The 130,798-nt window shown below is 40.9% G+C and overlaps 8 protein-coding genes and 1 long non-coding RNA gene across 13 annotated transcripts in view; 4 read left to right on the forward strand and 5 right to left on the reverse strand.

Moving 5' to 3' along the window:
- Positions 1-6,302, reverse strand: part of AMPD1 (adenosine monophosphate deaminase 1) — a 10,053-nt gene extending 3,751 nt beyond the window's left edge. Inside the window, exons 1-5 of the mRNA XM_010724372.4 lie at positions 6,266-6,302; positions 2,689-2,863; positions 2,021-2,180; positions 824-986; positions 377-596 (exon numbers count right to left, since the gene is read on the reverse strand). Coding sequence (XP_010722674.1) covers positions 377-596; positions 824-986; positions 2,021-2,180; positions 2,689-2,863; positions 6,266-6,287 — 740 coding nt within the window. The 5' untranslated portion in view covers positions 6,288-6,302. The remainder of the gene's footprint in view (positions 1-376; positions 597-823; positions 987-2,020; positions 2,181-2,688; positions 2,864-6,265) is intronic.
- Positions 6,303-9,970: 3,668 nt separating this feature from the next.
- Positions 9,971-16,445, reverse strand: NRAS (NRAS proto-oncogene, GTPase). Its single transcript, XM_085210531.1, has 5 exons — positions 16,196-16,445; positions 15,750-15,928; positions 15,155-15,314; positions 14,816-14,939; positions 9,971-14,129 (listed from the first exon to the last, which is right to left on the reverse strand). The coding sequence occupies exons 1-4, from the start codon at positions 16,304-16,306 to the stop codon at positions 14,820-14,822; spliced, it is 570 nt and encodes a 189-aa protein (XP_085066657.1). The 5' UTR covers positions 16,307-16,445; the 3' UTR covers positions 9,971-14,129; positions 14,816-14,819.
- Positions 16,446-16,566: 121 nt separating this feature from the next.
- On the reverse strand, positions 16,567-34,424 carry CSDE1 (cold shock domain containing E1). 2 transcript variants are annotated; one of them, XM_085210529.1, is made up of 20 exons: positions 34,278-34,424; positions 30,417-30,830; positions 28,779-28,977; positions 28,008-28,117; positions 27,552-27,644; positions 26,913-27,010; positions 26,673-26,754; positions 26,203-26,331; positions 25,889-26,014; positions 24,870-25,082; positions 23,844-23,984; positions 23,589-23,747; positions 22,692-22,799; positions 21,699-21,874; positions 21,256-21,368; positions 20,426-20,545; positions 19,994-20,172; positions 19,186-19,349; positions 18,200-18,332; positions 16,567-17,865 (listed from the first exon to the last, which is right to left on the reverse strand). In XM_085210529.1, exons 3-20 carry the CDS (start codon positions 28,975-28,977, stop codon positions 17,818-17,820), a joined length of 2,391 nt encoding a protein of 796 aa, XP_085066655.1. In that variant the 5' UTR covers positions 30,417-30,830; positions 34,278-34,424; the 3' UTR covers positions 16,567-17,817. The 2 variants fall into 2 exon arrangements, with proteins under 2 accessions (XP_085066655.1, XP_085066656.1); XM_085210530.1 differs by lacking the exon at positions 27,552-27,644.
- Positions 34,425-34,906: 482 nt separating this feature from the next.
- SIKE1 (suppressor of IKBKE 1) lies at positions 34,907-39,866 on the reverse strand. 2 transcript variants are annotated; one of them, XM_085210534.1, is made up of 4 exons: positions 39,346-39,862; positions 39,008-39,150; positions 36,663-36,776; positions 34,907-36,277 (listed from the first exon to the last, which is right to left on the reverse strand). In XM_085210534.1, the coding sequence occupies exons 1-4, from the start codon at positions 39,647-39,649 to the stop codon at positions 36,188-36,190; spliced, it is 651 nt and encodes a 216-aa protein (XP_085066660.1). In that variant the 5' UTR covers positions 39,650-39,862; the 3' UTR covers positions 34,907-36,187. The 2 variants fall into 2 exon arrangements, with proteins under 2 accessions (XP_085066660.1, XP_085066661.1); XM_085210535.1 differs by lacking the exon at positions 36,663-36,776 and having other exon boundaries at positions 39,346-39,866.
- A 530-nt stretch (positions 39,867-40,396) lies between these two features.
- Positions 40,397-44,899, forward strand: LOC104914531 (uncharacterized). Its single transcript, XR_796056.4, has 3 exons — positions 40,397-41,313; positions 41,407-41,539; positions 41,629-44,899. It is a non-coding gene; the product is annotated as an uncharacterized LOC104914531 (long non-coding RNA).
- A 1,353-nt stretch (positions 44,900-46,252) lies between these two features.
- LOC100540306 (bile acid receptor-like) lies at positions 46,253-56,695 on the forward strand. Of its 3 annotated transcripts, none has more exons than XM_085210198.1 (11): positions 46,253-46,413; positions 50,314-50,440; positions 51,629-51,994; positions 52,550-52,690; positions 53,515-53,654; positions 53,747-53,851; positions 53,925-54,048; positions 54,617-54,742; positions 55,692-55,808; positions 56,094-56,207; positions 56,290-56,695. In XM_085210198.1, exons 2-11 carry the CDS (start codon positions 50,377-50,379, stop codon positions 56,526-56,528), a joined length of 1,536 nt encoding a protein of 511 aa, XP_085066324.1. In that variant the 5' UTR covers positions 46,253-46,413; positions 50,314-50,376; the 3' UTR covers positions 56,529-56,695. The 3 variants fall into 3 exon arrangements, with proteins under 3 accessions (XP_085066324.1, XP_085066325.1, XP_010722669.1); XM_085210199.1 differs by having other exon boundaries at positions 46,253-46,409; XM_010724367.4 differs by lacking the exon at positions 46,253-46,413 and having other exon boundaries at positions 50,350-50,440; positions 53,949-54,048.
- On the forward strand, positions 56,691-80,824 carry SYCP1 (synaptonemal complex protein 1). The gene is made up of 31 exons (XM_085210197.1): positions 56,691-56,821; positions 57,734-57,818; positions 57,996-58,042; positions 59,346-59,510; positions 60,316-60,383; positions 60,572-60,645; positions 61,721-61,779; positions 62,260-62,329; positions 63,333-63,406; positions 64,280-64,388; positions 65,517-65,611; positions 65,744-65,928; positions 66,891-66,958; positions 68,246-68,307; positions 69,359-69,463; positions 70,395-70,498; positions 70,985-71,102; positions 71,316-71,386; positions 71,596-71,677; positions 72,352-72,414; positions 72,654-72,716; positions 73,476-73,538; positions 74,334-74,450; positions 75,010-75,120; positions 75,866-75,958; positions 76,760-76,834; positions 77,270-77,329; positions 77,482-77,661; positions 78,118-78,255; positions 78,583-78,669; positions 78,755-80,824. Exons 1-31 carry the CDS (start codon positions 56,714-56,716, stop codon positions 78,896-78,898), a joined length of 2,943 nt encoding a protein of 980 aa, XP_085066323.1. The 5' UTR covers positions 56,691-56,713; the 3' UTR covers positions 78,899-80,824.
- A 122-nt stretch (positions 80,825-80,946) lies between these two features.
- TSHB (thyroid stimulating hormone subunit beta) lies at positions 80,947-87,502 on the forward strand. The gene is made up of 2 exons (XM_085210200.1): positions 80,947-85,535; positions 87,154-87,502. The coding sequence occupies exons 1-2, from the start codon at positions 85,374-85,376 to the stop codon at positions 87,394-87,396; spliced, it is 405 nt and encodes a 134-aa protein (XP_085066326.1). The 5' UTR covers positions 80,947-85,373; the 3' UTR covers positions 87,397-87,502.
- Positions 87,503-90,373: 2,871 nt separating this feature from the next.
- On the reverse strand, positions 90,374-109,755 carry TSPAN2 (tetraspanin 2). The gene is made up of 8 exons (XM_010724366.4): positions 109,596-109,755; positions 106,646-106,748; positions 97,519-97,616; positions 97,028-97,102; positions 96,389-96,487; positions 95,194-95,268; positions 94,661-94,744; positions 90,374-93,885 (listed from the first exon to the last, which is right to left on the reverse strand). The coding sequence occupies exons 1-8, from the start codon at positions 109,662-109,664 to the stop codon at positions 93,820-93,822; spliced, it is 669 nt and encodes a 222-aa protein (XP_010722668.3). The 5' UTR covers positions 109,665-109,755; the 3' UTR covers positions 90,374-93,819.
- Positions 109,756-130,798: the final 21,043 nt, after the last annotated feature.

Here is a 130,798-nt window from a genome sequence, read left to right on the forward strand (position 1 = left end):
TCTGGCTGTGTCACAGAGCTCTGCAGGAAGGCCTTGCAGATAGGAGCATACCCACAGGAGATGTCTTCAACCCCTCCACACTGACTTTGCTCAAGACCCCAACCAAGATGGCTGAGAAGGAGCGAGGACACTTAAGTAGCCAGCAGGCTGTTGGTATGGCAAGGTGGGATTCTGAGGCTATCCCTCAACACTGCCCCTCCAAGCCCCCTACCAAAAGGGTACAGAGCTGGCAGAATTTTCCCATTTGGGTTTCTGGCTACTGGAGCAGGTCTCTCCCTCCTTTCAGGAAGAAGAAGGGGCAACCATGGCTCTGCCCTGGTCCTCCCTCTGCCTGCTGAGGCCGTACCAGTTTGATTGCCTCAGGCTGAGCACTTACACAGGCCCCTGTGCAATCAGGGCCAAGAGGAAATTCATGTCATCAACAAAATGCTTGAGGTTGGGGTAAGGCAGGTCCTTTGGCTCATTTCTTCCAGCTGCTGCCTTGTCACTATAGATGTAAACGATCCCATCCTTCATCTGGACATGGTATCCCAGGTCCTCAGGGAGATTCCCAGTTTCAAAGGGATCCTGTCCATCCTTCACTGGCGGGGTGAACACTGCACCAAAGGGAGAATACTATGGGGCTGTGGCTGTCTGCCAAAACCCCACAAGCCCGCCACACTCCTTCACCCCCAGCAGAGGACAGGCACAGCCCGAGCACCAACAGTGAGGAGTCCCAGGCAGGTAATCTCCCAATAGAGCACTGTGTATGTAACTCTTTTCTGACACCTTGCCATCCTAATTTGAAGCCAGTGGGCAAAACTCTGCAGGTGCTTAAACATACCTGGGCCAGCATCACTTGCCCTCCAGACTTCACCTTCAATAGTACGCAGGTACTGTGATGGGGTCCTGGGAAACCTCTGCAATGACTTCTGCATGTATTTCTCCCGGATGCACAAGGCACGGTACAGGCCTTTGCAGACAACTTCAAAATCTTCCACTGTCACCTGCAAGAGGGCTGCTGTTGGTGTAACCATGCAACTGGAACATAGCTGCTTGAGAGAGACTGTGGTGCATCAAGTCTTAAAGGGTGCAAGCGTGTTTACAGCAAGATACATATTTGATCATCCTCTCCCTTCCACTGTTCTGCCTGAGCAGGACAAAGAAGGGATGATGGGCAAAGTCCCAGACACGGCAAAGGGAGATTCTTTATGCTGCAACAAACAAAATTTAGCTGCCACCCCCTTACATTCCTCGCCTCATGCTGTAGCTGGAACCAAAATGGAACCTAGGCCTGGGCAGAAGACTGGGTACTATTTCTGGAGCCCGGGCTGAAACTGAGCAACATATACCAGACCAATATGTCAAGAATTTGATTTACTGCACAGACAAGTGTTTCGGGCGGCACGGATTGGCCAGACTGGGGCAGCATGACAGAATATTTTGCACCAGTTGCAGCTAAGCACAGTCATGGCAGAAGGAATGTGCCTGCTGCATGCTGGTTGGAATTTCAGTTTCCCCTAATTGCTCCTCTGCTATAAAACCCCAGGTTGAGCAATCTGCCAGCAGATCTGCCAGCAGTATCTCACAAATGGCACAGCAGGAGGCAGTGGAAGAAAGGAGGAGAAAGAGGAATTTGTTCAGGATGTGCTAGCAGTGCTGTCCACCCTATTCTACATGACCGTGTAGGGTTTGGACATCCTGAGGTCCCCTTGCAACCTCAATCATTGTGTGCACAGGTCTTAAGCAGACACAGCTGTGTGCATCAGAATGAGCATCACCCTCCCACGTACAGAGAATCCCATGGGAAGTACACGGCACTCCCTGACACTCCTGTTAAGGCATTCAGCTCAGGATCCTGCAGGGGACACAGCAGGAACATCATCAGATGCTTATAAGACGTATGTAGAGCTGGAAAGCACAAACTGCCCCCACGCATCTTGCATGGACGTCTGTGACAGTGGGCACTCGTGAGGGACAAGCAAAGACTAGATGAGGTAGCAGTCAGCACAGGGAAGTTGAATGGCCATGAAATACCTACCCCAGAGGCATAATCCCCTGTGATCTGTACCCTCTGGAAGTCAGGCACCGATTGGTACTGGGGGGAGGTAGAGATGATCTCATCAATAGTGGACAATCCAGTCTTCTGAGCCAAAGGGACTGCCAGTGCAATTGTCTTCAGGCTGAGCATGCGCTTCCTCCTGCCAGGAAGGAAAGCCTCAGGCAAGCAGCCCCAGCTCCTTGGCTGCACACAGGGCAGGGGCATTTACCAGCCACCTTCCAGCTGTGTGCAACATCAATAATCTTTCTGCTGCTTTCTGAGCACCTTAAATGAACACTGCCAAGAGTAGAGGGTGCAGCACATGAAAGTAGCCATGGACTTTCAGCCACTGTCCCTGGAAGTCTCCCCTTTCCATAGAGGTCCCCAGGTCTCCATCTCAAAGAGACCTGTGGCCATTGCAATGACAATGCTGAGGTAACGGGACAAAAGGGTTTTTCTGTCCAACAGTAGAAGAAATACTTGAAAAGGAAACCCAGAAGCATCTGACAGATGCTGTAGGATTACCAAGGATGTAACCAGGCCTGGGTGTGCTAAGCTATTTTTCCCGGGCCTTGATTTATGAATCTCTTGCTTTTCTTCCGCCTCTGGCTGGGCACAAGCTGACACTGCCCTTCCCCTCTTCTCCCACCACCCTGGTTGTTGCTCACCGCTTTTCTGCTGCGGAGGAACTCTCCTGAAGCATCATGTGTGTTCTCATTTCATGGCGTGAAATGGGGCAGATCTCTTCCACATCGAAAGGAGAGATCTCTTGCCTGGTTGCCTCATCTTTTACCTCAGAGGCAAAGACCTTCTCTGCGAAGGAGCGCGTTGCCTCATCTATCTCTGCAAGGAGAAAGAGAAGGCTATAGGGTCAGATGGGTTCCTAATTCCCAGCCACCCTAACAGAAAGGTGCCTCCTGCAGCCAGCTCTCACGTCCTTAAAACACCTCCACTCTGCCTGGAAGACTCTGAGTGCCCTCCTAACAGAGCTTGTCCCACACACTGTGGGCTGCAGGGGTATCTAAGCATCCCCAGCATAACAGAAAAGGTAAATACAGTTTTCGGTGCAAGTAGCACAAAACAGCTCAGAAAGAAGCAAGCTCTTGGGAAGGGAGCATAGGAGACAAAGAGGGAGACTGGCAGAGCCAAAAGGCATCCAGGCAAGATGAAGACAGGTGGACATGGAGATGGACAAAGCCAGCAGCCAAAACAGTTCCTGCCATCACACTGTAGCTGAATTGCTCCTAGCTAGGAGCTGTGGCCTGGATTCCTCTCAGCCCGTCACAGCCAGCATGCTGCAGAAGTACCAAACAATATGGCCCTACGGAAGTCTCCATGGGCAAAATGAGCTGGAATTCTAGGGAGCAGGAGGAGGAGGGTGGTTAAAAGCATTTATACTGCCAGCAAAGCAACATAAAACAAGACTTCTCTGGGGAACATCTCAAAATGTATGTTTGCATAGCAGCATATGAACTAATCGAGCAGGTTTCTCTGGCAGTTGGCAGCTCAGCATGAAGCACAGTGAGTATTGATGCTGCAGGTCAGCTACGTGGGACCACACCACTGAGATGTCTTCCAAGATGTTGTGGTCAGCAGATGAGGACCAAGGCAGGGAGGGCTGATGCATGACAGAATTGTGGTAGACCTAGAATTGATTTTCAGCACTGAAACTAGACAACTTCTCATGGGGCTTTACAGGGAAAAACATTAAAAACCAGCAGCAAATCGCTGAGTTTACAGTTCCAAGGTCCTGGCATCAGGTTAGTTAGGAAACATCACACAGAGGCTTCCTTTCCTTGCTGTTACATGATAAATCACAGGAAAGATACAAGCGCCAGGTCCATTTCTCAGCAGTGCAATGTCACAGGAGCAGCATTTCAGTGGCATGAGTTGCCCGTTGTTGTGAAGTTGCAGTATCACCACCAGGCCTCTACACACAATTCCTTGCACTTTTTTTTATTACTGTCCAGTGTCAGGGATCTGGGGACACCAGGTGTCTCAGCAATAAAGGGTCACTGCTGACACGTGAGGTCTCAGCAAATAGGAAGCAGGAAGGCAAAGGCAGGAATACCATTCTGGGGGTTTCAGTGTGAGTGAAGGATGTGAAACATTGAATCTGTTCCCTCATGGATCAAATCCACTAGGAGCATGACTGATTTGGAAAGAGTTATTTTAGGTTAGATCTCTGTTTAGAGACAAAAAACCAAAGTGTGAATAGGTGCCAGGGAAAATGCAGAATGTTTCCCTCCTCCACAGAGGAAAATATTCCTCTGAACAGGAGCTTGAGGGTGCTAGAACAACATTTAACCAAAAGTAGGTTCCAAGGACCAAAAGGACTGAAGCCATTCTGTAAAGCAGTGAGGGGCACAACTGGCACTGCTGAGAAATAGCATCTGCTTGAACTGCAGAAACAGGGCCATGATCGTGTAACTGCTGTCTGCTCCCAGCGATCATGTTCTGACAGTAACACAGGAGAGCATGTAGGAAAACACCACCATACTCACGTTTGTCTTCTGCTGTTGGAGATGAAACAGAAACAGAATAAAAACAGATGTGGATCAGCCCTCCAAAAATCTCAACCTTTTTGCCTTATCATCATGCCCGTAATTAAAAAGTGATTGTAAATTACAAACCTAGGCAGAGCATTACACTTACAAAAGGAAGTCATAGAATGGCGTGGGTTGCAAAGGCCCACAGTGCTCATTCAGTTCCAACCCCCTGCTATGTGCAGGTCACCAACCAGCAGCCCAGGCTGCCCAGAGCCACATCCAGCCTGGCCTTGAATGCCTCCAGGGATGGGGCATCCACAGCCTCCTTGGGCAACCTGTTCCCGTGTGTCACCACTCTCAATGTGAAAAAAGTCCTTGTTCCTTCTTAACATCATAAAGACGTGAGGTCAGTATTCATATTCTGTGATATAGCTTCAGCAGTCCGTGCATAAACAAAGCACATTACAGATACCAGAGGCTCTCACAGAGCTCAGGTTTACCTTCTGGGAAGCTCTAGATTTACCTCCACCTATCCCAGGGGAAGAGAGTTTTCTGGAACCTACATCACCTCAATCAATACTAAAAGCACCTACAGGATACCTGGTTACCTAACAGGACGCAGCTGTCCTGAAAGGTCTCCCCCTACACCTGTGTTCAGAAGTAGGAATGCAGAAAAGCATTAGAAATAAGTTAAGATGGCAAAACAGCATTCTCCAGCCTGAACAAAAAATAAAATAAAAATTAAATTAAAATTCAGTGACTTAGAGTACTGAGGCTCTTTCACCACTGTTTGTCTGTCCATGACTCACCATCCTCCATGAAGATCAGGATGGACAGCAATTCAATTATATTAAGTTTCTCTCCTGATCTCCTGCCACCTGTTGTCACATCTCCACTTATTTGCTACCAGAATCAGATAGCTGAGACATTGCAGCTCTTCACTTCTGGGCGTTCAAGGGAGCACCAGCACTCTGAGGATGCTGCTTATGCCCTTGCTATCTGACCCAGAAAATTCACACTGGAGCTCTCTGTCTTTGCAGTCACCAGCTGCTCACTTTCCAAAATCCAGCCTACATTTGCAGTTCAGATGCTTCCAGTCCTGGCATTTGAACTCCACATATTGATTTGCAAACCAAGTATCCCAGAAATGCTCAGTGTTTGACCTTCCATTTCTTTAGTGGATAAAAAATACACATACAAAGGTCAAACTCCCATTGATGTCACAGGTCCAGGCTGTAGTACCAGCTTCACTTACTGGGACATATCTGTGGCAAAACAGAGCACTGCAATTCTAAATATGCTCTTTTCAGACCTATTAGGTGCTGAGATTCTCCAGGGCTCAGTTACAGCAGTTGCACCCTTTTGCACCTCCCTGCAAGGCTTGGCCGACCCTACTGTACCCAACCTGTGCTTCCCACCCCCTGGGCACTGCAGCACCCAACATCTTCTAAGTGCACTCAGGTTGACTGGAGACTCCTGAAATCCCTTTGGTCCCTTCTACAACCATTTTATATCAGGATACTGCAGGAAGGATAACAGGTTTTTCCCCCACTATGAGCGGAGCAAGATTTAAACAATACAACCTTTTTTTCTACTTTACTGTTCAAAAATGCCTCCAAGCAGGAAGAAAAATGCTCACAGACCCTCAAGCTGCATCCCTGGACTGCGAAAACAGCACAGCACCAAAATCTCAGAGCCTGTCAGCTAACAAACCTGCCCTGTGTCTCCCTGTCTTGCTGCTTGCCTTCAGACCTACCTGGAATTTTTGCTTGTGACATCTTTGCAGCAAGTTTGCAGACCCCCAGGTAACACCCTGCTGTAACACAGCACAAGTAGCTGACTGACTGCTCAGCAGCCTAACGCTTATTTTACTGCTTTCCCTTCCCTGTAATTAGACTCTCCCCCTCTAAAAGGAGAAGGGAGATGAACGGCAGGACTATTTAAAGTGCTGCCACACGCACTTGCACTGAAACAGGTGAAACCAGGGCTCAAATTCAACTTTTTTTTTTTTTTTTCCTCCTTTATTAGGCTTTCATTTCACATTTAGTCAAGTTTTGGCCACTGTCTGGCCAGACTGTCGCAGCTCAGGACCCTTACATCTTTATAAAGGGAGAATGTGGAAGTCAACCTTTTAAGAGAGACTAAAACTGATGTCTTCTGAGCTGAACCAGTGATTCGGAGGAGCTCCTTAGGGCACGTGGTTGATGAGAACAGGAGCTGTGGGGATAGATAGGTACACATGATGTGCTCTCACTACTTACCAGGAATTCATAGCAGATTTTTCCTCAGGAGGGTGTGCACGGAAGAGTGGATTTTACCTGCAGGAGTTGTACAGATGTCCTCACATCTTCCCAGAGGAATGAAATAGGATGGAAAATAATAATAATAAATAAAGAAAACACAAGGAGGCGTTAGCTATGATTTTTGCTCCTGAGTTGGTCAGGACCTGCCTTTATAAGACTTTGTATTGTAGTGAGGTGATTTACATCAGCTGGCAAGCCTGGGTGTCATCTGTTTCTGTATGCAATGAGCCATAGCCAAGGCTTGTCTTGTTTATTCTAGCAGTGATCGGCATTTAGCACAATCCAAGGTGTGATGAGAAACTCCCCTGAAGTACCCAGAGTGACTTGGATTTGAAAGAGCAGGAATGGGTTTGCGAAGTCCCTCCTCGTGACTCATGTTAAGCAGATTCCTTCCAGCACACAGGTAAATCTTAGGATCTCTTTTCTTGGAAAACAGTTCCTGGCTGAAGAAAATTTGTACTGCATGTAAGCCTAAACAGAAGTATAAAATGGCTTATATTTGAAACAGGGTCTTTTCCTATTTGTTATGATAAGTGGCATTAAGATCAGGACGAGTAAGTAAAGCATTCAGGCTGCATTCTAACAGATTTTCATTGATGATTTAAAAGGTGACTTTGTTCCTAACAGAGAAGGGATCAGAATAACCTGCACCCCTGGCCAGGACAAGCATTGCTTGGAGGTACACGTGTGTAAGGGCTTCTGTGCTGTACTCTGTAGGAACAGCTCAGGGAAGCTGCTGTCCCAGAAGCAGGCTGCTGTAAGTGAAAGGATCACCTGCCTGAGAGGCAGAGTGAGAAAGAAGGCACAAATCATAGACTGTGGTCAGGGATGCACGGGGAGCTTCGTGGCACCACGAGTCAGTGAAGGCAGATGGGCTCAGCCTCTGCCCTGCATTTCAGCTGAGATGATTTCCAAAGCATTCAGAAACTCTGCAAGATTACTAATTGATGGGTATAGCTTCAAAGCCACGCTGGATTACAATTAGAAAATCCTCCAGAACTCAGAGTTTTAGTCCCACCTGCAAGATATTCCTCAATAACATCAGTTGGCTTCCATCCCCAGCAAGAGAGGTGTAACCAGTAGGGCAAAACTGGGATGCTGGAGGTCTTGATCTGTAATATCTCACCTCTCTTTGCTTGTCTTCACTTTCTTAATTATTCATCTTGTCACCAACTCATCAGTTTGTGAGTCCCCAAACCACACTGTTGTACAGCTGTTCCATTTAAGGCCAGTAAGAGCAAACTCCTGCTTGTTTGCTCTCCCGCAGGGCCCAGACCTGCCCCTAACCTTTCTTGACATGTCAAGGCCTTAAGATTCACATCTGAAACCAAAAATAACCTTTATGGTGCAGAGGTTATCTTCTTCAAGAGGTCTTCTGATCCCTTAGCCATCTAAGTCACAGGGTCAAAGTGTTTGGGTTCATGGTAGAAATATGAGTAAAGGTTGGGTATGTGCTAAAGTTAGAACTACAGCCTCTTTAAGCAGGACTGAAGGCAAGCAGGCCCTCTCCCCAGTTTTCAGCTGGGAAATGAATGATTCACGCAGAGACTTTCAGTGTGTTCTGAAAGAAACCTCGCGCTTCTCTCTGAGCTGCTTCATTCTGCCTAGGTCTACTAAGATTGCCAAACATGCCAGGAACTTGGCAGCTCGGGGAACTTGGCAAGATCTGCCTCCCATCTGCCTCATAAAGCAGACATACCTCAGAGTAAGCTGCCCAAAAGGCCTATGGACAAGCCTTGCTAGAAAGTCATCTACAGTCCCCTGTTAGTACTCCTTCAGGAGCTGAACACCGAAACTCACAAGTGCACCCCTTGCTGTTACACCTGTAACCTGTTACTGGCACCTTGCATTGAGGAGGCCCTCAGAAGGTTCTTCTCATCTCACATTGCTCCTGTTCATCCCCCCACAGATTCCTCCAGGACCGCTTAAATCATCCCCTGCTCCAGAATGAAACGAAGATCAATGCGCCCTTTTCGAGATCTGAACCACTTTCTAGGAACAAATTGCTGAAGATTACAGCTATATGGGAGGGAAAATTTCCCTAATAAGCTCAGAACAGCCTTGTTTTTAAGCATCAGTCTGTGCTGTGATTCTCAATCTCTCCCTTAGGAACAGGCTCTGCAATACAAGGAGTTTTATATGCAGCACAAAGCAAACTTCTTTGGATCAAGAGAAGGGGATCTTCCTGGCAATGGGAGGAGTGCCTTCAAAAGGTAAATTTCACATCCAGGCCCTCAGCACGCTATGAGCTTTCATTTCACCTTCGCAGTGCAGCCCGTTGCCTTACTTTTCCTCAGGCTGCAGCCTCATGCCAGGATGTGCAGTGACTCCCTGAGCACTGCAGCAGGCGATGCTCACAGCTGGCGATGTTCCTCTGTTCTGCTCAGGGAAGGAAGAAGAAAGAAAAACAAAACCCAAACGCACCCAAGGTTACCAAGGCCACTCACCTTTATTCAAGGAAATAGCAGATAACCTCAGGGCCGAGGTGGAATTCCTGTGATGCTGAGGATGGTGAGAATGGCTGCAATGCTCAGTGAGAACAGCGGGGGAATCTGCTGCCCAGGAAAAACAGATCCTGCAGACTCAAGGCCGAACGTCTGCAACTCACAGCTCTGGGCTGTGACACACAGGTGGAGGGAGGACTGTGCTTCCCTGCAGCAGAAGGCAGAATGCCTCCATCCCATCCTACACATCTCCAGACTCCAACCCCCTTGAATGTGCAAAAAATGAGCCAGTACAGGCAAAGGGAGCTGAAAAGCTGAAGTTCACCAGTATCATTTGTCACCTTTGTTTTGAAATGCTTTACCATAGCTGCACTGTGGTTTGGGGAGCTCTTCTGTTATTGAAAGTCTATTTTTCAGTTCCTTACACAGAAAACAGATTGGACTTTGGATCCCAGAAGTCTGCTATCATATTCTAGGAGCAATGTACCTAAAGCACATTTACTGAGTGGTTCAGTACTTCTTGTGCAGGAGAACCAGTAGGGCACTACTTCAGAAGAGTGAGATACACAACTTAAAAACCTAACAGAGGGCACTGAGCACAGAAATAATACCTCGATAGCTGATTTCACTCGTGGAACACCAAGTGTGTGCTGAGTTCTCTGTAAGCCAGCTGTGTGATCTTGCTCCAGACCACTGCCATAAAAGAGACAACCAAAGAATTCACAGAGTTTATTCTTTAAAAAAGTTATTTAAGAAGCAAAATAATTTACTTCAAACCAACAGGGATGCATTTCTGAAAGCAGATAATTATACCAAGTTACAACAAGTTAGCCCTTGGATAAAAAAAAAAAAGTCCAGATCTCAACAGTTTCCAGCTATCCTGGAGGCTGTATAGGATTTAGGCTTGTAGAGTAATGAAGGACAGAATTAGAATGCGATTCAAACCTTCATTAATCTCCCTCCCCCCACAGGTCCAAAGTTGCTTGAAATCCAGTTCTTTCTAAATCACTGAAGTGCACTCACAAGACACGTCTACATAAGCATTACCATCACTATTCAAGTCTTACTGATGACAATAAGAACAAAATCTGAGCAATGTTTGTTTTTGTGTGTGTTTGTTTTTTAATAAGACCATGGAGCTGGGGCACTCACATTAACAAGCCACAATGCTACACTAAAACAGCTGTTCTCAGTCAGCAGTAACAAATATTTAGTTCAGTTATTTGCACTGGTAGTTTTTGAACAAGGTTGTTTAGGGTCTGTTCCTCTTAGGATAGCGAGGTTAGATGGGCGTGGACACAGTGTGGTGCTGCTAAATCTATATAAGAACATTTGGACTAAATCTACACAGTCACCACTATTAGGAGCTGCCTTGTGCAAAACCAGCTGTGCTTATCTTCTAAACAAAAGTTCCAAAGCTTGTTGGGGTTTGGTCCTTCTGCAGTGCAGTTCCCACCAAAGCCAGGGCAGTTTGGCCGACCGTCCACAATCTGCTTGCTTTAAAGGAATAGCTGCATTTTCCACCTGCCAACCATTCTAGTTAAAGTCCTGATTACAGAAGCACATCACACTCTGCTGCTTCCTACCATACACACGTCCAACTCAACGCCGCCAACAGACATTAACCGAGCAAGCTGTAGAATGAGTGGTTTTTTAAACTACAGGAAGCTCTAAGAGATCAGAACACCTTGAATGAAAGGGCACATCTGGTGCAACTACTGAGTCAGAGCTGTGCTCAAGCACAGGATGGCCAGGTTTCCTTCTCATCTGGCTGTACCCTGTCATGGATTGCAGCTCACCAAGAGCACACACAGATCCAGGACACAAAACCTTTCCCACAGTCACCAAAACCTCTCTGCTAGGGAGGCAAATCTGCTCATGTGCTCCTCAAACACATCTTCCTTCATCCAGATAGATGCCACTGCATTACCAGAGAACTCCAGAAAGTGCTTCAGATATCCAGTTTAAAAACACTGCCTATATAAACCCAAATCCATGAAGAGATGGCTCCTAAGATAGGACTTTTGCCTGCATACATTATGCGGTGCATTAAGCTTTAGGTACTGACAGCAACCTTGACTGACTCAAACTACTCACATATAGGCATGTCTGATACAGGAATACAATTGGAAACCAATTACAACCATTCACTTCATGCTCATGATGGGTACAAAATCTGATTTTGCAAAATCACTCTCTAGATATAACACAGATTGGAACACCACCTGTGCAAGTGAGCTCTGCAGCATCCTGAAAGTTGATGCAACTTCTTCTCTAGTTCCAAAAATGAAATGCACACCAACCATCCAACCCTCACCAGGGCTCCTTCCTTTTTAAAGCTTTATCCAACCCAAGAGAAATGGAAAACAAAGAGAAAGCAGACACAATTGCCAGCTCCTGTATTATTCTGAGGATTCACAACTTTTTGAGTTATGGCTAGTTTGTTTTCAGAAAGTAGAGCATGCACACAAAGTAAAGAGTTATGACAAATTTCCCTTCAAAATGTATTTTTAATTGGCATATTTGGCCATTGTTCAAACACCAACTGTGAGATTTCCCACAGCCATAGGCAGCAGCACCCTGAGCTGCTCCTGGCTGCCAGGGAAGCAGCTCCACATTTCCCCAGATCATCCAGAAGCATAACAGACCCACCATGAACTCACCATTCAAACACAGAGCAAACTCCACACTGACAGCTTTCCAAAACACTGAATGTATGTGACCAGATGTGACTCCCAGCAGCTGTTTCTTTCTGTAATTCCATTAAGTGGACAACAGTACATCACACAGCTCGAGGAGCAAAGTCAGCTCCTGCTGACACACCTCAAAGAATGCTGTCAGGAGGAACAATTCCTGCACCAAACTAAGACAGACAAAAAGAACACAGTAAGAAAAACCCACAAACTGCTTGCTGATCACAGACAGCTCACAGCGATTGTGATTCTGTCCCATTTAACCTGCAGGCAAGAGATTGCCTTCAAATGAACTCGAGTCACAGCTGGTGCTATCCCATAATGTTTCCCACCACTCAGTAGGTTACTAGAAAACCATGTTTTATGTAAAAATGTTGTGTTAAATTCTTATCATTTCCGTCATTCAAGGATAAAATGAATTCTAAAACACTTATCTGGAGTACCACAGATAAAGTTACACAGATCGATCCTCTGCATCCCAAGAAGAAAATTAAGAGTACAATTAGTGGAGAAAAGAGCATTAAAAGCAACAGTTTATTTTCTCAGTATTTACTTATTTCTCATTTCAGTTTTGAAAATATAGGAACCTGACTGCAACAAACTGAAATTACACCTCTTGTCAAGTCTACAGCTTGCACTGCTCCAGCAGACTGAACACTCCCTCTGTTGGCTGAAGGCTCATGATTCTCTCACCAGACTAACTGGGAATTCAGCTTTGCTATAGGACACTGTCTGGCACCACAGAACAGAACCCAGCATCACTTGCACAAGAACTGAGAAGGCCAAGGTACACCAAGGAGCCTGATAGGTTTTGGTCTCACCTGCATGTCCCAGTCGTATGGGGTGGCACTGGTTTGTTCTAGGAAGAAGTCACACAGCTCACACAGTACTTCAGTCCTACTTTGAGGCTGTTACAACAAACCCAGAAATGATATCAGCGTATCATACATCTCCAGTGCAGACATCACTGAACTCCCTTCCTCATTTTGCAAAGATGCTGCAATTAGAAGTCAGCTCAGTGTTCTGTTAGGGCTCAGTGCCTCTTCCACTCAGCCTGGACACCTTAAGTCTGCGACAACCATTGACCCAATTATAGTCAACCTCAACTCCCAGGCTCCTCCCCCAGCGAGGAAGGAGGCTCTGCAGAAAATAACTCAGAATAATTTGCAAGTTACAGACAGAGCTGAGGAACAGCTGCCCAAAGTAACCTCCAGTTTCTAGATTCATTATTGGTCCGTAAGAAATTGTCTATAAATATTGGCAGTTATGTCAAAATGAACAGGTCACTAATTTGGTCCAACCTGAAAGAGATCCAAATGCTGTAGAAAACCAGTACAGAATATACACAGTTCCACGTGCAAAGAGGCGGGTGGATCCATTCTGATGGATCAAGAACAGATGTAGTATACGTTTCTCTCCCTAATTCAAGAGTCTCACAAACACCCGATCGATCTTCCAGACTACAAATTCCCATTTTAGCATCTTACCATGAAAAGAGATCACCTACACAAAACTTGCCTGCTCAAGACAATGAGCACCCAAGAAATTCATCCTTGGGGTTTTCCTCAGCCCAAGGGAACAGCTTACAACCTCCAACCTTCTGAGCAAACAGGCACTTAAGTTAGCGAAGATATCTCCTTTTTATTACAGAAAAATAAAGGATCAGTTAATCAGTTAAGTGATACTCCTGGCACAATGCAGATGTTGCAGATACGCTGTGTGGGTGCACAGACAGCAGATATCAATCCAATTGGTGACAGAAACCTTTGTAATGGCAAAATTACTTCTGCCACTCCTCTGACAACACCGCAAATCTGGATCCAATGCAAAGGGGTCAAACGCCACTTCTAGCTTTTACTCTGGAGGTAAAGTGTGATCTTTTTCACAGCATTTAGTCTCTGTAATTCACTTTTCTTGTGACTGGTTTTCTTCTTGAACAAACCCAGACAGCACAGCTAGAAAAGAATCCCAGTACACCAAGAGATATGACTGCTCTGTGAGCTGAGCAAGGAGGTAGATACCAGAGATGTTTTCTTCAGATGGAGCACAGAAAGGGATCCTGTGCTAATTAACTGGTACCAAGAGTCTGGTCGCTGGCACCAAAATACTGCAGGGCATCAGCATGAGACACAATACAGTAGCATTGAGACTTGTCCAGCAGCTACATCTGAACCTGGCATCTGGAAGAGAAAGGTATCTCTAATTAGCTTCTTTACTAATTTGTTGTAGGCATGCAGTGCGCAGTACAAGTCCTGGACTGGTCTACTTCATTGATGAGTGACATCTTTTAGACAACCATTGTAAACACTCTCACCCAGCTGGAGCACTCGTAAGTTTCATGACCCACATTATTTTATTTGGTTAATCACCACATAGTTCATGTTTCCAAGGTAAACAGCTCAAGATAAGCTGTCAAAAGGTCCTCACTTCCTAGCAAATCCTGACTGCAGCATTGTGCACACTCCCCTTTCTGGCTCATGTGTTTCTTGTGCACAAGACAGAAATTACACTTTCTTTAAACAGTTAAAAAGGGAGAAAAAAAAAAACAAAACATTGTTTCCCAAAGGAAGGAGACATTGAGTAGGTTGATACAGAAAAATCCCACCATTATCAGCTCAGTCAAAATCCAGGTTACAGCCAGAAGGTGGCTGTCAAAAGAATTTCTTAACACCTCTTCCTTAAGCTTTGCCATCTACTCACCAAAGGAGAAAAAAACAAAACTGCAGAAGTCATTAATTATTGGAACCAAACCTCTGGGAATCAATGGGTTGTAAGAAAACTAACCTATAGCAGCTAATATTTCAGAGCTGTGCTCATCAACAGCTGAAAGACACAAAGAAGACTTGAGCAAAAAAGTACAGCTCACCTTATCACATCACAATGCAAGACAACCCCATACAGCCTTGATTCCCATCTTCATTGCTGTTGAGCTTTTTCATCCGGTACTGCCGAATCTCTCTCACCAGTGTGTAAAACGCATCTTCCACACCCTGAATGCAAGTGATTCACATGAACTTTCATCCCCAGTCTCACAAGATCACCAGGATCCCGTGGCAAGTCTTTTTTTTTTTTTTTTTAAATATTAAATCAAAAGCTAAAATTTCAAATTGATTTAGAAGTGTTTATTCCTACAGCTAACGATGAAAAAGAACAGAGATAAACCACTCTTCATTTAACATAGAGCCAAAGAACAGAAACATCTTACCTGTCTCGTTTTAGCTGATGTCTCTATGAAGGGAATGCCATAACTTTTTGCTAATTCTTGAGCCTGTTTTGTATCTACTGTCCTTGTGGGCAAATCACACTTATTCCCAACCAGCACCATTGGCACATCGTCTGAGTCTTTCACTCTCTTGATTTGCTCTCTTAAAAATTAAAAACAAAAATAAATAAATAAATAAATAACCACATGAATTATTGTCTGCAAATAAAAGCTGTTTTATTTCAAACAATAAAAATGTATATAGATTGAAGCTGGACAGGACAGCAGGGGCTCCGATCTACAGTTGTACTTCTAATAACTCGATAAAGCCTTATCCTATGTACCATGTATAACTCTGCTCTGTGTGTTTTGGCCCTCTCACCGTATTCCCACACATTCTGTACATCAGTTATTAACCCAGACAGCTGCCCCTCTCTCCCCTGACAAATAACACACAGGTGCAGAATAGCTTGAAAAACCTTTTGGAAAGAAGCAGGAGATTTAATGTTATCCTATTATTTAGTCTTTGCTTTGGCTAACAAAAATACGTGATGCCTTTTCCAGTCTTTTCTCTTCATAGCAAAGACTCAGACTGTACCTGTAAAGGTTAATATCAGCGAATGATTTACTGTTGTTAATGGCAAACACACAAAGGAATCCTTCCCCAGTTCTCATGTACTGATCTCGCATAGCACTGTATTCTTCCTGTCCTGCAGTGTCCAGAATATCTAACAAGCACGTCTCTCCATCAATGACAACCTGCTTTCTGTACGAATCCTGCAGAAAACACAAACAAATTAAAGGTGATTCAGACAAGCTGCTGCTCCTTCCCACGCCTGACTGCGTTTGGGGGGCTGTAATTCAGAAGAACTTTTCTATTCCCACATCTCACACAGTGAGGAAACCCCAAACTCAGCGGTACCTATGAAACGCGCACGGCACGTGAGCTGTTACCCGACCCCTCTCCCCCCAAACTTTCTTTCCTCGCAGCTCGCAGGGCAGATCCCTGCGGTGACGCCGCTCCCGCATCAGCCCCGCGCTCACCTCGATGGTGGGGTCGTACTCGTCCACGAAGTGGTTCTGGATGAGCTGGATGGTCAACGCGCTCTTCCCGACGCCGCCAGCTCCCACCACCACCAATTTGTATTCCGTCATCGCCCCCCCAGCGGCCCAAGGCGAAGCGCGGAGCCGCCCGCCCCGGCCGGCCCCAGCCCCGCCACCCCGACTGACCGCTCCCGCACCGCGAACGCGGAACACCCTTCTGCAAGCTTCCGGCTTCCGGTCCCGGCGTGTCGTCATCACCCAGCGCCGGAAGTGCATCCGCTGCGTCCGGGCACGTGACCGCAGCACCTGCCAGCTGACCGGGGGGGGAGGGGGGCGGCGCCCAACAAGAGACACGGGCGCGGAGAAAGGAGTTGTTCAAAATCAGTAAAACTTTATTCTATTTCCATTCTTTGCCATTAACAGAAAAAATTGGAGAAAGCAATGTTTGTTTTACAAAGATAATGCATCTCCCAGAGAAGAAAACCCTAAATTGAGAATAGAGGTAACATGAAAACAAAACAAAAAAAAAAAACCACAGTACTGCCCTCTATTCAAAGAAAGGAACTCCTGATCTTTTTTGGTAAAGTAATACTTAGACCAATCATTCAGTTTTCTTGCTTGATAAAGTGTGACTGGGGAAACGGGGGAAGGGGAAGGGAGGCGGGGAGGGAAGGGGGAGGGAAGCACACAGACATCAACTATTTCACCTTGATGAAAGTTTCAATACAGCTATGGAAAGCCTAAGTATTTATTCTTTTACAGTACACTGGGTGCCGGCTGCAAAGAAAAAAAAAATGGATTCACTTCAGGCACAATTTCTTTCTTTGTAAATTTAAATCAGTAAAAGAAACTGGGTTTAGAAGCTGCAGTGTTCTAAGCAGCAGCAAACTTGTGCATTGTTTTAAATATATTTAAATTACCACACTGATGGCACGCCTCAGCCTTATGAAATTCTGCACTGCAGGCATTTCAGAACACTACAAAAAATGTCTACCCCAGAAAGAGACTTTCACTGAGCTCTAACACAACTTCGCTGGCTAAAGGATTCAAAATTAAACGAAATATGAAAACAAAGTAACATCTAGCCATCATCTTAAGTCATCTGAATGTTCATACAGATTTTCTATCAAACTGAACTTAGTCTCCACCCTCCTATGGTCCTCAGAATTTGAGCAGAGTGAGCAGAAGTGAGCTTTCCACATCCACTTCGAAGGAAAGACGTAACGCAACTGAGTACTAAGGCATAGTAAAATACCTTGGCCAAGGTAACAAAGAAAGCATAGGTAAATGTAGTGCAGAATTCCATAAGGTCTACCAGAGTAGAGCTGTCTATAATGTTTACTCACATAGGCAATGTAGATTTGCAGTTACCAGTTGCGTTAAATGCACCATTCAAAACAAGCTTCTAAAATGTGATACTATAAGGCGCCACCTGAAGTTCTCCAGAATGCAACTGTGCATAATTTTAAAATGGTTTCATAAATTTATTTTAAACATAACATGAGAAGGTGTTAAAACTGGTGTAATAGCTTCTTAAAATTTGGAAGGGATGAATAGGGAGATATTCAGTACCCTTCATCAGCCCCCACCACTTTTCATCCTTCAGGCATTGGCTTTGTTGATCAGTCTATAACACCAGCTTGACGGATCTTTCTCTCTGCACCAAATCCCTGCAAGGAAAAAACAAATCTTTTAGGTCTGGCATCGTGCTTTAAAGCAGGCTTGTTTTGATCCTACCGTGTACAACATCAACACATGGCTAATTCACCATGCTTGGCTTCAGAACCAGAGCAAGTAACAGAGCAAGTCATGTGGGTTGCTCTTCTGAAACTATAACATACATCAGCTCCCAAACACCTGACTAAAGTAGTATAATCTCACACAGCAGGAGACTGTTATATGGCAGTTAAGTTGACATATTTCAAACAGTTTTGACTTTCAAGAGTAGAAACAAGTTAAACCACAAGCTGATCATCCTGCAAGCCAGCCCTGTATCTCACACACCTTTGAGTTATCCGGTCCCCTGGGCTGACGAAGAACTGTTAGACGAGGAGCATTGGCATCATCCAGATTAATGTTCTTTAAACGATTAACAAGTCTATCTGGACGTGGAGCAGCAACAGCCTTAGCGCCTTCACTGTAAGAAAATCAATCACACAGAATCCTGATGACCTCCCAGAGATGTGCAAGCTACCAAATACAGTCACTTTCCATATTAAGGCATCAGCACAGCCTGCTTTGTTTGAAGGCAGACCTTCTGGATGACACTACGTCTGCTTCAAAACCATTACTTCAACCACTGGATGCTGAAACAGCAGCAGATCAAAACAATATTCTTAAAAGGAGTATATAAAGCTGCTGCAGATACTATTAATGCATGCATGACAGCACTCCCTCCATTTCTGTTGCCTTTAACTGAAACAATGTAAGTCTTGCAATTTGCCAGTATGCAGCAGCACAGTAACATCTCTGAAGACAGTTTTGAGAAAAAAAATTAAACACTGCCATAAAACATTAACAAGATACCTTAAAAAAATACACATTTTAATTAACACAATTCAGAAGTCATTCAAAAGCAAAACATACCTATCACCCCTAGAAATAGCATCAAAGAAGACTAACAACTTTTTATATATGTAGAAGCAAAAGATGCTTAGCTGTTTATAAACAGGTGCGGAGCATAAATCATCAGACCGACCAAGAACTACATAAAGAATTCAATCACTTCTATCACTCATTAATTTCTGCGTGAAGACTATTTAATTATTTGCCCCTTTTTTTTTTTTTAAATGTATTCTTAAGCAAAGCTGGATTGTGCTGCTGCACTGCAGGCCCTACACGTGCTGGTACATCTCAGAGGTGAGGCTCTCACTAAAGCCAACCACAATTCAGAGCTCCAGTTGTAGGAACAGCTAAGTCAGTTTGAAAGCAGTATGTGCTCCACTACTGGTGCAGTCTGCCAGATTAAACAAGTGATCTGAAATCCTCACCAGACACGCCACACGTTACAGGCACTGCATTTCCCTGTGCGCTGGTTCAGAATTACTGAGAACTCCACTTCATCCCCAGCTTGTAGTTCCACACCATCCTGTACTTCTTTGACATGGAAGAAGAGCTTTTTGCTGTCACCCACTTCATAGTTAATGAAACCAAACTGAAAACCAAAACATTATATTGTTATTTATTTCCCCTTAACCCAAGCAGATACAATTATATAGTCACTCTATTACAAATACAACTTCTACACTGAACAGAATACAATATTTCTACAAGTCTAGCCACTCCCTGTGGGTTTCTAAAGGCACACTTAAACCCTGAAGTCCATAAGCAAGCTCTGAAAACTGCAGAAGTCCTTTAGTAAAGCAAGCTGCCAAGGCTTTATTAAACTAAGATATGCAATGCTCTACATTCTTTTCTAAACTCTACCTTTAAAATTACCTAACAGAAACAATCTTTTTTCTTTCCCGATTACCAGTGGCTGATTAAGAAGCCAGTTATTTTGGTTTACTGCTTTACTCGTGCTGCGCCAAGGAAGGTTCTCAGAAGGTATTAGGAAAAGTCTTCACCAGAGAGCGATGGTGCACTGGAACAGGCAGTAGCTCAGCTTTACTAAAGCCACACTACACAAGCTTGCACAAACCAGTACTTGGGTTACATAAGCCTGGTTCTTATTTGTTTAGAATAAGAGTTTCTGCAACTGTTTGCTTCACAACAGACTTTCTGCATTCAAGTGTTAAAGCAGGTCCTGACCTTCTCTATGCCATCTCCAGCAATTTCCAATTAGCAGCATTTGCTCACCTGGTCTTTCACACATTCCACAGTGGCTCTGCGGAACGGTGTGATGTTGACAGCCATTGTCTGCCCATTCTGACCAAGAACACACAGCTGGAACTTTACTGTCTCTCCCTTCTGCAGACAGTCACCTTTGTTTGCCATTCCAACAATTCCAAATGGATAGAATTCTCCTTTCATTTCACCTACAGAAGAAAACACACAAGATAAGATTAAGCCTCTTTGTTCTTGAGTGCATTTAGAATTTATATCTGGTATTTACTTCTACTGTCAGCTTACCACTGTGAATACAATCCTCATCACCTCTAATGTCATGCAGTTTATTACATTCCTATGCTCCCTGTGCGCCAGCAAACAGCACTTACAGATTTACCTCAGATGAACAACTGTTTATTACACTTATTAAAGCAAGCTTGAAGCAAAAGCATCAGGTCTTACCATCCTCCATGACTTCAATCATGCCCTGGTATTCAGTCTGTGTTGGATCTACGCTCCGCAAAGGACGAATTACTTTACCAGAGTAAACAGTTGGGTCAGCTTCTTCAGTGATACCATTCACTGAAAAGAAAGAGACAGTGCAAGAATCAGGAAGTTCTTGTCATACTTTCTCTTTTAAAAAGGACTGACCAATTCGTGTTCACAGTCTGCACTGCAACACCTTAATAAAGCACATATAGTCCCCTAGAACTGGAACAGCTCTAACTCAGTAACACATGACAACAGCTTTTCTAATCACCACCACTGTTCTAATGCAGAAGCAGGAGGATATTAATTCCTCATGAAATTAGAGGCCATGCAACTTGAAAAAGCACACTGGAGGATCTTGCTTCTCTACCGCTGTATTTCCAACTCCCTGTCATCATGCAAATTGGTTAAGTATACATTTTGCATCCCCAAAATCCTTGATATCCACATCTGCAATTTTTCTTCTCTAAGAAACAGCACAACTAGTAGAATTACTAGTGGCAAAATCATCCAGATTAGGTGTTTTCTTCTATCCCTCCAACTAATGAGTAGAGACAAAGATAAAGGAAGAGTTGCTACTGCATACAGTGCTCTTGGTCTGCACTTTCCTTTCAGTTAAGGCAAGAAACAGGCTTCAGGAAATTGTTTGATGATATTAGTGCTTAGCAGACTTGACTACTGATCATCACATTAAGCATCTTCCTCTTGCTTTAAACTCCAATTGTCATCAGAACTACCAATTTAACCACCAGCATCTGTCAAGACCCTTTTAAGAAGAAATTACCAGGTACAGCCTTACTTACCTGCATGTGTTTTGTTCACCTTTTCTGCACTAACTTTGTTTCCTTTGCCTTTCGACAAGCTGTATTCAACTGTGTCTCCAAGTTCCAGGCTATCAATATCACCACAGTACTCACTACAGGAAGAGAATTACGTGCAAATTTCTTTTAGTTTCATGACAGCAGTAATGCTCATCCAACATTTAAATAGGTTGATTTAGAACACATTTATTGGTTCAGCATCTCACATTTTCAAGGAATCCTCATTCAGGAAAGCAAAACTTTTTAAATATACAATTCAAAAACTGCATTTCTTGGCCTGAAATTCAGAGGCAGAGATCACAGAGATCTCTGACAAACAGAAAAGCCTGAGCTCAGCAGAGGTCATAAATGGAAGTTCAGACACCAAAGCATGTGAACATGTGAAGCAACAAACACTCACTCCTACACAAGGAACTGTCACTCACCTGTAGTGGAAGAAGATCTCCTTATCATGATTGGCTGTTTCAATAAACCCAAAGTTATCTTTCAGGGCTGCCACATATCCCAAAAGTCTCTTGGAACTGTAATTGCGTCCAAGCATTCTGACAGAAACTGCTGTTTGCAGACCAGTTCTCTTCACTTCACAAACACTGAACTCAACCTGTTGAAGAGGTACATTATTAATACTACAGACAAAAAAAGCACAACCACTAAAAGCAATAAACAACAACCCAAACAACTTATTTCAAAGTTGCACTGCTGTAATCAACACCTAGGCTCAGCTGGAAAGGCATCTTCTAGCCACTCCTCTCCCAAAAACATCTGTGTTTTTGGCAGAATTACAGCTAAAGAGTGGCAGAATTACAGCTGTAACACCTGGAAAGGCAACTTAGCCTCTAGCACTCTGCTTCTACCTATCAAATAGATTCTCTCTTACCTTTATGATTTACCTCTGCACTATACTCTCAGTAGGCAACTGGTAATGTATGTCGCTGGTTTGGCTTGCTCATTTTAGATTTTTAATGATAATAAATCAGAGCACAGCCCCTGAACATTAGCAGTTTTTAGGCTGCTATTCCAGATCTCTCAACTTTCCCCAGCCATTATCTCTAGATATTTCATTCATAAGTGGATGTTCTCACTTTTCAACATCCATCTTGATATCTCTATGTTAATCTTTCTCAAGTATTCACAAGTGGAGTTGTCCACTGTCCTTATATGCAAGTGTAAGAATTCCTTTAATTAAAACAATTTGCATAGAAAACAGTATTTTCATGTGTGGTATCAGGTTTCAAGATGTTTCTTAGTTACACAAAAAATAAAGCTACAAACCTAAGAGAGAAAGAAAAGAAATAGGTGACTATGTCTTGTCCTTCACTTAAAAAGGACTTAAAAAATCCAGGAACAAGGCAAAGAGAAGCTCACATCTTTAAAAAAAACTAAAAAATATTTCCCAATAGTATACTTAGTTGTATTGCCTTATCTCCTATCTGGGGATTAGCAGATCCTTCCACATCCTTGGCCTGGTAAGGAATGGTCAGTTTTACTCCACAGTCATCATAAACAATTATTCCATCTTCAGCTTCCTAGGAAAAAAAAAAAATAAAAAGACAAACAGGTGTTTTATTTGTTTGCAAACAGGCTTACTATATACAATGCAAGCACTGAACATTTACTTGTTCTGCAACAACTACAAAGTATCTGGTGAAAACAGACCAATAAACACTAAGATGATTGAAAGACACAAGCTTTAAATGACAAATTGTAGCTTTTACCAGACAGTGGTATTACTTTATTTCTTCTAACAATACTGTTTCCATTATTTACTGAAAGTTCATTCTATCCTAGTTTTAAGCAGCATGAAAAAACAGAGGCTCTTCTCAAGCCCCAGAACCTTAGGTTTCAACCAATTTTAGCATCTTAGGAAAAGGTTCTTCACCAACAGGGCATTCAGGCCCTGGAAATGTCTCCCCAGAGCAGCAGACATGGCTTCAAGCTGCCAGAGCTCATTTGGACCATGCCCTCAGACACAGAGTTTGAACTTCAGGTGATCCTGTGTGGAGCCAGGAATTCGACTCAATGATCCTTCTAGGTCCCTCCCAGCTTGGGGCATTCTATGGTTCTACCTTCCACAGCAGGAGGTAGAATCGTTCCACCAAGCTCTTGGAAGTTATCCTCAACAGAAACACCACTAATGGTGTTTCTGTTATATTGTTTCACCTAAGTTAGCCCTCACTGAGTAATCAGCAATCCAACACAATCCATATTTATAGAAGATAAAAAGTGCTTCAGAATGTTGAATTATAGACTTCAAAGCAGTAGTCTCTGTCTGCAAAGCAAGAAACACAATATAGTTACTTTTACTTGTGTACTACCTTCTCTTTGCCTTTATTTGGGCTACTGGCTTTGGCTGGAGTGGCTTCTTTGTCTATAGTGCCCACAAAACGGTGATCTGATTGGGTGTGGAAAGAAACTGTGCCTTTTGGAAGTTTTTTAATCCTTATAGCATGATTTCTTTGGGCAGACAGCATATCCTGAAAAAATCAGATCAATGTGATTTTAGACAGACCGCATATAAATGCTTTTGTGAAACCCTAGTTTTCAAAGAAATTGTACTCAATTGCACTCACAGGAACCACAGTAAACTCTACTTCATCAGAAATATGGAGTTGGTTTCCATCCATAATTTCACTGAAGTGAAAGAACATGCGAGCATCCCTGTCAACACACTTAATGAAGCCAAAGCCATCTCTCATCGCAGCAATTACTCCCTGTAAATAGAAAAACCATTACAGTTTTACTTTGTTAACATCTGTCTGTAAAAAGACAACTATGGAGTATCTAACAATCTGAACACAAACCTCAAATTCTAAAAAAATAATGAAAAAAATAAAAAAACTTCTCAATAAGCTTCCTTGCACACTGTAGTGCAAATGGTTACAGTCAAACTTAAATGCAAGCAAATCCTACTTACCTAATTTTTTTTTCTACTTGCTCTCTGATTCATAAGTAGTGAAAAGTGAAGATGAATTTAAGCCACAAGAGGACTAAGAAAAGCCAGAGAACTGGAAGTCACTGCTGTACACACACACAGAGGTTAGGTTTTCCAGCACTTTACCAAAACAAAAGATGTTCTTTCATAATGATAAGCACAACTATCTCAGTCACTGTGACCCATTAGAAGCTTCTCTGCACATAACAGAATTCAGTTCTTTCTGATCCTCAGGCAAAGATTGTACAAAGAACACTGAAGATCAAGATTCAAAAGCTGTACCTAGTACCTCCTCTGATTCTTAAGGCTTTTCACTGACTGAACTAGAGCAGCATCAGGTTCTTTCGGTTTCTGAAGGAAGACGAGTTTTTAATTTCTTCATAGCTGCATGACTGCTATGCCTGCTATAACCAAAGAGCAAGCCACTCCAAGAGATACAACATATTTGCTTTCCTAATATGATTTAATTCCTGAGTAGAAAAAGTGTACAGCATTAGTTCAGAGTTTTCTGCCATTCAGGCACATTTGGACATTTACTGAAGATCTGAGGATCTGACTTCAGACAGGTCAACAGACACTGGCAATTTTTATATTGTTCCAGATACTATTTTTCACCTTTAGTTCCTCCCCTCAACAATAAAAACTTTTAAAAATAGATACTTACCATTTCCCTAGTTTCATTAGTAAACTGGAAAGTATTGGGGAGAACCTCAATATTGGTGGCTCGTTCCAGTTTGTCACGTCTGTCTGTTGAAATATTGAATCGAACGTGGTCACTTTCCAGCAAAGTCACCTTGGATTTTGTATCTTTGTCTCCAAATGGAAGTTCTTTAGGAATCACAAAATCAACTTTGATGCGGCCAGGTAATGGATCATTCTAGAAGATAGAAAAATGCAACAGAAAAAGTTAGTACACCTACAAGTCTCAGCACTTTGGGTTAGGAAGGCACCATGTTCGAGTGACCACTCCCAGATTACACTGTCATGACTAGAATTTAACTTAGTTTCTACCTTACCTAACAGATGCACTAAATTGCCAACAAAACTAAAAATTAATGTTGAGAATTAAGTTCATAACCATACTTACCCTACTCTAAGAGGCCCTTACTGTTGAGTGTTCAAACACACAAAAAACATTCCCCTGTAGCCTCCAAAATCCCAACCAGCAAAACAAAAAACAAGGATGCAGAGTAGCTTGAACACTTCAGAGAAGTGTTTTTGTGTACATCCTATACTCTAAGCCAAACATTAAGGGCCACACAACTCTTCTTCACAACCAGATTAACTGCCAACGCTCACAGGAGCCCATAAAGCACACTGTGTTTTTGCTTTAAGAGTCTTCTTTGTTGTTATCTTTTGTTTGTTTGAAGAATGCATCTTTAACACCCTCATTTTTCAATTGGAAGTACTTCAAGCTTAAAGATACACTTCACAAAGCACCACTATTGTGTATTACCCTATTTCCTGGACCTTTAAAATTTAGTAAAAAAAAAAAAAAAAAAACTGCTTCCTGTGACTGCTGTCAATGGTTGGCACAAGTTAAGCAGTCCAAACTTACTCTTCTACTCTGCAGCGAGCTCTGATGCAATGCCTAACAGCAGACTTCCAGAGAGAAAGGAGAACATTTGTTCTGTGACTGGAAATCAATGCAGTATTTCCCTTAAATTTAATACTGAAACACACCTGGTTTTTGCTGGGTACTTTTGGAATTACTTTGGTTACAGTTCCTTCAAAGTGTTCTATGCTGATATCTTCAAAGATGACAGTTCCTTGAGGCAGCAGTCTTACATCTGTTGCAACTTCTTTACCCTAAAAGCACAAAAATCAGTCAAATACCCCTAAAGAAGTGATAAAAACAATAAGATCATTTTCCTATTAACCCTGCTCCCCCCTTTACCCCCCCCCCTTTTTTTTTTTTTTTTTTTTTTTAAGTGAATTTGAATAAACAGGCAGCTGTCCAGGATCTTGTCTTCAGTTTTTACTGGAGTTCATCTTACATTTCTGTCTTTGATTGTAAACTCCACATCATCACCAGGCTGTAAGGCTTCTAGGTCACCTTTAAATTCACTATAGTGAAAGAATATCTCCTTCACGACATCACCCCTCTCAATAAATCCAAAGGCTTCCTAAGAACAGAAGAAAGTGTTCAGTAGATTGCCCAATCTCTTCATGTATTATTAAGAAAACATTTTACACATTCTAACAATAAGACTTCATCACTTCAGTACAGCAACCTTGAGTGCATTCAGCTCATACTACAACAAAAGCATTACAGGAAACAATTAAAACTTTCCTGTTTTCAAGGAGTGTGTGTACTCAAGATAAGCTGTTTAAACTGTTTGACCTAGTTTGCATTCACACTTCCAAAATCTTAATAGCTCTTAATGCATTGAATTTACTATTTAGAGAACTTGACAGAAAAGCATTTCATCTTTTAGTAGTATTTTGAAGCTGAAACATCACTTACTTTCATGGCACAGACTACTCCTTGACAACGGGCTTGTTTCTTTTTTAATAGCATAATGTTACGAGCACTTACAGCACCAGTACTAAAGGGAAGAAAGAGAACAAAGCTGAAACGTCTGAAAACCAGAGGCAATGTTAAGATTCTATTTCATAATGTTATTTCAGTTCTTGGAAAAGGCACGAAGTGCTGCCCAACTACTAAAAGAGAAAGCATGAGATCAGAAACACGATATCAACTTACTGTTTATTTGTATCAATTACAAAGTTTATTTTATCTCCTGTTTCCAGCTGAATATTTCCTTCAACATCTTCTGGAGTGTAAGTCAGGTAAAATACTTCCTGTAAATTAACATTAACTAATATTATTCCACTTGTTAATTCAAAGGATGGTTAGCACATTTTTGTTTAGAAACAACAACTGCTTTTATACAAATGGATTTAGTGAGAAAACTGAAAATGATCAGACATGGCATGCAAAAACATTCTTTCTTCCATTGGGCTGTTTTTGAGTCTGTAAAATGCAACTTAATTGAGAGGTTTGTAGGTGGCCATCTTGAAATGCCAATTTCTAAACTTTCAAAGTTCAAAATAAGGATATGTGAATGTTACACAATCCAGCTTTGGTAAGTTTTAAAACAGAAAACCAACTATTTGGCTCTACATTGAGTTCCCCATAGAGACAGGTGGGCAAGCAAGCTGTAAAATTAACGTCTGTTTGTTGCAATTGCTTAAGTATGCTTTTTTTAAGAACTACAGTTCTTAGGAGTGTCAGTTGTCCACATTCAAGTGTTTTTTTGGTTTTGTTTTGGTTTTTTTTTTTTTGCTCACAGACCACAATTATAGATCAGTCAAGAGTTCAAATAAAATACATAAGCTTTACCCCATTACGTTCGTAGCATACACTCCCTGTTGGACTCTGACCCGGGGCAGCTGGAGATTTACTCTCTAAATTGTGAGGAACAGCACACACAACCTACCAGCCAAAAAAAAAAAAAAAAAGAAAAAATCCATGGCTAGTCATTCCAGGAGTAGCAGTGTAGAAAACAAAATGAATCTCAATATCCTCTACTGTACACTTGGGGATTAACTTCTAGTTTAAACCACCAGAGAATGTCATGCTGTAACATTTCAATCTTATGGAGCATCTGTTGCCTTGAAGGGTTGCTTGGAGCAAAGAGCTCACATAGAAACTCTAAATTTCTACTAGAATAACAAAAAAAGATTTCAGTGTAACTGAATTCTGTATGTGTTTAGCATGCATGCTCAATGAATCTGGTCCTCCTAAAGTAAAAGATGGCAGTTGAATGCATAGAAAACAGACATCATAGCCACTGACTTGTCCATTTATTCGTTCTTCAGGTAATATTTCTGGTTTGATCTTCACCAATTTAACAGCAATGGGTTTTCCAGTTCGGCGATCAGAAGACACTTCAAATTCAACATCATCTACAAAACAATCAAACACAACAATGACATCACAGACTGCAATTTTTAAACATTACTAACTGGTTCAGTCTGCTAGTTCACTGCTCATACCTAACTTCAACAAAGAAAAGCTTCTTTTCCCTAGGAAGGATGCATTATTTGCAGTTACTTCTGGAATTGCTCCACTCTAACTGCTTGCCCTGCTGTACTTCCCCCATCCTTCCCTGTGCTCACTTAACAGCCAACCTCACACTGAAGGAGCTCAGATTATGTAAGACTGCTACTGAACAGTCTATAAACTTCATTACTACAAACTACTAGCAGCACCCCTACGCTGCAAGACAAACATCTTCCAACTAATTCTCAAAAAAACCCAAATACTAAGTACATGAGGCATAGCACTTCCAGTCTGAACGCTTGTTTCCACCTTAGTTTTGCAGCTTGGACTTCACACTGTACACCTTTTTCAGAATGGCTGCTTGCATTAAGCATGCTGAGGTAAGAAAAACAAAAAACAAAACAAAACTCTCATCAGAAGTGGCAGATGATGAATTCTATTGACATTTTAACTCATTAGTAGCAACTGAACGCATCTTTCATGCCACAAGATAAAACGATTTCCTATGGAAAACAAGAGACTTGTTCTCATTTAGTAGAGAAACTCCAACAGCTGTCTGATTACCTCCTACTTTGAGCTCCTGCAAGTTGCCATTATACTGTGAGCAGTGGAAGAACAGTCTAGCCTGCCGTTCTGAGCACTGAATGAATCCATACGAAGTCAACAGTTTCTCTATAACGCCAGTCTCGCGCAGCGCTGCCGAAGTACCATTGGGGTACCCGTTGTGTCCATTGTTGTGGAGAAGGTTTGGATCAAAGCTCATCTATTCAAAAGAAAACAGCAGGAAATAAACTAAACAGTACTCACGTCTCCTTTCACCACATAAACATTACAACAGGCATAAAGAGCTTATGGAAGTTATTGTAACAAGTAAATTCTGAAAGTTTTTTTTGTTTTTTTTTTGTTTTTAAATAGAGTAAAAAATGCTCAAGTTGTCTAGCTGTTGGAAAACAATCCTTACAACTCAGACTGGCAACATACATTGCATGTTAGTTCCTGTCACCATCACATACAACCCTCACCTTTTGAAGAAGGCAGTCCCTAGTACAACCAAAGAAAGAAAGAGGCCCTTGTGGGAAGGCTGACATGTTTGATTTTAAGCCATCTTAGAGTTCAAAACATTTTTGGAAATTAAACCAGCCCTGCAGGTAAAATGACTGGGGGAAGGGAACATGGTGTATTATTAAACTCATTTGCTGAATAACAGGTTGATGGTTTTGCCTATTACGAAAGCTCCAAGCAGTGCTACACATGACTTTGTCCATGACTCACAAAAATCATCTCTTCACATCTCCAGTGTAAGCTGAGCACACGAACACACATCACCCCCTGCTAACAGGGAGGATAGATAACAGCTTACTAACAAAATCTACCTCACACCAAGTTCCGAATGGCCAAGGCTCAGGGTTAAAAAACAACACTGCTCAACACTTCCTCAAACCACTATTGATCAGTACTGCTGACCACAGATAAAGCCTGACAGCTGAAGTTCAAGGAGGGATGTACTTCTCAGGATGACACTAACATCTGCTGTAGAAAGAAAGACAGGGAATGATAGTACCAGCAGTCTTTCTAGATGCTTGCCATGCTCCTGTTCAAACAAAGTAATAGAGCAAAACAAAAAACTACATATAAATAAATTGGGGAGAAAAAAAAAAAAATCAACTTCTGCGAAGTGATACATACAGAAAAATGGAAGTATTGTCATAAAACTGTTCTCTAACAAACAGCTAGCAGAACAGTTCTTTAAGAACCTTCTAGGAATAGCCCACAACTCATTAATGCACGAAGAAGACTTGCTCAGACCTGAAATATAATGAGTACATGCTGAACCACAACTAGCTGTGGTGTTGACTATCAGCAGTTTACCACAACAGCTGACCCATCAATTAACAAAACTTGGAACTCCAATAGTTGGAAAAAAAAAAAACAAACTGTACTAGAAGACTTAAAGAAAACTAAACAGAGATTGCAAACCAATGAAAATAGCATAAGCTTTGGAAAGAAAAAGGGATTATAATCACAGCACTGCTACTAAAATAAACACAAAACTGTAACACAGGTATCACCAATTCATCACACTACAATCAAACCAACATAACAGCACAGAATAGCCGAAAAAAACATCACAGAAAACACAGCCTCCTGTTGTTGTTTGCAACTAAGTTTGGAATGCTAAAACTACACAGCACGTGCACAAACCTCGCAGTGATATTCAAATATTGCACTTTCAGTAGTATTAGCCGATTCTTCTGCTTCAGTACGAAGTTTCAAAGGATGAAGACTGCTATTGACACAGAGAGAGAAAAGGAGAAAGATAGAAAGAAAAAAAAGAGAGAGAGAGAGAGCACACTAATAAAGAATACAAGCGCTGCTGCCCTGGGCAGTTTCAATACAGCACTGGAGAAAACAAAGACTACTAGCAGCGTTGGGACGTGCTCTTTTGAAGCTGTTGAGTAGGCACAAACTTCTGGTTTCAGATCAAGCCTTGTGTCTTCAGTGTAAGTTTCCTCTTCTTTGGTCTTGAATTGTTGTTACGATGCGGTATATTCTTTTCCTGATCTGAACTTGAAGCAGCAGTTTCAGGTGGTAAATTCTGTTCTGTTTCACTTCATACTGGAGACAGAAAAACAAAAAGACATGCACTGAAGTATAACTTTAACAGAAATTACACATCAGCCCTGTGTGCTCCTATGAACGGGTGCATATCCTCTACTTTGATACCATGGGTTTGATTCAAATTAAAGGGGAGCTGGTTCATATATTTATTTTGTATTCCCATTTTCAGTTCTGGTTTCCCAAGAAACTCTACCTCCATACCAGTGATACACGATTTCTAATTTTAAACACTTCAGATGCAGTTACACATTCCAGGAAAGGTCCCAGTTTGTACCAACTAAAACAGCAACTTCATTTGGATGCAAGCTGATTTCCCCAATGTAAGGAACCATAACTTCTTAATTTACGTTGAGCTCTGAATTTCCTTTAGTGAATTATGAAGACAGAACTGCATACTTGGAAAATAGGAAAAAATGAACTTATGTGACTACAAAGACACCCTCACACTTATTGCAGTGAAAATGCTGACTGCAGTTAGCCAGTACAGAGAATAGTTCTGAACCCCCAAAGCATACTAAGGATGTATGCAAACTCAACGCCTGTTTTTCAAACAAGTTCTTCAGTGACATCCTCCACAGAAAACATCTTCCCCACCACTTTCAGAACAACTCTGGGCTGAATAAGTTTTCTTGCTGTATTGTCACACATACACAAAAACTAAATGAAGGCTGAAATCTATGCCCAAGTACAAACTAGAAACTGGCACAGGCTTGCAGTGAAGGGATTTGATTGTAAAAAACTGAAATAAGGTAATGCAAAAATAAAAGACTCAGCACTGTTCTTACATATCCCCCTCTAATATTCAAGCAACCTTTATCATAACCCTATCCAGGATAAGGTAAACATCTCTCAATCAAGTTCAAGAGAAACGAAGCAGGCACACAACACAGCACAGGAACTGCATGGACACTTGGAATCTCATCATTAACATTCACTTCTCCCTCATCTAATCAGACCAGTATCATCAGAACTCTTCCAGCACTACAACTTACATCACCATTTGTATCTTTCAGGGCATGGAGTGTACATCTACATATAGCAATGGAAATATTTCTGTCTGCCCAAAGATAACTGAAGTAACTTTTGTCAAGTAATGGCATAAAGCATCAGCTTGCCCCCTAAGAGCAGGTTGGACTCAATAATTCATTTACTGTATTTAGGTCATTACAAATTAAAAAAAGAAGAAAAAAAAAAAAGCAGGGATATCAAGCCTGCAAAAGTCAAGTAAAAATTAGTGTGTGTATACCTCAAATTCTTTACTTTTTAATGCAGCTATTATAAATCCTTCTCCAAATAGTAAACACACTGAGCAGGTGCCCAGCCCCCACATCACACTGGGTTCTGAATTTGTGTATCTACAGCAGAATTGGTTTGTGCAAGGACAAGGAGGAGGCAGGGCCAGAGATGTGCTGCTCCTGAGCTCTTTTGTTGTGGATTTTGCTAAATGACAGCAAGTTGCACAGCACTGCTCACGGCTTGAAATGCATACACAGACTCACAGCAAAGGCTGCCAGGTGACGGACTTTGGTTCTCATTTTCTCCACAAACACAGGTATGTAACCGCAATAACATACATTCACAGAATGGCCTGGGTTGCAATCTTTTATTCTTCATTATTCATTATATATGAATCCTATTCAATATTCATATCCTTGAATCTCCTTCTCTGGAGATATTCAAGTCTCGCCTGGATGCCTACCTGTGCGATCTGGTGTAGGGAACCTGCTTTGGCAGGGGGTTGGTCTCGATCTCTAGAGGTCCCTTCCAACCCCTACAATTCTGTGATTCTGTGATTCAAAGGAGCACAATGCTCATCCAGTTCCAACCCCTTGCTATGTGCAGGTCGCCAACCAGCAGCCCAGGCTGCCCAGAGCCACATCCAGCCTGGCCCTGAATGCCTCCAGGGATGGGGCATCCACAGCCTCCTTGGGCAACCTGTGCCAGTGCCTCACCACCCTCTGGGTGAAAAACTTCCTCCTAATATCCAACCTAAACCTCCCCTATCTCATTTTAAAACCATTCTCCCTTGTCCTATCACCATCCACCCTCATAAACAGCCGTTCCCCCTCCTGTTTATATGCTCCCTTCAAGCACTGGAAGGTTGCAATGAGTTCTCCCAGCCTTCTCCAAATAAAAATCACATTCCTCAGACCTAAAGCACAGGCTAACTCTCTCTTATGCACAACCAGATCTAATGAAGACAAAACATTGTATTTTTAGTACGCAGGCACAGCGCAGCCATCAGATATCACTGGGAAACAAACGTGGCCATCTGAGGATGCGTGACGTGTGAGGAGCGCCGCGTGCCACCTCCTGAGCGCTGCAAACAATGCTGACAGCAGCGATAGCGCTCTGATGTTCACCAGATCGCCCACGGCACTCGGAGATTTTAAAAAATAACAACTCGAAGAAAATATTAGCAGTCATTTTTTGTGCATTTGAGCAACAACCCTGAGGAAAAAATAAAATGAGAGCAGGGCGGTAACGCTAGAGCGAGTTTTGTCTGAAGGATGGAGAGCTCCGCGCGCGTTCCTAAGGCGGGTCTGAGAGGACCGGGACGCGCAGCGCCGCGGAGCTCCGGGAGCGGCCGCCGGGCGCCCCAAGATGGAGGCGGCGGAGCGGAGCCGAGGGGCGGCGCCGCCAGCGGGGGCTGCAGCGGCCCACGGCGTGACAGCGCGGGATCGAGAGGGCCGGGCCGCCTCCGGGCCGAGGAAAGGGCGGGCGGCGCGGAGGGCGGGAGGCAGGGAGGAAAGGAGGGGCCGCCCTGCCCGCACACAAAAGGGGGCGATGGCGGCCGCTCCCCCGCACACAAAGGGACGGAGCCCGGCTCTGCAGCGGGCGGGGCCGCGCGCGCGGCACGCCGGGAGTTACGCTCCGGCGCCCGCCCGCCCCCGCGCCCGCCCCGGCGGCCCGTCCCCAGCAGCCCCAGCGCCAGGCGTCGCCCGGGGCTCGCCGGGACCCGTAGTCCCCCCTCGGCGCCGCCCCCGACCGGGCCGCGGCCCCCGACCTGCAGGTCCCGGCAGGCCCCGCGGCGGGGCGGGCGCGAGGCACGCCGGGAAGGTGAGTCCCGGCGCCGCCGCGGCCCCGCCCCGCAGCCCGACGGGACCCGGCCCCGCGGCAGGGCGGCTGCCCGCAGGACGCCGGGAAACGTAGTGCGCGCGACGGCACGGCCCGGCGGGCCCGAGGCCTCCGGCGCTTCATCCCCGGAGGCGGCCGGCCCACCCCGCCCCCACCCGTCCGTCGCCCCACGTACGCGGCCGGGGGAAGGCCCCGGGCGGCTTGGCCCCGCCGAGACCGCCGCGACGGGAGACGGCCGGGCCGCGGGATCAAAGGCGTCCTCCGCCTCTTTCACCGCTTCCCGCGGACCCCGGTTCCCCTTAAGCCGCGCGGGCACCGTCCGTCGCAGCGCCGGGCGCCCTTCGCTCCCCGCCCCGCCGTACTCACCCCAACAGCTCAGCGCCCCCGCTCCAGCGCCGCCATGAGCAGCACGGCACCGCACGTAGGAATAAATCCCGGCCTCTCGCGAGAACGCGGGGCGGAGCCGCGCCTGCGCCGTCGCAGTCACCGGCGGCCGCATGGTGCGCATGCGCGTAGGCTGGCGGCCAACGGCACCGTCGGTAACGCGCATGCGTCGCGCCCGGCCGGGCTCCGCGTGGGACGGGTTGGAAGCGGTGTGGAGGCACCGCGGCTGGGCGGAGAGCTGACGGCGGCTTTGCCGGTCCGCCTCTCTTCCCTCCTGGACTCTGTGCTGGGCACGGAGCTGCGGCAGCGCTAAGCGGGCTGCCTGGCTGCTTCCCCACCGAATAACCGGGAGATGGTGGTGGTGGCGACTGCTGACTGGATTCTAGCGATAAGTCAGCAATCCTCCTCCTTCTAGGAACGTTACCTGCACTGGGTAATTGAGGTAAAAACACACCGCCACACCATTTCAGGCCGTGCTGATGGCAAAGAGCTCAAACACACCGTTTTTGATTGAAGCAATGAAGTGAAAGGAGAGCAGGATGCAGCAGCTGGGTACAGACAGCACAGTCTGCATCACTGCCAAGCTTTACAGAACAGAATACAACCGAGGAAATGGTGCCTGCAGTTTTGTTTTTATTATAATTCCCTCTTAAAATATTATAGGAAAGAATTTTGTACAGTGTTCCTGAACAGGAATCCCGTTCTATCAACTAAACACTTTTTTTCTGCATATTCCAAATTGTCTCATAATAAGATCTAAATTGCCTTCTGTATCTATCAAAATTCTTGCACAGATAAAAACAGCATAAAAAACATAATATTGACAATTAGATGTTTACTGTTACTGAAGTATTTTCTTGATCGCTGGCAAGAAAGACCAAAAAAACACCATTAAAATGCCACTGAAAGCATCACAATATTGATAAAATCCTACTACGCTGCAACTTCAATTTCACCCAATATAGGATTTTGCAATAACTAACATCTGTCACTAGACTTACCTGCAATGTGACATTAAAAACCTGTCCATGTGGTTGGTTTTGGTTTAGTTTGAGGCACACCTCACCCTTCCTGAAATTCAAAGTGGTGGGAGGCCAAACAGCTTTGATCTGAAAGCACTGTATTCTCTGTAATATAAATTACCTTGACGTGAGCATACTGCTTTCAGATCAGCATCCATACACCTCAAAGCACAGGTAAAGAAAGAACAGGTCTGCCTACAGCAAAAAAAAGCCTCAGATCTGCAATAAAAAGAAAACATGCTGATGTGTGAGGAAGGGTCATTCTCACTGGTCTTCTCTAAATCAAGGCAAACTATACTCCTGATATAAGTTAGTAATTAAAGTGCTCTGTTGGCCATCTGATATTCTGCCTCTTAGCAGTTTTTCAAGTATGAATGTTACCAAATGCTGAGTGTTGGGTCTTCAAAGCAAAGCAAAAGCTCCACGTGCCCAATCTGTGCAGGCAAAGCAAGATGTGAACCTATTATTTATAATGTAGTTTTCAAATTATCTTATTCCTTCCAGCACATAAAATAACCAGAATCTGCATTATGTTTGCCAGATACTGATGAGGCAGTTTTAAGTGACATCTGCACAGTTGGAATTACTGACTAAAGCTTATCAGAAATAACATTCATGAGACAAACTGCCGCAGAAGAGTATGCACCAAAAATACTTCACTGTTAGACATTTGTACGCTGCAATTTATGACAGAGCAGCAATGCAAGCCTTTGTTATCAGGAGCATGTGATTTCAGAACAACAGAGAAAACAGGCCGGACATTTGGATAGATAAAACAAACGTGAAACACCTGAAAGAACAAGTTACAGATCATCCTTGTTGGGTGGCTTCATAACAGTCTCTGAAGTCAAGATTTGGATATTTTGTGACCTAAGCTTCACTGTCACGCATATCTTCTCTCCCGACCTCAAAAGATTCTCTGCTGATTGACAATAGTTCACGTAGCTCTTTGTTTTCAAGCTGCAAAAATAAATAAACAAATAAAATCAATATTTTGGCTGAAACAGAGATGAGCTAATTCACAAAATTACAGACCTTTAATTAAGTAGCCCCGTTCCTTCATAGCCTAATAGAACTTTAATTTTATAGCTCAATCATTAATGCAGTGTTAGCAAGAGGTGAATCAGACCGTTTAAAGTACACCTTTTACTTTTGGCTTTATTATTACAATGATAGAAATACCAAGAATTTGAAAATAAACAGAAAACATTCCTTGCCTCCCAACCTCTCTCACCATCCCCATTTTTTATTGTTATTAAATACCTGACACACACAATCAAACTCTAGAGCAAGTCTAGAGCCTCCAAAAGCTTGATCTGTCCTTATCAATGACATGGGCTCTTACCTCCAGCTGAGCTAGTTTCTCCTGAACCTTAAAAAACTGATCCTCATCAACCTGTATAGCTTTTCTCATCACTTCACCCATCTCACATATTCTATCTATTTGACCTTCAATTTCCTGAAAGACATGGAAAAAAACCCACAGTCAATACATTCAGGCAAAAGCAGTAGTAATATATTTCTTATGATTCATTTACTTTCATTTTATTAGTTCTGGACTACTTTCCTATTTTGAATTTTAATATTTTTCTCCCAACCACTTGGAATCCTCCCTGCTTCTGCAATATTTTAAGATAGCATCATGTACCTTATTGTCCACTATCATCAGTCATCAATGAAAACAGTGAGCAGAACAGTCAGTGCTGCACCTTCACACACATGGAAATCATTTTCAGTATGACAAGGACTAAGAGAACAGATTCCTGCTCAAGTGAATACAGTTAGCATACAGCAATTTCTACACTGCTTTGCTAGAAAAGCTTGACTGAATTTATGAGAACATCTGACACAAATGCAAGTCAAACTTTAAGACTGAATAAAACAATCAAACCAAAAACAAAACCACTGAAAAACGAAGAAGACTGGAATCTCCTGCATTAGTTTCCAACAGAGTCTGTCTAGAAATACTCCCAGTCCTTTAGTAGTTGCCTTTTTTTTCTTTTCTAAGCTCAGAAATAAGTGTATAATTCACACAGAACTATTCCAGTAACACAGCGTTAGTTCTTATCTGAAGAACATTCAATTTCCAAAATAACATTCGTAGGGAGGAACTCATGCATGTGAACACAAACGTATCAGCCATTCCCAAAGAGTAATAAAACAAGGATTTGGAAGCCTCTGAAGCATTTAATACAACATAATATGATATCACAAGGCACTGTGAGAAACATCATAACATTATAGGGTGTGGTTTCCTCTCAATAAATGCCCACAATTACTCTGCCCTGCCTCTGGAAGACAGATGTACCACCTGAGAAGAGAACCCAGTTTTGAATTCCAATATTGAGAGAATATGTAAACAGATTAGAGTACCTAGAGAGCTGGAGGAACAACTTCACATCATCTGAGAATGATGTGTCCGCCAAACAGAAAGATGGTTAAACAAGAATGTCAAATATCAAAAGATATTAAAAGGTGGTGACTATTCTCCAAAGTTATAAGTATGAAAGAATTCATAAACTTAGTTTGAAGTACAGAAGATTTTGCCTTAGCGTTTAAGTAGTCTAGGTATATCCCACCATGGTAGAAGAGGTTTCTCCAAAGTCTTTCCAGCTTTGTATTCCTGTGTCATTACAATGAAGCAAAAACAGTGATAGGGAACGTTAGAAGTTTTGTCCAAATTATAAATCTTCATCAACAAAGCAATCTGTGCACCTAAGCAAGCAATGGAAGACCCCTAATCAGCACAAAACAGAGTTAAACAAAAAACCCACAAGATATGAGATCTTGTTGAGCCAGCCTGCTATGTTCTCATCGCATAAACATGCATTATAAATGCATTATAAATGCATGTTTACGCGATAAATACCTAACTTAATAACCTTTAATCACATAGCCTACATTATTGCATTATCAGGTATCTAAATGTAAACCAAGAAACAGTTATCAGCAGTCACTCCTTGGCCTCCTGAAAACACTCTATATCACACGTAGAGTTACACATGTATGTTAGACTGTTGTACCGCCTATCTGGATTTAAAAGCATTTGGAAGTGATCATTTATTAAGCCCTCAACACGCCTCAGCTTACAGGGATTTCGGAGGCTCTTTTCCCTTTGTTACAATTACTCAACAGTAACAGTAACACCTCTGATGTGCTCCTCTTCAGTGAAAACAAAGCCATTCAGGGGAAGTTTTTACTGTGAGAGTGGTGAGGTGCTGGAACAGCCGCCCAGAGAGGCTGTGGATGCCCCGTCCATCCCTGGAGGTGTTCAAGGCCAGGTTGGATGGGGCCCTGGGCATCCTGGGCTGGTATTAAATGGGGAGGTTGGTGGCCCTGCGTGTGGCAGGGGGTTGGAGCTTCATGGTCCTTGAGATCCTTTCCAACCCGGGCCGTTCTGTGATTCTGTGACTCATTAAAGCTTAACCCAAGGAATGTAACCCAGTGCACACACAACAAGCCTTCAGGTAGGCAACAAAAGGCTGATCAGTGCTGGTGAGGATCCTCTATGACAACCACTACAACCTGGATGCTGTAAAAAGAATGCAGGGAAAAAATATACTAAAGGAACCAGAGCTTCCAAGAACGCATCCTGGAGCAGAGTGGGGCCATGAAAGGAGACCAGCGTTGCACGAAAGCAAACGAGACAGCAAGTTTCCTATTCCCCCTCCTGCTCCCACCCCACCTTACCACAGAGTTGGCCTGATGAACTTTCAGGACCGGTTCCGCATCTTCACCTTTTCTTCCTTGCAACAGCTGCAACATCTGCTTTCTGTATTTGCTCATGATCAGCTCTAACGCGTCCTGGTGCTCCTCCAGAGAGATCCACAGCGCTAAGGGACACGGATCACAGCACGGCGTCACCTCGGAGGCCGCCCGGCTGCCCTCAGCTCCGCTCGGCGGCCCCACGCGACCCAACGCCGCGCTGACAGCCGGCAGCCCCGCTCGCACCGTTCCGATAACAGCCGCCCAGCGCAGCGCAGCCCCGGCCCCCCGCCCACCCCCCGGGCCCATCCCGGCCGGCTCACCGCGGTTCTCCTGCCGCAGGTCGCGGATCTGCGTGTTCTCCTGGCACAGCAACATGTGCGGCCGCAGCCGAGAGCCGTCCGCTCCATCCGCCGGGACGTTCCGGCCCCGCCGAGACGCGGCCGTGGGCGCCGCCGCCGCGCTGCCCTTCTCGACCGGCGCCGCGCCCGCCTCCCTCATAGCGGCCACGCGCTGATGCAGGACGGCGGACTGATCGATGAGCGACTCGGCCGCGGTGTCGTGCTCCTTCAGCCGCTCCAAAAGGGTCTTCGCGTCCGTGAGGATCTTCTCGATGGTGCAGGTCATGATGAGCGCAGGGAAGGCCGCGCTGCTCACTCCCGCGGCGGCCCCATGGCCGGCAGTGCGCGCCCCGGGCCGCGGAGCGGGCAGTCCGAGCTACGAGCTACGAACCACGAACCACGGAACCACCAGCCCACACCGCGCGCCCCGCCGCCTTTTCCGGGCCGCGCTCCTCGCGCAGCAGCTGCGCAGGCGTGGAGACCCGGAGCGGCCGCTGAGCCCGCGGCGCCGCCTGGCGGCCGCACTGACTACCACACCGCCGCGGGGTGGGCGGATGGGCGGATGGACGGATGGATGGATGGATGGATGGATGGAGGGACGGAGGGATGGGTGGAGGGATGGGTGGAGGGAGGGATGGGTGGAGGGATGGAGGGATGGAGGGATGGATGGATGGAGAGATGGGTGGATGGAGGGATGGGTGGATGGGTGGATGGAGGGATGGAGGGATGGATGGATGGAGAGATGGGTGGATGGATGGATGGAGAGATGGGTGGATGGATGGATGGAGAGATGGGTGGATGGAGGGATGGAGGGATGGGTGGATGGGTGGATGGGTGGATGGATGGATGGATGGATGGATGGATGGATGGATGGATGGATGGGTGGAGGGATGGGTGGAGGGAGGGATGGGTGGAGGGATGGGTGGAGGGATGGAGGGATGGATGGATGGAGAGATGGGTGGATGGATGGATGGAGAGATGGGTGGATGGAGGGATGGAGGGATGGGTGGATGGGTGGATGGGTGGATGGATGGATGGATGGATGGATGGGTGGAGGGATAGAGGGATGGGTGGATGGGTGAATGGGTGGATGGAGGGAAGGATGGAGGGATGGATGGAGGCCGTCTGGGGACGGGGCTCTTGTTAACAGTGTCATTTCAAAAAGAGAATATGACTCTCTTTTTTGCTTTTTTGTTTGTTTGTTTGTTTGTTTTGAGGGGAGGTAAGCTCACAACAGAAATAGCAGTACAAAGAAATCTGCATCAGATCGATGTCTTAACCGCTGTGTCGTGATTTCCAAGGAACGGTTGGATTTTGTGTTGAGGGACATGGTTTAGTGAGTACTATTGATGATAGGTGGATGGTTGGACTGGATGATCCTAAAGGTCTTTTCCAACCTTGATGATTCTGTGATTCTCTGGGCCAGCACTCCACACACAGACGGCTCTCGGAGCTCCCCATTCTCACACGTGAGGTGGCTCTCAGAGCACGAGGGGAGCCATGAGGAAAGCTGCAGCCCAGGAGCCGTTAATGGGCACTGTTTGCAGAGGGCAGGTGGCCATGACCCATGGGGGGTCCTGGTTATCTTTATTTAAAACTCCTTTAAGCAGTGTGTGATAAATTCTGGGCTGAGGTCTGTTGAGCTGACATCTTATCTGTATTCTTGTTTGTCCCTCGAACAGTAAACATCCTCTACTCAAGTTAAAATAACAAGCTCTGTAATGCTGACTTCGTTCTTTGTTATTTGCTAACTGAAACCACCGTTAGCAACCCGTGATGTCTCTGCTGCTTAACTTTTCGTTGTTTTTATTTGATAGTGCCAACTTTGTAAGCAGTATTTTCAGCAGTGTGTTAGCAGGACATGCTTTGAGCCATCTTTCAAGCTTAAATCTCTTTGAGACAGACACACAACAAAAATGTAGTTGTTATCAGGATTCCTTTTTCATACCAGTTAAGTATCTTCTTGCCTTTCAGCCTATTCTAATTAAGGAAGTTCTGCTATATCAAATTTGCAACCCGTAGCATTCAAATTTTGTTTTACAGATGGGGGTACCCAGTAAGATCAGTGTAGCACCAGCAATTGGAATTCATAGCAGCTGTGAAGTCAGATAAAGGAACAAGCAGTCCTGTGCAGGAGGAATGATTGTTACACCTCAGCAGGAGTTGCACTTGGATTGTATGTCTGAATCTGTCTGATCTGTTCTGTTCCTTGCATTTCTACTTCCCTTTGGGCATGATTTAATGCTTACTTTTCCCTGGCTTCAGAGATAACATTCTAGTCTTTCATACCAAGTGGAGACAAGGGAGAGACACTGCTTTATCAGGCTTCCATTTCAGGATCGGTGCAGCCCTTCTGTGGGTTCCTGACTGTCTGAAATAAAAATGCAGAATGAAAAGAAGATGGAGTCCTACTGTGCTTCCACTGCAGAGCTCTCAGTCTGGTGTCCTCGCTCAGGGACGTGGCTCGCTCCCTCTCCAGCACATCTCTTGACACAGAATCATTTGTTCAACTTCCAGAGGACAGCAGAATGTGCTTAGTGTGGCGCCAGGGCCGATCCGATCCCAGTAGGACAAAACTCCTTGATTTAAATGCTAGGCATGCTTCTCACCAGAACTTCTATTCTGTAGCAACAGAGCTTAAACAAATCAACGGAGGAGCGTTTTCAGAGTAGTGGTGTCTTATAATTCCTTTGGCTTATCACATCAGTTCTGTATAAACTGAAGAGAATGTATAAATTTGGCCTCTCAAGCATCTTAGTGTTTAACTTCAATTCGATTAAACACTTATGTATGTGTACAAAGTGAAAAATGAGGTTACAAGAGGTTAGTGCTTTAATGCTTTTAATAACTCTTAAGCACATGACTGTATTTTGTCAAACAGAACATGGATTTGTTATAGCAGGAAAAATACATGCTAGATAGATATAAATTGAGGCTCTCCAAAACAGTAAAGCTGCTATAGAACCAAACCCACTTCTGGGCCATCTTGGTAAAATCACCAATAGCATTTCTGTGGTGGAATAACACAGAAGTGTTTCTGAGTATCGTTCATTAGGAGGCTCAAGCATGCAGTTGGAAAATCCAAAAGAACTCTAGGCAGACCAGAGAAGCACAGGAAGGGCAATTAAAGGGCTTGATATCAGACACAGCACTGAATTCTCAGCGCTGAAGCTGGGATGGGTGCAGGGTTTGGTCCTGAAGATTTTAAAACAATGTGCACCAGGAAAGGCCCTTAATGTACCCAGAAACTGGCAGCAAAGTAAGTAATGTATAATAACGTATTAATTCAAACTGAAAGGCACTGCCTGATGAATTTCCCTGACTAGTCTCACGCTCCTTCCTCTGCTGAAACAGACCGTTTTGCTCTATGAAGACTGCTACTCTTTAATTTATGCTAATAAATAACACTGCTTCAAAAAGCTCCATGTAGGGAAGGTAAGAGCTTTGCAAACCAGTGCTCAAAGGAAATGTCACACACACTTTGTGAAGCTACGGAAATTAGTACATTTAAAGCATGTGAACTTATCATACAAAGAGCACATACATATATTAATATTATTAGAAGTGTTACACTGGATCTTAAGCAATAGAGTCCAACCAACGAGGCCGTATGCAGGACAAGACAGCACTGACCCACTGTACTCACATTCTGTAGTTAAAAGTGACCTGATAAAGGTGACCCCTGTTGCAGGCAAAAGAGGCGGATGCTGACAATAGAAACGCATGCGTCCCTCAAACATCTTGATTAATTACGCTTTAGAACAACAGCTACATAAACTGGTCTTCACTCAGGGCTGAGGTTCATCCATGCCATGCAGAAAGCAGTGCCAGAACCACTGCTTCTTTTGAAGATTAACAAATAATCTATAAGAGAAGGTAATCAGCAAACTTGCCATGTCTTTCCTTTTATTTTTCCCATGAGTTCCTCAACAGATTCTAAATTTAAGTAGCTCAGTGTTTTTTGTATGTCTGCCAGCCCACCTCTAAAATATTTCTCTAGAACAAAAATAGGTAAAGATTAACATAGAACATTTTAGCAAATCTGATTTTTTGGTTGATACTTTTTTTAATACTATTCAGAACAGTTTGCTAGCAAGAACAACCTAATCCTGTAATGAAATAATCTATATTTCAACGTAACCTTTAACTCACATATAACAAAGTACACTGTAATAAGCAATTAATTTTCCAAAGTATCCCATTTGTTTAGTATTTGACTCTCGCTTTCATCATTTAATGATTTACAGTAATGAACTGGAACATTGGTATTTTGCACTGAAATGACCAAAATAGTTGTGGAGGCATCATTGCCCTCATGTGACAGACCTCAGATGTTTTTGTGAGAAGTTAGCCAAAAGCAATAGACAATGCCATTGCTTCTGTTTAATTTGTGCTGCAAAACAACAACAAAGTGGCCGTAACGACTTGTAGGCAGATCCCAGTAGCTTTTGGACTGTTTCTTTGCTGAGATTTTGCCCTTTGTTTAAGTTTTGTTTGACAAGGGCTTAATAAATGAGTAGAAGAGGTGGTTTATGTTTCATTAATGAGGTTGAGAGTGGTTAATTACTGAAGTTACGTAAACAATCCAATACCAGATCAAGCCGAATGGGTCAGTTATGCAGAGAAGACCCAGCTGGAGTAGATAGGATTTCCTTTAACTATTCGAATACCAAGCAGGTTATGGAGATCTAGAATCACGAGTTCTGATGAATGCAGATTTCTCCGGACCTTGAAAATGGGTTCTCTCAACAGGCACCTATGTAGGGAAGATTTCTCTGAATCTGCAGTTTCAGCACTCCTCAAATTCTTGGACCTACCTGCAGAAAGGAAGACTTCCCACACAGATGAGACTTTACAGAAGCTCGCAGTTCACACTGGTGATGGAATGAGGCTGCAGAGTGGTGCAGCGTAAGGCGTTCAGATGTTCTGTGCCCCTTATACTCCACTTCATTGGCACTTATGGATTTCCACTCATGACAGAAGCTTTTTCAGCTAATATTTGCAGTCCATACCTACGAGTAACATTTTGTTTCCTCTCCTCTAGCAAAGCATGTTCAAACTATCTGATTTCCTTTGCCTATTTAAACAGCATTAGGAACATCACTAATCAGAGAGCGTATCACTGTCTTAAAAATCTGAACCAAATCACAGAAACTAGAGCTGGAAGAGATATTACCATTCCTTTCTCTTCCTTCCAGATCAAAATAACTTTGAGATAGCAGTTTTTAAGTTCTGTGATGTAGTCCAACCTTCAGAATCTCCAGTAATGAGGACTGCATAAGCAATTATTCCAGTGATATTTTTACTGCTGGGTTTTTTCTTGTTTTGTTCCTTATTCCTAATTAATTCCTAATTAAGCTTTTTATTGCTTGTTGTATTCTTTAAAAATATGGAAAACAGTTTATTTTTCTCTTCTTTGCAACAGTTCTTTATGTAATTCAAGTGGGTTCTCACATCTTCCATGTTTTATTGACATGCTAAACCTTGAATAGGAGAATGGATCTAAAATAGTGCAAATAAATGTATTTACAATTTACTGCTCTGGTCTGAATCACTGATTGTGCAAAATAGATTTATTACCACAACTGTGAAGATGGCCCCGTGGATAGGAGTAAATAGGCATGCTCTAATATTTAATGTAGAACTCTATTACTAATTTCTACTACAGACTAGTTTTAGGTTCTCATATAGTTATTTTAGAAATCTGCTCTGAATCCAGTAGCTGTTAGAGCACTGAGCTGAAGCAGCACTAGATATCTTCTGAAAACCTGGGTTTCAGACTTAACACACTTGAAATCAGTAGGCTTTAAGTACCTACTTCCCACTGGCATATTTGAATAGCTTGCCAGTAAACTGTCTTCTATTAAAAAAAAATAAAAAATTTTAAAAATGCCCCAAAAGCTTTAGAAGTATTTAAGAGAGAACATTTTGTAAATCTCTGCTTATTTTTCATGAGACTGACAAAAAGGACGGATGAAAAAGACAATGGTATTTGTGAAAGAAATGCAATGCAAAATATCTCTGTTCTACAAATTACAAACTTTCCATTTTTACTATCGAAGATGTTGGGTTTTTTGATATCTTAGAAAGTTCCAAATAAAGTTCTTTTACTGGGAAGACAAATGCTGTTCATAGTTTAATTTACAAGATTGTTATCTTTGTCCATACTTCAAAACCCCTGCGTTTCAGTCCCTGGTGAGCACACATGAGCAATACAACGCATTTGAAAGCTCAAAAATCCTGTCAAATGCTCCAATAACATCTGTGAGGCAATCTTTTATTCTCTTGCAAGCCAAACTCAACAGTTTCTACTCCAAAGGCACACTCATGGATTCCTGTTTGTTGTCAGAGTGCATGAAAATAAGTAACATGCTGTTCTCGGGAACCTGCTGAACACAAACGTGGCTCTTCTTTGAAGGGCAATGCCATTTTGCTGTGCATGATGCCACAGACCCATGGAAAGCATGGAAACTTGCAGAAATCCTCTGCATGCTGCACCTGCACAGGTATGTTAGAATTAGAATAGGTAGAACGTGCTGAGTGTTTTGTGTTTCAAAATACCAACATAACCAAGTGTCTGCAAATTCAATTATTATTTCTTGCAGATACACTCAATTTATACCATTGCAGTATTTTCTCTGCAAAGCAGTGAACATCTTCCATTAACATTCAGGCATGTCAACGTTAAGCAATCAAAATTGGAGAATTTTAAATTCTACCAAGAAAGCAAATACTTGGTAATCAGTCAGGGAGAACTCTGGGAAACCATGACGTGAAGGTCCCCATGGCCTCTGTCCCTGATGACCCAGTTATTATTTGATTTATGTGGACTTGCAGCTGCCCTCGCTTCGACCCCAGGAAAGGCTGTGTGGGAAGTTCGTGTCTCAGAGCTGTAGCATTGCTCTGCAGATTGTCTGGAGCCGAGTGTATGCACACAAACTGATAAATAGGGAGAAGGCCCAGTTCGCTCCAGCTGGACTCGGAGCTGGGATCACTGCTACAGCCCACGGACTTGCTCTGGAAACAAGAAAAACTCTGCAGCTGCTGTAGGTAATTCATTTACTTCTCTTAGTGCTCTGGGATTATAAATTATTGTGGTAGTCATGAATCAATTTGCCAGGTGAAAATATTACAGGTATTGTGGATTTTTTTTGGTTGTTTTGTTTTCTTTTTAAAGTCTTGGCTAAATTAACATAGAAAACAAGCACTTTTAAATGAAGCATCCTAGCTATCAAGATTTTTTTCCAACAATTTCATTGGACGAACGTAAGGACGTAAAACAAATTTTTAATTCAGTGGTTTGTTTACCTTCCCCAAAATACCAGGAAAGCTGTAAGTTTCAAACAACGTCCAACCTCTTACTTTACAATAGATATAAACTATACCTCTGCAATAATTCATAATAAGGTAACTACTCCAAAAACAGATTTTGTCTGCAACTCAAGTAGTGAAATAAGTCATTTATATTACAGGAAAGATTCAAAAGGGTATTTTATGCCAAAGAAGGAACAGAGCTAATGGGGAGAAAAGTGGGATTTTTTCAAGCAGCAGCTTTTGGGAGCTTCACAGCACCTTCAAACCAGGAAAACCAGTTAAAAATTTAACAATGTATATGAGCTACATATGAGACAATTCAAACGATCCTACAACTTTCCTTGTAAAAAAATCCACACTCTTTAATTACAGATGCTGTTAATTAATTGCTTGATTGAAACTCAATATTTCTCCTGGCATTAAACTTAGTAGCCACTGATTGTACCCTGTTGACTTTAACTTCACAAATTAAAAAACAAAACTATGTTTTCCAGAAGCAAAATTACTGTGACTCTACAGAGGTTAAACATACCTTCTAGTTAGGCTGTGTTTGTTAACATGCCACAAGGAATGCTAAATAAATATTGTAGAACTTCAGCTGAGTTCCTAAAATTCCCCGCAAACAAGAAATTTCCCTATGACTCAACTATCAAAATATTTATGATAGCGGTTAAAGTACTGTCATAACATAACTCTTTAAGAGCTCCTTAGAGCATCTCCTGAAAGCAGTGGTTTTTTGCATCTTAACAAATTTGATAGTTTTACTTTATTTTGTGGTACTTCATAGGAAAAAAAAAAAAAAAGGAAAAAGAAATAAACCACAAAAAAACAATTTTTGCCATGAATAACAGTAAACAATAATTGTTTGGAAAATCTGTTATTTTTTAATTAATTAACTACTTGATGGTTTCCATTTTGATAGCGTGAAGTCTTTCAGTTAGGACTAATAACTGAATGTTACTGAATTTCTGTATTAGATGGACAACCAATGCTTGGAATAAACATACACTATAGTTTACATTGAACATTATTATTTGAGAAAACTGATAGCTGTCAAAAATAAATCTGCAAAAGTGCAACAGTTTCAAAAGAACTTAAGCAACTTATTCTTAGGTCAGCTTTTCTGAAGAAGGAAGAAGAATCTCTCAGCTGGTGGAGGCTTCTAAAAAAAAAAAAAGTAATGTCCAAATGTTCAGGATTTCACACCCAGCAATACAGCAGAAATAGCTCCATAGAAGTAACAGTGAAGAAGGAAAAGCAAGGCACAACATGGCATGTTGAAATTTACTTGGAAGTCAGAATTTCTCAAAAAGGACTCAAGACTGTATTGCTTGTGATACTATGGACCAAGATATTAAAAAATGCAGCTGCTTTTGTTTTCAGTTATTCCCACTTTTAAGGCTAAAGATCTTTTTGAGTCCTTTCTAGGAAATGTTTTGTTGTGTTTTTGTTTTTTCCTGTTTTTAAAGCACAGAAAAAATATGGCTACATTTTGAGTAAATACACAGGAGAAAAATGGGCATCCATGATGATGACGACAAAATATTTTGATTTGGGAATGGCATGACTGTAAATGAACAAAACACCCAAAGCTCTTCCCCCAATCTGATTTCAACCTTGTCCAAGTTTTTGTTTTGAAAATTACTACTGGCTACATGTGCTACATGCTATCAAGGTTTTAATGATTTCACAATGCACAGCTCACCTCTGTGTGCATGGAGTGTTTATGGGGTTAATGAAGGTGTGTGTGAGCTGAAGAAGTGTCCTTGAGATCGTGCTGTATTCCTAGGGAGCTGTTAGAGGTTATGGATGTCACCTGGACTTTTGATAGACAAATATATGAAGAATCACATCAGTTTATCGATGCCTGAAGTTCAGAGGAGGCTTCCATACTGCTGACTTATCAAACATATAGGAGGGAATAACCGAGTGAGGCAGAAGTGTGATTTTAACAGTCAGTCTTACAAATCATCAAAGCTTTCCAGTCTCAGAGTTCCTTCCCTATATGTCTTGTTTTCTATAGTTTTGTTTTAAAAGGCTCAAAGCAATTTCATATCAGAACAAACATTTTAACATTATGTTCACTAATGCCAGAAAATGAAACCATTAAAATTTACACACAGGTACTATGACCATTATATCTCATTTCAAGGTGGTATAGCATTCTCCAAATAACAGATTTAGTACTAATTCTGCTATAACATTCTTGTAATTTAAATGTTTTGATTACAAAATATCATTCTGAGTTGGAAATTCTGTGTCTGCAGCTGCTAGCTTATTAGCCATTAAAAAAATCAACAAGAGGGACTAAATCCTCAAAATTCTTCTCAGACAGTCATCTAAATTGAGGAAAACTTGATTAAATGATAGCAAGATGTAGGATATGAAATGATCTGACCACCCTGCACCTAGTAATATGCTTCTCATGCAAGATCTGCATCATACCGGATCAATGCAATTTTATTTTAGGTTCTGTTTTTTTGTTACTTTTATTTAAAGGGACCACTGGTATCCAGAAACACATTTCTCCATCAGATACACATATTTTAGGAAAAATGCAGACTTTGCCCACACCAAATTGATCTAACTGATAAGGACCTCATGATTCAATGAGTAATTTCTCTTTCAAACAAATATTTACTAGCACAGATAACAACAACAAAAAAAAGCAGCATTCCAGTCTCACTGTACCTTTTCACCTTCCACTGGCAACACAAAGTGTTCAGTTTCAAAGCTATGTCAGGTTCTGGGGAAGTGTGTATGTGTCTTTCAGGACACAACTTTAGTTCAGACTCCTTAAAGTGATGCATTCTTTCCTCAGCTGTAGCTACATGTAAGTGTTGCATTATATCCAGTATGCGAGTCTTTCAAGGAAAATCTTTAAATCCATTTTGCTATAAACTCTACAAGGCACATATAGAGAGTCTGGTTGCATGTCTAAGAGCTTCATTTTCTTACTTGCTTCCAAACAGTTGCATTTTTAATCTTTATTCTCCTTCCTATCTGTTCATAGAAAGCTTTTGAATAGCTCGTTGGCAAAGTGTCTTGTACAGAGCTTACTTACTAGCCATCAGACTCAAGGTATTATAACCCAGTGATGCTGGCACACATTCCCTCTGTACAGAAGGAAAAGGGGGCAAATAAACTATTTCTTAATTGATAATGTGTCAGCTACCCTAGCATCACTCAGCTGTTCAAGTAATGCCATAGATTGCCTCGACACCTATGTAAGCTCAAATATCATTCCTGCTGGCATCCATATAGACTTTTTTATTTTATATTTTTGTCACAACTTCTGTAGTAGTTTTATGTCATTCTTACACTATGGCACCCAAACCTGCACCCTGTGCTTGAAGTGAGGCTGCAGTGGGCAGAGCAGTGGGACAATCCCTTTCCTTGCCTGGCTAGCAAAGTGAAGTTAGGAACAAAACAGTTCTAAATACACATTGGAGGTTTATGAATGGACTCTACACCAAATCCCCACTCATTGCAAGTATTACATGACTTTATGTATACCTCTATCTTTCTTACAGTATGCAAATAGTTTCATATTCCAGAGTTTCCTGGGTTCAGCTCTGCAGCTAAGCCTACCTAGCAATCTCACATCATCTTCCTTTTATGTTTCCATTTCTCTAGGTCTCCTTCTAAAACGTTTATCCCATAGCAAAGTGAATGAAGCAGTGAGATTGGGAACAAAACATGGCAAACACATTTGTCACTGTACCAGATGGGTACTGTCTTGCTGAGCCCATACAATATTATGGTAAGTAATACTAAGTTGTAATATTGTAAAAAGCAGTAAAGTAAGATGAATGTCTGTGGGAATTCCCATTACTTTCTTAACTTTAGCATAACATTATAAGCTCTTAAGAGCACACTTGACTAAAAATGTCAAACAGAAAGAGTATTCCAATATATGAGCATATGCTCATACAGATTTCTGTACACAGTGTGATTATGCCAACTGATTGTTTCATATAAACATCAGTGGTGCTGCTTTCCTTTCACTGACACCAAGAAGATATAGGTCTCATTACAGCACTCCAAATACATTACAAATATAAAATGACTGTCTTACGTAACTGTAATTGCAATAACTAATTTGATTATGGGTGAGTTAGAGCAGGACTTAAAGTCCGTTAAAAACAAAAGGACATACAAAGCACTTCAAAAAAAGATGCCAGTTTTTACAGAGATTTGAACAATAAAAAACAATACCTGTTGCATGAGCTCTTCAGTACAGCTGTGTACATCCAAGGAGGGTTGGATTAAATTCAAACACCAAACCCCGAAAGGCAGGAAGAAGCTCTCTTCATAATTCTGTACATCGTTTTTGTTTGTTTTTTTGGTTTTTATTTTTTAATAATTAAAATTATGAAGGATTAAGTGTGGAAAAATGTTAAATAAAACAGGTCTTTGCTTTTCACTCTTCTGAGTTTCAACTTTGAGACTCCCACCACTGTAAATTTTACCACTCTATAGTTTCTCAGATTCTTACAGTACAATATTTTCAAAATTATGCCTGAAATATATATGTCAACAATAAACATTTCACTCATTAATAAATATTCCTTTTTTATGAGAAAACATTCTCCTTTAATGCAGACAACTGAATAAAAAATAATTAAGTGTAAATATTGAAATATTCAGTTAAGAATATTTTTTTCAATTACTTACCAACAATTATTTACCAACAAGAATCCATGTCAGTCACCTGTCATTGCCCAAGCATTCAACAAGCCATTTCTAGAACATTTAACATTTCACTTCAATATTAGTTATAGTTACAGAGAGCATGTTTTAAAAGAGTATGTCAGACTATCTTTAAGAAAATGTGTTCTAATATTTCTACTTAAGTATTTAACCATCAAACCATTAAAAAAAATCAGGTAGTTGACATCAAGATAATCCCTAGGTTTTTATTTCATTTTCAACTTCTTCTTTTATCTAGATGTTTTACCAGAGCACATCAATTACCAGCTGCAAGACACTGATTTTCAGACTGCACCTTACTGTCAATACTCATCAGTTCAAATTCCTTCTCCAGTATTACAGTCACAACCTTCACAGTCCCAGTACAATCCATACAGCCTGGACTCTCAGTACACTGATGGGCAATACATCATCAGTAACTGCGAATTAAGCAAACCTCCTTTCACGACTTCCCACCCTGATGACAGTGGATTTCAAGCACTAAAAAGGCCCAGATTAAACCACTCTTCTTTGAGATTGAAGGGGCAGGAAGAGCTGTGCGTTGTCTGTGGTGATAAAGCATCTGGTTACCACTACAATGCACTTACTTGTGAAGGTTGTAAAGGTAAGAGGCACAGATTCATCCGTACCTTTCTGCACGGTGCTCAGAGCAGTACTGCATACCTGCCATGCAAACAAACACACTTCATTAGACTTTTTTCTATGGGGGACTGTAATTAACCTAAGGAACCCTTTGTCTAACACAATACCTTCAGATGCACATCTTTAAAACATTTTTGAAGAAATGTTTTCTCTGTATATACTCGAGGAGCATTTAACGAAGCTGAATTTTCTATTGAGTATTCATTGGAATAGTGCTTGCTTAACTGGGTGCTTATTGTCTTATGGTCATTTATTAGAGTTCTTTATTTATAAATAATTAATTATTGTTCTTAATAACTTAGTATGCTATTAATTCAGTTATTAATATGGGAGCTATCTTGATCAGTTATAGTAAACAGTAATTAATATTAGTCAGAAAGAACACGTCAGAATTAAATCATCACAAAGAAAATTTGAAACCAAGGTAATACTTTCATTGTCAAGAAAATAACAAAACTTTGAATTATGAGGTAAATCTCCTTAATTTCTTTAGTCACAACCTGACGTTTTTCTGTAGGCTTCTTCAGACGCAGCATAACCAAAAATGCAGTGTATCGATGCAAGAATGGTGGTCACTGTGAAATGGACATGTACATGAGGAGGAAGTGCCAGGAATGTCGCCTGAAGAAGTGCAGAGCTGTGGGAATGCTAGCAGAATGTGAGTGCTCCCTCCTGATAAATTCTTTTCTATATGCAATCCCTTTTCTCATTATAGCTCTGACAGAACACAAGGCAACGGCCTCAGGTTGCATCAGGGAAGATTCAGATTGGAAGATGGGAAGAATTTATTCACTGAAAGGGTGGTTTGGCATTGTGCAAGCTGCCCAGGGAGGTGGTGGGGTCACTGTCCCTAAAGGCATAGATGTGTGAATGTGGCACTCGGGGACACAGCTCAGCAGGACTTGTAATGTTAGGTGGATGGTTGGACTTGATGAACTTAAAGGTCTTTTCCACCCTACGTGATTCTGTGATTCCAAGTGGTATTCATCTAAACTTAATTTTGCTCTAGGAAATTTTAAGTCTGTAGCACTGCAGCATCTTCATGTGCAGAAACTACAAATACTTGGGAAGTAGCTCCTGAAGTTAAGAGGATAGCTGTTCACAGACATTACAAAATAAAGCAGAGAGCACTAACGAGACAGCTAAATATCCTAAACTTTGATAGGACAGCTGTCAGCTATCCAAGCTTATCAGATGTGCATTCATGTTTGGAAAGAAAAATAAAGCATTAAGGAAATTGCACAAAACCTTTATGGAAAATTCTCATACTCATATGTCTCAATCACAAAACAGATAACATGAGAAGACTGCAAACACTCAGGCCTTTTGTGGATACAGAACACCAACTCAATCCACAGCACAGTTCCATGTTCTCTGGGAAGCATAGTTCCTTATACCTCCTGAGATGCATAAACAGTATGATTTCAAATTGTTATCTATTGAAAAAAATTATGCATTAATCCATAATTCCATGCCTCACAGGTTTGCTGACTGAAGTACAGTGCAAGTCAAAGCGACTCCGAAAGAATTTTAAACAAAAGAGCAGTTTACTTTGCAACATTAAACTGGAAGATGAGGGACTGAATAGTAAGCATGTATCATCTACGACAAGATCTGGAAAAGTGGGACATTTTTCTATTTTAAATAACATTTTTATCATTTAGTTTGCCTTAACTCATTACAGTTTGATTGGTTTATTTATTTATTTTATTAGACTGTGGAGAAGGTGGAACTTACTCCAGGGGAACATCAACTTCTTGACCATATTGTAGCAGCACACCAAAAATACACAATTCCCCTTGAGGAAGCAAGGAAGTTTGTACGTATACAGAGCAATCAGCCTCTGTTCCTGAGCTGTAACTATTCAAAGCAATGTATTTTGGCTGTATCAGATGTCTAAATGTTCTTTCATGCAGCTACAAGAAACCACAAGTCCTGAGGAAAGCTTTCTCCATCTCTCTGAGACAGCAGTTGTCCACGTGCAAGTGTTAGTGGACTTCACAAAAAGACTTCCAGGTAAACTCCTTCCTTTGAGAAGTGTTACGGAGTAGTCTGACTTTTTGTTTTTAAAAAGCAGAAGCTGTATTCATGGCACCAATGTGAGAAAAATTGAGGCTTTAAGAAAACTCGTTCAACTGACTACTTGATCTAACACTAACAATTGGGATTATCATTTATTCAACAGATTAGAGCATTTTCTTCGAAACTTATTCTGATTTTTTTTTTCTTCCCAATTTCTGACATGGAATAGAGATGTTTTTCTAACAGTACTTTGACTTCAAAACACCACCTTGGGTGAATTCCCATTTTAACACATTATTTGAAATCCAGTTCAGCTTGCAACTCATTGTAGACAACAAAGATATACACTGGACACTGACAACAGCAATTTGTTTCTAACCCACAAATCAGCAAGAAGAAAAGCAAGACCATTAGATAGTGTTGTGTACAAATGTCTTTTAACAGTGGATCCTCCTTTTCAGTAAATGTATTTATTAAAAAATCAGAGATAGAAATCAGTCCACTTTAGGTGCTTAAAGGCAGCCACAGCCTCGCTTCTTAACAAGTCTCTCTCTCTTTGCAGGATTTGAAAGTTTAGCTAGTGAAGATCAAATTGCGCTGCTAAAAGGGTCAACAGTTGAGGCCATGTTTTTGTGTTCCGCTCAGATATACAACCAAAGAATTAATGAGTGCCAGTCATCAAGTGAAAGTAAGTTGGACTAACAGGCTTTCTGTAAACACCACTAGTTCAGCCGTTTTGATACAACCTCCAATTTAATGAATCTGAAGTAATTCCCTATTCATGCACAGCACTACTTACAATAGTGCCAGCAACATGTAAAAGCCTCCAAAGAAAGGCAACAAGGCTGAGGAAGGGCTTGGAGAATATGCCCTGCAAAGAGAGAATGAAGGAACTGGGGCTGTTCAGTCTGGGGAAAAGAAGGGTGAGGGGAGACCTTATTGCTTTCTTCAAATACTTGAAAGCTGATTGCAGTAGCAGCTGACAGGATGAGGGAAGTGGCCTCAGGTTGTGCCAGGGGAGGTTTAGGTTGGATATCAGGAAAAACTTCTTTACAGAAAGGGTTGTTAAGCACTGGAATGGGCTGCACAGGGAGGTGGTTGAGTCACCATCCCTGAATGTGCCTAGCAATGTCTGTTAGAGAAAGCTCATGGAAGGTTGTTAGGGTAGTATGGTTAGAGTTAGGGTAGTATGGTTAGGTTGTGGATGGACTTGATGATCTTTACGGTCTTTTCCAACTTGAATAATTCTATCATTCTAGAGGCATTTTTCCATGGAGTATTAAAAAAAATAATAATAATTAAAAATGGTTTTTTGCTTTACTCCTTTCCAAACAAAAAGCAACGCTTCTGTGAGCTTGCACAAATTAGGAGCTGGATGGTTAATATTAGCTACATTACTGTTATACTGTTTCAAGTTTGACACAAGATTTTTACCAACTGGAATGTAACCAACGAACTCAGTGTAGGATGCAGGAAAACAAACAAACAAACAAACAAACAAACAAACAAAAAGCACACGGCAACTCTTTTCCTGATAAAAATCTGCACATTTTAGAGATGTGTCCCAAAGCAGATTCACACCCAATGTGCACAGCTCTGTGAAGCTCAGCTGCGAGCTGCCACCTCTCTTGTTCCAGGTCACATCAGACGTTCTGACCACACAACATGCTGCCACGTTCCAAATCTTGATAAGAATATGTATTCCATTCAAATGTCTCACAGTGAAGAGAGCCCGACTTCCACCACCACCACAGGTAAAATGGCCTCAGATTGCAATCCTTGGGGGTATTTTGCATGGCTGACTCTATTCTCCATCACACGTGTCAGTGTGTCACATCCTCAGGCACCACACACACGTGGCTGAAGCAACTCATGCAATACAGCCCTTTTTATTACTACTTTAGTAATTAAAATTGTTTTTGTTACGTTTGTGAGCTGTTCTGCACTTAAAGCCCAGCACTTTAAAACAAGAGGGCAAACCAACGGCAGCACCTGCCTCTAACGCAATAACACTCTGACGATCCCCTTCCGTTTTCAAGGGATAACCGAGGAGTTCATCACCGCGCTGTTTTACTTCTACAGAAGCATGGGGGAACTGAAAGTCACCGAGACCGAGTACGCTCTGCTCGTAGCGACCACGGTGCTGTTCTCAGGTAGGCGGTTCCCGCGCTGCCCCGCACCCCCTCAGGCGGCGGCGGGCGCGCAGTGACCGCGCTGTGCCTCGCGCCCCCCCAGACCGCCCGCTGCTGAGGAACAAGCGGCACGTAGAAGAGCTGCAGGAGCCGTTCCTGGGCATCCTCTACAAGTACTCGAAGATCCATCACCCCGAGGACCCGCAACATTTCGCCCGCCTCATCGGGCGGCTGACGCAGCTGCGCACCCTTAACCATACCCACGCCGAGGTGCTGGTGACGTGGCGGACGAAGGACCCGAGGCTGACCGCGCTGCTCTGCGAGGTCTGGGAGCTGCACTAGGCGGCGCCCGCCGCCTCCGCGCTCCCCTCAACGGTGCGATCCGCCTCCCGTCCCGCCCTCAGCGCGCGCCGCTGCTTCCCGCCTTTTTGTTCTCCTCAGCGGCCGAGCGAGAGGGGGAGAGCGGGGCGGACGGCGCGGCCGCGATGAGGCGCCGGTTCTGAGTCCTTACCCGCTCCTTCGAAGCCATGGAAAAAGGAAAACCGTTTAAACTCTTCGTGCCGCCGCGTTTGAGCGGCGGTCAGGTGTCTGCAGTCAAACCCCAGGCCAGCGCTCGGGCCGCAGAGCCGTGCCAGGTAACCGAGGCGCAGCCGCCGAGCTGCCCGGCAGGAGCCGTGCCCACGTAAAGCCAAGAGAACACAAGCATGCTGAATGCGCTGAAATTAACGAAAGCTGGAGGGATGCCTGTGAACAATTTCGAGTTTAATTTCAAAGGCTTTTACTTTTTTTTTTTATATATATATATATATATTCTATTTTCCCCCAACAAAACCAGAAGGAAGCATCTCGGCCATCAGCCATGTATTCTGACTGTACAGCACTGATGACAAATTAATGTATGTGTTTGGTGCCACTAATTCATTGCTGTGAGAGGTACACACAGATAGATAACGTTACCCTCTGATTTAACAGCCCCACTAGGTCAGCTGTGCAGTGAAAGTGATGCTGCAATGCAGTTATGTGAATTCTGTACTGACACTTTCTATTAAACATATCTAGATCTATGTATGGTGTGCTGACAGGAGATGAGGTATACTATTTAAAAGATGAATTACTGCGACTTTCAAACCACCTTGTAAAGTCAATTTTTCATGCTGCAACTTTAATCTGATGTGTTTTGGAAGTACTGCTGGGAATAAAGCAAAAATATATATACAAAAAAAAAAAAAAAAAGCGTATTTCATCATTTATAACTGTGAACAAGCATTCAATAGCTACTGAGTTCATAACTGTCATTAGAAACATCCACTTGTCTAACCACAGTCTGTAAAGCACACAGAAGACCAGCTGTTGGAAAAGTTGCTGTGAAGTAAAGCGAGTAGGAGAGCTCCAAAGCCAGCAGCCATCCTTTGGGCTTTCAGAAAAGTCAACAGCTGCTTTATTCATGGGAAATGCCATTTTTTTTTTATGTTAGCTGTATTTTTTTGGAGTTTTATAATCCTTCTTTGCAAAGCTACCTGTAAGAAAGTAATATTTAAATTTTGCAGGGTTTTAACAAATGCCCAGGTGACGACTTTAATTTACCTTTTGTAATGACAACTGCAACAAGCCATGGTGAAGTCACTGATGCAGGTAAGGCTAATATAAGCATTTATTTTAATTAAAAAAAAAAATATATATATATATTGCATATTTTTCCTTAGTTATATAATGTCATAGTTGTAATACTGTTAGAGCCACAGAGCTCTTTTTGCTGTAGTTTGTTTGTTTTTCTGGAAATACATTGATCAAAATCTTTTCCCATTTCAGATTCAATTTCACAGCAAACTAAACTTTGCTCTGAGGTGGATGAAGAGGTCAGCCAAGTTTAAACTTTGCTTTTAAGTATAAACCATACATACTTAATTTCTTAGGGCCTCCTAATTTAAAGCATTATTTAGTACATACTCTGGTGCTAGAGGATGTAGTGAGAGGGGAATCATCATTTTCTGTGACTTCTGTTTAAAGCTGTCATTTAGAAAAGTTGTTTCATATTCAATGAACATACCTTCAGATAAATCTTTGGATATTAAGAGGATTTCCAAGTCAAAAGTAATAGTGCCTGGGAAGTCTTGGAGTTTCAATCGTAGTAAGACTGAAGGAGTTAAATATTTTTGTGAATCTGCTTCTGAATTGGAAGGCACAAGGGTTGAAGTCAAGATTATCCTTTGGAAAATCAAGTAGATTATTCCAACCACCTTGTCTGGCATTATCTGTAAAGCAACGTCTTTAGTGGAGTGGTTGCCTCAAGCATTTGATTCTATGTTCTTTTTACCAATGTTCTACTTTAGTATAACAGTAAAGCTTTTTTTTTTTTTTTTTTTTTTTTTTTTTTTTTTGTGTGTGTGGTAGTTTTCTGCGCTGCTTAGGAAGGAAATGCTGATGGCAGCAAGAAAATATAACTTATTTCTTGCAGTTCTTTTAGTATTTTCTTATCCCTGAGGACTGAACTTCCTTTAGCCCTAGCAGATACTAGAACTAGATGTTCAGAATTGTAAAAATACTGCAATGCTGCCAAAAGGACAGCATTAGATGACAATATACCCACCTACAGAACTGCCTTATAACTACTCTTAACCTGCCTAAGCCTCTGATCAAGCATGGCCTGTACAGTGCTTTGAAGGTGTTCTAAGAGCACAAGGCCGGTTGTACTTTTTGTTACTTTGTATATGAGATAGCTGCAGGAGTGCATTGTGTGTCAAGATCTGTGATTCTTAAACTAGCAGGGTCTGATCTTACAAGAGCAGGAATGTGCTATGAAGAGCCTAAGAGAAGGAATCCTGGCTCCACTGATAATTCTAGCAAAATTTTATGGACTTTTGGTGATGTGCAGTTTATGACATCTTTAGAGCTATCAGTTCAGCAATATCACTCTACCTGAAGGCAGTAAGATATTTTTCACTTGTGCTTGTGTCACTTACATGTTCTGTGATTTCTGTTGATACTAACCCAGTGGATACATGAATATCGTTTCCTGCATTTACGATTTTGTGTCACCATCTGTGGAAACAAAAAAGCAAAAAACCTCTTGCTGTGATATTTCTAAGAGACAAATGTGTGTGTAAAACATTATTATTTAAATAACATTTGAGATTTAAATTGTGGAACTTGTTTTAATAGAATATGGAAACAATGAATGAATTGTATTCGAAACTCTACAAAGAGGCTGAGAAGATCAAGCGATGGAAACTGTCTGTAGAATCAGAACTAAAGCAGAAGGAAAGAAAATTTCAAGAAAATAGAAAGATTATTGAAGCACAGCGTAAAGCCATTCAAGAATTGCAGGCCAGTATTGTACAACATGTGTTTAATATGTAAATGAAAGAGAAAGCTCTTCCTGACTTAGTGTGAAAATATTGTTCATACGGTTAAAGATTGCTATAAAGGTTGAAGAAATAATTTTTAACAGTTTGTGATGATTTAAAGAAACCACTTGGCTTGGAATCAATAACTTATGGTTCTACTGTTTTGAAAGGAAAAAGTGCATTTTTTGTTTCTCAAAATAGGTTCCTTTTCTTTAATGATACACATTCTATTATTGAATTATTCACATGTGGAACATACTGTGGGGCTGCAGAAACCTACTCAAGGCTGAATAAGCTTTCATGCTCCTGGTCTGTGTCAACTATGCCAAGGCATATTTCTATGCTCGGCACACACAGGAAGCAGTTTTTTATCTAGTTGGTAGCAATGCAGAGCTCTGTGACTGAAATACATATTTTGAACAGTTTATCAGCCCTTTTACTTCTTGTTGCTGTTGTTTGTTTGCATTAGATTTGGTAACCTAAGTCATCATTGATCGTTTAACTTTTGCCTTGAGAAGATGGTTCATCTGAGAAGGCATGCACACAGTGCGCAAGTGTATGGCTGGATAGGATGCCTTTAAGTGCTTCAGTTCCTGGGGAATTATTGCTTTAATTATATAAAAGATGTAAGAAAAGATGTCTTGGTACGTAATGTCAGATAAAGCAGATTTCTGTCTTCGGGTCCAGATAAATAATTTTTTCATATGAGGTTTGAGAACTGAAAGTATATCTCAAGTATGTTTTCCAGTAACAATCTCTTTTATATTTGTCTCCTGTGAAATTAGTTTGAAAATGAAAAGCTAAGTTTGAAACTGGAAGATGAGATATGTGAAAATAAAGATCTTTTAAAAGAGTAAGTAATGGCCAAATATTTTTTTGCAGAGAATGGATTTTCTTACTGAGAACTGCTTTAGTATGGAAAACTAAATTTATCTTAAATTATAAAATTTAATTAAAGCATTCACATTGTTATTACACAAGTGTACAAAGTACCATACATTCCTGTGACTGCATGTTATAGTATTATTTGTCTTCTTTTAGAAACAGTGCTTCAAGACACCTGTGTAACCTACTCAAAGAAACCTGTAGTCACTTCACAGAGAAGTCCACCAAATGTAAATGCTGTTTAAATCTTGATTTATAGAAGTAAATTTGCTTCTAACTTTCTCTAACTCACAAATGAAAAAGCTCTTGTTAAGTTCTGAATAAAAGTATATGAGGTTTAGTGCATAGGGTAAAGTTCAGAAATAAGGCCAGAGTTCGAATAGACGTTTGTTCTGTAATGCTGAATTCAGGGGTGTTCTGAAGTTAGTATGAGCATTTGCCAAAATGTTATATGCCTGGGAGTTATTTAGTTACTTAAATCCTGATACAAGTTTAAGCACTGCAAGCAATACTGATTAGCTACTGGTAGGCACTGGAGAGGAGTGCTAGTTTCCTGAAATCTTGTCACATTTGGCAGTCCCTTCCGTATACCTTGAATATATTAAGATATATTAGGTGGCACTTCATACCTCTTTTTAAGCAGTAGAATTGACTTTGTTTATCATTACCATCTTAAAAAACTTTGGGAGTCAGTCATGCTTATGTTTGGAGCAGTTAGATATTCCTCACACTAAATTGGACAATCCAAGAAAGCTGGCTAACCTAATTAAATTCTTAAGGTTTTTAAAAATATATGATTAACTTGTGATCTTAATTTATATGAAATTCAAAATTGTGGTGATAATCTTCAAAATTTGATTGTCTTGATCCTGGATACTTAAAAAGTATATAACTCTTAGTCTGACAAATACAAACAGCTGTGTATACATTTACTGCACTCCTACGATAGCTGTGTTTCTCACTGTTGTCTTCTATGTGTGTTTTCTTAAGGGAAAATAATACAAATTAAAAAACTGAACTCATTATAAGGTGAAGTATTCTGACAGTTCTGTAATGACAGTTCTGTGCTCATAGATACCTGCTGATGGGAATTGCTAAACTTTGTCTTGTATGAAGTGTATAACTTTTGGCACACTATTTTATAATGTGTTGGGTTTTTTGTTTGTTTGGGTTTGTTTTTAATAGGAAAAGAGCCTTTTTAAAATTCCTTTCCTTTAATTCACTATGCTGCTTAAGCATAATGGCTTGAACAGCTGGCATTCTTTTCCAAAAGGATAACTTTATCGTACATCCTTATTTTGATAGATGAACATGAAAGAGAAGAAACAAGACAACTGTATGAGGAACTTAATAACAACATTGAAGTAAGTGACATGGTGTGTTAAAAAGCTCAAATGTAATCCAAGTTAAATGCATGCATTGAAAATCTGGATTATGTGCATATGTCACTTATAACATGAGGCATCAATTCAATGATAAGTTTTATATATTAAACAGAGTCAATGGGCACATGGAATAACAGTTAGTTAGTAATTATCAGTCATTGTAGCAACTAAGAAAGGCACAACACCTTCTCCATTATTTTAGGAATCTAAAAACATGGACCAAGAAAGATATCTCATCCTTGAAATTATTTAAATAAAACTTCTTAAACATCCAATTTCATAAAAAATAGCATCTGTTAAAGTATGTTTATACTCAGACTTCAGATTTTGTTCTATATGTACATGTATAAGTGTGTAACAGTGGTGGGTTTTTTGTTTGTAAACAAGCTACAAACATTGCTCCTTATTACTGAAAGTACATAGTTTTACACAAATGTATGTATCAATTTTTACTTTTAGAGAATGATAGTGGCATTTGAAGAGCTTCGCGTGCAAGCAGAGAACACCAGACTGGAAATGTGTTTCAAGTGTGAGAGTTGTGCTTACTGTGTTTCTGCTGCAGGCTTCACAAATCTTACTGCTTGCAGCTTCAGGCTGGATGCTAGAATGGTGAACTGTGAACATTAATACTGTTTTGAAACTATGTCCTAGAACTGCATTGCACGGTAGTAGAGTGATAAATGCCTTCTATCACTATTTACTTTAGAGGAACAGATGCTGGAGATAACCAGCTAAATTCAGTCACTTTGACAAGGGAACCTCTTGTCTCCTATTTCTTACCTGAGTCTTATTCCTATAAAATGAGTTACAGTCTTCCTCATGGTATAGCCTACTACTTTCTCTTGTCAGACTTTATTACCACCTCAGCTTCTCTTAGTTTGGGATAAGCCTTTCAAATTTCCTAGGAAAGGTGAATTTACTGCAGTGCCTGAGGCTTCCTTTTAGACTTTTTTTTATACTTGTTTAAGTTTTGCATCTGAAGAATTGTTCCATCAATACAATTACTAATTTACTGAAAGTCTGGGCTCTGTCTTACTGATGCTGCCTGCTGTGTCTGGGCTCTTCATTGTTTTTTCTACTAGGTCAGATCTGAAATCTTATTTTTGTAATAGTCACTAAAAGTTTTAGTTTTGTCTATGAAGTACAGTCTGGAAATCACTATGTATTTTATGTGGTTGGTTTATTTAAATGTTAATGCATTAGTATGCAGATACAGAAATTTTAATCGAGTATTTGCTTTATCTACCTCTCAGGGCCTGCCTCATTTTTACAAACATATTTCTGCCATTTTTCCTATAACAATCTATTAACAAATACACGTAGTAATGGAGTAATTTTGTGGAAAGCTGACACAAAAAGTATTTTGTCTGATTAGAAAGGTATTTTAAAAATGACCTCAACAATGCCTCTTTAGGAAACAAATTGTGCAGTTGTACAATTGTAAAGCAATCTTAAATAGAAATCGCATTTCTCCTGAAGTATATTTTAGCTAGTATATTAAATATTGATATTTTGATATTTCTGATCAATAGTAAAAGAAGCAGAAGAAAAAATGGACAACTTTGAAAGAGAATGCAAGCTAGAAGTCAGTATGAAGGAAAAGCAGGTTTGCTCAGTTTTAAATTCTAATATGTACAGATTTATTTTTGCCACAAATCTTGCAGTTTTATTAATATTTGATGTCTATGACTCACTGATATTACTGTTATTCTAAAAGTACTTGTTGTTTGCAGAATATCTGTAGTTTGGAAGGATGGAAATCAGTATTGCAAATGACATTCAGATAGTGTGTTCCTTTAGTTATTTGGAATAAAATTTGAATTTGGCTGCTGTATTGTAACGAGGGACGTTTCTGTGACGGGATTTAGCAGTAACACATAAGCACCAAATAAGATTGCCTGTAAAAGAAGCAGCTTTGCAAAAGTATAAAATTTACCAGAAAGCAGGTATTGTTCATATCTGGTAAGAAGAAAGGTGAGAAGAATGACCATAACCCATAGCAGGCCATGGATTAGTAGGAGAGGTTAGGAGCCTGAGACTGGAGTAGGCATTTGTAGTGATGAGACATCTGTAATGGAAGATGGAATTGAAAATTTAATTGTGATACAGTTTTAATTTGAAGCAAGAGACTGAAAAGCAGGGTGTACAGGAAGGTCAAGCACTGTTGTTTTCTTCTGAGGATGGATGTGACATTGCAAAGATGCACAGAGTGTTCTGGGGCATTCATTACTGAATGAATAAAAATGGAAAAGATAACAGTTGGAGCTGTATGTCCATCAGATTCTGCTACCTTTAGTGACATTCTGGTATCTTTAGTCTGTTGGAATTCATGTTCTGATGTTAAACTGAAGAGCTTTAAGACCTGACCACTTTATTTAACTTGAATTACAGCAGTGTGTTTACTACTCATATGTGAATAAACAAAGATGAAAATCTATCTTCTTTTTTTAGACCTGCATTATTATTTTAATTTTGTTAGATTTCAGTTCTTACCGTAAGGTGTAATGAAAAAGATGATGTAATAAGAGACATCAAGACTCACCTGCAGGAATCAAAAAATAAGATTGCGGACTTAGAAGAAGCAAAAAGTAAGAATTATTTCTGCTATATTAAAATACATTTGGTTATAAAAGTATGGAAAACAGAAACGATGATGATTTCATCCTGGTAGTAGTTAGCAGGAGAATTTGGGACCTTGCAAATCTTATTTTCATTTGTAAACAATATAGATTCTGCTGATGTGTGAACTAGACTTGTAGCATATTCTCCTTTTATATAAAATACAGGCCCTTATTTCATAACAAAGTTTTTCTCTTCAGTCTTAATCAATACCCTCTTCTTGTACTGACATGAGAACTTCACTGTGCAGGACTTTCCTTCTCCTGCTTTTCCATATGCTCTTGCGTGCACATGATTTTGCTGCTATAAAGGTGCTATATATACAGCAGGGCATGATACAGCCCTTCCTGTACTCTTGGGATTGTTCTGTTTCCATTAGTTTGGATAGTAAACATGTGGAAAGAATAGTGTTTTCCTGCTTACCACATTAATCTATTTGAATTCAGTCATCTAATATTTGTTCAGAAGTCCATAAGTGTTTTCTGTTCAACAAGACACATTTTCACATCTTTGTCAAAGAACTCCTCCAAGCGTTACAGCTTTTAAATGGGATCATATTTGCAAATAGGCAAAGGCCTGAGATAAGAAGTATGAATAAATTTTGAAAGGTTCTTTTGTCTCAAGGATGAGTCAAGCAATGAAAGCTTTTGAAGACTGCAAGGGGAAAATACTTCAGTTGTGCACGCTTAGAATCAGGTGTGACTGGAAAAACTTAAGCTTTAGAACTTTCAATATTTCTAAAGCTATTACAAAATATTTATACTATATGATACAAGTACCTTTGTTCTTTAGAACTGAGACAGTTCTTGTCTCTCCTTTCCTGGGTAGTGGAAAGGCAAGTTTAATGTCATTTTTATTCCAGATACATGAGTGACTGTATTTTCTTAAATTTTATAAATGTTACCAATTTTACATTTTGGATACAATTGCTAATTAATTTGTATAATCATCTCATAATTTTTTCCTTAAAAATGATATGAACACATTATGTAACTTGATTAAGTTGTAGGAATATGTTTATCTGCAGAACACAAATCAAAGCATTTTGAAGAAAACATTATTTTTCCTAAATGTAATTATGTGTATTTTCTGCACAGAACATGAAGGGGAAATGTTAAAGGAATCTCAGCTCAATCAAGAATATTTAAAGGCAGAACTGGAAGAGGCTAAAAATTCATTGCGAAAAACAGAGGTATAGCTTGTTTGTAATTATGCAATTACGAATCTGTCTATACCACAAAAATAGTTACTGATACTCTAGACACAGAACAATTGTAGCTGGTTGTTACATTATATGTTTGTAAATAATCAAGTTGTTTTGTAGGCTACTCAAGAGAGCTTAGAAACTGAACTGCAGAGTACAGTGAAAGCATTAATTCAGGTCACTCAGGAGAAAGAAACACAGATGGAAGAATGTAAAGAAGCAAAGGCTTTGCATGCATCCATGATAGAAGAGTTCAAGACTTCGACTTACAATTTGAAAAGCTTGCTGCAAGAAGAACAAAATAGGTAATTTAAGTTGTCTACAACCAAAGATTGTTCTTATAGTTTAAATACTAAGTCACTGAGCTGCTGGGAATAAAACCTAAGTGATGGTCTGGTGTTTTTTTTTGTTGTTGTTGTTTTTCAAATCAGCAATAAGTTTTGTATTAAAGTTAGTATAGTCACCTAGTCATCATTTAATTTGGGTATCACTTCTTTCTTTTTTTCCTACTAATGTATACATCTTTTGCCTACCTAACTATTTACATTGTTAGCCCTTAAAGATGGTTATAAAATAGTTTGAGTTGGAAGAGACCTTAAAAATGATGTAGTTCCAACAGCCCTCAACTCTCCACTAGATCTCCCTGCACATGGTTGCACTGCTTGGTTTTGTGTGGATGCAGTTCTTGACTAACAGAGCAGCCATCTCACTTGTTTCATTATTAAAGAACTTCTATGTTACATTTAATGAGGAAGATATTATTCCTTATGTGATGATTGTACTGTTTAATACTGATCTCTATTATCCCTGTAATTCAAGTCTTCTGTAGTTTTAAAAGTTATGCATATGTTAAAAAAAAAAAAAACCCTTAGCAACTAAAATGAACTTTTCTAAAAATGGGAACAGAACAGTAGATGTGTATTTTAATGTTATCACAACTGAATTTTTCAGTGAACAGTGATTTTGTGTAGCTGGCATTAAGATATCTCCTAAGTAGTTGCAGGCTATGACAGACCTAAAGGTGAAGGTGAAATTCATATTCTGACACATCAACCTAAGTGCAGAGAACATAATGGAATTTTTAAAGTTACACTGATTAACACTGAGAAAGTAAATCCTTGTTCTCCTGATTTTCATAAAGAGGTACAGATGTACCTGCCTGTTAAAAAGGCATCTATTTAAAACAGTTGTGGTATGACAGTCTTATTGTCCCTAAGCTTTCAAAAGCAGTGCTATATACTGAACAGAATACATTTGTAATTATTAGATTGAAGAAATACAAAGATGAGTCAAAACTGCTTACACTGGAGCTCACAAATAAGTCTGCTGAGCTTGGTAAGATTTGCAGAAAGAAAGAATGTAAGTAGTAATAACATTTTTTTTAATGCATGGTCACTCCTGGAAGTCATCTTGGTTTCTCACAGCATTCCAGTTAAGACAAGTAGTGCTCCAAACCAGTTTCAGAGAGGTAGTGTTGGGCTGCTGAACAATAGATTTCAAGAATAACTTGTGTAGTACGTAGCAGAGACAAAACACCTGCTTTAGGCTTTCCTGCAGACTGCTAACCCCACACCTACAGTAGTTAGCTTCAAATATTACTTTGATATCCTGTTGCAACGTGATGGAAAGCACAGCAATGACAGCAGAGCAGCAAGGCCCTAGGCTGCAGCAAGTGAGAGTTTGCTCACCTGCAACACCCATGGGCACAAAAATAAAGAAGCAGCTTACCTTTAGAAGGCCACAGGCAGGGATCTCAAGCAAGATACACTCACCTGCTCTGCTAACCCTTAAATGAGGTGTGGGAAGGAGTGGATTTTGGCTCCACCCCTTCCAGCCACTCAGGTGAATTGCATGCAGTTGAGCTCCCCTGTTTTGGCCCTGCCTTCCTACCAAGTGCTCAATCACTGCTTCAGGCTGTGACTTTGCATTTCCACTAAACCTGTGATTTCTAGACAGGCATTCCTTAGCCCCCAAACCAAGATTGGTACAGTTTGTCCAATGTGCAGCATACGTCTATATGATAGACAAGAAATATGTTTTAGTATATGTTTTGAGGGAATACAAATTTGTTCAAAAATTGCTGACAAAGGCCTGTCTGAACAAGGTGAGATGTGACCGGTGATAATAACAGAGCAAAAAATTAGCTTGATGCACAGTACTTGCAAATAAATACCAATCATGTGAATGTGCATGTAGAAAACACATTTCAAAGTTACTAATAAGTGGATTCTTTTTTCAGCATATCCAGATTTTTTTCTAGAAAATTACAAATGCATCAATACACCAAGACTATTCCTTTGTATACATAATTACAGTCCACACTATAATATTTGAAACCATGGCTACAGAGAGCATAATAAGCTCTGAATTTTACTTCCAATCAATATATAGATTTTGTTCAGATGTACACTCACTAATAACTTCCTGAATATATATACAACTCTACATTCAGATTAAGTGATAGTTTAGGTTATCATTAAGCTTTTAGATTTCTGAACTTAATTCAAGAAGTTTTGATAACGGAGTACTGCAGTAGGATTAATTATTTCTATTGTCTGCTCTATATCAAAATTCTGTAATTCTAAATATCTGTTCAATAACTTTGTATTGCACGTGCTGCAGAAGAGATGACTAAACTAAAACGTGAGAAAGAAATGCAACTTGAAGAGCTGTCTGAAACCCTGGTAAATGTTCATTTTATTAATCTCATGGCACTTATCTTTGATGTGAAGTCTCTGTCTCGTGAGTACCTTATATGACATATAAACACTGTCTAATATTCCTTAATGTTGCTTTCTTATCTGTCTTTCAGACTATTTTGCCATTTTCTTTCTACTGTTTTATGTGTTTTATTTCTTCTAGTCAAGATTTCTGATGATTTCTTCCTTCTTTGATGCCTATTCAAGTACCATTCTCCACGGACATGAAGATTCCCTATTTTTAGTTATGCCCAGTACTCACTACTTCCTCACCACAAACCTTTCTGAAAAATACTTTTTGTGTATGTGTGATGAGCATTAGCTCACGCATTGTGAACACCAAACATATAATATTTAAGCCTGAAGGATCAACAAGTTTTCAACAGTGAATATAATTCCCTGAGTGGCTGGCTTTCTTTATAATAATCATTTAGAAATTAAGTCTTGTAAAAGGCTGACCTTACTTTGGTATTGAAAGGATAACCGAGCTTCTGACACCACTCAGGAAAGACAGTAGAATTTGTGAAAAGCTTTTGTGTAACAAAATGATGGATTCAATAAGCAATTTCAGAGATTTCATGGGTTTCTTACTTCACGTCTATTGCAATTATTTTACTGATTGAGAGGTATTAAGTATGGAGATATTTCCTCCATGCCTCAGCATTCAGTATCTAGGAAGCACTGCTTATTGTGTTGATACCTGTTCCTTTTCAGAGAAAACATCAGAGTTTGAACCTGCTGGAAGGTCTTATGGTTATAACACCATGTATTCCCATGGTGTTCTCATCTCCTTATAGAGAAATTTCCTGAGGTTTATTTTCTGTTATGGAAACCTGAGCTATATGAAGTATACTTTTAATACAGGCTAATGTTAGTTATGAGCTGTATTTACTAGTCCCAGAGGAAACTATCTCAGTTAAATCAAGATATCAGGAAACTAAGTTTGCATGTTACCAAATGTGATTTACCACATGTTCCTTAGGCACTGCTATGCACTGAATTTTCTAAACTGAGTTTCATCAATGTTCTTAAACAGGGAAAAGCTGAAGAACTTCTAGCGAAGAAGAAAGATCTTGAAGCTACTGTTGAAAATTTGCAAGAGAGAGAAAAAGAGATGAAAAATATTCTTCAAGTCAGAGAGGTCTGAATAAAGGGTGATAGTAAATACTTCATTGCTTTTATATGTGTATATATGTAACATAATAAATGTCATGTAGAGTTGGGCCAGTGGTCAACCCACTGTAGCATTCTGCTTCTGACAGTGACAGCCAAAGTTACTGGGTAGTAGAGGAGCCTGGTTATTAGCTATGGTACATCCTCCATACATTCCTACAGTAACTGTATGCAGAGGATGTTTGAGGACACATCCCTGTCAGTTCCCTTTGTTATCAATTTATAGACTTATGCGTGTTCACTTGTCTCAGCTGTTTTGTCTCTGTGCTCATGCTATTAGTCTCTACAGGCTTCTGTGATAAGAAATTCCAGAAGTTCATTATATGCTATGCTTAACTAAATATACGCTGACACACATGCTTTCTCTCTCTTTGCTTAAATTAACTGCATACCAGTACCTATGGTTTCACTGTATCACTTGTTATTCAGAAGAATTAGTGTTCAAAGCATTTATGCATTATAAAATTATATACTTTGTATCTAAGCTATAATTGCCTTCTCCTGTAACAACACATTTCTGAGGGAAGGGTTTTACTTTGTAGAATGCATCCAAAATATGTACTTATTACATAATGGTAGAATTTTTTTAATATATGGAGAATTAAAAAGCTTATGATGTCAGAGGAAATAGTGACTTTATTTAAATGCCCATGGAAAAGTAATTTTGTCAGCACTTTTGCAGACTGCTTAGGCTATAAAATAGAGGACACGTTTTCATTCATATCAGAGTTTAATGTCCCACAGTACTTCCACATTACATCAGATCGATGTAAAGATAAAGTCTGTGTTGTTTATGGCTTTGTTTCATCCTAAAGCTTTGTGTTGTCAGTTCAATTCTGACAGCTTCCTTGCACTGTGGTTCACCTAAGTACATTCAAAATACTGTTTTTCTTCTACAGAAAGAAATGTGTGATCTGAAAGTACAGCTGACTTGTTCAGTTGAAAAGGAACAAAATTATTTGAAACAGCTCACAACACTGAATGCAGATCTTGAACGAGAGGCGTATGATCATTTTTGATTTAATCATTTTCAGTGTTACATAGAAATCACTTTAATACAGAACCAAACTATCTGTGATTCTTTTCTTATGAAAACTTTTAACTTATGCAGACAGCATTACATCCTTTATATAATTATAATGTACATTTTCTGTATTAGTGTGCATTTAATTGTACTGTATCTCTATGTCTTAGTTGTTTTAACATGACTAGAATGTTTCTGAAATCACCATTAACTGCTTTGAGATGGATGTTAAAATACATTCTTGTCAACCATTATATTTACTCTACTGACTTATTTCCATTTGTCCTCCTACTGCCTTTTCATGCTACTATGGCTCTATATTAAATTTGTTGCAAAGATTGCATTTGCAGATTCAGGCCTGGACTTTTTCAGTGTGAAGTAACATTTTATAACAGATAAATCTACTGTTAAAAGAAATTTCAAAATATACATTCTTATTTCTCTTGACCGTTTATCCTAAATTAGACTAAAGAATGAGCAACTAACAGTGAATATCAATACACTGTTATTAGAGAAAGAACAAATGGCACAAGAGAAAAGTAAGATGGCTACAGAACTCAAGAAACTGCAGGAAAGTCTTGAGGTGAGCTGTAATCTTCCATCTGTTTTCAAAGGACAAGGTTATATTTAAAAAAAACATTTAATAAATGACAATGATATATTTCCGTAGAGTATCTGAATTGTTTTTTTCTTTAAAACACAACATAAGTGCAGTTACACTTGTGAATGTGGCAGGTCACCCTACTGATTAAGATATCACTTTGAATTTTACTTATTTTTTCACCTGGGTATTTAGGATCAAAGGGAAAAAGAAGAAAACATAAAGCAGTTAGTAGAACATCTGGAAGAAGCAAATGGTCAACTAAGGCAAGTAAATCTCAGTGTACAATATAATTAAAGGAAGTAAGTTTGTTTCCTTCATGGTTCATCTGAACGTTGTGTTCATATGCTGCTTTCTATTATATACGGATGTCTCTTATATGGAAATAAATCATGGATAAATAGTAAATAAGCTGTATTGAAAAAGTAATATTCTTAAATATACATTTACTAATATTTGCTAATTTGGCATTTAGAAATGAACTGGAGTCTTTGAGAGAGAAGATGGCAAAGAAAGGCGAAGAGGTTAAAAGCAAACTGGATGAAAGTGAAGAAAATGTAATATGGTTTCTCATTTGAAATATAACATCACCTGTAGGATGTAATCTAGATGGTTGTTTTTTCCTTTTCTGCAAAGCCCTGCCTGAGGATGTTCTCTCTTAAAGAGGTTTTATTCTTTCAGTGCTGCTACCAATTGAGTCAACATATGTATATATCCTGAGCCCTAACACTTTAAAAGAGAAGCACTTTCACTGGGATGTCCAGATTTGCCATATTTTAGGCAAATTTAGAGCCTCATTTTATTTATTATTTTCATATGCTCAGTAAGTAATATGATGTAAACTTCATGTGTTTAAGTGTTTTTGCTTTCTTACTCCATTGTCAAAGCTTTTTTTTTAACATCACAATAGATTTCAAAAAAATTTTATCATAAAATTCAAAGAATGTATTTAGGACAGGGGATGGTTTCTTAGTTTTTTGTTTTTTGTTTTTTTTTTTTTTACAAATAAATACAAAACAGAATCAGCTTAATTCTTTTTGAGGAAACTGCTTTGAAATTGTAACACTATTTACTAACGATTCTGCAATTACATATTTTTCTTTTTTAAGAAGGTATAAAAGTTCTCACAATGTTCTGACTAAATTACAATTTACATTTAAATTTATATATTTAAATTTATAATTTAAATTTAAATTACAATTTAAATTATAATTTACAATTATAATTCCAGACTAAGAGTATTGAAAATGAAATTTTGAAAAAGGAAAGACAGTTGAAGATGCTAGAGAATAAGGTAAGTAAATTAATTTTTCTCATGAGGACCTGGTTAGCTGATATTAAACTACGTGATATTGGGCTGGAAAAATTCTTGTGGCACTTCAGGGTAAAAGCTCCAACCACTACAACATGTTGGCATTTGTTTCAGTCTCACTGGAATCATATCTTTTCAAATGCATGTTAGAACTTTCGCAGTAGTGTCTAAGACATCGAGTCATTTTTAACCATTAATTAATGTTTGAAATATCCCTTCAGTTGAATACTATGAAGAAACAGGTGGAAAATAAAACAAAGTGCATTGAAGAGTTGCAGCAGGAGGTAAATACATTTTTTAGAAATATTGAATACAGAAAACATGGTATTCTGAGGTTGCTCTTCAGCCGTCCTAGTCTGGTGTGATTTCTTTAGGCATACTTACGTAATTCATAATATTTCCTTTCTTATCTTACCTTTGAGAGAACTGAAGGGTCACCTTTGGAATTACTTGATTTGTAAAATCATTCTTACTTTTGTAAAATGCAATTACAGTAATAATATATTTAAGAAACTTTTCTTATTTTCATTTAGCATGTGGCATCACTGATCTATGGTATCATACTGAATTATCTCATTAGAAAAGAATTATACACTTGGACAAATTGTCAATAACTGTACTGTAAAAATATACAAGTTTGTATTTCTTTTTATGACATCTGCACATTTTCTGTCAGCAGCATTTTCCCAGAATAAAATTCTCAAACCACTTGCTTAGAATCAATAGATCACACCATCTGTTGTTTCTTAATAGCACAACACAGGAGTACATTTATTTATATATAAGTTACATTGAACAAAAGCTGGAAACACTGTGTGTGTCTTAGTTTTTGTTCCTTATTTTACACCCTCATTCCTTAAAATCTGATTGTTAAAGTAGTTTAACACTTTCATTTGGAGATTTGTTCCGGAATCTGAAGTGGAGAACAAGAAGGGAGTTATTTGCTTGCTGAAAGCTGGAATTTGGGGTTTCAGACTTACTGTATGAGGTTAAAACATTTCATAGCCCTATTCACTTTTATTGTTATTATTTCACTTTAACAGAATAAGGTACTGAAAAAGAAAATGACCGCAGAAAGCAAGAAAACAAGCAGTTATGAAGGGAAGGTAGGTTTAATTTGTGTCATATATACGGTGATGTTAAAACACAAAAACTGAAGTTCTGAAGTCTCTATGTAATTATTGATAAAACATGTTAAGCACATTCTTCTAGGTTTTATGGATTTATGATATGGATTCTACAGAGCTAACTAAGCCCATGATTTTTGGAAGCTTCAATTTTCAGTCATTGGATATAGGGCTTTCAGATATTTGTAAGAAACATCACTTATCAAGGAATGATGATCCTAATAAGTTCCTTTCCTTTTTTTTTATTGATACAATACTGAACATTACTCAGTAATGCCACGCTACTGGGCAACCTGATCTAGTTGGTGACAACCAGCCCACAGCTGGGGTTGGAAGCTTTAAGGTCCCTTCCAACCCCAGCTGCTCTAGGATTCTATGACTGTACAACTCATTACGCTTCATTTTCTTACCCAGCATTCCACACCAGCAATATTAAAGGGTCTTCTGTGTAAAAAGAAGGATAGTGTCAGATTGCTGCTGGGTCATTCCTCTCTACTGTAATGATTCTTTGTGCTTTGCTGGCTCTAGTTTTAGGACTACTCTGTTGACTGGGATGGACAACTGCTGTCTTCCCTGTCATGTTTCTAAAAGTATTTTCTAACTTTCTTCAGGCCAAAGTTCAACTCTTTAAGATGAAACTGAACATTAAATAGGAAGCAATATAGTCACATACCTGAAAAGTACAGAGTGGCTCTACTTAAATAAATTGGAAAATACCAAACCATTGGCATATTAATTCTTGAACAAATAACAATACTTCTGTACTCTCTAAAGGTGAACAAGCTACAGTTAGAGATGGAAAATATGAACAAGCAACATAAGGCAAGAGTTGACATTTATGAAAAAGAAATTGAAGCAAAAGGAGTAACTGAAAATAACTTACTTGAAGAGGTGAGAGTTGTTAATTTTTTCCGCAACTTTTAATTAGTTTTTGAAGATCAATTTTTGATATATTTTATGAAGCTATATCCATGAGGTTCCTTGCACTTACATAATAGTCTTGTAAACATAAATTGAACTTCTTGTGTATGCCAGTGAACAAAGCTTTAGAACACTAAATCCTTTAATCTGAACTCTTTACATGTCTTTAAAAATATGAACCTAGTTAAAAAAAAAAATAATTGTGTCAAGCTGTTGTTCACAGATGTTCTATTCTTGGTATAAGTACAGAATAAGCAAATAGGTTAATAATGTTTCTCATTTTAGTGTTTTCCTGGCCACACTTTTTTTGTTTGGAATCAAAATATTAATTGGAATATAAAAGAAATGTTACACAAGTGTTTGAAATTGCACCGTGGTTCAAAGTGACAATTGTCTGCCATGGAAGAATGGATGTATTTTTAATCTATATTTTTCCATTTTAACAAAGTGTGTAGGAGATGCAGATGAAGATTTCATAAATGGGACTGTATATAGATTGCATTAATTAAAAGAACCTTGTTACTAACAGATAGAAAAAATGAGGTTACTTGCTGATGAAGCAACGATAGCACAGAGAGAAACTGATATCCGATGTCAACACAAGATAACTGAAATGATGGCACTTATGGAAAAGCACAAGGTAAGCTTCCTAGTATGGGATATTATGATAAATAAAAACCTTTCAAATGCAGAATTTACAAGTTAGAGAGTAAAACTTTGTCAGAGACCCGAATGTGGAAGCATGAGGTTTAACACTCTTGATTTTTCATCTTCTAATAACAAATTCACCTTCAGATTTTGAAAACGTGTCTACTGCCACAGAAATTCCATTTGTGTAAGCTGCAGAGAATCTTAACACGATGTGATCTATTAGCATGTTTGAAGTCCCAGTAATAACTGGGATGTAATGGTGGTAATGGTTTTTGGAAAAAACCTGTAAGCAAAGTTTGTGCTTTGTAGTCCTAATGTAATATTTGTCAATATCTTCAGTGGTTTTCAATTTTTTCTTTCAATCAGGAGACTCTTAGTGATCTTCAGCATTATAACTTAGCATATTCGAGTGGACATTTTTATCATTCTGTTTTACAGTACATTTAGCAGATAACATTAACAAAAATAAAGTGTCCAGATTTATGTACTGGAGCACACATCCCTGTGCAGAGATAAAGCACTCTGTGTTGCCCCACAGAATAACAAACAGCACTGCTTGCGAAGTTTCTGTTGTACTATTTCTGCAGAGGTGTCAGTGTTTGTTCACAGTGCTTTCTGAAGCTCCAGAAGAGATTTATTTAAAAAATTAAATATCTTAAGATTAGATAGATCTGTAACATTTAGTCCAATGACTGATGTCCTTTTTTTTGTTTGTTTGTTTTTGTTTAATACAGCATGAATATGATAAAATGGTTGAAGAAAAAGATACAGAGTTAAAACTATATAAGATAAAAGAGCAAGAGCAGTCATCATTGAAAAGAGCTTTGGTAAGGAATACTCATCAGTGCTGGATAATGAAATGGAAGGGCTGCTTTTCTAAAATGTCCAACCTTCTGGCTTGCCTGGGCCACACTGAGAAAAGAGGGGTTGTTTTGGACCAATGTAATGCTTCTTCATTACAGTATCTGTGTGCTTTTCTGTCTACTTTACTCAAAAGTGCATCATGTTTTAACCTCACTGTCTGCTTATGAAATTTTAGTATTAAATAGTTTTTCATTTTTTCCCCTTCTCACAAATATTTAAAATTCTTTCCTTGAATGGTTCTGAACAGTAACTGTTTCCTAGCACTTGATCACTTCTTAAAAACAAGCTTAAACAACATTTCAAGTCTACAGTTGCTTAACTTTTTACCCCCTTTTCCTTTCTGGAACACCTAGCTTTGAGTAATATTCTGAGAGCAAGCATTCCCTCAAGACTTCCATAAAAGCGTGGCTCTATAACACCTACTTAAAATGTAGATTTTTTTCTGACATTTCCATTCATACAATATTTCTTTACTTTTATAGAAGCTGTGACTCAAGTCAGCACATTTTTTTTAAATCTTTTAAATTTATTCTTAGATGAGGAAAAGTTGATTCTATCTGTGTTCATCTGTTATTCTAGCACTAGAATCATCTCACACAGATACCTTTCACCATACTAACTTTATGGATAAACTACTCTATTTGAGCAAATTGAATTTTCTTTGTTTATACTGAATATCACTATGAATTAACGTCTCTTTCAGACTGTTTTCTTTTTTCCAGGTTAAGCATAGCTAACCCTTTCCATTATCTAATTGGTTTCAGGAAACTGAACTATCATGTTTGAAAAGTGAACTGTCATCCCTTAAGGAACAGCTTAAAGCAGAAATTGAAAACAAGGTATTTCATTTTTGTGTTGTTTTTTTTTTTTTTTAATGTAGCACTATGGGTGACGTGCTTGGCCCAGTCACATGTGCTGCAGCAATGACAGCTGTGAAATGAGTTTTTGATTCTAGGTCTTGCAATCTTGAAATCAGAGCTTAATGCTCTCCGAAGTCATCATGCCTTCTGGTGGTGAAAGCTTTTCATGACTCCTGAGTATGAGTGAGGGGAGCATGGAGAGATTAAAAACCTCAAGAACTGTCCGTCAGAAATGAGAAAAGTTGTATAAGAAATAATACCAGGAATAGAAAAGTCATATTTTTCAAACACAATTGAACTAAACCTGGATCATATATTTGTATGAACTTTTGTAATAACACCAACAAGATTTTTAATAGCTAAACAAATCTAATAGTGAAATACAAATAAAATATTTATTGCCTCTCTTTTTAGGAGAATCTTGAAAAAGAACTCTCCAAAAATAGGGCTCCTGAAACTGAAAAGAAGGACAAGGTAGTTGTAACTTCATCATAAAACAATTTTAAAGTTGGGTGATATGTATATAAGCAATCTAATTGAAGTTAAATAATATAAAGTTAAATAAGATAACAATACACTCTGGACAAAAGGCACTGAAATGTTTTTCAACCGTTTCTTAATTCTAGAAAATACAAACTCATTTTTCTGAGACTCCTAAAACTCATTTAGATCCAGACTCTGCATCTATTAATGTAAAAAAACTATCCTCTCAGAGTGATATTCCTATAAAAACCAGCATGATGGAAAGTACAAAAACATCTCCTCGAGCATTTCTACAGAGTCCTTTGGTCAGACGATCACTGAAGGTTTGTAACTCACACTAATGAATCATTCTTATTTCTCTGACTCTATTTTTAACTTCTGCTTAACATCCAGTGAATGAACCACCGAAGTAAAATCAGCCTTGCTCTTGATGCCACTCACCATCAATATCTTTCTGCAAGCTTTCTCCTTCAGACTTGTTTGTTTGCATTTTCATGAATGTTGGTTATAGTCTATCTATAGTGACTACAGTTCAAACTGACAACTGAATTTCTGCAGTTAAGCTTAAAAAAGACTAGATATAGTGTGCCATAAAGCTCAGTTCTTCTGCAGCTGCTTGCTTTTTTTTTTTTTTTTTTCCTGTGCATGACTTTGTTTCAAGTTTTGAATGGAAAGGCAATCATTCCTTGATACATAGTCTGTAAACTGGGTTATGAGTTTAGTTTTGGATTCCATGATTACCACTGAAAATGTAATTTTAAATGCTATCTTTTTCCCAGACATATACTGTAAGGACTCCCCCAGTACACAAAATGCAAAGTGAAAGCTCAGGTCTGATTTCAGAACAGAGGAAAAAGCAAAAAGTGCTTCTGCAGCTGGATGCTCAGTCAGATAGCTCTGAACACAGCGACCTTCTGGTAAAACTCAGAACAAATAGCATGGTTAACAGATCTTTATGCATACTGCTATATCTGAGGATGTAAATAAGGCATCTGGGCTTCTGTACATAAGATAATTTATGAGGATATTTTTATTTAATTGTCTCCTTCTGGAATTTTATAAATAATTAGTAAGTTTATGACAAAAAATACCAACATTATAATGAGTTTTTACATTGTTTTTATGGAATTGTTGAGGTTTCATAGTTATACCTTAACTTTCTTTTTCATACTCCTTCCTAAGGGGAAAGAACAGAGATTTTTGAATGTAGTATAAGGAAGTAACCTTTCTATTTTTAATTTAAGAGCCTTGTTTCAGATGAAGAAGTATTTAAAAAATTATACAAAGATTATCCACAAGCTTCACAATTATATGCAATGACACCAAAACAGGTACGTTCCCTTTTATTTAGATCAAAATGAAGAGCAGATCATATTTGTTTTAGAAACTATTGGATGGCTTTGTTTTTCTTCTTAGAAACCAACTACATCAAACCTGAAAGCTCCAAGCTCTGCACTAAAGCTTGCAACTATGAGAAAAGTGAGAGAGACTGGATGGACTGCAGTTTCCAAAATAGACAGGAAGAGAAAAATTAAAGACGCTGAAAAACTCTTCTCTTAAAAAAAAAAAAAAGAGCAGTGCCCTAACATTATTTGATTAGGACAACTCAGTATTCTTTGAGCATTAGTACTTTGTTGCATATTTCTGCCATATTCGGTATGTTTAATACATGAATTTCCTTGATTCAGATAGTTCCTTATATAATTATAATCTGCAGAGCATTTTCAGTGTTTTATTCACATTATAAAAAGTCTGGAGACATTTTAATATTGAAATGAGAATAATTCAAACAAAACTGTTGCCATAAAAAAAAAATTCTGTTTCTAGAAATGCTGGTTTTAAAGAAATTCAGTTTTGTTCTTTAAATTTACTCTTTCTTAATACACAATTCACAAAACGATATAATTTAGTAAATGAAATGCTGAAGCTGCTAATGTGCAGCATTTTTACCCAAAGTTGTCTTGCATTTTCTTCTTTTTCAGTGTTTTGTTGCCAGTAGCTACTTCCTCCTATATTAGAATAGTTTCAAAACTTCCAAAATGCTATTTCCAAAATTCTGTTTTCAATAGAATTATGAAGGTTTAAGAAGATCTCTGCATCATTAGGAACATAGTTTAAGACTGTAACCAGTGTTAAGATGTCATTAAATTGTTGATCTCAAAGTGTACAGTGTGGGGCCGTATGTTGATCCTTTATTTATTAGGGCACAGATATAAATCACAGGGCAGCTTTTCTAAGAAATAACAGCTTCTGCTAGGGAAGCATAGAATTACGTCTATTTCTGCATGAATCTCTAATTAATCTTGGTTTCACAACTATTAAAACAAACAAACAAAAAAAACCTGCTTCAGAGCCTAAGAATAACAAGAGATCTTAAAAATATTAACAGAAGTTCCTGGAGTGGGCAGCAAAACTTGAATTTCATTCTTTTTGTGCAGCTGAAAGTACAGAGAGCACAAAAGAGAATACAGAAAATCCAAATAAATCTTAAAGAACTTGCAGTTTCAAGACTCACTCCATTTGACAACTGAACTTTACACCAAAAGCATTAAAGAAAATGTATAAAGATATTAAAGGACTCTAACAACAAAAACACAGTGCAAATCACAGTATTAATGGTCATCACTGTCTTCCTAGAGCCTTTTCTGTTCCTACCCATTAAAGTATTTAATTTTGTTAAGAGGAGAGAGAAACATAAACCAGTGTTTACACTGAGCAGATAGAACTTACATTTTTATCTGAGAAAAGAAAAAGTGTTCTTTCATAGCATCAAGTCTCCATACGAAGATTTGGATTACCTGCTGCCTGCCTCTTGGACTGCCAGTCAGATCAGAACAGCACTACAACCACAAGAAACTGACAACTGCGCTGTTGTTTTTCAGTTTTGTCCTGCATGTAGACATTGTTTATCTCAGAATAACAGGAACTGACATATCTAGTGCTCCCCAATGAAACATAACCAGTCTATCATACAAGCCACAACAACTAATAGAACTATGAAGCATTTTAAGACTGCAAGAGGAAATTGTTGTTGTACCACATGCAAAGAAAAGAGATGCCCTTTTAATCTGTGCTTGACAGGAAATGCTGCAGCTAATCCTAGGAAAGAAAGAAAAGAACGGTCATCTGTGAATCCACTAATTTAAAAGATAAGAGCTACGTTTCCAGCTAGCACAGAGAGACTGGCAATAGACAGATGAGCTTTGAAAATTCAACAGCCACAGCCTGTTTAAATGCAAAACCTGATGGAAAAAAAAACAATGGCAGCATATTAAGGAGGCTTGCATTAGGATGGGGTTGGAAATAGTTCCTCTACCAGAATATTAACCTGTTAGAAATCTAATAGGCTTTGTCTTGTTCTGTTTATTTGCAATTAGTGTAGCTCCTGAGTTTGTTGTCTGGAAGGATGGACGTGTTTCAGTTTTAATGTCCACAGTACTGTATGCCTCTCTGCAGTGGAATTAAGACTGGCTCATTCTGCTCTATACTTTATACTCTATCCCACCCATGTGTTGTACTACTAACAGGACTAGGAATGATTTATGGTAACTTATCTTCACTGTTCTTACTTTTATTTTAGGCATTGGTCAGTGATAGAGAATCCTGTTACGTTTTCACACACCACGCGCTGAGTTTCTCTGGCTCATTGTAGACATCCTGAAGTAACAAACCCAAGAACTTCATGCCTCGTTAATTCCATTTACAAAGATCACTTCCAACACTTCTTACAGAAATCAACATACTGTCTTTCACTTAATGAAAGTGTAAAATAAGTGATGTGACCGAGTAGAATGGTTTAGTTAAGAGAAAGGTTAAAGATAAATAATTTAAAGCATAACTGGCTGTTCCAGAACACAGCCACAAAGCTGATGGTTGTAAAAGCGCATTGAATTTTGCGTCTCTGAATGTCTGCAGGTCAGCAGGGGGGCAACCAAAGAAATGGATCCACAACCATCAGATACTGAGCTATGAATTTTTAGCTGTAGGAAAGCAGCTTTGTGCACTCACAGGTTTTCACACAGTACTTCATTGTGCTGCCACGTTGTCCTGCTGTTCCCAGAAGGTTCTGGGTTCTCATCCCCAGGGAGCTCAGCAGTGAAAGAAAGAAGTCTATGGTCACATCAGGACAATCTGGGAAAAGTTCTTCTACCAGCTTAACAGTCTGTAAATTACTGAAGAAACGGGAACACAACTCCAGTGATACTCAGAGCCTTTCTGACGTGTGGGCAGGCTAAGGGATGCCTTACAACAGGCACTAGGAAAGAGGCTCTCTAGGCTCTCTCTGTACCCATGTTATATGATGCTAACGTGAGTACAAGGAGCAGAAGACTCATTACTCAGACTAATCTATTGCACTTCTAAAAGGAATTTCCATTCTTAGTACTTGGCCAGATATCTCTGTAACGCATGGGTGAGAAAAGCCAAGGCTCCTGAGCTCTATGGAGATTATAATGCAGTGCATTCAGAGGCTGGGTAAAAAAAAAAAGAAGTTGCAGTGAATAAACACACTACAGAAATTGTGGAGCACTGCCAGCGTTCAGCACACTGCCCAACAGCTCCAACTTCTCATGACAGCAGGGCTCTGCACAGATGGAACTAAGGACCTCACATCTACGTAGTTACCTTAACAACCAAATTTGTAATCGCCTCCAAAAACAAAATCAGGTTTGTGTGACATGACCTATTTTATGTAACACCATCTCAACTGGCATTAATTATGTTCTCGTCCTTTAATTTTCATTGCTCAAATCCTGTATCGACTTTCTGCTCTCTAACCTGATAGCTGACACCCATCCCTGGTCAACCTCCTTGAGTCTCACCGGGGTCAGCATCCTCCCTTTAAAGACTGGCACCATTCTAGGCTGATCCTCAACGTGCTGAAGTTCCCTCAGCAGTTCAGGTCTTGTGAAAATCAGCATTAGCCAGCAAAGGATTATTAGCTTGGAGACAATGGTTTTAAAATCTTTACTCCCCTTACCACTTACCTAACAGCTTGTGCTGTACACATGTACGTTGCTTTGTCAGCCACAAGCAGTTACTGATGGCTTTGCACTCACAGCAGTAGCTTGTCCCCACCTAGTCATGTCCCTTGGCATTACAGTTGGCCTTTGTCCTGACAGAAGTTTATCTTTCAGCTTCCAGCTTTCTCTAACAGTTTTCTACATTTTTCCCATTTTAAATGCTGATAGCTGTTTGTTTTCCCCTTTTCTTCACTGTTATCATTTTTACTGCTCTATCATCTTTCCTATCTTCACCAAGATATACTTGCAAACATTTCTTCTTTCTTTTCTTTCTTTTCTTGGATAGTTTCCAGAGGAGAACACTTCACTAAATATTCTTACACCAAATTCAGAACCCCCTTTTCCCCCAATCTGAATCCCCCTCCCAGTCAATTACACTCATTTCTCTTGCACTGGAAGAGCTGGCAATTCAGAGCAGTAAAGGACATATGCCCTCATGCTCTTTTCCATCTACCATCCTCTTTCTACATGCAAAATAGTTAGCATACATTGAAGGCACTTTAAACCTGGATGTCTGCTTCTTTCTGTATACAAAATAGCTCCATCTACCAAAATCAAGGTGAAATCTTTTCCTACGATTGAAGTTTTATACAACAAAACCCACACAAATATATCATGCACATACGCATGGCACACACATCACTGTCTGCATGTGTTTGTATGTTTATAAACAACCTGTACGTTTAACTACATTTAAAACAGCTCAGAAAGACATAAAGCTAAATAATATATAGGAGTAGTAGCAAAATCTTCTGTTCTGTTGCCAGGTCTAGCTGGACAGATGCTACTGAGTATACAAACAATACCATGTTTGTGTCTACAAGCTTCTTGATTCCTGACAATCTATGGTAGAAATTAACCCAAAATTAAAGACTCCATCAAAACAGCAAATATTTGGCTAATCCTAAATGAACAAGAACTTAATTACATTATACACAAAATCCCACAGAAAATTAGCTTAGGACACAAAGTCGCATGCAGCAGTCTGAAACCATTGGTAAAGGAGACAACATCATTCAGGAATTGGGTAAATGTTTGTTAGGAGTGACTGGCTCACTCCTCCAACAGCCCAGCACAACATGTTGTTCAACTTTCTCATGTTCCTTATAGCCACGTAAGACAACAACGTGGTTGACCTGCCTAAGGCATAAAAGCCAAGTCCAGAGGGCAGGGAGCTGATTCACGGGGCTGGTCGGTGTCAGAGCTGTAGTGAGGGAGCACAGCAAGAAGGTTGGCCAGACGCGGACGAACCAGATTACAGTGGCTCTGTGCTAAATCAATACAACACATGCATACTGATTCAACCCCCTCCTCACTTTGCTCCTCTTTGGTATTTCTCAAATCCCCAACCTGGAATGTTCCCACCCCACCAGTGGATATTTTAGTTTCAATGACGGTGGTACAACATTTTGCTTCTCACCGTGAGACAAAAAGTGGCATCTCAAAGCAAAACCAATTGATCCTCAGTTAGTATTTCAGTGAATTGTTTTCACTTCAGTACTTGCTCAATAATTTGCCTGCATGGCTTTTTATTGTTGTTTTTTATTTTTATTTATTTATTTATTTATTTGAGTAAGTAAGTGAGACTTTACCTATCCACACTATAAAGCAATCAATTGCTTGGATTTGAGATTTATTTTATGTGTACGGTACTGCATCTCTCATTTGTGCCTCCCAGGTAATGAACATACTGAATGAACCGGATTTTCCAAAAAACATAAGAGTAGAATTAGTCAGGTGTGATGCTGGATGGCTCCATTTCCACCCTAGCCTGGCTGTCACGACGTTGCTGTCCTATGTAGCAAATTAATCAATACCAAATCTTTTAAAAGCAGTGGTTAGTTTAAAAGCCTAACAGAAAGACTGACTGTTAACATAATTAGATTTCCAGCTCCAATTTCCAGGTTAGGATATTATGGACACGTTTGTTCCTATCACATTTGCTTTGTGGTTTAGTATGAATTTTCAATAGATAGCTCTGCGATAAGAAAGCAGCAATTCAGATGCAATTATATAAACAGGAAGATAAGCCTGGAATTAGCCTGGAGTGTATAAAGCACACAGAGTTGGTGCTAGATCACTGCCTCCCCCAGCTCAAGGCAGAATCAGACTCCTGAAATAGGGAAGAATTCAGCTGACAAGAGGTTGGTCTTTCCAGACTTGTACTACTGCAGCCACAGGGTAAACTGGATCGTGTAATGAATGGCTTTTGTTATAGGAAAACGACAGCTGGAAGAGACTAGAGGGTGATTCCAGATATTTGTAGACTCTGTCATGTAGAATTTGTAGTTTCAAAGAGAGAGAGAGAGAGAGAGCATCCTGAAGCTGTCCTGGAGCCAAGCAAAGCTTTGTTTCTGGGATTCCTGAGCAGGCCTGGGAAATGGGAACAGAGGGATGAAGTGCGGATTCATCGATTTGAACTCTTTGCTGATGTTCTCTGTTGTAATTTGCTTGCATCTATTGTTTAATACTTGCCAGCACTCCCATTTCATCATGCTTTTAAGCCAGCGTGAAAGTAAAAATTACAGGGGTATGTCTGATATGCACAACTATTTCTTATCCTACCTTGAACATTTGATAAGATGCCTTCTTTAGAAAAATATTCTAAATTAATGAGATTATTTTAGCAGGTTTGGTTAATTCTAGAGCTCACGGCCTCTGATGTGTCACATTTTCAAATCCTTTATCAGGAAAGGGTAGGAAAACCTACTACTATTTCTCTGCAACAGTGTTTTATCACTCGTTAGGAAAAGTTCTGCCATATGGGTCAGTGGGAAAAAGGTGAACATGGCATATGTTGTGTTTGTGTTATTTGTCCTCTGTCTGTCCAGTGGTTAGAATTATTTCAATTACATTTCCAGGATTAGAAAGAATTTGTGAAGCTGTGGCTGAAAAAGTTGAGATTACTTCTACTATTTGACTGTCAGAACTGTTCTTGTCAAATTCTAAGGAAAGAACACGAAGACACATCTAATTTTAATTAAGGTTTCTCTTTTTCCCCTCTCCTGTTTAGCATGAGTCCCTTCTTCATGATGTCTCTTCTCTTTGGCCTGACTGTTGGTCAAACAGCATCAGTTTGTGCTCCTTCAGAGTACACAATCCACGTGGAGAAACAGGAGTGTGCCTATTGCCTGGCCATCAACACCACCATCTGCGCTGGATTCTGCATGACACGGGTACAGGATGTTACTCTCTTTTAGGTGGTCTCCATAACAGCCATCAAGAAAAGAAGTTCCTATTCTTGCTGGAGAGCTATGTAAAGTTTATTCAGGCTAATTGTGTCCATCATAGAAAAATCACATTATTGTCATGGTTTCTATTTAGCTTACTGGGAAAGCAGGGGTGAGAAAAGCCAAGGCTCCTGAGCTCTATGGAGATTATAATGCAGTGCATTCAGAGGCTGGGTAAAAAAAAAGAAGTTGCAGTGAATAAACACACTACAGAAATTGTGGAGCACTGCCAGCGTTCAGCACACTGCCCAACAGCTCCAACTTCTCATGACAGCAGGGCTCTGCACAGATGGAACTAAGGACCTCATATCTACGTAGTTACCTTAACAACCAAATTTGTAATCGCCTCCAAAAACAAAATCAGGTTTGTGTGACATGACCTATTTTATGTAACACCATCTCAACTGGCATTAATTATGTTCTCGTCCTTTAATTTTCATTGCTCAAATCCTGTATCGACTTTCTGCTCTCTAACCTGATAGCTGACACCCATCCCTGGTCAACCTCCTTGAGTCTCACCGGGGTCAGCATCCTCCCTTTAAAGACTGGCACCATTCTAGGCTGATCCTCAACGTGCTGAAGTTCCCTCAGCAGTTCAGGTCTTGTGAAAATCAGCATTAGCCAGCAAAGGATTATTAGCTTGGAGACAATGGTTTTAAAATCTTTACTCCCCTTACCACTTACCTAACAGCTTGTGCTGTACACATGTACGTTGCTTTGTCAGCCACAAGCAGTTACTGATGGCTTTGCACTCACAGCAGCAGCTTGTCCCCACCTAGTCATGTCCCTTGGCATTACAGTTGGCCTTTGTCCTGACAGAAGTTTATCTTTCAGCTTCCAGCTTTCTCTAACAGTTTTCTACATTTTTCCCATTTTAAATGCTGATAGCTGTTTATTTTCCCCTTTTCTTCACTGTTATCATTTTTATTGCTCTATCATCTCTCTTATCTTCACCAAGATATACTTGCAAACATTTCTTTTTTCTTCCCCCAGCAATATTTTTACTATGGAGATTATAACAGTAGCATAACAACAAACTTATTGCTGCTGTTGCTGCAGAGCTTCTGCAGTTTGTGGGTCAGGGCGGTACAGGTGAGAAATGAATTGCAATTTGTCACCCTCAGTTAATATAAATTACCTGAGTAACTACTTGTCCAGCCAATCTGTCAGGTGCCAAAGGCAATGAAGTCTTGCTGTGACAACCAGCTGTGGAGAATATTGCTCACGTGGGCATGCCAAACACTATGAGCTTTGCTATTCAGCACTGCATTTTAACTTCCACCCTGGCCAGCAGGCAGTGAATATCTAATACAAAATGCTGAGAGCACTTCGAGATGAGCAGGGGGTTATTTAAAACCACAAAAACACAGTGAGCATTACTGCAGGTGTAGAGAGCTCCCATCACATGAGGATTCAAAGAAACAGAACTGAAGAACACAGAATTTCAGAGCTAGTGTAAGCATGAAGAGGTTTTGCTTTCTGCACATGTGAGAGCATGTCAAAGGAAGACATTTGACATTCATGTACGCTTCAGTGAAACAACACATTTCTCTTTTCTTTGTAGGACAGCAATGGCAAGAAGCTGCTACTCAAAAGTGCTCTGTCCCAAAACGTGTGCACATACAAAGAGATGTTGTACCAAACAGCACTGATTCCGGGCTGTCCTCATCACACCATCCCTTACTATTCTTACCCTGTGGCCATAAGCTGCAAGTGTGGTAAATGTAACACTGATTACAGTGACTGTGTTCACGAGAAGGTTAGGACAAACTACTGCACTAAGCCACAGAAGCTCTGTAACATGTGAGCTTCCAACAGAACACGGCAGAAATGTACCTCTCTGCTCACAACCAAGCATAAATAAAACAATATTTCATAACAGGTTTGCAAACTGGTGTGCATGACGTTTTATTCTGAAGAGGGATCACTGGAGTTACTGTAATGAACTGGATATTCTGACACGCATTCTGACACGCACAGAAGCAGAACTGTGGGACTGAAGGTTCATATTTAGTGCTCAACTATAATTTACTTTAGGGAAGAAGAAAGAACTGTGTGTGTATGGGCCTTTGCTCATGATCTCCAGATACTGCTTGAACAAAATAACTGATATATCTTAACCAGTCTATGCATGCTTTCAGTATTAAACATTTCAACTAGATCGACACAGCCTTGCAGCCCTGATAACAGCAACTGTGTTTTTACACGTATGTAACACTGGATGTTTTGAGGACCCTATCTGTGCTGTGCAGTCAGCTAGGACTAAGCACGTGCAGTTGCACACAGTTCTACTTCATCCCTTGCATTGCCCAGACCTGTGCTCATTAGCATCACTAGGCACAGCTATTCATGTCTTTGCTCTAGCAGAGTAAGCTCCTTTTTTCTGTGCTATTAGACTGAAAAGCCTTGCTACTCTGTTCTCTGGAAGAGGAGTGGTAAGTGAAGCTCAGAAAGAAGCTTTCTTCCCTCACGCAGGTCAGCCAGCCTCTTCAGAGTGCTGGGGGGGCTGAGTCCCATCACATGTGCTGAACACGCACAGGTGAGAAGTGCAGACCCAGGAATATGAAAATAAATGTAACATAATAAATGTTTCCTTTTCTTTAGAGCTGGTGACTCAGTGGCAAGCTATGGTCACACTGCACCAACCACTGAGCACAAGAGCTCGTCTCCACCTGCTTCAACTGACTCTAATACAAACCAACATACAGAATCCATTGGCAGTTGCAGCTTTTCCCCTCATCTCTATCACCTACAACAGGACTGGTGAAAACTATTTGACCCGCATCTGCTCAAGTAAGTGTGACATCTGCTGATCCAAGAGCAGTAGGTAGGTCAGCAGGGCTGCAGTGAAGACGTGAATACAGCCAGCAGAAAAATAAGTAAAACCTTCCATGCTTCCACGGGTGAGGAATAAGATCAGCATTCAGCACGTCTTTGCAGAAGGAGCCAAGAGAACAAATCTACTGTATACACAAACAACGTGGTAACAATATGTTTTTATCAACAAGGAATGATAAGAGTGACTTCAGAATTGCAGCTCCGTGCAGCAGTGAGAGCTTTCAAGCCCCATTAAATATAGCATTATAATATGTTAAATCACTGTTGAAAGCTTTATTTTATTGCTGCTTCCCAACCATTTGTTTTGGCTTGTATAGGGGGTTATCTCAGTAGAGCTCTTAGTTATTCAGTGATTGCAAATGTGTATTTATGAAAAAGATTTTTCTCTTTTAAAAGGGAGCATTAAATGGTACAGATTTATCTGTTGATATCATCTACATCTGCAGACACACACATGCTCTTTCAGCTATCCAGGTAAATACTTGCTTTATTTTGGCAACTAACAAATCCAGAACATCTCTACAGCCAGAAAGGTGAAAACAAACTTGTTATGCTCAGCTTGAATCCTCATCCATACTCAGCAATTGCCATTGTGCCCATTGAGAATTAACATGCTGATAACCCTCAGAGCCACTGTGCACTCAGCACAGATCTTATATTCTTTTTTTTTCAGTTTATTTTTGCTTCAAGCAACACCAGAAGGGGGTTAAAAAAAAAAAAAGCCCTACAAAACAACACAATTAAATTACATATTATCATAGTTTTGTTTTTCTTAGAATTAACTGAAAGTTTTGGTTTTGTTTGCGTGGGAGGCAAGTTGCATAGATCTGCTATACATGTCTTGCCCTTTTAAAATCATCTGCATTCCTGCATACAGTATTTATTCTTAGGAACAAATAGTAACTATTCCTAGGAAAGGCTTTGTTGCATTGATAAGTGCCAATCAGTTCTTAAAACCACGTGTCGACCTTCCCAAGAGCTTTGCCCAAGAGCAGCATATGGTACCAATCCAGAGTTAATACAGAGATAAGCAGGGAACTACTAAGAAAAGTTCATTTCAGGGGTTGGCAGTTACAGCAGCCAGAGATGACAACATCAGCAGTCAGAAAAATCAGCATGGCCCAAGTGTAGGAGCACCGAGCAAACACAACAAAGCAGATGCCCACACCTGCCTAGGTACATACAGGGCAACTGCTGGACCAAGAGAGGACAGGCAGCAAGTCACAAAATACTCCTTGGGAGTGAGAATGTCTGATACCCCTCCAGGCTCCAGTACAACTATAAAAAACACTGGGAAAGAAGATGCAAGACAGCTTTGGACCATCAAGTCCTCAACAAGTTACCAGAGCTGGCTTTGCTATTCAATAACACTTCCACTTAGCAGGAGGAAAAAAAAGGAACTATACCTCCTTACAGCAATAAGTGACACAGCAAAGTTATTGCAATGATTCCTCATGGCTGCATCTGAGGGAAGTGCCTTCAGCCTAACAGCGTGCATGCAAAAAAAGTTAAAGCCTACTTGTATGGTTAAAGCCTATGGGAATGCACAGAGAGAAAAATAGCCAGAATCATGGAATGGTTCGGGTCGGACGGTTTCTTTTACACTAAAAAGAAAAAAATCACAACAAGAATTAAGGCATGAGTGAGTCTTACTGCATCATTTTAAATACCCTTTGTGTGTTCTCAAAGCACCTTTTCCCTTTGGGCCTTTCAGCAACGTGTTTTCAAGTTGAAGACCCTCAGGTACACAACAATCCTTTCTCAAGGCAAGAATTCCTTCAGGTCAGCTGCTTGAGTGACTGAGCTGTTTCTTATGGTGTCTTCCCACATAACCAAACAACAGAAGTGCAGACAGCCCTTACGAAGAGGCAAGGATCTGAGATCCAGCCAGGAAGTCACAGCAAAGCATGGGAGCACACAGGAGGGCACCAGGAAGCCTCTGAGAGTCTTGTATTGCTGGTTATTTTTATTAGAACATTGTTTCAAATTCAAGACAATAAAACCAACACATTTCCACTTTAGTACACATTAAACCAAAGGAAAGCAAAAGCTGCCTTCAGCAACAGAATAAGCATTGCTCCATTTCCTTTTCATTTCCCGCAGAGAGCTGTGATAGAGATAATGCTGCTACAGACAGTGCAAAGACAAATATCCCAGTTCTGCCCCAAATCAGGATTTGTGCTGTAGAAACAAACGTCACCTTGGAAGCAGTTTGTGCTGTGGAGATCCCAACAGTGACCAGAGAAGTGAGATTGCTGAGCTCCGTTAGGTGGGTGCCCTACAAACAGCACCTGATGCTGTTAATCAGCCTCTGAAGGCTGTAAGAGCATTCGGAGGCTTAAGACAACCCAATTTCCTTCTCAATACACATTAAATATGTCTTGCTATAAAACTATCACTTTTGGTATAAAAGTGAAATACAAATTATTAAAGGGCTGTGCTTCATCAGCTCCTGCTCAGCCTCTGCAAGATAGGCTGCAGTTAGTTTGTAGTATGTGAAGCTCCCACTGGAGGCTGTTACTCAGGAAAACTAGACAAGGGAATGACAAATAATGATCTTAAAAGAAATAAGAATCAAGCCTTTACATGTTTAAACTTGAGAACGAGATGGTTGACTGAATAGGAAGAAGATGCGTGCTGTGCTTTCAGAGTTATCCCCAGAAGGTTTTGGTCTGTTGCCACTTTCCTGACTAGATGGGCACTTCTGAGGCAGGCAGTATCAATCCGGAGCAGAAGCTGGTTAATTAAATCCTGACACGCAGCTTTGAAGTGCACCTGAGGAAGCTCAGGTACTGATTTGGATTTAATTATCTCTGAAAAGCTTTCTTACTGTGGATACACAATGCGGTTACTTAGAAATGAAAAGAGCAGAGGTTTTGCACCATGAAGAACTGAAACAAGAGCAGAGCTCACTGGTCTGTGATACAACACCTCTCTGCAAATGGGGACCTGAAGTTCAGCCTGGAATCTGCTCACATGTTGCTGAGCAAGCAGCTGTTATCACAGTTCACGTCGAGTGCAATTTTTAATGCTATTTTATGCAAAATAACTGCTGATAGGCTCTTGGTGGCACCACACAAAGCATTCACAGTAGGCCAACAGCCATATCATACAGAAAGAAGCTCTGAACTCACCCAGCTGGTGAAGGGGCTCTCTGGCAACACAGCACTCCTCAGGAAGCAGCCTAGGTCCAAGAGATGCTCTCCCTTCAGTGGCTGCCCCTTAACTGAGCCCAGGATGGCTCTGCATTGGGTCCAGCCCTTCTGGGCAGATGGGAGAGCACAGGTGCCAACAATGTGCTCCTTAGGCCAACAGCACCCCTTCACCAGGTGCTCAGTCACCAGTTCAAGCCCCGACCTAAGGGCTCCCCTACAAGTGCACAGCTGTATCAATGTCACTGGATAGTCACAGCTTGTGGGTGAACAATTTGGAAAGTGACATCCATGTAAAAGACAGCAAGATGAGTCAATTAAGTGGGAAACATGGAACAACAGCACCATTTCCAATATTGAAATAACAGAAAACTGACAGAAACTGGAGTTTCTGTTGGAAATGAGAGAAAAACATCAGGAGGGATGTATGTTACACAAACATGTTATTAGACTGCACATATTACCTGAAGTGCCAACATGTTTTAGTGAGATAAATGACTTGTAAATGCCAAGTCATCATGGACCATTCCACTGAGACATGTAACTGAACTCTGTTAGACCTATTCTCTTAAAAAGGAACAACTGCATAAGAACTCTGAGCTAGTAATAATTAAAGTGGCATTGCTAGCAGAAAGTTATTCTTTGAAATGCTAAATTAACTGGACTAAGCAAAAAAATTAAGAGATTCTGAGCCCTTGCTGTAATCTATTTGCTCTTTCTGGGAACAAACTTTCTCCCTTCTAGGCTGCTTTAGAAGGAACACTCTCATAAATAAGTATGAAGAATATAAAAATAACAATATAGAAACAAATAACACAAAGGCAAGCCCTGAGGTATTTCAAGAACAGTATTTTTTTTATACTTGACATGCAATCTACAAATGCCAGTAAGAAAATTTACTTTGTGGCTCTGCTCTTCTATTTTTTTCTTTTTTTTCTTTTTTAGAAAAGAAGTCCCATCTTTCTTTTCTGCCTTACACCTGCAGGAAGGGGTGGGAGGTTGAGGTAGGAGCCCTCAGGAAGCTGTGATAGTCACAGAAGCAAAACCAGAGGATATTAAAGTGCTGTGTGTTTTTCCCTGACCATTTTTTCTCCTCCATTGGATTCTACACACCAGTTAGGCTCTACAGGGTATCTGACAAAGCTGCTGCTTTTCTTAATATAGGTTCTACTCCTGCACCAGCATTATAGATCATAGTCTTACAGCATAAAGGGGCCTCTGAACTAAGATTTTAGTGGCCCCTTTAACACATAGAGGTTTTGGTGGTTTGGTTTTGGTCTCAGGCTTGTATGGGAAGCTTAACCACACTGTGTGTTACAATAGCTCCCAAATGACTGTATCTTGCCAGCTTCCTACCTCCTCCCCTCTTTGTTCAGCCCAGATCTCCTTGGACTGTTTCCTCCCACAGAGCTTTCTGTACTTGCATGAAAACGCAACTGGACTTAAACAAAAACGAAACTCAGGTCTGTGCATGCCAGTGAAGTCACAGAATCACAGAATGGTTGAAATTGGAAGGGATCTCTGTGTCCCTCTGATCCAGGCATGATGCTCCAGCAGAGCCATGCAGGGCAGAGTGCCCAGGACCACATCCAGGGGCTTTGGAAGATCTCCCAGGAAGGAGTGTGCTGGAGGAGACCCTTTTGTAAAAATAAAGTCACTTAAAACAAAATAGATTTCCTCTTTGGGGGTTGGATGGAACAGTAACAAAATGGATGCTGAGTCATTTTTAAAATGGCATTTGTTCCTCCACCAGTTCTTGGCAAACGGGGGCTCGGAATGAAAGTGTTTCAAGCAACCTATGGGTGTGTGCACACTCCTGCATAGTGAGACTGGAAAAATCTGCATGCAAATGTGGACACACAACACATCCCATTTGCACATACTTACCTACATAAGGTACTACATACACAGATAATGTGCATACATATCTGTAATGAGAGAAATGCATGTACTTACACAATGCCTATAGATATGTAAGCTCTTAACTGCACATATACAGACATTAAAAATCAAATTAGTCTTTGATGCCACATCTTGGCTCTTTTCATTACAGAGGACATTTTAAAACCCTTTTTTTGTTCATTTCGGTTTTACTGTCACTAATACAATTCACCTCCACACCTAGTGGGATATTTTCCTCTCAGTATGTTAAAACACTAATTAAAATACATTACAATTATTAAGCTGGGTAGAAGAGCACTTCTTGTAAAGCTTCTGGACACAGTTGTGCAGTGACAGTTTTAGATCATGTCTCTCGTGTTACGGATAGCACAGCAGAGAACCATGCTGAATATCATGCCAAAGATCTAGAAGAGAAGGAATGCAGTTTAGGGATCCACTCACAAAACAATTGTAAAATAGACTGCATTGAACAGTCTGCAATCTGAATGCTTTTATTTCAGGGTAGCAAGTGACTGCTTCCATTACAAACCTCAAGACATCGAACAATTAACAGAAGAGAGTTTTCACTGATACTCAAAGCAAAGATTTTGTGCCCACACTGGTTTCACTGTTCCTTATTCTAAATGGGAAGGCCAGCTTAACAGTCCCCAAATGTTAATGTTATTAACAGAAATTGCACTGGTGTCATTAACTGTGACTTGTTATTATGTCCTTCACGTTGAACTAATGCTACAGATAGCAATTTCTTGAAAAGGTTTCTTGTGTAGAAAGGATTCATACTTTCTATTCCATATGTGAAATTTAAATAATAGATCCTCTAAGGCTCTAACACATCCATGTCTGCAATTGTTTTGGAATAGATGAAATGCCACTGTGGCTTTTTGGTTTTCCATCCAGTCCATGCGTACACCACTTTCCTACTACTATTACAACAAAATGAGATTACCACTAGATTCTTTGAACCTTGTCTAGGGACACAAAATGAATTGGTGAAACAAAGTCATCTGAGTCCATTTGTGCAGTTGTGACCAGTTCCCAGAGAGAGGAAACACTGAGAGCAGTAGGAATAGTTTCACTTTTGAGAAATCTCACCAATTGCAGCAAAACAGAACTATGAGTAAAGGATGGGGTGTTGGGCCCAAATACCAATAAGAAGGGTGACAATGTGGATTTACTCACTGTGGTGCCAGCAATTGCAATTCCAACAATCCCAACTAAATGCAGATTGGCATCGATTACGTTATGGATTTCAACCAGGCAGTTCTATTCAAAACAAAGCAGAAAGATTTTCACTCCTAGAAAAACACATTCTGAACAACTCTGCCAACTCTTCTCGCTAAACAGCAGATGAACACAAAAGGGATTATTGCACTCACTGCCCTAAATCTTGCACCTGTGCTTGGTGTTTTGTTGGACAATTTTGGCAGCATATTGCCCTTCCCAGGGAGGCACTGGTACTTGCATGTGCTGCCATTTACCTATTGCCTGTACATGCTGACATACACAATTAATCTTCTCTCAATCAGTTTTCCCTCCGTTTAAGACCACTGTGATAGGCCACGATAAAATTTGCTTTGTTAAACTTCATACAGAAATTCCATGCTGGGATTTGCAAGGACATTCTTTCTTTCTTTTACATATAGACTGACTCCAGTTTTATTCAGTGATTGACATGAAAAAGTTATCAAACAACCAGAACAGAGGACACTTGCCTTTGGCACCTGCATTTTCTCTGGACAAGGTAATCCTACGTGTTGTTCCAAATTATCTTTACCACAGCATTGGAGCTAAATGAGAGAGGGAGAGAGTCAAAGGAAGGAAAAATCATAGACTGTGAGTCGACTGATAACAACAAATAACTGGAAAAAAAAAAAAGAAAAAATACTGACCAAGTCATAAATTTATTCAGTATACCAATTGCTACCTCTGATAACAATTCCAACTGCGTGGGCCAAAGTTCTCAAAAATCAATTTCACAGCAAACAGACAAATTGTATCAACAAAATCTTCCATAAGTATCTTATTAACAAAACAAACAAGTGGATTTCTCCAAGGAAATGGGTATTTTTAAATGCAGAAAGTTCTAATATCACATACAAGATTATGAAATGCACAAAAGCTACAACAGGGAATATCAGAATTCTGACAGACCATAGTTCTAGGATTGCAGACCCTAATAAGTCAGTGCTTTTCCTGTTTGCCTTTCTCCCAGAAAATGCTTGAAATTCCTCTTCAGCTTAGAAATAACAGCCACGAAGGAAGGACAAAAAGGTCTGAGGTTGTGAAATGTTTATTCTAAAGAACGTGAGAATGCTGTAAGCTAGGGCTGGATCTCTATGGGAGGCACTGTAGATACAGGATGACAGGCACAAGTGACATTCCCAAGTCACAGGTCCTAATTCTGATTCAGAGATTCAGACACTGGCTCTTTGGGTGGCCTGAATGGAGCCATGCATTCTATTCTTTTTGTTTTTTCTCTGCTTGGCTCAGTCTCAGTGCAGTCACTTCACTTGCTATTGGTAACACTGCAGTTCCTCTGGGCAGTTTTTCCTCAGAAAAAAAATGCAGATTTTCACCTTTTATTTCTCTCTGCATTTTGGTGTATTTATGCCTTGATTTTAAAATAAAACAATGTCCATAGTAGACATATCTTCTGCACAATAAAGACCAGAAGCGATAGCTCAAATTTAAAAGCCTGGCCATTCTTACTTTCAAAGGTAGGAATCAGTTGGGATCCAAAACCCAAAACTGTGACATCAGGAAACAGAGCCATGAGCCTGAGTCCATTTTAAGCAGCACTCAGTTCTATCCTTCCTACCTCCCTGGGAGACATTCTGAATTTTAAATGCTACTGTGACAGCAGAGTAGTACTACAAGGTATTTAAGCTCAGGATGATGACTACTCACAGCCAAGTGGTAGTGATAGATGGTTCTGTTCACCTTCCCCGGGTTTTTCATGTATTCCTCGTAAATGTCTTCATAGATTTTCTGGGCTTCCTGTATTGCCTGCAGAAATCAGACTTGCCAAGTGAGAGGCAAATAAGTCTTACTCTCAATCCAGTGCAGATTTCCAGCTTGAGACATCAACCTCCAGAGCAGAAAATAATTCCTGGTAAACTGAAGTAGACATGATAGGAAAGATAGGAGGTTTTGTGGCCTGATGGCACTCAGAGGTGCTCTGCATGGGTCAGAATCTGCTGCATTCTGTGTTTTGGCTAAACAGTTCTTAGCTGGATAAATTCAGTGTTTGAATTCATTTGCCCTTCTCCCACGAAATACACTCTTATTGTAGAGTTCTACTTGATGTTCCTTCAACAGCACAGATAGCCTTTATTAAGGAGGAGGAGTGGCAAAATCAGCATCCCGTTCTGAAGTTGGATTTGTGATAACACAAGCTCTAATTTACTGCAGATAAGAATATTAAAGAGTTTTGCTAGGAAGAAGTCTTCTAGAAAGCTCTCCTGAATATGAGCCAGCCTGGAGGTCAATCAGCCATAGGAACCCAGAGCTGCCCCACTATTACCTCAGAAGTAGATTGCTACTCACCGCTTTCTTGCCTATAAATGCAAACACTCCAGCAGTGATCTCAGCTGCAAATATCACCAACAAGCAAGCAAAGAACTGCAGAGGGAGAACAGAACTTTATGTTAGTTTACTCTGCACAGTGTGCTTTGCATGCACTGCCACTCAATCCTTGTCCAGACCTCAAGAGGTCACACAGTGAATGACAATAAGCTGAACAGTGTCAGTGACAAGGGCATCAAGTCAGCCTTCTTGTACTAAGAAAACAAAGGTGGAAATGGCACAGCGTGGCTCAGATGGTAGTTTCAGGAATGACAAGGTAATTCCAGGAAATGTTTTATAGGAGGCAATGAATGGAAGCTATGCATTAACACAGTGACTACAGATGATGGATTAGCCAGTGAAAGGACAGAGGATATTTCAGATCTTGGACAGCAAAGGTCCCTCCACTAACGACAGAAGAATCTTTGGAATCATTTCACAGCACTTCCAGGCCCTTGAAACTTTTCACTTACTGCTCCAAGTAAGAACTGAGACTCCCGCGCTGCTCCACAGCACCCAAAGAATCCAACTGTGGTCATGAGAGCCCCTGCTCCCACCAATACATACAGTCCTAGGGAAAATCGAGATCAGAATTTAAGGTTTCTCTTCGCAAAGTTTGATGCCTGTTTTGCCAAAAACACGTATTTTTAAGTAACAGTGATATATGGCTTTCACAAAGAATATCTGCTACCCAGAGAAGATGCTCTCACCACAAAACAAAACCAGTGATTTCTTCAGAATTCTTGGGAAATCTTATAGAGATAAATGAAAAGACGTGCACCGCCCAAGCTTCCCTTCTCCAGAGCAGCTCAGACCAGGAACCTCACATGCACAGCCTATAAACTCACGATACATCTCACGATACATGCTGCCCTCAAGCAGCAGCCAGTGGCAACACTGCATTGCTTTCTTGTTGCAGGCATTCACAGCTTAATGTTTTGCAGCTGTTGATTAGTGCTGGGGAATGCTCAGACACCTCAGGGAACCTCTCTGTGGGACTGTGTTGCAGAATGGACTTGAGGCTACAGGCCAAAGTAGTTCTCTCCTGTGGACAAATTTAATGATGTAAAGAAAACAGCAAGCAGTAGATCATCAGATTAAATGCATTAAGAGCATAATGAAACAAACTGTGGATGAGACTGCCAACAAAGGGCAATCCTGAGACAAGTGCAGGACATAGGAGATGGCACTATAGCCCCATACTTAGAACAACAGACTCTGCATACCAGCTATGCCCAGAACTTGGTAGTACAAAAACTGCAGGGGTAAGAGGAATTGCATTCATTTCTGCCATTTATAAAGCTGCTGAAAATACTTCTACCCAACAGTTTATTTCTTTATTTATTAATAAAGGCTTTATTTAGGACAGAAAGTAACCAGAGCAAAGAATTCTTTCCTTACTGGCAAACATGAACAGACTTCATGTGTGGTGTCAGTTTCCATCGAACCACCACAATTGTGTTTGAGCTTTATTTCTGGATGCCACGCCAGCCAAAGTACCAAAGGCTCTGCATAGTGTCTTGTAATTCTAGTCTTGGATTTGTGTAGGCAACATGGAGGACAAAGATATCTGCCATGCCAGTCTCCTGTCTGAAAAAGTAGCTTCATTTCCTTCCCTGAGCTGTAATGAAAGGACACTGGAGCTGCACACTGAGCACACTAGATGGCACAGTGAGCTCTCTAAGACCTGATTACTCAAACTTTTCATGACAGCATTTAGCATTCTCAATTACAAATTGAAAGATACTAGGATCTGACGTCATGTTCAGAGCTGCAGGCATTTACTATCAGGCCTCGTGTGACCTAGCCTATATAAAGCCCTGCAACTGACAGTTTGCATGGATTGCTAGGAAAATGAAAATAAAGTAACAGAAAAAAATATGAGGATAGGCAAGTGGAGAGGATAATGCCACACAGGGGTAGCCTGCCTGAAGAAAGCAGACTCCTGCCTGCTGTCCATTCATTGGTGTGTCACTGTATTAGCTGTATTAGCCAGATACCTGTCCCAGGTATTGCAATTCTCTTCCTCTTCCTCCATCCTTCACGCCCTGTGCCAGGGATTACTGCTGAGGGAAAAGACCCCATTCTTCTAAATAGTGATAAAACAATTATGATTAATATGGCTTTGCCAGATTTGTGACAGTGGATAAGTGGGATTTGCTGCTGACGGTGCTGGCAGTTGATATAATGTATTTTCTAGATTTGTAATATTCAGCATCTTGTGACTTCCCAGGACTGAGCATTCTAATGCTTGGACACAGTGACTTTCACTTAGGAAAAGATAAACAAAGATCCTGCAAGTCAGGAGTAAAGGTCAGCCCCCATCAAAGGAGAAGTGGAAAAAAAACATCAGTTTCAGTATAAGGTGCAGAACCTGCTGATCAACTGCCAAACACCCAAACTGCCATTTTCTGAGATCTCCATGGTAACAAATGCAGTGTAATTACCAAGATGTTTCCTGGACAGTTTTCTGCATATTACTTTCTACTTCAGTCCCTGTAATTACTTATCAGGCAACTTAGGAGAGACTTTTTTATTAGCAAGACAGGAGAGAAACCTTCCTTCTTTTTGCTGCTTCCAGCTAGCAAAGATGAAGTTCTCTGAGGTTCAGGGGTAAGACCACTTTCCAAACTCTGGATTTGCTCTTTCCTGAGGAGCAGGCTTAGCATTTCACATGCATGACTCACAACTAAACCGCTACCTCAGTCAGAACTTCCATTTTAAGGCATGCTACAGGAAGAACTTCTCACACCACACACTAAACAAAGCTGAATTTGCTGTTTGCCCTTGGGCCCACAGTTTTGCTAGCCAGGAGTTCAAATCCACCTTCTTCCATCTTGTATTCAGGAGAGTTTATTCTGGAGTTTGTCCATGCTCGGCTTGGGATTATTAACTGCTGATACTCAGAGTGCTATTTCTAGTTGGAAGATACTGAGGACATGTATATATCTGTAGAACTAAAGATGCTTTTAAGTGTCTACTATGATACACACACACAACCTTTCACCCAGAAATAAGACATTTTTATAATAGACATAGGATGGTTTGGGTTGGAAAGGACCTTAAAGACCATCTCGTTCCAACCTCCTGCCATGGACAGGGATACCTTCCTCTACACCAGGTTGCTCTAAGGGCCATCCAACCTGGCCTCGAACACTTAAAGAAATAGGGCATCCACAACTTTGCTGGGCCTCACCACCCTCAGTGTGAATAATTTCTTCTAAATATCTAACCCAAGCCTACCCTTTTGGGGTGTAAAGCCGTTGCCTCTTTTCCTGTCACTGCACTCCCTGATGGAGTCTCTCCCCATCTTTACACTTCCTTTAAGTACAGGAAGGCCACTATAAAGCCTTCTCTAGGCTAAAAACCCAAACTTTTACAGCCTTTACTTCATAGGAGAGGTGCTGCATTCCTCCGATTATCTTCGTTGCCCTCCTCTGGTCCCACTCCAATGGGTCTATGTCCTCCTCATGTTGCAGGCCCCAGGTGGGGTCCATCACCTCCTCTGACCTGCAAGATGCTCTTCTTTTGAAGCAGATCAAGATATGGTTGCCTTTCTGGGCTGCAAGCGCACACTGGGGCTCAAGTCGAGCCCTTCATCCACCAATCCCCCCACATCCTCCTCCACAGGATTTTATCCACCCATTGCCCAGCCCGTGTGGGATTGCCTCAAACCAGGTATATTGAAGACCGCCTCGTAAAAAAAAACAGAATGACCAGGTTACTTCTCAGCTAGCTTCCACTGCAAAGGGGATATCCCACTGCAGTCTGATAGGCAGATATACATAATGCCATGCTTTATGAAGCAGAAAGGAAACATAACACAAACCAGGCAGATTAGGAACCTACTGATGTTAAAACCATTCTTATTTCAGGCACGAATCCACCACCACCATCAGAAATACTCTGCCAGCCTCCTAACTAGTAAAGAACTCAATTCAGAGTCTGAAGCAGAGCCCATTCACAGAGCTGGTTTTCTTCAAATCTTACTGACAGCTCTGGGGTACAAAGCCATGTCTGGAGCCTATCGTAAAGAGCCGGGGCAGACAATCATACACCATCTCTCTGGCTTTATTTCACATGGCTTTCTTGTTTACCTGGCTGCTATGGTCACTTTCCATTTTAAATAGTTCAACTCTTTCTTTTTTTGGGCTCAGTAACTAACAGCAAACAAAACACGAACTGTTCATACTCTGCTGAGAAAACAAGCAGCTCTGTTCTTGGCAGAAGTGATCCAGAGGCAGCGATGACAGGAGTCCTAAAACCCAGACATGACCAGAATAGGTTTTCCTGACATTGTGAATTACAGTCCTGGAGATATCTCACTGGATGGACTGAGGCTTTCAAGCCCTCAGTAGAACACCAACGAACCCACAGAGCAAATGCAGTATTGGAAAATATGGGAAACACATGTAGAGGTTGGAAATAACAAGCCAGACAAGTGGTACACTGAGTGGCAGAGTTACCAGGCTTGTTAACAGAGATAACCATTTTTATGTTAACAGATCCATAGTAAATATATATTTTGGATACATTTATAAAATACATGCAGAAGAGATGCAGAGTCCTCTGAAGGAAGATGAATTTCTGGAGAATTGGAGCATACCCTTAATTTGAGCACAACGTACAGACATAATTCTCTATTTTGTGTGAATGTGACAGATATGATGTAGTTAATCTTCCTGGAACCACAAAAGAATTACAGATACAAGCTGGCTTGATGCCTCCCAGCAGCTCTGTATACACCTATTAAAATATTTAATGGACAGTAAAATGAAAACACTTGGCAACGTAGCAACGTAATTCTGCATATAGCCATTGTATTTATGATTTTTAACATAGCTAGACCGAGGATTAAAGATTAATAAATTGACATACACTGAAGATGACAAACAGAGTCATCTCTACACAGTGTCATACAGCCTTCAGCAGCTATTCAGTCATGCAAGAACATCACTGCCTTCTTTGCTTTGGAGCTGTTTCTAGAGAAGCTGAACTGTTAAACCTGTGCAGCTCTGGCCTGCACACCACTGAGCTGTCAGCTGCCTCTGCATGGGCAGTGTGACCAGAATAGAACACAACTGTGTCATCACTCACTGAGGTAGGCCAGGGGTTACCCCATATACTGTGTAAATCACACTGTCAGAGTTCAGGTAGAGGGTGCTTTTCTTTTCTTTTTTTTTTCCTTTTTTTTTTTTTCTTTTTTCTTTTTTTCTTTTTTTTTTTTTTTTTTTTTTTGGAGGTTGGGGGCACTGATTATCATATATTTTAAGCTGATTTCCAGTGCAGCAGCTTCCATTTTCCACTCAGAGCCACTATCAGCTTTTGCAAAACCACCCTTCAACTGCAGAAAAAACTTGCACAGAAGATGATAGAAAGATTAGTTCACTGCTTACATTCTCAGTACATACTAAAAGCCTCTGCAAGGCCCAATGCACATGATAGCAGGACCCCTCAATGCTCCACTTGTGGTGTTGCAACTCTACACAGAGACTCCTTTGTCAACAGCTCTCACGTTAAGATTGACAGAATTTGTGAGGCTATGGATTTTGGAGAGAAAATACTGCTAAGTAAGGGTACAGTGCTTGACTACAAAATACATGAATAGAATATAACAGAATGAGGCACAGGAATTGCAGTTTACATGGGTTTAACTGCCAACTCTTGTTTGCATGGGCACCCATTCCAATGGAGAAAAAATACTAATATCCTTCAACTCCAGACATGACTTCATATCCTAAGGCATGCACCATCTAACCGTGCTGTTCAAAGCCAGAATGATCACTCACATTCTCTCAGACCCCACGAAAAAGCCACAGCCACCCTGAAACTTCTACCCACAGCTGGCCTGGCTCTGGATTGAAGCACAGAACTGGAGCAAAGACCATAACATAGCAGAAATTTGGTGAGCTCTGTCTGTGCTGGAGAAGCAACAATTTAGTGCTGCCAGTTCTGAGAGCCATCCAAGTTGATCCATTCACATTCATCAGTTGTTACCTTTCTTGATGAGGCTTCATTTTCAGTGCTTCTGGCACTGAGGTGACCCTCACTGCATTTCATTTATTAGAGATACACTAAATTTGTCCTCCATGCTGCCCACGGAGCCAAAACAGGCTTTCATGCAAAGAGAAGAGAGTAAATGTCTTGAACTGACACTTTAAAAGTCCCTGTGTTAGTTCTCTATTCATAAATGCTGAACTTGTGCTCAGCTGGCACTCAGTCTTCACATCTGTGCTTATGTGTATATATATATATATATGTACATTTCATTTAAGAACAGCACTATTACAAATAACTAATTAAAGGAGCAAAAGATCTTTTCCCCATTTGGTCAGTACAGTGCCACAGACAACTCAGATGTTATTATCCAGCTGTTGACTTTTGCTGAAATTATCTTTTTTTTAACCACAATGGGATGGAACAACATGAAAATATTGTCATGCCTCATCACTGCAATGGGATCTCCAAAAGCTGGGGAGCTGGAAGGAGAAGATGCCCAGTTTTAGAAGGCTGCTCCCTATATATAGTTGCAAACTTATCTTCTACTCTGTGAGATACATCCTGTAGAGCAGATGGAGACTGCGTGGGTGAAGGAGTTCCAGTTCTATTTCCTTATGCTGTAGTTTAAAAAACTGCAACCTGCAGTGGGGAATACAGATCACTGAACACAAAACCACAAGCAATGGGAAACTAACACCACATATGTGCTTGACCTCAACACTGCTGCCTGCTAGCTGCTCTCAAACCAACACAAACATTTAATTGGCTGGAAAAGTTGAACAGGCCTGAGTGCCAAGTCCTGGCCTGAACTATTCCAGGGGTTGAACTGCTGGTAAAGAACAGGGCTATTTAGGGACACTCATTCCATCTTAATGGAAAATGCAAGGATATAATTACCAATTATTTTAAACTAAAACGAAATTTCCGATCCAGGAAAAAAAAATCGCTAGGAAACAGAGAGAGGATGGGTAGCTTCAGCTGGCAGCTCAAAACAGGTTAAAAAAAAAAAAAAAAAAAAAAAAAAGAACAAATAATAAAACCCAACAGAATATGCTGCTCTTTGAAAGCAAGAAAAGGAGATGTTGCCCACAAGATGGTGATTCCAGACAGTGTTTCAGCCTACAAACATCTAAGTGCAACTGCAGTTCCAAGCACTGACATGGAGCTGATCTGATCACAGAGGCTGTTATCGCAAGAGCAATCAGTGTAGTAGAGCTAAGTAAATTGTTTTTAGATATACAGCTGTATGTTTATATCTCCAGGTCACGCTGACAATCTGCTTTCTCCTTCAGCCCTCTGGGCAGCTGCTTCTTGTGGACTGCACAGTATTCCATATTAAGAATTGCTATGCAGAGTTCTGGCTGTCACCCAGACTGCATGTTACTGAGCAAATGCACACAGCCAAACAAACAGTACTCCTAGAAACACCATGAGATGTGTTGAATGCACAAAGGTTCGAGGGACTTAGAGCTGAAATGGAGAGCTAAAGCACTCAAGCATGACCATTGATTGCAGCCACGCTTGCTGCCTAAAACACTGGTACTGAATTAATCACCATTCTTTTACCATTGCCTTAGTCACAGATTGATAACATGCTCAGATTTCTGACTGGCTGACCTCTCAGATGCTCAGAAGTCATAACAGCATTTAACATGATTTGTTATGAGAGTGGGAAGCAGATTATTATTTTTTTTTCTTTATCAGACTTGCTCAAGTCTGCCTATTACAAAAAAGGGTCAAAACCTTGCCTGAGAGTTCAGCCAAAAGTACAGGTTAAAAAGAATTCTCAACATATTTATGTCCTGTTCCTTATCACTTCCTCTGCTAGCAGTTACACATTACAGCATACAGCTCTATAAATATATGTGACAATCAGCCCAATAGTTGAATGTCACAGAGCATGACTGGAGTTTTACAACAACATTCCCCAGGACTTCCTAAAATGAACAATTCTCAATAGCTTTTGCAGTTCTTACTTAGAACTGAAGCAGATTAAATCTGTCAGAGACCGCCAGCAAAGAAAATCTTGTTTACACAGCATTACACTGCAAAGCTGGGACTTGTTTTCTCTACAGCTTTTACTTTCTGGCTTCTAACAAACCAACAGTAGTTCATTTGAAGGACAGAACCTTCCCTCTGTCTTGTTGAAACTCCAGGATCAAATATAAGTAAGGCAGGGGAGAGTTTCAAGATACAGCACAGGAAATTCAGCAGATATAAACTGGATCTGGAAATAAAGGTAATGGTTCAATGTGCTGCCAACATAGCAGCTCATATGTAAGAGAAAAAGTAAGTGATACTTTGTGGTTCTCTGTGTCAGAGGAGATGCTATAGAGCACTTTGCAGCATCCCTCAGATCCCAGTCACATTTCCATCTGAATGGTTTTATTCAGCCTTCTAAACTCCAGTGGAAGCTTTGCTGGACATAACACTCAACCCATTTATTCCCTCAGTGCTGTACAGTCAGCTCTGTGCTTCTGGCCTTGTTCCATGCATATATAAAAAAAGCTTTGGCTTAAGACTATGGTGTAGCAGGGTGGTGGTCTTTGTTAAGAGAATGGGTCCAGTCCAGTCAATATTCCTGCGATGGGTAACTGACTGTTAGGACATGCTGGGTCAAGTCAGCTCCTGGACACTGTGCCAGGATGGATTGATGGCTGAATGGGTATTCATCCACACCTGCCATTTTCAGATGGCAAAAATAATTGTACAAATTGGATTCTATTGGCTGAGTCTAACTCAAGGGGTGAAACATTAAAACAAAAAAAACCCCTCTCCCTTCTAATGTAAAGACAAGTTGCAACTGCCAGTGGATGAAGAAATGCAGTTGCTGGCCCTGGTAGACAGCTGCTCTTCTATACACTTCTATACACTATACCACTATACTTCTATACACTAACACTTCTATAGAAACATACAGGTGGTGTTTCCCAAAAACATAACTGGGAATCCTAGGGAGAAAAAAAAAATTGTTAAATGCCTAAAATTAGATGTGACCAAAACCAATTGTGTGAGCTTGGGGAACTTGTTGCTTCCTGCCTCACTTAGATGAACAGCTCTTCAGATGACCAAGCATTGTGCAGTTTTCAGCTGTAGAAGGATTTGCTCTGATACTTAAAATCACACTGAAGGCCTCTACTTACAGACACAGGGAGGACTGGTGAGCAGAAGTCTTTCCTCTGCTGGTACCAGAGGCATTCAGAAATGACACTGTTGCTTTTCTGGTTAGAAGCTGCACAGAAAACTATGGAAGGTATATTGGTGAGCTCAGTGTTGCAGGAGTCTCTGACCCATCTCAATTACTACTGCAACAGTATAAGCACAATTCATTTAGGGAAGCAGATCAAGTCTGAGAGAAGAGTTCAGTTAGACCTAAGGGAATTGATAACAAGCAGAGAAAGGCTTTTCAGTTAGGCCTAAGGAAACTGATAACAAGCAGAGAGAGGGTGAAGGCCATCACTCACACAACACAGTACCAGAACACCCAGTTTTGTGCAGTTTGGCTCAGGTATTGTTGGTCTTTGTATAATTCAATGATTGAGCTATTTCCCATGCCCTAGAATGAAGTCAAGGCTAATGGCTGCTGTCATCACAACTTACCTATGAAGAAATACTCTGGAGACCTTTTGTCTGAAGCAAACTCTGCCATAGCCCCACCAAACCGCAGCCACAGACCAAAGGCAATGACAGCCAATCCTGCCAGCTGGAAAACACACAGATTAGTCAATACTTTAGTAACAATTGGCTGGAGAGCATAAAGAAGGTGTCTGCGGCATTTTACACTTCCTTGAAATCCCATAGCTCAACATTACACCGTTGGAAAATTCAGGAAGCTCTTGCTAATATTTGATAACGGTGAACTCCCATCACAGTGCAGATGGGATGCACTTTGTTCTTCTAGCTCCTCAGCTTAGTGGTGCCTCTTAACTTACCAGTGACTTTCAAACCTTGAACATAAGCTCCTCCAGACATTACAGTTTGACCTGAATTGCGATAGACAAGGAACAGAGGAATGGAAGGGCCAGAGAGGTGAGGGTGTGAGCACCCATGAGAACAGACAGGATGTAAATCCAATGAAAAACAGAAGAAGTATATTAATTTACTTTTTTTCAACCCTCTTACCTGTTTTAGGGCAAATTAACAGCCTTTTGTGTTAAGAGGGCCCCCTTCCCATGTAGGCATCACAGCTCCAGCGTCACAAGATATGTGATAGTATGAAGAGACCAGCTGGGCCTCCATCATCATACCAAACAAGAGGAAAACTTTCAGCCATTTCAGAATTACTGCTGCTGCTGAGTTGTGAGAAGATTCTGGTTAGAGGCTTACCAGAAATAAAGCCTTGCATTGTTCTTCAACATGTGCTAAAGTTAAGTGTCTCTGGACCAATTCTGGCAGGGCATTTTTCCTATGGGACTCCCTATCAGAATTTGGGGGCAAACTGATTATTACAGTACGCAATACCTTGGATCATATAAATGGTTAACAAAGAAGCATGAGAGGCTACCAAATTCAGGGAAACATTCCTTTTAATGCAAATGGCAAGATCAAACAGGAGTGCCTGTTGAACATCAGCTGAGGGGAAACACCTCTAAGCAGCGCCTCAGGCCTACAGGACCTGGCACAGTTCTGTGTAGAAAGCACCCGAAGGAGGGCTATGAAGATGGTGAAGGGTCTGGAGGGCAAGATGCGTGAGTGGTGGATGATGTCTCCTTGTCTGTTCTCTCCAGAGAAAAGGAGAATGAGGGTAGGCCTCATGGCAGCCCACAGCCACTTCATGGCAGCATACAGCTTCCTCACAGGGGAGGAATCTCTACTCTCTGGTGAAAAATGACAAGACCAAGGGGATGGCATGGAGCTGCAACATGCTGGGTGTCAAGAAAATGTTCTGCACCAGAGGATGGCCGGGCACAGAACAGGTCACCCTAGGGCAATGATTATGGCCCCAAGCTGCTGGCCCTCAAGGAGCATTTGGACACCCTCAGGCATAGAATCTAGAACTGGAGCAGTCCTTTTGTGGACTCAATCCTTGCGTCCTTGTACTTGCCAAGCTGGGATATTCTAGGATTCTATGAATGCCCTCCTACTCTACTGATGGAGGCTCAGAGCTCAGGTCTGCAGCAACCACCCAGCAACAAAGTCACCAAACACCTGCAGCTGACCATACCCCAGTGCACCTGGTGCCTTTTGCTTCTATCTTGCATTGTGTGGCATTATGATTCAGCTAGCACTCTACAGAAAGCAAAGAAGGCAGGCAAACACGGCATGGAATTAACGCTTCCCTCTGAGAAGGTGAAGAATGAAATATGTCACTCCACAGAGTACCAGTGCCAGTGTTTGTACCTCCCCTGCTTACAGAGTGGGCTCAGCCTGTGAACTGCTGGGCAGCACAGACCCTCTTGTCCATCCAGGCTATGAGTGCCTGTGACAGTCTGGAAATGTTTAAAAGGAACGCCCCAGCCCAGCTGAGGAGCTGCTTTCTTCCATCTCAGTGAAAAGACAGATAACAAAACACAAGTAATTGTCACTCTTGTGACAAAGCTTTGTCCTTCTCTCACTAACTTGCAGCTGCAGCTGAGCAACATAATTCAGTTCCCAGAGCACAGCAGCACTGTGTACCCAGGGCTCGCAGAGCTGTCACCAAGAAGCAAAAGCATTTAGTATAATGTGTTTAAAGGAGACAAAATCTCAAAGCTGGTTGCTCCGGAGAGGCTGAGCAGGATTATTATGTGACCTTTTTTTCCCCCAGCAAATCAGAAAGCAAGAAAAAGATGTTTTAAAAAGCTTTGTTTCTAAATGTGAAACTGGAAAACTATGGGAAGAGAAAATACAACATGGAGAAAAATGATAACTTGAAATAAATTGTGCTATGAAACTGTGAGCATAGTGAAATGATAGGAGAAAGGAAACATCATTCTCTGATCTCTTAAGGGTGTTGCAGTGAGTGCTACTCTTCGCCATTTGAAAGGATATTATGAGAAAGCATGATAGATTCATTATTATAGAATCACAAGGTTGGAAAGGACCTACAAGATCATCTAGTCCAACCGTCCTCCCATTACCGTTGCTACCACAAGCCACTAAACCAGATCTCGTAGCTCCTCATCGTATTGTGGATAAGTACTGCAAGAAGCTGCAGGGGATGCTGGGAGAATCTCACACGGTCTCTGCAGTTCGCAAAGTTATGTCTGTTGTGGAGATGGTCGCTATTTCAAGTTATCATTGAAAACAAGATGTTCTCTCTTCACAGCAATGCCCTCCTCCATCGAGTTTTTCCAGGACGAGATGCATCTTTACGAAACGGCAGAGCAGAGGCACGCTGCTCTCTCGCAGTGTAAACTCAGCCCATCGTACAGGGGGACTCGCGGACCTCCTCCTGCGATGCAGGACAGCCCTACGGGCTACAGCAGGGCGACGGGACGACCGGTGTCCGACAGCACGCTGCAGCCCGGGTCGGAGATCCGGCCGTGCCCTCCGCAGCCCCCCGCCCAGCCCGCGTCCCGCAGGTGCCGCTGTTCCGCCCTTCCCACGCCGCCCGCAGCCCGGCGCTCACCCAGAAGCTCAGATTGAAGATGAACAGCAAGATCTTGATGCAGCGCATCCGCGCGTATGCCGTCCCCATAGCGGACGCAGCTCCGGCGGCGGCTCTGCTCCCCAGGCGGCCCGGCCCGACTCGGCAGCGCCTCCGCGGGGCGGGCAGCGGGCGGGGCGGGGCGGCAGGTGCAGGGCGCAGCGCAATCGGCTCCCTGCGGGCCGGGCTCGCCCCCGCGCGGCCGTGGGATGAAGCCCAAGCATAGCTTGGGCTCTAATGAACCTGCTCTGCTCTTGTGAGGCCCCACCTGCAGTGCTGTGTCCAGGCCTGGAGTCCCCAGTACAAGAAAGACAAGGAGCTGTTGGAGAGGGTCCAGAGGAGCCACAAAGATGATCAGGGGGCTGCAGCACCTCCCTGCAAAGACAGGCTGAGGGAGCTGGGCTTGTTCAGCCTGGAGAAAAGAAGGCTGCGGGGTGACCTCAGTGCAGCCTTCAGTACCTAAAGGGAGCCTACAGACAGGAGGGGAGTCAGCTCTTGGAAAGGGGAGATAACAGCAGGACAAGGGGAAATGGTTGGAAGTTGAGGCAGGGAAGATTGAGGTTGGATGTCGGGGGGAAGTTCTTTACAGAGAGAGTGGTGAGGTGCTGGAACAGCTGCCCAGAGAGGCTGTGGATGCCCCGTCCATCCCTGGAGGTGTTCAAGGCCAGGTTGGATGGGGCCCTGGGCAGCCTGGGCTTGTATTAAATGTGGAGGTTGGTGGCCCTGCGTGTGGCAGGGGGTTGGAGCTTCATGATCCTTGAGGTCCCTTCCAACCCGGGCCATTCTGTGATTCTGTGACTCTGTGATTCTGTTTTGCCCTCACACTCATCAACTGCAGCCCCTTCTAGCTTATTTTCCACTCACTCACACTTCCACTTTTCTCCTCAAGATTCAACCAGAAATGCTCACTGTTCCCCAACCCATAGCTCCTCCCTCTCTTTTTTCTACAGCTTAGGAAGTCACTTTGAAGCTGCCTGCAGCCCTCTGATGGAAGGCACAGTCTCTTGAGAAGTGTGGTTTCTATGTTGGGCATTTCCTGCCAGTGCTCAACGAATAAAGCAGTCATTTCCTGCTTTGTGCTGTGCTGAAGTAATTGCAGAGTTGTACCCATCCACTTTTGTGTTTCAGAGTCAGGTTCTCTCAAGGTATACATGGAAACAGTGCAAAAAAGCGTAAGAAAGATGCTTGGGTTTTGTTGTTTTAAATGCAATTACACTAACCTTGGATCCAGTAATCCCAAAGAATGTTAGGTGTGGTTTCTGTTTTTGCCCACTTTGTTTTCTGCTGCTATAAAAAAGCCTGCCAGGTTTTGTTTTGCTTTGTTTGTTTGTTTGTTTAAACCACCCCAAATGGTTTATTTTCATTGCAACTGCTGATCTTTATGGAGGATCTCTTGCTCCATTAGCAATGAAATATCTTCTGTTGTTGCCTTAAGGGAACTTTCAAGCTGCTTTATGACTCAAAGTGTCATAAATTGCACTAACTTACAGGGCCCGTTGTACTCCTTCTAAATTGTCATCTAGGAATCCATATGAAGAGACAAAATAATGGCAAATCATCATCTCCTCATTGTTGAAAATATAAGAAGGATCAGTTTTGCATTGTCTCATGAGGGAAAAATAGTTTTTTTTTAAACAAGTCATTTATTGGGTTTCTCAACTAATTTTCACACTCATTTCCTCAAATAGTTTAGGAGCAGAGTGCAGCATTTTGCGATTCTTCTCAAAAATGTTTCAGAAATGATTATTTAACTGCTTCTTCAATGTTCTTCCTCTAAACTCTGTTCCTGGAGGCCTTGTATGGCAAATGAGCCATACAGTCCATGCAGAAAATGCTTGTGAGCTTCAGGATTGGTCCCACTCCCCTCACCCAGCCTCTTCACCCCCAAATTCTCATAGGAAGAAGCACAGAGTGTATCTCCTTCCTTGGAGCAGTTCAAAAGATCATCTTTCACAGACTTTCATTTTGAATTCCACAATTTCTCATAGAGCTCTGGGCAGGAATTTTAGGCTCCTCAACATTTGGATCCAGCAAAGTCTGTTCCTAAGAGTTCACAGGAGGAAGCTGAGAGCTGTGAAGATAATTTCCCTTCCCTTCCCTTCCCTTCCCTTCCCTTCCCTTCCCTTCCCTTCCCTTCCCTCCCTTCCCTTCCCTTCCCTTCCCTTCCCTTCCCTTCCCTTCCCTTCTCTTCCCTTCCCTCTTTCTTTCAAGAAACTGGAGCTCATTGTGAGTTCAGATTCAAGAGAGCCAAGAGAGAATCCAGCTGAAGACAAGAGGAGCTGTGAGGACAGGATCCCTTTATTTTGGAGGACAGAGCTGATGTGTGTTGTTTCCTGACTAGATTTAGTGTGTGTTACCTTAATTACCACTGTAAAACATGAGGCACAAGACCGATTTAATCAAGATCACACATTCACTTTACAGAAAGTACATATGAAGATTAGACAAATTACTCATAGATTTAATGGCAAGGAGTGCGTGGCATATATATCTTGCCCTTTTCCCCAAGCTTCCACGTTGATCATTTCTCCATCAAGGGGCACACGGTCAATTCCTACTTGAATTCCAACATCACTGCTTTTCCAGCTCAGCCACAGACCCCGCAGCCCTCCCAGGATGGGACCTCAGGGTATGGCATGGTAGCTGAACCACAGTCACAACACAGAACTGAAACCAACAGTCTCTTTGCAATCTTCTCAGAAATCGATGTTCAGGACTCAGGAGAGCTGTATGCCTCTCCTTATTCCAACGCCTTTCGCTTTTTGCAATGCTGCAGCACCCTCTTCTGTCAATTCCTATGTGGTCGAAGCAGCCGGTGCTTGCAATGTCAGGCAGCAGCACCAAGAGCTAAGTCACAGAATCCTCAGCACTTCGCAAACGAGGAAATGAAAACAAAGGAAAGGAGAAATTAAAAAGCCCGGCAGAAAGGAAAAAAGAAGGGGCATCTGATCTGAAATGCTACCATTCTGATGCTCCCACAATATTAGTACTGCTGTACTGACTTGGAAGGCTGCCTTACTTCAGGTATGTAGATTTCTATCTCAAATCCAACGTTTCTTGCCCTAAATTACCAATATCTGTCATCCCACTTAATGATCTCTGCTTTTTTTTTTTTTTTTTTTTTTCCTGGTCATCAGTGTCTGTGCTGCCTTGAAATCTATTATTATCACATTTTTTATTTCTGCCTACCTAGTGATTTTTGACAAAAACTACAAAGTGGCTAATATTTTATTTCACAGGGCATTGTGGCACAAATCAATATCATTTCAGGGGGAAAAAAAAAGGTATCTCATAATATTCCTGTGAACAGGGTTATCAAATTGCGAAGTAAACACTCAGACAACCCACAAAATTATTTCATGTTAGCTGTGAAGATTAGCATTTTATTTCCATCCTGAACATGTCCAGATTCAAAATCCATGCACTGTTTCTCACTTAGTCTTTGCTTTATGTATAACTTCCTATTACCAAGCATCTCCCTTCCTTCTTTTCACACAGTATATCTTAGATGCAATAAGCATATGAGTATTTGCAACAGCTTTCTATCATTTCTTTGCAGTTAGTTTTACAATTATGCAGATCCTCAGACAAAGACCATTTGTTTTTGGTTATTTTCTCATTACAGAGCATGCTGGGAAAATTTGGAAAGAAGTGTTATCCAGCTGTAGCAGTAGATATTGAGCTACTGCTAAACATCTGATATCACTTTTATTTGTTATGGCAGATAGATAAGAAACCATCCTTGCTTGAGCAAGTTCTGTTTAAATTCATTTATTACAATAAAGTCAGAGATTTTAATCCTGTAAAGATAATCTCTAAGCTGACTTTAGAATTAAAACATTCAAAATGTTTCCCTACAGGCTTGAATTTTCTTCATTTTCTTCTTCCAGGTCTGACCTACTCTTGCTCTGCTTCATTGTCTTCCTAACTGTTCTTTACTAAGCTATTAACCTTCAAGAGATTAGGAAGGCACGATACTGTTATTTCTAGTGCTGAAATCTTCCCTAAGTGTTTTACAAACCCATTTTGTGATTTAGGAACTGAAAAACTTTTGTATTTGTGCTTTTTACCTCTGCATAGTGTCATTTTTTCTCTCTTTTTATGCATGCTAGCCTCAAATTCCTCATTCAGGGCCCAAAATAGCCCTTCAGAGAAGCATAGGACAAGAAATGAAGAGAAGTTCTCTTCATATTTTTCCCCCTTACTTAAATGTGTAGTTTTCATGGAAGTACATCTGACTTCAAACTCCAAGGAAACAGCCCAGACACCATACTGGACTCCCATTCTGACAGGGACACTGAAGCTTGCCTCATCCCATTGGCATCTATCTCACCGTTTCCATTCCCCTGAGTAACACTGGGCCTGTCAGCACTGCGTCTGTCTCAGAATGCAGCTCAGGAATGGGTCTCTGGACTGTAGAGATCAGAAGAAGCTGCACTTTCTGAGCCTTCCCCAGCTGAGCACACAGCCTGCTTCTTCCTTCCATAGATCTATATATGTCTATTTACTTGCTTTGCCTTGGGAGCTGCCATGACACTTCAGTCTGCAAAGCCTTCTCAATGCTAAGGACTGATGTTACAACTCTCATTTTTGCACTCTGAATGCCTCGAGGTGCAGTCAGTGCTTTTGTCCCAATGCCCAGTGACCCATGAAAGGGCTGTTCTTCTAGAGCTTCTGGCTGTTGTATGTTTGTTTATTCTGGGATCAGGACAGTGAGGCCTGTAGCACAACCAGACTGAAGCCCAGCGTGAAATTGGAGGTTTCCTGGAGAGACTGGGCTGCTGCTGGGACCTCACAAATAATTATAAGTTCATGAGAACATTTTCTAGCTCAGTCTTGCGGTATGCAGCCTTCATATTTCACGTAAATCTGTTCCTCTCTTCAGGGCATTATAATCTAATACAAAAGAAGGGAGGCGTTTGTAATCCTGCCCTGTACTCGGCACTGGTGAGGCCTCACCTCGAGTGCTGTGTTCAGTTTTGGGCACCTCAGTACAGAAAGGACATGGAGCAGGTCCAAAGAAGGGCAACGAGGCTGGGGAAGGGCTTGGAGAATATGGGCTATGAGGGGAGACTGAAGGAGCTGGGGCTGTTTGGTCTGGGAAAAGGAGGCTGAGGGGAGACCTTACTGCTCTCTTCAAATATCTGAAAGCTGATTGCAGCAGAGCGGGGCTGGTCTCTTCTCACTGGCGACAGGAAGAGCGGAAATGGCCTCAAGTTGCACCAGGGGAGGTTTAGTTTGGATATCAGGAGAAACTTTTTTACAGAAAGGGTTGTTAAGCAGTGGAATGGGCTGCACAGGGAGGTGGTTGAGTCACCATCCCTGAATGTGTTTAAAAACCATCTGGAAGTGGTGCTCAGGGACATGATTTTTCCCAACCTGAGCAATTCAGTGATTCTATGATTCTGTGTTTTATTTCACAATGGCCTAGCAATGTCTGTTAGAGAAAGCTCATGGAAGGCTTTGCTAATCCCTGTGCTGTGTGTGATGATCTAGAGGAGGCTGCGCAGTTCTGCTCTTTGCCTGGAAAGTCACAGGGTTCCTGTGCTGCCTCAATAGCAGAAATCTGTGGTACTGTGAGGTACTGCAAGTATTTCCAGCCCTTCCAGGAATGGGGTAACTGCCTGGAATTTCATGCGGTCAGCACAGAGGTCCCAAAGGCCCCAACTCACAACTTGCACCACAGGATACAATGTGTTGTTGCTGCTGTCTGGATTTGAGATGCTTTGAGCCAAGTAGGAAAATGAAACTGTTCCAAAAGGCAACAGCAACAAAAAAAGAAAGTGACTTAAATTCTAAGCCTGTGCCTCAGGATCAAGGAAGTTTACTAGACAGGTTTTAAACTGCACATTTCTGTGGTCCTTCAAAAATGCATCCTGACTGGAATGTGAAACAGGAGAATTGAGTGGTGAAATCGGGCCACATATTTTCTGTGCTTCGGTTTATTGACAAAAAAGACAGTGGTGATTTGTAGCCTGATGAGAACTAACAGTCCCACCAGTGAGGTCTGTGAGTTGGATCTGCTCCTAGGAAGTGAAGGAGCGATGTCCTGCTGGGCATGCTCCCACCAGCAGCCTCTGAATTCTGTCCAAACCTACCTCCAGATGGCATAATTATTCCAGCAGAATAATTATTCCATCCAGAAGATGAAGACCATAAACTGCAGGGACTGACTAATACTTGCAGGGCTTGCGTCTCATTATATTCGTGGGTGAAGTAACTGAGTAAGCATGAGAAATCCTTAGAAGTGTCTGGCTCCCTAGAACTGCTTTAACATAGCAACTGGTGGAGATACAGACATTTTCTTTTTAATTTTGCCAAATAGTTACAGCAACAGAAGATAATGTGTGATTTGTACACGATGCTCAGCATCACTGAGAAATACCCAGGGCAGATGGATATCTGAACACGTGTTCTTTACTGTCATAAAGAATGCAATGTTGTTAATTTCCTTGGATAAATTGAAAAAAAAAACAAACAAAGGAGATGAAGATGTCTGGCAATTCCATTGTTATTTTTCTTAATATTCTGGTGACAGGCTTCATTCTTTATTGATAGCCTCTAGAGCACATAGACAATATTTTGGAGTTGGAAAGCTGCACCATTAGTAGCATTTGATTAGTGTTATATCTGAGGGACCATGAAGCTGCTTGGGTGTTCTCATTATAGTACTGTTATTTTTCTCTTGGCATACAAAAGCCCTGCCTGCGTTATATCAGAGGAATATTTGGACACAGGGCGTCTAAAAGAAGTTATGGTTTCCATTACAAGGAATCTTCAGTCCAAAAGGTTTACCGTAAATGACTTTATTCATTCTTAATGATATTTCTCTGCTATTTAATGTGTTCTGCAGGCTGCATACTGCTAATGATTCCACTTCCAAAAGTATACAATACTTCACTGGGTTTTATTAAATTAAAACTTTTGCAGTGTGGAAAATCACTGATGCACTGGGATATACTTTGCTAAGTTGGTCCTATCTCTTATGCATCCTTATTCCACACATGATAGCATCTAATTTGCTTTTCCTTTTATGTGCATTCTTGGGCACTACTCTTCTGTTTGGCTTGAAAACGTCACAATTTACACTTATTTTAGGTATATAGGTGAATAAGAAAGTACCAGAGAAAGCCATTATGAACAACAGTCAGGTAAACAAAACCCAGCAGCTGAAGTTCATTTAGATGAAGGAAATGTTTTAAAAAAGAAAAAGTCTAGCCTGCTTTTATGAACATTACTCAGTTGTAATGGATCTCCCTCACTGGCTGTGGGATAGCTGGGGTGTTCCTCAAGACCAGCAGTTAACAGAACAGACGTTTTGCAAACAGTCATTATGTCTAAATTGGTGTTTTTCATAATTAGTCACTAGATGACCTTTAATGAGAGTGAAAATTCTTTTGGTGTGGGGATTCACTTATTTCTGAACTTGAAAGGTCTACAGGGTGGGCAAGAATGTGTTCTTTAGAGAGCTACACAATGATGTAAGGGGAAAATAGTGCTGCAAAGGACACGTTAGCATGTGGGCACACACACTACATTAAAACTGAGTGTATGCAGGACTGCAGGAAAAAGTAAGCAAGCACAAGGAATGAAGATATGAAGCAGAGAGAAAATACATTGATGATATACTGAGATACTGCATTTGTACAAGAGAATGCAGTTTCTGAAAGGGAGAGCTGCTGATCCCAGCTACAGCTGCTACTTCTGATTGGAAAGTTGCCATAATTTTAAATAGATTCTGGGATTTTCCCAGGTCTTAGAAGTAATAGAAAAAGGCATTCAAAGTGGAATAGGAATATGTGGTTAGCAAAACCAGGGGAAAAGGTATTGGGGTTTCATTACCATCTTGTGAACTGGAGGGAAGAATTTGAGACTCAGTTCCAATGTTTAAGTTTGTTTGTGTAAGGATGAGCCAAATTACAGGATTTTTCCACATAAATCATTCCACAGCTGGATAGCTGTCCTTTATTTCCACTATTCTCACTTTAATTTTTTTTTTCCCGTTTCACTTTTTAAAACAAACATCACTAGATTCCAGAAGGCTAATTCTAGGAAAGTACTCCACCTATTCTTATACTTGCATTCTTATGCTGTTTCTTTAAGCATTTACTGTCAGCTACCAAAAACGTGGATGGACCATTGGTATGACCAGAATGCACGTTTGTGTATGGAGCATTTCTTTCAAGTCAGTTCTGAGAATTTCACTACTCTGCAAGATACTTCAATAAATATAAATTAAATGTTTGGAAAGACAAAAAAAACTGAAGAAAGTAAGTAGGACTATAATTTTTTTCTAGGAATGTGATATTATAAACCCGCTAAAGTCTAATATGAAGAACACTAAACCCAGCAACAGCATTAATTCTTAAACAGAATGAAGAAAAGATCAAAAGTGTATAATAAATATTGCTGTTCTGCATTTCAGGAATAAAACAGATAACTGCCTATAAAACCAGTCATAGCTGCCACTCAGCAGCTTTCCAGAAAAAAAAAAAAATCACAATCAATCACCACGTATTCAAGTTGCTCACAGTGCTTATGTGATACCTCGCATGGACCTGTGCAAGTGTTCCAAGCTCTAATTGAGCCCCACAAAGTGAGAGGAGCATGGATTAAGGTATTCTGAATCTACACTAGAGGGCACTTGAGCTGTTCCTTCCAAAGTAATTAATTAAAGACCAGAACAGCAGAATGCTTACACGGGAGCAGCAGTGGACAAAATTCAGCATGGGAATGAACTGGATTTCTAGGCATTGTGTTGGTAGAACAACAAGTGATGTTCCCCCATAACCTCCTGTGGGGGATTTGGTGTACATTTCCATACGTAATCTTTTCTTATTGGCACCATAAGCTCTCATTGAGAAACCACAACTCAAGAGTAAGTGTTCTGAGCAAATGGGTCAGGTCTTAATTTATAGACGTGGCCTCATTAAAAATACATTTTGAGTACTTAGTGTTACAGAGGTCACGTTTTGTAGGTTCTCTCTGTTGCCTGATGTTTTCTTTAGTTTTCTAAAACATGCTTTCAGAAAATGGCATGGTTTTAATAAAACACATACAGTGTGATTCTGTATGTATGGACAAACCGTATCACTGAACAGCATTGTGGGCAATGGCTTCTAACTTGACAGAAGCATGCATAGGTGCTGATGAAGCTTTAGCAGATTAAGATCTTGTATTTACCTTCCCCATTTGCAGCTCCTTCTCCCTCCCATGTTAACCTGTGCACTGCCTGCAGTTTTATTTACACAGCGGATATTCAGAGCAGGTTTACAACTCTCTGAGATCAAAGCCTCCCCATCTGAGCCCCCCATTCCATTTTGGGGTTGCAGTTTTGGAGCCTTGGACCCACAGCACAGCCACTCCCTGTGCATTCTCTGTGCTTTGTGCATCCCACTGGCTCCAGATGTAGCTGCACAGCAGAACTACAAATTCATTTCAAGCAAATGATGGTAATATACGTGTTGAACATACTTTGCATGAAAATTGGCAGCTGTCCACAGAGCAAGCAGTACTGATCTGGCTGGGTTTCAAACAGTTCTCCTTATGCCTTGACAGCAGACGCAGCTGAACTCTAATCCCCAGCATCTTCACTCCCAGTTGTCAGTGAAGTGAAGCTACAAGCTGTGAGGGATAAGAGATTTTGAGCAATTACAGGCCTCCTGGTGAGTCAGGTTTCATACAAAGGACTGAGACCTGATGCATCAGTCACCTCTCCTTTATATCAACTGTGAAATATCTGCTAAATGCACACACCCTGTATACAGCAACTGCTGGCTGATCTAGGGATCTTTTCCTGTCTCTCAAACAACCTCTAGCCTCCATCCTTTCGTACCTCACCCTCCTATCTTTCATACCTTAATTCCAAGCTCCCTCAGCTCTGCCATCACCGTGATGTCCTTGCTCTGTCTCTCTCCCAATCTGGTTTCCCCCCTTTATTCCTTACACTCCTCTCTCAGTAATTTCATTTGTTCTTCAGTACATGGATCTACTGCATCTTCATCCTCAGCCAGATCCCCTGCTCTCATAGGCTCCCACTGAATGCTCCTCTCAGCTCGCGCAGGTTTCCTGCTACTGGAAGGCTCCCAGTTCCCACCATCATGGTGCAGGAGCACCAGAGCAGCAGTGCTGAAGCAGCAGTTACAAAAAGGATCTTCACAAGTCAAGCAGGGCCTTGGGACAGTTCAGAGGGTGAGTTTATTTCCCATCTGATTTGATTGAGGGCTGTGGTAGGGAGGTCATGAGCAGCGTCTGCCAGGCGTTGGGGGTTGGTGGGATGAGCTCATAGCACAGGTCTGCTGCAGAAACTTATGGGCCAGCAGCAGCCTCGTGTGACTGCTGCTGCCTTATTGCTAGGCCTGGGGTCTTCCCGACAGAGGTTGGTCCTGGTTCTCTCTCCTTGGTCTTCAATCTTTTCCATCTAGTTTAGGCCTAGCATCACACAAACATGAAAATGTGATTTTCTGATCAGAGAAGGATGCAAGAGTCGTCATGGGAGCTGCTTAAGTTGCCTAGACTGGCAAACATGTACTTAGTTGGCTGCCATTTTGCTGTTGTTTGGTTAAATAATTCAGAGTTGGGAAAAGCTTAAAATAATATTGCTAGCTTATCCTTTTTGGCTTTCTTGTACTTGGGTCTCATGAATATCAAGTCAGAGTCAGAGTTTTTCCTCTGCCTTGCAGCTTGAGGTTGGCCATGTTGCTTGATCGTCTGACATGCATACATGGCATTTCTGTAGCAAAGAAAAACTGTGCAGGGGAGAAAGCTCTGCTGGAGTGACTGAGGGCTGCTGAACAAGCCCTCACAGGATCCACGAGCCACGTCCGATCTCACTGAATTCCATTCACATGCAAGATGTGTTTTTGATCTGATTCCTGCTAGCAAGCAAGTCACAAAGAGAAACAGGAATGCTGCCATCCATTTTCCATGTATGAGGAAAGATGAAGAATGTTTTGCTGCAGATGCCAGTTTTGTTCTTTAGGATGCTATTGGGTTTTGCCTGGAAACTGCTAATGAGTTTGGTGCAAAAACACTGGATGGGGCACATCAATATTCTTCAAAACAGACACATCAATCTAATCTGTCTACTGAGTTACCACTGCCTACAGCACACCTGTACAAACCTGATAACTTGAATCCTTTGTGTTTTTTCAGCTTTTGGCCTTTCTGCAGTATCTTGCAGGGTGTTGGTTGTTTTGGTTTTTTTGTTTGTTTTTTTTTTTTTTTTCAGTTCTGTTGTAATTAGAATTTAGAGCACATGGGTAATAAAATATGTCAGATTGTAATAACCTCATAAATGGTTTGGAGCTGTATGCAGGAGAACCTGTTTGTCTGCATTCTTAACCTTTAGGGTGCCAGAAGTTACCTCTAGGCTGTGGGCAGACCCAAGCCGTGTAGTTTGGCCTGTGGGATAAGAATCCCCATATTTCATTAAAAGCAGTGATTAAGAAAAACCTCTGAAAGTGAATGGAACTTTTAAATGGGAGTGATTTTAAAGTCTAAAGACAGCATTGGGTAAACAAAGAGGAAGGATTCAAGTTATCAGGTTTGTACAGGTGTGCTGTAGGCAGTGGTAATCCGGTAGATAAATTAGATTGATACGCCCATCAATCTAATGAGGAGAAGTCATGTGCCCCATCCAGTGTTTTTGCACCAAACTCATTAGCAGTTTCCAGGCATAACCCAACAGCATCCTAAGGAACAAAACTGGCATCTGCAGCAAGACATTCTTCATCTTTCCTCATACATGAAAAGTGGATGACAGCACTCCTATTTCACTCTGTGGCTTGCTTGCTAGTAGGAATCATTACCTTCATTGCTTTATCTCTTTTTGAAACTAATAACTTGTTTTCACCACTCTGAATCACAGTCCCACAGATGATTTAGAATTGAATGTGATTACGTGGATCAGCCCTTGGTCTGACTCAATATGCTGTTTTAATGCTTTGAAGTTGTAAAGGGGATCCAGTGGTAAAAATGGACCATCCAACAGCCTAACTACACAACTGAAAACTGCCTGCTTCTCTCAGTTCAGTACATGGAAGGACATGGATTTCTCACCTAGACTATGCTTATAACATTTTGTATTCTTTTCTTTCTGAGCAGTAACTTGGGTGTTGTTTTGTTGGCACTGCAATGAGTTGTGGACTGAACCCTTTGCTGAACAGCATTTTAAGTGTGCATTGTATCCTGCTTGAGAAACCTAGCAATTTAGCTTCCCTATAATTGTAGGTATGACTGGTCTTGTCTTTTGGGAGTATCTTGAAGGGAAAACAATCAGCATGCCTATCTAACCTGCTGGAAGAGAGATGTGAACTGACCAAAGAGGTGCACATAGGAGACATGGGGTTGGAATCTCAAGATGACTGCAGACCTCTCTCCAAACACATAGACACAGTTTTGCAGTGCCTAACTTAATGTACAGAAAGGATGTACCTTTGGTCTGTCAGTGCACACATTCGGTGGAAATATCCCCTTTGTATCCAGTGCTGTAGTGAAAAGTAATGTCTACTTCTTAGTACTACATGGTTGGCTAAAGAGTTTTATTTGGGCTGGGGTTTGTCCAGTGACGTAATGACACTCTGCAGAGCAAATGTTTTAGAAGCAGCGTCCTCTTTTTTTTATGATGTTTGTTTCTTTTAGGGTAACAGAACCCTCCTTTGTTTGCAGAGACGAGGGATTTTCACTCTTTGCAAGAGTTGCAAAGTATTTACTAAGAATGCAGTTTCCAGTGTAGGCAGGGATACAACAACAAAAAAAAAAAGAACTGAATCGAGATGTTTCTGGGAAAAAAATGGCTTGGAAGCAGCTCAATTCTTTGCATTAAACTGCTGAATTTCAACTTACAAGTTTCTAATCAAAAGCTGATACCAGATGGAAGTAAAACTTGAAGAGTAATACAAAAAGTATGTTGCAGAGAAGATCAAATGGAGAAAGATGAACATGTTCTCTAATGACTGCAGAGTTTCTTCAGAGACAGCTTTATAGGAGCATAACTCTGGTTATGCCTCACATTTATTTTGTCTCTAGATGCATAAGTGAGACAAAATAGTGCCCTGTGGAGTTGGGAGTGTGCACTGCAACACAGCTCATGTCAGCACTGAACTCAGGTCTTTCGTGTCACTGAATTATATATAGTTAACTAACAGATTTCTGTGAGCTCTAAGACTTCCTTTTCATCATCCAGCTGAAAAAAAACCAAGAATTAAAGAGAAGTGTCTCCTCTACCAGTAAAATTTTGTTGTAATTTCTTTGACTTGGAAGCAGTAGGATGACTTCTGTGCCCTTGTGTGGAAGAGCAAGAGTTAGGGGATCCAGCAGCTCAAGGAGAAGGAAAAATAAATAATGAAATCACTCTAAGAAGAAAGATGTGTCCTTATTCAGAGAACAGGAATACCACTCTTTCCTTCTTTGGGGAATACATGAGCAGAAAAAATGAACCGAGAGACAATAACATGAGTGTTGTCAAAGTATTCTAAAAAATAGCTGAGATTTGTGCAGATGCCAAGTCTAACTTTGGCTGATTCTCTTTTAGGAATTTTGTAGAGCAATCTTCTGAATTCTATTAATATAACATGCAAATATACTTCAGACAATGTGGGTCTGCACTGTAGGAGTAAAGTGTTTCATGGTGATTTTCAAAGGCCAAGAAGATGTAGGTTTTTGAAATATAAACTTCAATGCTATGTGTAAATTGAAGATGATGAAATGTTGAAGCAAGGGAGAGTGAAAAGAGTAGTATGTACACCATATACCCAAACAAATGTCAGATAAGATTAACATAATAATCAATTTTGGTAGTTATTTGGACTACATTTCACAGTAGTGAACAGCAAGTACCTGTGCTGCCTTCTGTCCAGCAATCAAAATTCTGCATATTGGTGTTCCAACACAACTTGCATTGGAACAGCATGCACCATGATCTGTGCTGCAATGTGAATGGCACCCACCGTTATTAAAAATGGAAGAAGGTTGCCCTGTCAATTAAACACCATCATTTGTTGATACAATATGTTGACATTCCTCACATACCAAATGATATGGCTCAAGGTGGTTAATAGCAGAGATATCAAAGGTATGACAGGATATAAGGCCTGTGGTATATACTATTCATGTAATGGATGACTGTAATGATGTATTGCATGGCAAAAAACATCGTGAGAGGTTATGTGGATTCTTAGTGGGTTACCTTCTGCAACAGGTAAACCTCCTGTAAGAGTAGGTTTGTGTCATGCAACTGAACATACTTTGCTGTGTCCTGAATAATTCCTAATGACCTGTTTCCACTGTTTAGGTGGATTTGTTTTTCCCAAATGTGCATTTCCCAGATTCCTAATAGAACCAGTGTACCCTCAAGCTCCATTTCAATTACAAATGAATACAACTTTTGGTTATAACACAGTGATCAACACTGCATTCGGATTGCTTTCACTCTGTTCCAGAAGCCCAAGATTTGCCTAAATATTTGTGGTCTGTGAGTTCCAGAGGCCTATCAAATCTGTTAGTGTGAGATTACATCCATAACTTCATGAATAATGACTTGCAGTTGACTCTTGGCAACCTTGAAGCTCTCTTGATTAGAATAATTTAATAACGCTATTGCTGGCTAGAGAAATTTTTTCAGATGTGTTCCTCCCTTTTTCATAGATTCTGAGATTTAACAGCAATTATTTTTTTTTGCTTTTTGTCTTCCTGTAGAAGACAAAGACATTTCTTTATTGAGTGGCAAGATACGTGCTATTTATGAGATTCTTTGGATTGGTTGGTGTTTTAGAGTGCTCTTTTGTTTGGGGCTTCGATTGTACCTAAAGCTTTACCAGCTATTAAATAAGAACATACATTGGCTTGTTTTCTGTAAGCATCCAGTTTGGCCATCATTGGAAATAGAAGACTGAAGGGTGATGTATTTGCATCTCATTGTTCCCTGTTTGTATAATATAGGCCCTTGACTGTGCTGCCCTAAATGGATGAATAATATCACCTCATTTTTGAATAGATGTTTGTTTCTATAATGCTATAATGGGATGATAATAGCGGGGCAGCAAAGTCTTTGGCTACAGCAAACAAGATGCAACACCCATTTAAAAAAAAAAAAAAAAAAAAAAAAAAAGTACTTACCTTTAGAAGGCCTCTGGCAGGTAGGGATCTCCAACAAAAGATATCCTCACCTCCACTGCTGACCCTTAAATGAGATCTGGGAAGGGTGGATCTTCACTCCACCCCTTCCAGTCACTCAGGTGCATTGCAGGTACCTGAACTCCCCTGGGTTGGCCCTGCCTTCCCACCAGGTGCTCAATCACTGCTTCAGGCTGTGACTTAGCATTTCCACTACAGTTTCCAAAGATGTAATGAACAAATTCTTTTAGAGTGAGCCTGTTAAAAACGTGCTTTTCTTGAAAAAGAAAAAAATATATATTTGATGCTCTGGAAATAAATTTATAATCATGCTAACAGAATCATAGAACGATATGGGTTGGAAGAGACCTCTGGAGATCTCCCAGTCCAACACTCTGCTAAAGCAGTTGCCTACATTAGATTGTACAGGAAAGCATCCAGATGGGTTTTGAATATCTCCAGAGAAGGAGAGTCCACCAGCCCTCTGGGCAGCCCATTCCAGTACACTGTCACGCCAAAAGATGCTACATTCTGGAGAGTAAGGATGTTCCACGTGTAATCAATGATCTTCAAAAGCCAAATGTATAATTTAGATACTGAAGTAGGTTAACTAAATTCTTTTAAGCAGCCATTGAGCTTCTACTGTTTGTATGTTCCTTCTTGTCCAGGGATATAAAAATATCCCATTGCAACATTGCTGAGTCATACTGAGCAACCTCCAGACCTCTGTGCAGGAATCTTCTCACTTTCACTGTTCCCTTTGATTGTAAGGATATTTTGGCTACACAGAGACATTTTCTGTGTGTTCAGAGCTGGCATAGCCTGCTGAAGGAGTTTATTTTAGCTAAATGTTTCCTGAGCGCTCTTGAAACCCAAAATTTAAGGGGTCATGGAGGGAAGAGTTTGCATGAAAGTGTTAAGAGATATCTTCCTTTTCTAGTCTCCCCATGTCCCTCCTTTTTTCTTTTTGTTATCTCTTTCAGTACAGTCACTGTATATGATTTATACAGAGCTGAACCAAAAGATTGGTGTTACAGACCATGAGAATGGGTTCGTGTTTGTGTGATGCTCAGCTTTTCTTGCCTGAAGTCCCTTTGGGGTGTTACTCCCAGTGAATGGGCCATTTACCCTGCAACATGCAGTCATAGCATGATGTATTTTTGTTTAACATCTTCCTATAAACTTACTTTCTGTTACAGGCTCACCATGGGCACATCTCTCAGGAGTGTTGTTTGGTGCAGAAAATGTCTAAACATTTTCCCACTGGATCCAATCCAGTCTGAAATTGCAACTGTCATGAGAGGGCAACAAATCATTCTGAGAAATATCTAAATTTTCTCCCACTGGTCAGAGCAATGTTTATGAACAGCCAAAGCCACATGACAGAGGGTACTCTTGAACCCTTTTAGTAATATATGCTAAAAAAGTACCAGAGCTCCCTTTTTTTTTTTTTTTTTTTTTTTTTTTTTTGGTATGAGTAAACCACAGAACTACTGATTTCTAGTTTGAACAACCCTGGGTAGAATGTCATGGGAAAAAAAGTCAGGAAAGGAATTGGACTCAGCCCAGAAACATTTCTGACCCTCATAGCTACTTTATTTCTTCAGACCAATAAAAAAGAAACAAATCAAAACAACAACCAACAAACGGCTTTTTCAGAAACGTGCATATTCTTTGGAAGAGCATTGTTATAGTGATGTATATGCCATCTGTGTATGAATTTGTGCTCAATTCCAGCCCCATTAAAAAAAATAAAATGAGAGTAAACCACTGGTTACTTATCATGTGGTCACTTTCGTATCTTAAGCCTGCAAGATAAGTGAAAAGGATCAGCCTTGCAAAGTGTTCCATTTAGCAGCTGTTTCTGTGCCATCTAGTAGCTAGCAGTCTTATGGCAAAACAGGAGCAGTATATTTTCAGTTTTCTTGCTTAGCTTTTACAGCTCAGTGACACTCCTGCAGTTGGCACGACGGGTGGCAAGAGACACATGTTAGAAGACACGAAAATGGTGCCTAATTGCTCTCAGTTTAACTCATCTATTAACTTGCTTCAAACATCTGAAAAGCTGTTTACTTCAGGCTAGCAATAGCCCTTACCAAATTTGCTGGTTTTGGTTTCAGTGTTCAGCTTTGGGAATGCACTTTGAAGGAGAATTTGTCTTTCTAGGTTGAGAGAACTGGACTTCCATCATTAGTCACCAGTCTGTCATGCAGAGATAGAGAACACCTGCAGATATCTACAAAGCCCCTTCTTGTTTGCTGTTGCCATGATTAGGATGTTGTCTTCTGTTCTCAGCTGCATGTGAACCTTACCTTCATTTATTTGAAATACCAAAAGCTATCAGCTTATTGGGCTGAAGGAATGCAGAATTCCAAGCCACAATCAGTAAGGATGTGCAGCTAATGTTGGCAGTTTTAAACAATTATGAAGTTGTTTTGTTCTTCAACACCAACCTAATCAAAGGAACATCCATTTTTGCAATGAGATTTTGGTCGTGTAGTTACACTCCTATACTGTCTAAAACCTGTGAGTACTGTCTCCAGGCCAGATTAGAACCTGGATAATTCTGTCTTGTATTTTCTTAATTTCAAGTTCCTCTATGTGCTTTCAGGTGTTCTGCTGGATTGTTTTCTTTAGTATTAAACTGCTGTATAATGGTTCTTCCATATTCTTCCATAGTTTCCTCCACCTTGGGCTACAACATTCAGTGTTCCTTAGTTTCTACTAGTTTCTTTTTACTTTTTGAAAAGTAGCTTGGTTGAAGTGTCAATGAACAATCTTTAAAGTGCTGGAATTTAAGATCACACGTCAGGCCCAATGACTCTTGCAACTCTTATAATGTTGGTGAATCAGCTTTTAACAAGGGTAGACAGTGATAGGACAGGGGGGAATGGTTTTAAGCTCAAGGAGGGAAGGTTTAAATTGGATGTCAGGGGGACATTCTTCATAGTGAGAGCAGTGAGGTGCTGAACAGCTGCCCAGAGAGGCTGTGGATGCCCCATCCATCCCTGGAGGTGTTCAAGGTTGGATGGAGGCCTGGGCAGCCTGGGCTTGTATTAAATGGGGAGGTTGGTGGCCCTGCTTGTGACAGGGGGTTGGAGCTTGATGATCCTTGGGGCCCCTTCCAACCCAAGGCATCCTGTGATTCTATGATCTTGCCAGAAGTGACTTTTCTAGAAGACAGTGAAACTCCTCTAGAAGACAGAGAAAAATAAAAATACAATACACAGTGATTCCAATCTCTACAAGAAAGATCTCTGACAATGGTATTAATTGCTCCATTGAAAGATGTTGCTTACTGAAGAAATTATTCTAAGGGTGTGGCATCTACAGTGCTTCTCTTAATCATGTTTGAATAAGGGATTAGATAATGCATCAGTGTCATGATGAAAGGAATTGTATAGGGAAAGTGTGCTCCTGTTTTATAACCAGGCTCTTCCTCTGTCAGTGTCAAAACTTCCTGCCTATACTGCAATTGAAATGAAAATAATCAGGGCAAGGCTCAACGGATTATAACCTGATTGCAAGACTGAAGGTTAGAATGGACTCTTGGCACTCCAGGCTGTTGGCATAACTCAGCAGTGCAGACGCAGCAGGATTTCAGACACGTCAATACAAAATCTAAAAACCACCACCAAAGCTAAACTGCAATAGCAGCGGTGGTGCAAGGATGAGTCCCATGTTAGGTGTTGGAAGCATTAATTCACCCTTTGAAGGCATTGCTGGTATGATTTGGAAAATGCTAAAATACCCTCACCATAGAATCATGAAAGACCTTTGAGATTAGACATTAAAGACTTTTCCATGACTGTTCACCCATCTCTGACACATGACACAAAAGATACTTTCATTGATGTAATCAGAAGCTCTTTAAGAAAGATATATTGTTTGGTCCACTGCAATTTGGAAGGCTAAGCCTCTGGAATGTCAGCAACAGTGTTAAAAATGCTTTCCCGTGTTTTGTTCTATTTATTATTCAATTATTTGATCCTGGTGTGCTGTAGAAAAATTGCTGTAGCATTTGTTAGCAACTGTCACATGAGTTTTGTATTCCTTCCTCTATATATTGGAATCCCAAAAGTATGGAGCCACTTTAACAGGGTCTGTACACGTCAATTGTTCAAAAGGTCTCTCTCAGCCCATCTGTAGCTGGGTGACAGCTTTGGGCATGAATTCAATAAAAAAGATTTATTAACTCCTGTGTGGAGTCTTTCACACTTTTCTTTCACTCTTTTTTGGACCCCTTATTTTATGAACAGCAAGAAAAGTCAGTAATAACAGTTCACCATCATGTAGGATGAACCAGAAGCCTAGTTGCAGTCTTGGAACCACAAAATCAACTGAAGTGATAAGCAGAGAATAGATCACAGCAATATCTACAAGACTAAATACACCTCTCACCACCCCATAATGACTAGCTCAGTGCTTACCAGTAGTGACTTTAATCAAGTCCAGATTTGTTACAGTAACTCATAGAGCTTGTAATGACAGCTCTTTGTCTCTCACTCTGGGGACACAGGTAGTGTCTTTTTCATAGAATCATAGCATGGCTTAGGTTGGAAGGGACCTTAAGGATCATTAAGTCCCTTATCTTAACCCATAGGCTCTCCACCTGTTCCTGTTTCTCAGAGGGAACTCCTTGCAGTCTATCCACTTTTTAACATAGAGGGCAACTCCCGCATCCATCCTACCTTGCCTATCCCTTCTATAAACCTTATAGCCCTCAATGGTGGCATTCCAGTTATGCGAACCATCCCACCATGTTCCTGTGGCAGCAATAAGTGCACTTTCCAAGTGCACCACGTTTTCTAACTTCTCTTGCTTATTTCCCATGCTCTGTGCATCATGGAGGCACTTCAGCTGGGCTTTTGGATGCATTTCCTCCCTAGAGGAGCTCTTCCACAAACCTCCAGGACAAATCTGATGTTTTTCCTTGCTGTTTCCTAAGGTGACAGCATTCCCTGGCTCTTCTCTGTCACTCAGCAGTACATCCCCTTCCCCCAGCAGCTCTAGTTTAAAGCCCGGGTGATGAGCCCAGCCAGCTTGTTACCTAGTCCTCCTAGTCAGTTGTGTCCCATCCCACATCAACATTCCTGGTTTATGAAGGTGTGTCCTAGATCACAGAACCCATAGCCTTTGGCGTGCCTCCACCCACACAGCCAGTCATCCAGCTGATCCGTTCTCCTTCTGCCCAGATCCCAATCTCCAACTGGGAGGACTGGGAACACTACCTGCACTCCCAATCCCTTCAACATCTTCCCAAGGGGCTTCACCTCTTTTTTGATATTTAATTTCCTGGTCACAGCCTCGTGCAACCCAGCTTGAAAGGCCAGGAGGGATAGTAGTGGTTCAGCTTTATCATACCTGGTATCCTCTTCTTGATGTTCTGGTTGCAGGCTCCCAGCAGCAAAAAACCCCTCTAGAGAGGTTATCCAGATGGGTGCCTCAGTGCCTCTCAGCAAAGAGCCTCCAATTTCAAAGACCCTTTGCTTTTTTTTAGTGACATTGGCAATGCCTTGGGTCTGCAGTTGCACCTTTCTAACACTGTCACCCCTTTCTGGTTCCAAGCATCAATCAATTTCTCTTACTGCTGAATCCACCTCAGCTTGGCAACTTCCTGTCCCAGCCTGGTCAGGTGCTCTAAAAGATCATCAAGTTGGGCACACAGCTGCACCCAAAATACCCCTCACCTACCTCAGTCCCTCGGGTGATCTCCAGATTCCAGAGGCTGAATGGCAAGAATGGCTTGAAGGTGTAGCACAGTCAGCTAGCAGCAGAAGGACCTTTAGCTCCCAAGATTGCTTTAAGGTCAGTTTCAGGGCTACAGTTTTCCCTGGTCATGCTGTCACTCCTGGTAAAGATCAGAATTATGACCTTTGTCCGTTGCTTTAAGGTCACAGAAGTGCACAGACATGACTCTGCTCCAATTATTTTTGTTGGTTTTTGTTTTTTTTTTTTTCCTTGGCTCCAAAATACTGTGTTTTTCACTTTCTTCTTCCATCCCTCCTGTGCTGACTGGCAGGTAGTTGCTACGCTTACCATATTCTGCTGTTGTGACAGAGCCTATGTGA

The sequence above is a fragment of the Meleagris gallopavo genome, chromosome 28 (assembly GCF_905368555.1).
Source record: "Meleagris gallopavo chromosome 28, MGAL_WU_HG_1.1, whole genome shotgun sequence".
Classification (NCBI taxonomy): Eukaryota; Metazoa; Chordata; class Aves; order Galliformes; family Phasianidae; genus Meleagris; species Meleagris gallopavo.

Bases quoted from the DNA above. Each gene is read 5' to 3' on its own strand.
- SIKE1 (XM_085210534.1), bottom strand. From the start codon at position 39,649: ATGACCTGCACCATCGAGAAGATCCTCACGGACGCGAAGACCCTTTTG. The intron at 36,777-39,007 runs GTAAGGTGGGGT...CATGTCTTTCAG, and splicing joins TTCATCAGGCCAACTCTGTG to GAAATTGAAGGTCAAATAGA. The intron at 36,278-36,662 runs GTAAGAGCCCAT...TTATTTTTGCAG, and splicing joins AGAAACTAGCTCAGCTGGAG to CTTGAAAACAAAGAGCTACG.
- SYCP1 (XM_085210197.1), top strand. From the start codon at position 56,714: ATGGAAAAAGGAAAACCGTTTAAACTCTTCGTGCCGCCGCGTTTGAGC. The intron at 56,822-57,733 runs GTAACCGAGGCG...TAAATTTTGCAG, and splicing joins GGGCCGCAGAGCCGTGCCAG to GGTTTTAACAAATGCCCAGG. The intron at 71,103-71,315 runs GTGAGCTGTAAT...CTGGGTATTTAG, and splicing joins AACTGCAGGAAAGTCTTGAG to GATCAAAGGGAAAAAGAAGA.
- LOC100540306 (XM_085210198.1), top strand. From the start codon at position 50,377: ATGGCAAACACATTTGTCACTGTACCAGATGGGTACTGTCTTGCTGAG. The intron at 50,441-51,628 runs GTAAGTAATACT...TCTTTTATCTAG, and splicing joins TGAGCCCATACAATATTATG to ATGTTTTACCAGAGCACATC. The intron at 56,208-56,289 runs GTAGGCGGTTCC...GCGCCCCCCCAG, and splicing joins GACCACGGTGCTGTTCTCAG to ACCGCCCGCTGCTGAGGAAC.
- CSDE1 (XM_085210529.1), bottom strand. From the start codon at position 28,977: ATGAGCTTTGATCCAAACCTTCTCCACAACAATGGACACAACGGGTAC. The intron at 27,011-27,551 runs GTAAAGCTTATG...GTTAATTTACAG, and splicing joins TATGCTACGAACGTAATGGG to GAAGTATTTTACCTGACTTA. The intron at 26,755-26,912 runs GTAAGTTGATAT...TCTTCCCTTTAG, and splicing joins GTAATTGATACAAATAAACA to TACTGGTGCTGTAAGTGCTC.
- TSHB (XM_085210200.1), top strand. From the start codon at position 85,374: ATGAGTCCCTTCTTCATGATGTCTCTTCTCTTTGGCCTGACTGTTGGT. The intron at 85,536-87,153 runs GTACAGGATGTT...TTTTCTTTGTAG, and splicing joins CTGGATTCTGCATGACACGG to GACAGCAATGGCAAGAAGCT.
- NRAS (XM_085210531.1), bottom strand. From the start codon at position 16,306: ATGACGGAATACAAATTGGTGGTGGTGGGAGCTGGCGGCGTCGGGAAG. The intron at 15,315-15,749 runs GTACAGTCTGAG...TTAATTTTTAAG, and splicing joins GCTGATATTAACCTTTACAG to AGAGCAAATCAAGAGAGTGA. The intron at 14,940-15,154 runs GTAAGATGTTTC...ACTTGCATTCAG, and splicing joins CATCAGCTAAAACGAGACAG to GGTGTGGAAGATGCGTTTTA.
- TSPAN2 (XM_010724366.4), bottom strand. From the start codon at position 109,664: ATGGGGACGGCATACGCGCGGATGCGCTGCATCAAGATCTTGCTGTTC. The intron at 106,749-109,595 runs GTGAGCGCCGGG...TGTGTTTTCCAG, and splicing joins TCTTCAATCTGAGCTTCTGG to CTGGCAGGATTGGCTGTCAT. The intron at 96,488-97,027 runs GTGAGTAGCAAT...TGATTTCTGCAG, and splicing joins CATTTATAGGCAAGAAAGCG to GCAATACAGGAAGCCCAGAA.